The sequence below is a fragment of the Protopterus annectens genome, chromosome 6.part1 (assembly GCF_019279795.1).
Source record: "Protopterus annectens isolate FY-2018-M chromosome 6.part1, PAN1.0, whole genome shotgun sequence".
Classification (NCBI taxonomy): domain Eukaryota; kingdom Metazoa; phylum Chordata; order Ceratodontiformes; family Protopteridae; genus Protopterus; species Protopterus annectens.
In genome coordinates, this window is record NC_056738.1 from 214,133,142 (window position 1) to 214,277,320 (window position 144,179).

Genomic DNA, 144,179 nt, shown 5'->3' on the forward strand with positions numbered 1-144,179 from the left:
AGCTGGAATTCTGGCTAAACCCACAGATTAGGCAAATGCAATAGCTGGGCCATTAACTGTCAACAAACCATTATCCATCACATAAAACCAAATAGCTCAATGCAGGACAACTCTAAAGGGAAAAAAATGCAGAGAGGGAAGTTATGAGCTTTAGACACTAAAAGTTAAACCCACATCCACCCAATGGGTGTCATTTTACAGAATATACACTCCACACAAAAATAAGTAGAAGAAAGGCAGTGAGGTGACATCTCTAAGCATATAGCCTTGTCACTGTGTGGTATACACTATCAGCAGAGGCTAATTCATAGTTCACAGTGACAGCATTAAAAATATTTGTGATTTGTTTTTACAAAATTGATTCTGCAAACTGTGCAAAATTGTATGTATATATAAAAGTGAAATTATTTAAATCTACCAACAGTAGTCAAAGTAACTGTGTGCCCATGATTCAGTTACACAAGTGAAAAGTCTGGTTTAATGGGTATCATCTTTATACACTGTCAGGCGCTGTCACAGGAAACTGAATTGTAAATAAAGAAAAAAAATGTGATTTCAAGGGGCCACTCAGGAATTCATGGCACCCCATTATTTTAACCTCAAAACTGGGAAATTCCAAGGAATTCAATATGGTTGAGAGGTATGGCTCAGAAGCCAATAACTCCATTTCAGTTGCTTGACAGAAAATCTTAGAGAAATATGACATAGCTATAAATATAATATAATACTGTTTAATTAGTAAGAGCTCCTTCATTATTCAGAAGCATTCATTAACAGACAGTTATTTAATAGATACATACATATGCATAATGTTAATGTTGTGCTATGACTGTGTTTGGTTACCTCATGATGGCTTATGCAAATTTAAGTTATTTATCTTAAATACAGAGCAGAACAGTGGTATATTAGTATCAGACAAAGCTGACAACTGTTGTTAATCAGTTGTGCATAACTTACCAAGGGATATTCACAATTTTAGAGATAACTGTTTGCATTAGTAGTGAGATTTCTTACTTCTCTGCTAGCGCCATCAATCACTACATTTGTTCTTGTTCATAGGTTCATAGATTAGTACTAAGCTAACTGCCCTTGCGAGCCATTTTAAGCTTAGCCAATTATCCCTTGTGAGACTCAAACCCTGCACCTTGTGTTTGTAAGGCAACATTATGGGATTGAGGCTAACATTATAACACTTTATCTTTTCACTGGCTTTTTGAGGGATGTGGAATTGACCTATATGTATACAGATGGGTACATCTGCATCAATCACATGCAGTACTTTTCTATATGCAGTTGTACAGACATATGTAAATGGTACAACTGAACAGTACATAAAGACAGATTTATGGATTTTCCATATATCTTGCTGGTGACACTGTGATATATGTACAGAAAACTACAGATTCCAACATTATCTGTATGTTGCTATGTACTATATATTTTTATTGCTGTTATGGGTATTTGTTCATTGAGCCTTCTTAAAACAATTATTAGAACTACTGACTCAATACTAAAAGGATCTGTACTGCCTGTGGCCTGCTTACAGATCCTGAGGCTTTCTGAAGCTTTCTGTAAGTTGTTCAATTGATAATTTACAGATACTCTTGGCTAATATGGATGGCATTCACTGCTCAGTAATGATTGTGTTGATATAAGCTCATCTTGTGTAACATGCCATATGACTGTTTTATACTGGTTGTCTGTTTAGGCTGCAATTGCATTATAACTACAGCCATCACACATTTCTATTGTACAGATATGTTATGTGTAGTATGTTAATGTGAAATTCATGCCAAGTGTGTGGCTCCTGTGACCCATTTTTGCTTCAACAAAGTATTAGTTTAAGGGTGTGCACATGTATGCAACCAGCATATTGTACGTTTTTTATTTTTTATATTTTTTTCCCCTAACAGATTTGTTTGTCTTTCAATTGAATTGTACAATTCATAGGTCACATTAAAGGTGGGAAATGTTTTGAAATGATTTGTGGTCTCATTTTTTATATCACAAAAACCTGGCATTTTAACAGGGGTGTGTAAACTTTTTATATCCACTGTATATTATGTTAGAATTTATTTTCTACAATAAAGTAAACAAAAGAGAGCAGCAAGCAGTTTTTGCCTTGGATACCAGTAAAACATTTGACCATTTTCATGTGCCCTTCTTTTTTTGGCAATTGATTTGGTTTTCCAAGGCTGAACATCCAAGTCATTAAAAATGTGTATAGTTCAGCTTATACTTGTGTATTTATTAATGGTCAACTATCAGATGCCAAGTAGTAAAAGGAAAAGGAACCATTTGAGTAAATTGACTAAATTGAAATGTGGCCTCTTAGTTTGATCTACATTATTAAAATGCCTATCTTCCAGAACTTTTTTTCAGTTTTAGGAGTAATTTGATTTGAGATACTCTAAACATTTCCAAGTTAATGAATCAAATAGCTAAGCTTCTATAATGAAATAAAACATGTAAGTTAGATTAAAAGCTGTCAAATCCTAAGGAAAAAGACAGACTCATGAAGAGAAAATCAGACTCAAACTTCAAGATATAGAGCTGCTTTATGCTGTTTTGAAAATGATAACATCATTTATGATTTCCAATCAGTTTAGTCTCCCACAGGACAACAATCTTCAGCAGATCATGGTGATGAGGTGATTACTTCACACTGCTTGATGTTTTGTGTTTTAACATTTTCATTGCAAACCATTTAATATCAAATTAGGTTAACCTTTATTAAAGATTGTCATTACAACCGAGTGCTCCTCCAGGCGTCTTCTGCAGTTAACTCCTACTGCTCCTCTAGGCGTCAAATTTTGATTGTTCATATTTGCATTAATAATTCCAAAACCATGTTACTTACAAGGTACCAGGATATTTTGTCTTGAAGCATTTGTGATGGCAAACACATATTGATATTTGATATTTGACCCCTCTCAATGAGTATTTTCTAGAACTGTAAGGTAATAACTTCATTTTTTAAAGGCTTAAGCCACGCCCACTGGGAGTTAAAGACACACACTTAAAAGAGCTGTACTGGAGGGAATGGGCAACAAAGTTCAGTGAAACTATGTTATGATTTCATCAGCAAGAATTTTACCACAGTGGAAATAGTCAAAAAAAGCTGAGTGACTTCTAATCTATGAACATTACTTATTCTAATACGATACTAATCTATGAACATTATTTATTCTAATATGATAAAAATGAAAACATCTAGCTTGTTTAATGTTAATTATTTCATGTTGGCTATTATGAGGCTTCTCTTTCCTATAGGGCCTGAATTACTACAGTATAACAGTGTCTGTAGTATTTTGTATGCTTTTCTATGGCTACATACTCCATCCCTGGGGGAACATGGCTTAAAAGAAATATTTTTGAAAATAAATATCAGTAAAACTGCATAAACAGGACAATTTGTACACTTGTATATGTCTGCTTCCCAAATACACTATATTTATTTCAATTCAGTTAAGAGGTGCATGGTGGACTCATACTTTAATTTCTAAACTTAGTGCATCTCCACTTTTGTCTCTGTTGTGTTCTTATTCACTTAGCCTTTCTTGAATGCTTCCAAATTTCTGCCGCTAAAATACTCTAGATAATATAGCAATTGCATCACTCTGATATTTTAACTTGCACAGTGACTGTAAGTTTTTTCATATACTATATATAATTGTGATCAGGTCTGTCACTTTTTCCTTTTAAAATTTTAATCTTTGTTAAAATTGTAACTTGTAAGTGTACTGCAACTTTTTTTCACTGGCTATTGATGGAAAGAGGCTTTGGACAGTCAGACCTTCCCACAAGTGGATACTAACAATAAATATTAGCAAGAAATAGTACAGCAAAAATGGAGTAATGAAAAAAACATAGTGCTCAAGATTGTTTAACTAATAACATTACTTTTCCATTTTGCAGTCACTTGTCACTCCTGGCTATCTTATTTTCATCAATATTACCTACAACATTAGATCTTAAAAGGTCTGCATAGTTGCCACAAAAGCTTAATCATATTATTCTTCAGCAGAGAGAAGGCATATCCATATAATAGTCATCAATCTACCAGGAGCCATTCATAGCAATATGAAAGGCATAACTCTGCAGGTTTCTGTGTAGGCCCGATTTAATTTATTTGGTGTGATTTTCCAGGAATGGCTGGATAGCCATGCTATCCCTGAAAGATGTGCTGACCAAATCTAACTTTGAAGAGGCTTTGCTTATAACTTTCTTCATAAATGATCCTGCTTTTGTCCAAATAAGCTGACTAACCTTTCAGTCCCAGAACATGTGCCAATAATCAGTAAGCACTGCACCACAACTAAAACAAACAAGGCTTGGCACCTATGCATGCTCTGCAGTTATACATGGTGACAAGTATGAGAATATTTTAAATTATGTTACAATATTCTAAATCAGGAATGTAGCTGGCACAATACTGTCATCTGCAGCTGGTCTGATTCATGGTGAGCAGATGCTGAAAAGTGTTTTGTATACCTCTCCTTAAGCTTTTGTGAGCATGGTGAGTGCAGCACCACTAGTAATAATTAGATGTGTGAAGCTCTCAAGAGGATAGCCCTTGGATGTATGGTATTGCTCCAATATGAGCACATCCTGTGCTGCTAATGGGTTCTGCTTCAGACATTCACACAGAGGGCAGGAGAATATCATGTGCATTACTGGGATGCCCTTCCTTTTATCTTACCTAAGTTCAAGCACTTTTGCAAACACTCAAATTAATCTACTGTAATTGCATCTCACATCTTGTATCACATGTGCGAACTTAAAGATACTTCTCTGCCACCAATTCTTACAAGATAGTGTAATTCATCAGTCTTTATCAAGAGATACATGCACACTGGGAGTTACAGTATATGTAAACCAATAGAATTCTGTAGTCTTTGGAGACACTGACTTGCCTTGAAGTGGGCTTACAAGCAGCTCCCCAATCTAAGTTGTGGGAGGACTGCCAATTTTATCCAGCAAACAGCTTGAGTTGAAGTACTGTTTAATAGCTGAGCCTTTAAGATTGCCCATATAGAAAGATTATGATCATCCATGGTGAGACTTGACTGCAGTATGCAAGCAGCTGCATATGACTGCAGATTAGGCACCCCCACCCATGCATTAGTCATTGGACGGGTGAATACTTTTCTGAGCATTGTCATCTGCTTCTCATCCCATACAGATAATTTATATAGTTTACAGAGTTTTAGCACCACTTGTTATAAGTTACAAGGGAAAGACCTCAGAAATAGAGCAATTTTGTGAAAAAACATCACTTTTATTACAGACATATTTGAGTGGCTCCTGGCAGATATTAAAGCATGCAACTCTTCATAGAGGGGTATGTAATTAATAAATACTATTCTGTTAATCACCGAATACATTTTAATTCACAGATACCACAGAAGAGATACACTACAGATAGAAGAAAAGTAATATGGACTTTTAGCCAACTATTCTACTGTTGGTGAGATTAGGAACATTTCAGTTTTGCCCATGTTAAATTTCAGCAATGAGATAGCACCAAATGGATCGTACATAATGTCCCTAGCTAGTATTTATTCCATCATTGGCTACTCTGCAGATTGTCCACTTAGAATATACCAATACACACTCCACACCTGGAGGTCTCTTTAGGTAACTTACATGTCTTTGAACTCATTCATTTTATAAGACACCAAAGCCTCCAAATGAGCAGTCTTTGCCCCCTAAGCTGATGACATCATTAGTGTTTCCCCATCCTTAGGGTTTTAGTTTTTGTTGTTTCAAAAGAGTACCTCACCTTTCCCATCAGTTTATGAGGACATTCAATATATTTTCTAAAGAAGATAAGGTCTGCTCTTCTGTCAGGCTGCCCACATTGTTTCTTTGGACCTCTGGTCTGTAATCAAGTATTCAGGAAATAAAATATGATGAAGCAAGTGCACAAATCATTACACTTGTACTATTTAACTTTAAACTGTCAAAACACCATAAAACAAACTTGATTCATTATAGTTAACTGCCATTTATCTCTACCTGGGACATGAAATAAAGAGACTATGCAGATATCTGTTCTGTGGCTGGTTTTCCTCCCGTAAATTTATACACAGTTAGAGATGATTCGGTTCCTTTTCATGTACTGCCAAGATCTGCATACTTTTATGTATGGAATTTTCTCAATGAAAGAAAACTGATGAATATGTTATTTATCTAGTGCCCTACATACATGGCTGTGGTACGTCTCAGTGAGTCCCACTTTCTCAAGACAGGATGATGCAAGTTCAGTTAAGTAAATGAGTTCAAAAGTGCCTCCACACAAGATGGAAACAATCAATTCCCTTTACTTGCTATAACCACTTCTGAAGTTACACAGCTTTAGGATAGGTTAAAATGATGTACTTTCATGTCCTGCTCAATAGGCCAGAGTTATATTACTAGGTCATGATGAAATATAATGGGACTTGATGAATCAAACAAATACTACCTTCAAACTCTGTAAGTTGACCTTTATAGTGATCCTGATTACATCACAAGCCATCTATATACTACCAGCATTAATCATATCATTGTATGTAAGGAAACTAGCAAGTACTTTCAACTTACTTCCTTAGTCATTTCCATTTTTCTTGACCATTCTTGTTTTTCTCACAGCTTTATTCTATACTTAACTCTGCAAAATGTCTGATAAGCAGCACTCCTTATGCTTATGTAATAACTTATATTGCTGCCTACTCCATTTGAAACTTTTCTTCATCTTGCCTGTGCAAACCTATACTACTAACTTCTACTTGAGATGTAATGATAGTCTTTGCCTCCTATCTTATGTATGCAAATCAGCAAAAAGTAAATACAAGCTCTCCTCTATAGTCTTAGGTATGACACCCATTTCTTTTGATATGTGTTCTATTTCAAACCACTTTACTTTTTCTTTATGTTACCATGCTGCTATATGTTGAGACATTGCTTCACAAATCTGTATGCTTCCTTATTAGAATACATATTGGACCAATAAATGGACAGAGTATGATTAATGCATTTTTTACCCTGGATATACATGGGCAATAAACACTTTGCAGCCATATTCTATGGTCCTGCCCACTCTGGCTTCATTATTTCAAATTGTCTGTAGTGACAGACCTGGAGGAAAGAGTCCAATGTTTTCTTCCATGAGTACCATTACTGCATAGTCATCAGTGTACCTAACTCTAAAGACATTGATTAAAAAATTCTTTATGATATAGGCAATTATTGATAGAGATCTAAAATTCCATCTGGTCCCAGCCTATAAACTATCCCTTACCTCACCAGAAGCCATAGTGGAATTCCTCAGATTCACTGAATCTCACACAATTACACTTAATCAGTCAATCAATCAACCAAGCTAATTTAAATTAATTTCTGAGGAACATTGAAAAGAAGGTTTGAATCCTACTACTGACAGCCATATGTGTGATGGCTCACTCAGATGGATCGGATTTGAATCTCAGTAATGCCACTTAAAATATCACAGATTAATAGGACCACTGCCACCAGTTTAGTGGAAAGCTCCAAGATAGCACAAGAGGAATGCTCCCTCAGGTCACGGTGCTGTTATCTTGCAGGTTAAAATACAAGAAAAAATGATCATGCAATTCCAACTCAGTTGATCCACAAAATAAACCCCACACCCTTTTCTCACCACTGTCTCCAAGAAGCACAGACATTTTTTATTGCCTCTTACCCATGGTAGATGCCTTTTACAAAAGTAATTCACACACACACACACACACACACACACACACACACACACACACACACACACACACAATTCCCATGGAAAACTGTCACAATTCCCTTATTCTCCATGGCTTTCATCCTGATACTGTTGCACAGCCTCCACTCTGGAATGATCAGGGACCTACATTTACTTGCTGCTCTAAATTAAGCCAGATGTGAAATAATAAATATTAATATTTCACTAGTAGCAAGCACAAAAGATCTGGCCAAATGGAGATGGGAGCAACAACTTGATAACCTACAACAGTAAAAAACTAACCCTCCTCTAAGATAATAAATACCTATAACACACATATAATACAAAAGGAAAAGCATAAAAGCTAAATGTCAATACATGTACTTAAGCAATAAGGCAAAGGGTACAGTTACAGATTCAACATATAGATGATAAAATGCATGTGGAAAAATAAAATAATATCCATACACTGGATAGACTATCTGCAGAAGAAATTATCTATAGATAGCAAATATCATAGCTATTTCTTACTAAAAATACTAGACCTAACTACCCTAAATTAGAAAAATTATTAAAAATATTTATTGGCAGAGCAAACCTTTTCTACTGATGGGTCACCAATTTCATCCAAGCAAAGACAAGGCTGAACAAAGACCAACTTTCAAATATTTATACCTTCTTATTCAGTTGTTTTTCCTAGATACCATTATATTACTTTCTTTTGAAAATATTACATTAGAGAAGTTTGGAAGAACAAGATATTTTATTTCATTCTCCTACATGTACTGGAGTAGTTCCTCTGGAATAAGGCTAATTACTGTAACATATTTCAGTAGATTTGTTTCCCACAGCAAAAGTGAATAAACCATTTTTTACACATGTACAAGACAACAACTTAATTGTATCAACCCCCCCCCCCCAAAATTAAAAATAATAAAAAAAAAACACCAGTACATATAAATCTCTTTAGCAGTCTGCAATATAATGTCTGATTTCTTTTCACAGTTAGTCATTTTTGTCTCTGAAGTGGATTTTATGACCTGCTAGTTCAGGAGAAACAAGATGTTACACCTTCAAGAAGTTGATTTATGCATTTTCCTTGCTTTCATCTCATTTACATTTACAAAAAAAAAAGGTCACAAAGTTTTGCACATTTTCCTGACTAAGGCTGGCATTCATAGTCACTTGCATAAATGTGATAGGTGTTTGCTTGATGCTTATGAATGAGTGTAGCAAAGGAGAGATTCATAGAGGCCATTTGTGGTAAAGCAAAGGCCTTAAAATTAATGATATGCAAATGAGAAATGTTGTAAAACGGTATATACTAATGAGGCAGTTTTGCAATTCATAGTCTGACATCCTCATAGTACACACATTATAATCCGTGAACTTGCCCACAACCATCCCTTCATAGTTTGTCCAAGTATGCACAAGTACTTCCCTAATACACAAATGAATTATTCCCCCAACAACTTCTACATTAATTTATCTTAGGTATGCACAAACAATAAAATGACACAAAATAAATTATTTTGTCTAGTGATCACTTGAGCAGTCTGACCTTGTATGCACAAGCACTTCACTGACACACATATCAATTATTTCCTCCAGCGACCCCTTTAGGAATATGTCCAAGTATGGACAAGAACCAAAATGAAACATTTCCCCAAGTGACTCCTTCAGTAATATGTCTGGGAATGCATAAATGACTCCTTCAGAAACATGTCCAAGTTTGCCCAGTGATCACTTCAGCAGTCTAATTGCAAATACACAAGCATTTCTTTGACATCTCTGACATACAAATAAACTACTTCCTCCAGCAACCCCTTCAGGAGTATGTCTAAGTATGCTCAAGAACCAAATGAAACATTTCCCAAAGTGACCCCTTCAGGAGTATGTCCAAGTATGCACAAGCAATAAATGAAGCATTTACTCATGTGACCCCTTCGGTAATATGTCCAGGTATGCCCAAACACTAAAGTGAAAAATTTCTCCAAGAACCCCTTCAGTAATATCTCCAGATACGCATAAGCACCAAAATAAAACATTTACCAAAGCAAACTCTCCCTTGCATCTCTGTATTCTCCTGAAAAACTGCTGCTTATTGGCATCATTTCTGGGCTATATACATGCTTAATATGCAAATTACATTATTACAGATTCATGTCTATAAATCATACTCTTATGCAAATGTCTAAGACACTTATCAGCACAGTAGCTGTCCCCTTTTGTTTATGCATTAAGTATCCTATGCTTTTGTGATAGTGGGGGCATGTTCATAACAACTCCCTTGCATTTCCGTATTCATGCTGAAAGTCCAGGATTTGCATATCCATATAGCTCCTGTCTTCACAGATTACCTCTATGAAAATGCGAAGCCCCAGACAATGAATAACAGACTAAATTTGTTACTAGTAGGAAATAAGAAAGACAGAAGAAAACATACATTTTTTTCTTAGCCTGGCAGCAACTCAGGCATCATAAACTTGTTTAGTTAGTTAGTTATGTTTTTATAAGTGATGCACCTTATCTGACCTAGATCAAAAACACTTGCAATGGCAGACAATTTTATGTGTGCAAGAATGAATTTATGTACGTATGTATGTATTCATTTACATACATATGCAGCTATGCAAGTATAGATGCATTTATATTTGTTTGCTTGTCTGCTTATGTTGTGATACCTGGTCTACAAATATTTGTATAGTAATAGGGCATAGCAGAGCATGCCTGTAATTTAATGTGCATTCAAAAAGAAGAATTACAGTCTTACAATACAAAATAAAGCACATAAATAGAGGAAAGATGGATGGGTTGAAAAGATTCTAATGAAAGTGCAAAACACTGGACAATGCAAGGATGTATTCGCACATACATATATGTCTATATCTATATGTGTGTGTGTGCATTGTGTGTGTGTGTGTGTGTGTGTGTGTGTGTGTGTGTGTGTGTGTGTGTGTATATGGATTCACTTTATAATCTTAAAATACTAAAATACCGAATTTTAATATCTCGAGACTATAAAGCCGAAAGTCCAAAAAATTGACACCCACAACCGCGAAATTCAAAATTCCGATCATTCACATACACACACCACCACACAAACAAGCACACATACACCTACCTAATGACACTACAACAAACAAAACAACACACACAAACACAACATAACAAACAAACACACCTATCCTACCTATAAGCAGGGGGGAAGCACCCCTGCTACTTATATTTACTAACTCTGAGGTCACACTAAACACACAGACACATAAAACTTACCACTACACACACTCACACACACTAAAATCCTACCCAATACCCTTACAAAAACACCACTTACCTGAATCCCCAGCTAAATCCACAAACCGCACTCCTCATCACGAATGTGACAACACAATGGCGGATTCAACATTTCCACATATGATACTTTGCAGTTTTGCGTAATTTCACTTTTGACTTTATAGTCTCAAAATACTAAAATTCAATATTTTAGTATTTCAAGATTATAAAGTGAAATTATATATATATATATATATATATATATATATATATATATATATATATATATATGGGTCCCCTTCACATGGTCGACAGTTCATTTGATCGACTTTTATTTGGTCGACAATTCATATGGTCGACAGGCAGATTTGCCCCCCTCCCCAATGTTGTGCGACCCTGGAGTTGATATATTTAGTTGGGGGGGGTGTGGGGGGCACAGCCCCCGACATTGGGTGGTGTGGTAGGGCGAAGCCCCCCACATAAAACTGCTTGTCGATCAAATGAATTGTCGACCAAATAAAAGTCGATCAAATGGACTGTCGACCATGTGAAGTAGACCCATATATATATATATATATATATATATATATATATATATATATATATATATATATATATATTCCCATTACAAGAACGAAAGTTCATTACTTCGAACTTGTAATAGGAAGCCTCACTTCTGCGAAAGTTCACTTTAACGAAAGTGAACTTTTGCGTAAGTGCACTTCACCAAAAACACAGTAGCGCAGTGGAGGACATAAAAAACAAGCTATGTCTTCCACTATGGTGTGATAGTCACGGACCTTAGGGTTAAGGCACGGGTTAGGTTAAGGGGATAGTTAGTAAAGCTATCCCCTTACCCTAACCCATGCCCTAACCCTAAGGTTTGTGACTATCGCACCATAGTGGAGGACATTGCTGTGTCCTTCACTGCGCTGCAGTCATCATAGACCTTAGGGTTAGGGTACTGGTCATGGTAAGGGGATAGCCCTTGTACTGAACTTCGCGTAAGTGCAATTTCAATTAAGTGCACTTTCACTGCAGTGAGCATGCCATGCACTATTTCGAATTAGTGAAAATTCGATCTAGTGTATGGAACCCATATATATATATATATATATATATATATATATATATATATATATATATGTATATATATATATATATATATATATATATATATAAACACACACACACACACACACACACACACACACACACACACACACACACACACACACACACACACACACACACACACACACACACACGCACACATGGGACTCTTGAATTTGATCAACACAGCAAAATGTTGACAGATGTTTCTTCACCACAGTTGGTTAAAGTATGCAGATGGTCAACAGGTGTACTAATAAACAATTCCTGGCTGGGGGATATTCTCTTCTTCTGAAGACTGTGCAATCTCAGAGTTAATGGGGGTTAGTAGTTCAAACATGTTATTTGTTTGAAGCAGTGAGGATTTTCCTCATGCAGGTGCAGTTGACTGTCAATGTTTGTGCTGTCAACCCTTTGTGGTTGACGTTCTTGTCATCAATATTTTACTGTGTCAGCCAAGGTAAGTTATCATATATATATATATATATATATATATATATATATATATATATATATATATATATATATATATATGTATATATATGGATAGATAGATAGATAGACAGATATAGCTATAGATATAGATATATACAGTGAATATAAAAAGTTTATACACCCATGTTAAAATGCCAGGTTTTTGTGATATAAAAAAATGAAACCACAATAAATCATTTCAAAACTTTTCCCACCTTTAATGTGACCTATAACCTGTACAATTAAATTAAAAAACAAACAAATCTCAAAGGGATCTCTTTTTGCTTCATAATAATAAATTAACACTTCAAGAACATAGGTGTTTAGTGAAATATGCTAATAATGTTCAAATACCATCAAAAGCACTGGCAAGGATTATAAATCAATCAAAAACAACTGGATATATTTCGGAAATTCAGTATAACGACACAATATATTCTAAAACTGAGGATATTGTTGATGTTTTTGGGAAAATCTATACTAAGGTGTATGAGGGGCAAACTGATAGGTCTCTACATAACCAGAATAAAAGTTTTCTGCAAAAAATTAACTTTCCAGAATTAGAAGAGAGCCTGCAAAGTGACCTGATTAAACCTATTTCTAAAGAAGAAATAGTATATACAATTCAACATATGAAAGTACATAAGTCGCCAGGGCCTGATGGTATTACAGCTGAATTTTACAAAGAGTTTGCTGATAGTTTGGGAAAAGAATTGTCTCATGTATTTAATTATATAACTAAAAATAAAATTAGTGACCCCCACCTCAATGCGTCAAAAACAATTTTCATACATAAAACCAATTTGGATCCCCTTAACCCAGATAATTACAGACCAATAGCACTAATGAATGTGGATATGAAAATTTTAACATCAATTATAGCATCGAGACTAAAGAAGGTTTTGATATATTTAATTTCTAAGGAACAAGCTGGATTTATGGCAACTAGACAAACCAGCGATAACACACTTACACTGCATAATATGATGACGTATGCTAAAAGGAACAACTTTAATAGCTATGGGCTTATAATAGATGGCCAGAGAGCATTTGATAGAGTAGACATAAATTGTTTGTTTGATGTGTTACCCTATTTTAACTTGCCCCAAGAATTCATTCAGATACTACAAATATTATATAGTAATCCATACACTACGCTATACATCAATAGGACTTATTCTAACAGAATACAGATTAAAAATGGTACTCGTCAGGGTTGTCCCATGTCCCCTTATTGTTTAACCTATATCTAGAACCCCTATTTTTATATATCAAGCAAAATTTGTATCATAATGCACCAATAATTTATAGGAATAAAATATTAATGTCAGCATTCGCCGATGATCTTATTATTTATTGTACAACCCCAATTTCAGACAGTGAAAAGATATTAAAGCTCATAAACGAATTTTCAGTAGTTTCCAATTATAAAATTAACTTACAGAAAACAAATATCTTCCCATTAAGAACCCCAAAACCTTTTTCACTAATGGCCCTGATCCGGAAGTTAACATGTAAAGAAAATATTAAATATTTGGGTATCAACTTCTCTATGGATAATAAGGACTTTTATAACAATAATGTTAAACGAGTATGGGAACACATAATAGCTGATTGTGACAGATGGAAGAATTTAAAACTACCGGTATTAGCAAAAGTATCAATAGTGAAAATGAATATACTACCACGAATGTTATACATATTTAGGTCTGCCCAATTATCAATTTCAAAAACAGTTTTAAACAAATGCATAAAGATCTAGCTAAATTTATCTGGAACCCAAAAGAACTAGAATATCTTATGAGAAATTAATGACCCCTAAAACAAGAGGGGGACTTGAGCTACCAAACTTTGAAGCATATTATTTGATTGTAAATGCTAATAAAATTTTAAGAATTGCTAATTATGATGTAACGAATACAAAATGGATACCAACTTGGGTGGTCTTGAATCATAAGCATATTTTGGATAGGAAAATAAATCCTAAAGCATTGCCCTTTATGGACAAAATTAGTCTGATAAAATATGGGGTCATGGACCACATAATAACCTGTGTCTCATCTTTGCAAACTTTATTTCAGTCCGTAGATTTATTGCAATATATGATGGTTCTTCAACCTTTCCACAGGAATCCTAATTTTAAACTAAATAATCAGCTGATCGATCTCAGCAAATTTCCATTAATACTTAATCTGACTCTATTTGATGTTTTTAATAAACTTGACTTATCGGCTTTACAAATTAGACAGGAAATGAATCTACCTAGAAGTTACATTGTTATAATGAGACAAGTTAAAGAACTTGCCTTGAGCTACTTTAGGAACTTTAAATCTGCAGCCGGATTTGTGGATAAGTGCTCTGAATTGTGGCAAGCTATCCAACAAGACACTTAATTTATAGCAACTGCATATAAATTAATTAAGGATTTGAAATTTCAGGACAAAATTTTGCTTTCAGAGTATTGGGTAAAAATTGTAACAGTAACAGACAATCAGATATTAAAAGCAATTGATATAACTAGGAAATCAGTTTCTTTTCAAAAACTGATGTACACGCAATTGATGATTTGGAACAATGCATATTACACACATCTTAGATTACATAAATTTAACCCTAGGAATTCTCCAATTTGTCCATACTGTGCAGATCAAACAGCGGATCTTCTTCATATGTTCTGGAGTTGTAAATGCGTATATAAACTTTGGAACTCTCTTAAAGTACAACTGCAAAAGATGGGTTATCAAAGTTCTACACTGTCATGGGAATTTATGATTCTACACATTCCTCCAAGAGAGCTTTCCAGATCGCAAACTATTATCTGTATGAATATTTTTTGCTGATGAAACTCTATATAGCCACAAATTGGCTAGAACCACATAAGACATCATGGAATAATTTTAAGCTTGTGGCTATAAAGCATATACTAGCACATAAATTACTTCTGAAACAAACTAACAAAAATATTAATAACCCGAAAATATGGGAAAAGGTCTTCAATATTATATTAGCATGATACTGATTTTAGGAATATATTAAATATAGGAAGCATTTCATGTAGATATTGTATAAATGGTTTGTAGTAGTTATAGTGTATTATGTGTGTGATGTTTATTGTATTTTTGTAATGTTTTTGGAAAATATATTTCAATAAAAATTTATTATGGAAAAAAAAAAAAAAAAAAACAAACAAATCTGTTAGGGGAAAAAATATAAAAAATAAAAAAACGCACAATACACTGGTTGCATAAGTGTGCACATCCTTAAACTAATACTTTGTTGTATGTGCACACCCTTAAACTAATACTTTGTTGAAGCACCTTTTGATTTAATTACACCATTCAGTCTTCTTGGGTAGGAGTCTATCAGCATGGCACATCTTGAGTTGGTAATATTTGCCGACTCTTCCTTGCAAAAGCACTTCAAATCTGTCAGATTGTGAGGACATCACTTGTGCACAGTCCTCTTCAGGTCACCCCACAGATTTTCTATTGGATTTAGGTTTGGGCTCTGGTTGGGTCATTCCAAAACTTTAATTTTCGTCTGGTGAAGCCATTCTTTTGTTGACTTGGACATATGCTTGGGGTCATTGTCGTATTAAAAGGTGAAATTCCTCTTCATTTTCAACTTTGTAGCAAATGCCTGAAGGTTTTGGGCCAAAGGTGACTGGTATTTGGAACTGTTTATAATTCCCTCCACCTTGACTAAAGCTCCAGTTGCAAACTGAAGAAAAGCAACCCCAAAGCATGATACTACCACCACCATGCTACACCATGAGGATGATGTTCTTTTGGTGATGCAAAGTGTTGCTTTTGTGCCAAATGTACCTTTTAGAATTGTGGCCAAAAAGTTCAACCTTGGTCACATCAGACCATAACACATTTTCCTACATGCTTTTGGAAGACTTGATGTATTGTTTTGCAAATTTTAGCTGCCAAGAGACCTACAGCAACACTGAAGGAGCTGCAGGAATTTCTGGGAAGTACTGGTTGTGTACTACATGTGACAACAATCTCCCATATTCTCCATATGTCTGGACTATAGGGTTAGGTTGCAAGATGTTAGCCTTTTCTTACACAGAAAAACATCCAGGCCCAGCTAAAATGAGCAAAACAATAAATAGGTCTGCTTCAAGAGTACTGTTACGTTGACTGATTATTTTTTATTAGACTGTAGAATGATTTTAAGAAAACTGTAAAATAAGTAAAGCCAGACAGTTTACAATCAATATGTTGAATGTGACTTGTGTGCAATTTAGTTGTGTGGGAGTCGGAATGCAGAAAACCATCTGGGAGACGGTTGCAATGCCGACTCCGGAAGATGAAGACTGGGACAGTGTGGATCGTGACATTTACTCTTTTCTGCTCTGTAGTGCAATCTCAGAGTTGGAATATATAAGTGGCAGTGGATGTGGGGGGTGCAGAGGGGCTTACGCCTCTTCAAAAAATGACTGTCAGTGCATTGTAGTATGGATACCAGAGTGCAGGAATCGAATTTTACTTTGAATGCTTTGGTGTCCGATCATTCATGCTGTTTACTGTTATGAACATCGAACATGTAAACTGCATTTTTGACAGGTTTACTTTTTGATTTTCTATGTTTCAGTAGTAAACCAAGCCAGCCTACTTCAGTCAAAGGCAGTCTCTCAAAGTTATCATCCCTAAAATTTTAAGGAGGAGGTAAACTTCATGACTGACAAACCCAAGCAACACTATAAACTTGCTATATACTTACATGGAAATATCTTCTTCGCCCCATATCCCTCAACCTCTTAGGACTGGAATTCTGGACAAATAAGGGTGGAAAAAGGCAAAAAATCAGGAACAGATTTTAAGCACTGATCTTAAAAGTTTATAGAGTTTGGGATAATAAAAATCAGCTTGCATTTTCTGAAGATACAAAATCTAAAAGTAAAATGTCTTTCATTGTTCAACAACTTCAATTGAAAATAATTTGCCAAAAAAAAATGCAAATTCTATGAGAAACAGCCTCTACACACTGACCGCAGTCTTATGTAAGTAGTTTATAACCCTGTCCATGGAAAGGGCCTTTCAAGCCAAAGTATAGAATGAGACAATGAGGCATAAACCCATTTTATTTTGACTTTATATATTAATATAATTTATGTAAATGCTCACCAATGTTTATGAATTCACTGTTTAGAAAAAAACTCCTTTATGTGCCCTGGTCGATTCTCTAGGTTACTCAAATCTTACAGCGCCATTGCCACAGTACCTATCCCATACATTTTCAATATTGGCATTTCGTATACTAGGAAGACTTGAGGGGAGTCATTTAGATAACTAAAGATGTTGTGCCTATAGTTATCTGCTATAGTTTTTTCTCCCCGTGCTGTTCTTATCTATGATCCTTTTCTTACAACTCATGAATGCCGTAGCATAAGCTGCTTACCTTGTTATTAAATGTATGGCTCCCATCACATTTTCTCTCGCAGACATACACACACACACACACACACACACACACACACACACACACACACACACACACTCACAGACATTAAAAAACAGATAAACAAAAACTTTTATAGGCCATACTCATAGGCCTTAATTTTCGTACATATGACTTTGCAGCATTAGCCATCAGATAGAAATCCTGGTACTTCTCATCTTGGCTTTTCAGGGTATGGATTAAAATAAATTTCTCAAACTCTACCCACTTAGCAGGGATGCTCCACAGGGATCCATTATTGAATTAGCACAGTTGACAGCACTGATTTGTGAACTCATCATAGATACGCATGATATGCTGATTATGCTTTGTGGTAATTACCTGACACTGATTAGATAATATCATTCTGAAACTGTCCCTAGCACCATATTGGGTGAGGACTTAACCAGAACATATACATGACTACTAAGTAAACAACTCAGCTTAAATTTTATATAAGATCACCGCTATGCTATTTAGTGCATAAACCTTGTTATACTCCATTCTATCACTTTGGATTATCATTTCCTCACTCCCTCAACATCTAAAAATTGTTAGTAGTTTCTTGTACCTCAGACCTTGACTAGAGCCTGCTTTACTTTTTAATGGGGCCTTCATTTTAACTGCTCAGTATGGCATACCACTTCTCTTAAATGCAGCTATGCTCAGCATCACCAGACTGCAGATTTAACATAAAAGGTTGTCATATCACTGCTTATGTCACCAGAAAGCCATTGTTATTAGCAGCTTTCTCTTCCCCATGCTATATAATCTTTGTTATGCACCACATTTGCAGCTTGCTTTTAACTGCATGACAATGTTAGAACCCTAAAGTATTCTTTTATCTTGTTTAATGTCACTGCTCCTTGCCATTATGTCCTGAGTAGCACTGAGGCCTTAGCTGATTTTGATTACAAGTCTAGAACAGCATTTCCCCACCACAACAGAGCCATTCCTTCTATCATAGCATTTGCAAACAGCTCTGAGACAATATATGTACTCCAAATAGGCATATAACTGCAAAAACAGCAGGAGTAGCTTTAAAAGTTTTATACATATTAGATTTAGCTTAGGTACTTCTTCTATCGGCTTTTCCCGGTTAGGGATCACCACAGTGGATCATCTGTCTGCTCATGATTGGCAGTGGAGTTTTACAGTGTCGAGTTGCCAGCCCGGCACCCAACCTTTCACAGAAGGCACACACATGCACGCACTCATGTCTTGGGCCAATTTAGAGTGTCCAATCCACCTACAGCATGTCTTTGGGATGAAACTGGAGCACCCAGAGGAAACCCACGTGACCACAGGGAGGACATGCAGACTCCGCACAGAAGGCACCCCAGCCGAGGATCGCACCAGAGAATCTCTTGCTGTGAGGTGGCAACGCTAACCGATGCACCACCACGATTTAGCTTAGATACTACCTTACTCAAATGACAAGTTACTATTTACAGAGAGAGATGCTGCTCTTCCAGTTGTAAACAGGTATAACTACTATGCTGAGTATTTTGATTACACATGCTCTTTGTCTGTTTTTACTCATTTGTTTTTAAATTACCATTCAGTTTTATACTATCTCTCTAGACATACTCCACTATAGCTCTTTTCCCTTTTGTAGTTCATACATTGATTCTGTGTACTTTCTGTTAGCCATAACTTGTATTTTTATGCCCATAATAAGACTGAAAAGCTAAGAAAAATGTGCCATTTTCTTTATTAACAGCATGTTTTGATTTTAGAAAAAAATGATTGAAAGAGACAAGCAAAGATTTGGAGAGTGTACAGAAAAATATGGTAAAAAGGAAAACGGAGACAGAAACAAATGAAGATAAACTGAAGCTTTATTCATCTGGAAAAACACACTGAGTCAAAATATTTTCTAGATATAATTTAGAAGAGAAAGAATATTAAATAACTTGCTTATAGTCACAAAGTATGTATCTGATAACTGACAAGTTTCAGGATGTTGTCTATCAATTTGCAGCACGGTTATATTATTCAGGTGTTATACTTCACAAAATAGCATTATGCTGTGCATCTTGAGGCAATACAAAAAGGCTAAAAGATCAAAGAATTAGTAAGACTATACAACTTTTGAGTCTAGAGGCCATAATATAGAAATAGCTAAAAGAATTAGAAGTGAATGTCTTTTAGTTTGTCCAGTGAAGTGAAAAAAATCATTAGCGTTATCAGGGTAATGAACTGTAAATTTGTGCCAATTTCCATTTAGTACTTCTCCCTTCAAGGGATGGAGATGGATAAAGCAGTTTGTAAATGGATTGATGAGACAATGTATCCCGCTGTGGTCTGATTTGACTCATTATCTTAGTCTTGAAAAGCAACACTTGACTCTCTTTTCAGAAGATACAGGCAGGAACTGTACTTGGCAGACTTTTGGGGTGGGGAATAAATGGCAAATTTTGTTGCAATTAAGTCAACAATAATTGCTCCCGCTAGCTGTTAAACATAATACTTACATTCTGAGGAATGGCATTGTGCCTGTGAACTACAGTTTTTGTTGGCAATTTGTAAGTATTCTAAGTGTCACATTGTGATCAAGCTACTGCCATTGAAATCTATTCTGTTAAAAGCTGCTCAGATGGTTATTTTCATATTAGGACAGTTACACTCGGGCATATGCATAGTTGGCAATGCTGCTTATGCTGATAGAGAATAAATGATGTCCTTTTTTTCTTTTTCTTTTTTTCTTTTTTTCTTTTTTATTAGATCTTTTCAAAGTGAGGTAACAACTAAAATAACATTCTCCGTGTACCTTTTGCATTTTACTAGATAACTGGATGATTCATTCTGGGCACAAACTTCGCTCAGTGGGTGCACTCTTGGCAGCATATCATATTGACACATTAAACTGACACATACTAATAGAACAGGCTGTTTTACTTTCAGCCAAGTATAAATATTTATGCTTGTCATCTTGTCTTGAGTCCAGTATATTTCTGACTTCTCTTAACAGTTATTTTATTTTATCTATATGCTATGGAAAAGCTTTGTTAGCAATAAATATTTTAAAATATGAAAGATGGGAGTAGTTTACTCAATCCTGTAAAGACAAGATTTAAAATATATTCCTTAATGAGACAATGTGTTTTGTCTTAATTGAAACACACACCATACCTTCATTTAATTATTTTATAATGGGGGAAACAAAGCAAATATTTCACTGGTGTTTATTTTACAACTGTACATTTGCAATAGATTCCTTATAGCAGATGTCAGTTATACTGGTCTTAGCCCTTATAAAACGTCACTCATGTTGTGTGTGCAGGGCTTCACCATTGACCTCATTACCAAATAAACATTTATATTGTCTTATCTAACATCCCATTTTAGAAGCTTATGAGCTGTGAAGTCCCATAAACAATTGCATTTGATTCATATTAATGGCAAAAGACATTTAGTAGAAATGATGGAATAGATCTCATATGATCCTGAAAGTAATCACAGGGACTTTAATCGTAGTCCAGGAATATTCACAGATGACATCCCTATCTACATTGAATGGCACTGCAGCCTGTATAGTAGACATTTTGTAAGATATACAAGCATTTGTTTATTTGCACAGCTACCAGTCCATAAAACTTTGATTTACCTTGAGCATCTTCACCTTTATGTAACAGATCATGCATAACTAACTGTTTTATAAGACTTCAACAAAAGATTTGTGAAAACTTACGAAAAAACTGTACCTTTTAGCTGGTTTATATAGATAAATGTGTTGTAGAGATTCAACAAAAATTTGCACATGCATTGTGGACAGCAACTTGACTGAGAAATAGATAGCGTGATGCTGAGTTATAACTGCATCTTCCAAGTCATTAGCATACCTCCTAACCAATGAACATTAAAATTCACAAAACTGGCTTAAGAGATGAGCCAGAATATGAAAAAGGAAAATCGCAATTTTGCACAGTGAGAGGTCTGCAAAAACTGACCCCAAAGAGTTAACTGTAAGAGGCTTGGTTTAATCATTTAATGATTCAATTATGTATACATTGCTTTGGTGTGATAATACACGTCAGTAAATCCTGGTGGAAACCAAACATGACAGTAAATCTCATAGTGCAATGCCTAAGTTATAGGTATGGATATGTGTCCCTCTTAGCAAGTAGATCTGTAAGTAAAAGGTTGTACAGAAGAAATACAATGCTAGATGATAAGAAGACCATGGGAAACACTGAGATTTTCACATTGATCTGTATTTGGTTTCTAGAAATAAAGTAAAGAGTTGCAGAAATCCTTCACTTACATTCCTTTTTACCTGATAACACAAATTGGTATAATGGTTAAGATATTTGCTTTAACAACACAAGGTGCAATGTTTGATCCTCATGTGGGTTAGTTGGCTAGACTTAAAATGTGCCCACAATGGCAGTTAGATTAGTACTAATTTATGAACCTATGACAGGGTCACCCATTATCATCTGTTCAGGTTGCTTTAAATGTAGGTTCACTGGACCAGGGCATAAACACTCTGGAATGAAAGATGATTCTTCTGCAGGAGGAATCATTTCCAGGATTTCCTATTAAATCACGAGGAAGAACTTCCTAAACTAATTAATATATTGTATGTATTAAACTCATCACAATATGGCTATACACTCAACAATGTCAAAACATGTTGGCAAACATAAATACAATAAATATTATTCAGCAATAGCTTTAAATGCCAAACCACACCTACTCTGTGTGACACTGCAATTAAATCATTTACTTTAGTAAAAGGTAATGGAAAAACAAACAGCAACTAGCATCCCCATAAAATGCTAACTGTACAAATGGCAGTATTAACATTGGTTTTATAGCTGGCTCTTTTCCTCCTCTGCTTTCACATTAAACATCAAGACAAGTATTTAAAAATTGGTCTGTAACAGCAAAATTAATACAGCAGCACTACTCAAACTATGGAAATAATTAACAGAGGGTTAGAATTCTCTGTTAGAAGAACATTTTTGCCATCAGCTTAGACTTTTCAGAAGTGTATGATACTTCATGAAATCTACATGGTGTGGATGAGCAGTAGAGATGCATAAAAACAGACGTAACTGACATTTATGATAAACAAAAGTACAACAGAAAATGAAAGAAAATGCTACTATTGCTCTCAAAAGAGGGGGTGTGAAAAATGATGGAAAACATATAGTAATAACATACACTAAAATACATTAGGAAGATAACAGTCAACACATAAATTATGGTAGACAAATAGAAAAAAATCTGAAATGATAGTGTCAAAGTGAGGAAACGATAGCCATTTTGATTAAGAAAGACAATAATAGAATCCATATTTATTTAATGCATAAAGAAAGGAAATAGGAGCAGGAAGAAAGGGATGCTTGAAAAGGAAAAGCATTTACTTCTGAGTATTTGCAAAGCAATGGAAACGAATCTTGTCATGTCTTGTCAGAAGAACTACCTAAGAAAATGGGGTTAATTCAATTTCTATAACAGAATGTCATCATGAAGAGTATGAAAAAGTTAAAGAAAGGAGTGGGAATTGACAGGATTCCATTACATTAACTCTCAAGAAGCTAAGGTTAGAACTGACAGTATCCTTTGCACAATCTTTTCATGAAATGGGGAAGAATGTAGAAAGGCATATGTGATTTTAGTCACAAGAATGAAAACAAAGCAGAGGGCGCAAAGCATCAGCATCTATGTCTGATCTCAACTGTAGACAGAATCATGGAAATGACTGCAAAAGGAAATGCATTTATTGTGTCTAGAAGCCAGCAAGGCACCAAAACAAGGCAGCTTAGTTTCCAGTAAGGACGACATGCCATACAAATCTAAAACACTGTTTCCCTCAAGCCAGTGGAAAACTAATCATGTGGCAGTTATTATTTTATAGATATTTTCTTCACTCTGATGCTTTGTTTTGCATAACCTTTCAATAATATAATATTTGTGTTAAGGCTACAAGTTTTAATAGAGACTATTCTAACACATATTTTATTTGGTGGCCAACTTAAAGAGAATTCTTAATGACTACATTTACACATACAAATTAGCAGACAGTTAAAAGATAACTTAAATAAGAAGAGTACATTTTAACATCGCTGCTTGGTACCATCTAAAAGGATAACACTGTTTGTTTTTCTTTTAGCATTACTTTTAGATGAGATTTTGTTAGACATATTTTTGCATGAGCTCATCACTCATTCCTCATGAATAAGTATCCCAGGTTTGAGAATGAGACAAACCTCTTTTGCTGTATCAGTCTCTTTATACTTGGGTAAATGTAATGTACTCATAGCTTCAAACAAATTCCAAATTCAAGTCCTTTAACACATTGTACCTGACGGTCAAAATGCCCTTCATTCAAGTTGTGACATTATCTTTGCTATTCCTTATATTCTAATATCGAAAGATGAATTTTCTGCTTGTTTCTGCAACATAAAGTTTTTTTTTTTTGAGGGACACAGTTACAAGATTGGCAGGATACTGTCGTAAAGGCAGTAAGTACAATCAACCCAGTCCATTGCAAATTATTGTACCATTCAGATACAGAAAAAAAGTACTTACAGAAAAACAGACATACAGAAAATCTGCTAATGAGATTCATGCCATTATAATATCCAGATATAGATTCTTAATTCTGGATGAAAATGATTACGCAGAGTTTTAGCATTTATAAATGCTGCCTTAAAGTTGGAGGTGATATCTACATTAAAGTAGAATTAGCAGTAAGAGCTCTACAGCTTTTCAGTGACAGTTACACAGTGTATTGAGCAAAATGTTTGCATTTTGTAACAAAATAAACAACATTCTAATGGCCTGGATATGAAGATGGACTTGGACCATCATACGACTTTTAACCATGATCCTTATCTTAACTTTCATATAAAGTTTTCAGTGGGATAGTGGTGTTGTCTATACTTTGAAGCCTAGTGAAAACTTGAGCGACAACTTCAAAACAAAAAAAAAAAAAAAAAAAAAACGTAAATGGTTAACGCTAAGAAACAACTTCCTATAGGAGTGAAATACGATTAAGTGAGAGGGGTGGGTGTTAAAAGGATGAAACATGGGACAGGTCCTACTGGACTGCATATAAATAGCCCTAAATTCTGATATTGAATTTGATTGGCAAGTATGTCACCTGTAAATGAAAAACTGCTACAGCATATGCCCTTTAGCGTCTGTCAAAATGTATGTGCCATTCTAAATATCATCTCATGTGTTTCCCTAATGTAAATATATATGTACATCTTGCTTGTAACTCTTTGTTTTCTACCAGTATATTTGTACTTGTTCTTGTTGGTAACTCTTGTTTATTGCCCATGTACTAGTACACAAACTTTGTATGATGTGACTTGTATTTTTCCAAATTATGCATTTCTTTCTATGCTTATTCTATATTTTATATTATAAATGCTTAGCGGATCAGTGAGTCCAGGTCATTGCTGAAAAAATGTCAGTGGACCAGCGCACCTATCAGTAGAACAAATAGTAAGTAAGAAGTAAACAAATTCCAAGAAAATTAAACTCTGTATAAGATATAGACTGGTTACTGATACCTAAAGCATAGTGGAACCATACTTTTGGGAGATATGAATCTTCAGGGTGAAGTTAAACTGCAGATGAGGGTGGACTCTTCCTTTAAACTTATCCTCTGAATTTTACTAAAATGGCAGTCTTTAGCTCCACCACCTTCTTTGGTAGTACAGGTAAAGAATGTATCCCCCTCACTTACACTTTACCCCAGGTTTACCATCAATATCTTAATAATTATTCCTTAATGTTTGTACAGGAGTCTTATACTTGGAAATCACTACATAAATAACTTTTCCTGCCATGGTCATATCTCCCATATCCCCTATCAGAGTTACATAGTAGCATTAGTTTTGGTTTCATTTTAGAAGCAGTTTGTTGTCCATTACCAGCTTAACGAGAGCAGTGAAACACTTCTGAAAGGTCTGAGAGAGAGAGAGAGAGAGAGAGAGAGTGCATTTGCCTTTGATGACTCTATGCAGGAGTGGTGACTTGGTGATACACTGAATCAAAATATCTTCATCTCCTGTGTGTTCCTTCATATAAACCTGAAAACAACAAAGGACCTGACATTTTTCTTTCCAGAACATCAGTACTGTGTGGAGGGGGTCTAAGCAGTTATTCTGTAATATTACTGCTTACAAGTGGCCAGAGGAGTCATTTTCGTAAAGTGGCGACACAACATACAAAGGATTCCACTTGTAGTCTCTCAGTAAATGTTGATGCACTGTAACAGATAATTGGAATAATCTAGGTATATAGGCCGCCACATAATTGATTTGCCTAGCTGTCTTATTGTGATGCCTAACAGTTTGATATGGTCTGTATCTGTGCCACGTTTGCCTAAATCCATGTTGTGTATCTAACTGAATGCTGTTTTGTTGCAAATAATTGGCTACTTCCTGGTGTTCGACACCGGCGGATTTTTTTTCAAACAGTAAAATACAAAACAAAAAAAAAACAAACGAACAAACAAACAAACTCAGCTAAAAAGAATCAAACAAACTTCAAAAGACTTTATTATAAAATTACATAAAACACAAGCTTTAAGAGAAACAAATGCTTTTTTGTGGGAGTGTCAACCTTATTTTTGAATGCATGATAATTGTTTTGCAAATCACTATATAAATATCTAATACAAAACATAGCCTACCTTTTTTTTTCTTCAGGATGCTATCACTGGCCAGTTAATATATGTTGATAATGTTATAAGCAAGGGCTGATCATAGAAAATTCCAGAGTCTCAAAATCAATAATGTGAATAGAAATCATGATGTCACATAAACTTTGAATAGTAACATGACTGAAGAAAGAGGTCTCCATGAAGGAATGTGGCTAGCTCAGTTAGAAAATGTAGTTAGCAAGGGTTTAAAAATATTAAAAAATAAATGGTTCAGTAAAGAAAGTAGAGAGAATATGGTCAAATGGATATTCTGCTGTGACAGTTTATTGAGAACATAAGAGATGGACTCACAATGGACGGTGATCCATATGGGTGGAGGGATAAATGAAGAAAACTTTAGAATGGAAGAAGTGATAATGTGCCATCTTATACAATCTTTGAAAGAATAACTTAGATATTTAGGATATTAAACATGCCTAGAGTAGAAAAGGAAGAAGGAAGCAGTGGATTGCATTTAATCCATGAAGTAGACAGACATGCATATGTATTTACTGACTGTGGATTATTGAAAATTAATTTTTGAATTGACAACTTACTAAATTACATTCTGTTTCTTGAATCTGTTAATTACTCTGTTTAAGCAGAAGGACAGCAGCGGCTATGAAAATAATTCAATACTTTTATGGGCCAAGGCAGTTTGTTTCAATTTATGATGACAGCTCCAGAGAAACAGTGATAATGTCTTTTGATAAAATTATCAATGTTCTTTCTGACGTGATCTGCTGGAGTTGGGGTAATAAAGACTTTGGGGCATGAGGGTCATAGACACACAATGCATGGCATAGGAAGGTTCTGGTACTAAAAAATACTTATTTAAAATATATCTTGTTTTCTATATGCACAGTTTAATTCCAAGAATTCCAGTTTTTTTGACTTTCCATACATCTCTGTCAATATACGATTTATGACGAATGTATCTATGAGATAAAGGCCTAACCATTATGCTGACCTTTGCAACAAGGCAGAGCATAATACAATTTTTGTATGGGGTTTGCAGAGGGCAGGATTATCTACCTAAAAGCACACACAGAGAAATTGTTCACCATGATTACATTCCTCTGTTCTGTCTAAACACAGTTTTGAGACTTATTATAAATCTCAGACATACAAAAAGTGATTGAAGATATATCATCCTAGGTGATTTCAATCTGGATTGGTACTCCTGCAGCTCCAGCAACCTTTCTAATTTCCTAAATCAACTTCACCCAAACCCTATCATGCCCAACCCGGTTAGACACTCCAAGAAGCAGTCTACACTAGACTGGATACTGGCTAACAAACCCAACCTAGGTTACCTAGCAGGCTTCCTTCCAGACTCTTTCAGTGACCACTCTCCTACCTTCCTGTACAGAAAATGCATTCAGACACAAATAAACGCAATATATAAGTTTATTTGAAATAAAAAAAAAAACGTCTCCCCCTCCACATTCAGCCTACTACAACAGTAAAGTAACTGGTCCCCACTTAGAAACCTCCCACTTGATCAGGCTGTACAGTACTTCAACAATACCTTCCTTAAAATACTATAAACTAGTACCCACAAGAAAAATAAGAAGAAAACCTAAGCACATACCCTGACTAACAAAAGATATCAAAACACTTCTGAAATGTAGATACAGAGCTTGGTTAGCTTACCACACCAAGAAAGATAGAACAAACCTCACAAAATATCAACAGTTTCTAAACCAGGCTAAGAAACAAATAAAATTAGACAAACAAAACTTCTTCCTATCATGTCAACAAATCCACCAAAACAACCCAAAATATTTTGTCAAAACATAAACCAGGCTATACCCCAGACTCCCCACTATCTACCTTTAATATAACAAGCCCAACAGCTACACAGTTTAACACCCACTTTATAAACACTATCACATCACTCCTTGATAACCAGACTAATCATCCCCTCACTGTACCCTCTCCCTCTCCCTCTTCTGATTACCCCAACCTCTTCTCTTTTACCCCAATATAAACTAGCTCCATAAAACACTCCTTTCCAAACTCAGACCCTGCTGTCTAGCAGCAGATCAGCTACCTAATGAATTCCTTAAAATTGCCATTCCCTCACTTTCCTATCCCATATCTATACTAATTCAATGCTCAATCTCAGAAAAAATATGTCCCCTATCTGTGGAAAATATCTCACATCATTCCCCCTACATAAAGATGGTCCCTCTAAAGAACTAAGAAACTAATGTCCCATAGCCATCCTCTCCCCTCCAGCCAAAATCTTAGAAAAATGCATTCATTCCCAACTGCTTACCCACCTCCTCACTCACAACCTCCTCTCCCTCACTCAACATGGCTTTAGGCCAAAACATAGTACCTGCACTGCCCTACTGTCTTTTACTAACACCATCCTAGGTCTCATAAATGAAAGCCATATTATCTCCTCCATATTACTTGATATGTCAAAAGCCTTCAACACCATTTCCCACCAAATCCTATTCAACAAACTGTCAGCCTATGGCCTCAATACATCTGCCCTGTTTTTGTTCCATAGTTACCTCTCTAATTGTCAGCAAGCTATCAAATGGGAAAACACCCTTTACCCCCTTCTTCCCATCTCTGTAGGATTTCCCCAAGGATCCATACTTGGCCCCCTGCTCTTTACAATTTTTACTAACAACCTCAGTTCTGCAGCCCAACTAGGCTCCATAGTCCAGTACGCCTATGACTCCACACTTATCTGCCTCAGCCCCTACCCTCCAGGAACTACCAGCAAAAATGCAAACATCTTTCCAGGCTATAGAAAAATATCTCACTAACCATCAACTCATACTGAACCCAAACAAAACCAAGTTAATAGTTTTCAATTATAACAAACCCAAAACATGCCAGTCCCCACAAACGATTCTTTCCACAAATGGAACGAAAAGAGAACCCACTAGCCAAACCAATCTCCAAGGTGCCACAACGGATGATAACCTATGGTTTGATAGCCACATCTCCTTCACCATCAAAAAGGTGCACTCCAAACTAGGCACCCTATATAGATTCAAACCTTACCTTACTGAAAATGCCAGATTAGCCACTGCCCTCTCACAACCACTTTCCACCCTCTTCTATGGATCCCAGGTATTTACCAATATATGTAAATCATACCTAAATAAACTAGAATCCTGCTACAACAAAATTGCCACATTCGCTACAGGCCACCCTTACAGAACCCACCATTGCTCAGTACTCTTCCAACTCAACTGGTTAGAACTTGGTTCATGGAGTGATGATTTTGGAATTTTTGACATAATGTCAGTTACTGGAGCTTTGGTTGGTGGAGACATATCCAGTTCCAGTTCTATGTCCCATCCAGTAACTAACTTTCTTTCCTGTACAGAAATGTGGACAGAAAGGGACGAGAAGGTGGCTGCTTCTGATTTGTGGTCCTGCAATGGGCTGGGGGACCAGCTGGCAACCAGTTATGAGAGATTAGAATGCTTACTTGTGAAGGAGGTGTCCTTATATTATGATACCTGGTTTCTGGAAAAATATATCAGCTTGAATTTAACTCCTCAGGGTTTAAGGGTGGACAAACTTTCAGCTTCTAAATTTTCTGAAGCTGAAGCTGATTTATTTGAGGAGTGGAAAAATATCTCATTACAGTGCACATTAGGGTGGCTCAAAGTGCTTGTTAAATGCAACAATAGACTGCATGAACAAGTAAGAAGTTCAATTTTGGAGCTGCAGGATGAGCTTAAGGGGGAGATGACAACGACTGTATTTAATAACAGAATGAAGGACATTCAAGTGAGGGTTTGTAAAGCAGAGGCTGAGATCTTTGAAAGGAAAAGCAACAAGCTTGATAGAGATGATCAGGACTATAGAAATAATCTTATTTTCCAGTGGCAGAGAAAACTCAGGCAAAGTAGGTCCACCTTAAAAAATACAGCCATGAGGTCTTGGAGCTCATGAGAATCATCATTTTCATCACGGAAGCAAGCAGCAGCATTAACAACAGGAAAAGTGTTTTATTTGAGGAATTAAGTGAAGAAGGCATTCAACAGGGTAAGCAGAGCAGCGGTCAAAGAGTGAGTCCACAGCAGTCAAAAAGCAAGCACAGTCGGAGGTGGCAGAATAGGAAGAAATGAAGGAAATCAGAGAATTGGACATTTTGGACTTAATATTACTGGTGATGTTTTTGTTATATGTAATGAGGAATGTAATAACAGGTATGTCTTGGATAATGTGAATAATTTGCATTCAGTGTGTCAGGGTGAAATGCTAAATATAATTAATTTATCAGATTTACAGTTAGATGACAATATGCATAGCCTTCTCATGAAAGGAATGAAATTTATGCCAACATATTTTCCTGCTTTGCAGATATTATGTTAGAAATATGTACATTTTGTTGTAAACTACATTTGAAGGAATTGTTTTCTAAAACATATCCAGAAAATGTGAATTGTAATGTAGCATTTAGTATTGATGAAGATGAAGAACCATTGTTAGATTTGTCACTGCATGAAATTGAATTGGTGGACATTTTTACATATGAACATGAGCTTGAAAACAATAGGGTTAGGATTGGTGATGATTTTTCATATAGCACAGGGTATGGAAAACTTAGCATTCCTAACGTTCCTTATGTCAGCACTTTTTCTCCGCCCAGAACTGCCTCAGCCATAATACATTTTGAGAAGGTGGTACATAAACAGTTGCAAGTAGAATATAAGAAGTTTTACAACAGTTACAAGCCCCATAATTTGAAAAAGCATGAACAAAATGCATTAAGGCAATTAAGAAGTTTGAGTAAAGATTATGTTTTTCCACAAGCAGATAAGGGTAGTAACTGGATAATAATGTCTAGAATTGGTTACAACAACATGGTGGAGGAATTGTTGCAGGAAGATGGTGTCTATAAACAGGTGCAGTCAAATGTTCTGGATGTATATAATAATTTATTGCTTGATTTACTTGAAAAGGGAGAAAGATTGGGATTTTTTTCCCACTAATGATGTTAAAAAAGTGTATGTGAAGCATCCTGGAATGGCTAAATTTTATGCCATTCCTAAGGTACACAAGGACTTGACAAATCCTCCAGGAAGGCCCATAGTGTTAGGGGGGGGGTATCTCCAGAATTTAGGTATTTTTCTGGATGCAGAGCTGAAAGAGCATTTGAAGAGAGTCTCCTCACATATTAAAAATGGTAAAGAGCTAACAGACACTTTGGGAGGTATTGAGTGGCAAGAGGATTTTTCTGGGCAACTGTTTTATCAAGTCTCTGTAGACCAATATTTCTCATTGTTGGGGCCTAAAAGCAGTAGCTAGATTATTGGGGAAAGGTCCGAGGAGCAGTTACATTTTACGTCTGTTGGAGTTTGCACTGACACATAATGTCTTCAGGTTTGAAGACAATTTTTTCTACAAAAAACAGGAACTGCTATGTGGGCATCATTTGCCCTATCATATGCCATTATTTTCATGTTTTTTTTTGAGGAGACCTGTGTTTATAGGAATGCATATTTTCTAGAAAATGTTATAGTTTTCAAATGCTATATTGATGATTTGTACTTTGTATGTAGAGGGGAAATCAGTTTTTTTGAACATTTCATGTTGGAACTGAATCAGAATCAGTATGGCATCACAGTATCCTATCAAACTCATAGGCCTAAGATACAGTTCCTAGACTTGGAGTTTTTTGTGGATAAAGACAAATTGGTGTCTTTCAGACCATTCTACAAGGAAACAGTGGCTAATAACTTTTTGAGTGCCGACCGTATTCATCCAGGACATTTACTTGGCGCTCTCCCTTATGGAGAATAGTGACAATGTTTATGACAGAACCACATTAAATGGGGAATTCAATGTTGTTAGATCCAAATTGGCAAATAGAGGGTATTCTAGCCAGGTGTTAAAGAGGGTTGAGGAAAGAGTGGGGAAGCAAACCACTGGTTGGAGAATAAGGAGCAATATAACACATCATAGGAGTGGAGATTACTGAAAAGTGTCTGATGATGACATATTTTTTGTTAATAAATTCTCTCCTTTTTTCAGCCACATTAAAGTGTTAGTGCATAGGTTTTGGCCTATTATCCAGCAGGATGATGAAGTGGGCAACATTTTCAGGGACAGGGTTATTTTTTCTTATGGTAGATTTCATAATTTGAAGGAATTATTGAATAGTGTGGTAAGTAGTAGAGCGGAAATCAATTCTAACATGGTAGGCACTTTTAGATGTGGAAGGTGCAAGGTGTGTGATAAAGTTAAGAACATTTCAGCTACTTTGATTAATGGAAAGAAGTTCACTGCCCTGGGATCCTACAACTGTAGCAGTAGTGGGGTTGTTTATGCCATCGGATGTGACTGTCAACCTGTAAAATGGTATATAGGTCAAACCAGAAGAATGGTTAAAAAAAGAATTATGGAGCATTTGGGGAATGTGAGACATGTCAGGCTCAATAATCCAGTTGCCCAACATTTTCATGCTGTTCACAATGGTAATACTAGTAGCTTATTTTTTTCTGTTTTAAACAAACCTTATGCAGTACAAGGAATGGAATATGGGTGCATCCTTTTAAGAATGGAAAGCAGATATTTTATTCATGTTGGAACCCTGTGACCCCATGGGCTTTACATGGAGTTAGATTTATATGTATAGGATGGAATATTTTTAGCATTTATTTTAAATGATGCACAGGTATATTTTGTATGAGTATTATACATATTTGGAAATTACTATGTTAAGTACAATAGGAGTGTGTGAGGTTGCATTTTAAAATTTCTTGATGCACTTTAAATTTTCTTGATGTACTTTACATTTTCTTGACTCACAGACTAATTAATTAATTACTGCATAACTGAATTGAATAATGAATGTGGTGAAATGTATATAAACTACACCATTCTTGTGAGTAATTATTCCCTGGAAGGCTTTAAGCCGAAGTACTAGGAATACAGTGAATTTGGATGGTGACCGTTTCTCCAGTTGTCAGTGCTTTTTTGTCTTTGGTGAGTTGGTTCGTGGAGAGGTGATTTTGGAACTCCCAAACCTCCTGAACTTAAGCCAACTGTCCATAGTCCAGAAAATAATTCACCAGCTTAATGACTGCCCTGCACCTACTAACTTAATCCAACCCAATATAAATCCTAGATCACTTAGATCCTCTAAAAAACTAATGTTAAAGATTACCCAAGCCCACAACCATAAGGTACCTCACTATTCTCATAAAATTGCCAAACTCTGGAACACGCTTCCTCAACCTATAGCTAAAACCCCTAGCTATCATGAGTTCAATTACCTCCTTAAGGAACATCTAGCTAAACACTGGCTCTGCCCCTGCCATACTAGTCAATCTGCTTCCAAACAATAAGCCTCTCATTACTACTCCTTCACTCCCTCCCTAAAGTAGCTCATACCCCACAGCTACTGTTATTATCTGCACATGGCTAATTTGTTTCAATACTATCTTTCAAATAGCAGCTAAAGTGCTTACAACTAAACTGCTTCCATCCTAGGTTACTGAAATGTTCACACATTGTAATCTGGACTGACTGTTGGCCTAAAATATGTCTCCTTGCAAATTCTGCAGGGTTATACAACTGTTTCTGGAAACTTATTTCTTTTGGCCTTGATAATTGTATCAAACTATTTTTACTATTATTTTACACAGTTAAAACATCTCAGACTTGACTAATTTTTGTTACTATTGTTAGTTTAGATTTACTATACTGTATGTACATTACAAACATTATTAGTTTTGTTAACTTTTGTCAGTATTATTAATTTTTCTCTACTGTATGTCATTAGGTTTTCTCCTAGGGTCTCCACTGAAAATGGGTCCCATGCCCAGTCATACATTACCCGGTAAACAAACAAACATAAATAAATAAATAAATCTCCTCACACCATTAATGGTAATGGGACTCTTTCTTCAAATGCTCAGTCAACTTTTAGATAGTTACCTTACCAAAAAGATATTTCTTTGTTTACACTGGAGTCACATTTAAAGTGTTTTGCTTGCTGAAGATACAAAGCTTTTAAGTAAAGCATTTTGATAAGTAATGGCTTTTAGTGTCCCTTTCAGCTGTCTTCAGGGCTCACAGCTTTCACCAAAGACAAGAGCTTTATTAAGTGTTTCCCTTCTTGAAAGACAAATATTTCACCACAGTTATTGCAGATTACAACTGTAAGGAGGATACATACAGTTGTTTATGATTTTTCACTTTCACCACTAGGAATGTAACTTTTATTTATTTATTTATTTATTTATTTATTTATTTATTTATATGCTTTTCTTTACTGGGGAAAGTCCATCTGGAAATTGAAACGTCTATTCTCCCTGGAGGCCTGGGGAGAAACAATCAAAAGCAAGGATAAAAACACATTTTTTTAATTCTAAAGAAAAATAGTCATCAAAAATTATTTCCAAAGTATTTCAAATATTTCAAAGAAAACTGTCAGCAAAGATTATTTATAAAGCATATCAGATTATGGAAATACATGTTTTCAAGATAATGTGAATAAAATCAAAAATTATATATTAATTCACTTGTATAGTATCCATATCAGACAGAGTTAAGATTGCATGCTTCAAACTGTAGGTGTGGAGCAGTTAGCTAGTTAAGTAGCTGCCAGGTGATATCTTAGGGCAATTTTTTTATAAACTAGCCTTGTTGCAGCTTATCTAAAAACCTAATGTGATTTGAAAGTTTGTTCCATGCCTTGGAGATAGTGACAGAGAATATTGAGATAGCGAGTCACCATAATAATTATTTGATTTATTAGCAAAAGTTAGTTTAAGTTCTGAGGATCTTAGGGTTATATTTATTATATGCCATTGGATGGAATTTGACAGCAAGAGTGTTTTAAGTAGATGGTGAAGTATTTTGTACACTGTGAGTAGCTGAGAGAGAGAGAGAGAGAGATGTATTGAGGAAGTTCATGCAAGTTGAGGGTACTGAGCACCGTGAAGTAGTCGAAGTGGGTTAGGGGGCTGCAAGCAAATTTTTTTATTTTGTTGTAGATACCTTCTAGTTTGCTCTTGTGAAAGAGTTGAGATTAGAGAATATTGTTGAGGCATATAGGAGTGTAGGAAGGAGAAGTGAGGTGGCAGCTATGTTTTTTTTCACAATGATCAGTTTGCTGGTGCTTTGCTCTGTAAAGAGACCCTAGTTTGCAGTATGTCTTTTTGACTACAGTATCAATGTGCTGATCAAATTTAAATTTATCAGTGATAATTCCTAGTAACTTTGTGATGGTGACATTTTCATTTTTTTGAGGCGAGAGTATTAAGGTCAGTGATGTTTTGATTTATGCTATTGGGAAGAAATATGATTAGTTTGGTTTTGGTGGGGTTTAAGAGCAATTGAGATTGATTTAGGCAGTTTTCTATACAGGTGAAAGTTTCCTGTGTGATAGTTTCTAAGGTGGGAATATTTGGGGCTGAGCAAACTAAAGTTGAGGCATCAGTATATTACATTATGGTGGAGAGTTTTGATTCCTTGTGCATGTCATTAATGAAGATATTGAAAAGTACTGGCTCAAGAATAGAGCCTTGGGGGACTCCTATAGTGATTAGAAGGAAGGCGGACTGGGAGTAACTCCATTTTACAGACTGGGTGCAATTGTTTATGTAGATGGTGAACCAGCTAGTTGATGGAGTTGTGAGGCCTAAAAGACTCAGTTTTTGGAGTCATTGATGTGTGTCAAAGGTTTTTGTCAAGTCCAGGAAAACAATGGAGACTAAATTACCTGAGTTTTTGCTTTGATTAATGCTATCTAGGAAATGTAGAAGGGCCGCTTTAGTGCTGTGATGGGGTTGAAAGCTATGACAGGTTTGAGAAAGTAATTGGTTATCATACAGAAAGACTAGGAGTTGCTGATGTATGCATTTTTCAAGTACTTGGTAGAGGGGAGGTAAGATTGCTATTTAGGGTAATTGTTTGACAGTTTGGTGGCTGTACCACCTATATGTAATGAGATTATGAGGAAAGCTTTCCATAGGCCTAGTATGTTGTTTTCTGTAATGGATCTATTAATGAAAATATGTAGTGGATCTATTAATAAGGGTAGCAAATGGTGTCAGCGACTATACTGATATATTTGAATGGCAGGCTGTCAGGAGAAAGTGTTGTGAGTTTCAGTTTTTTAATGTATTTTTGATGGTATTTGTATGAATGGCTGTTAGACTGAGTTGGGGTGTGAAGCTATGCTTGGGGAGGAGGCTAGGTGGGGTAGGTATAGGTTATTATTGTTTGAGTTAAATATAGTATTGGGTATGAAGTGATTGTTGAATTTGTCTGCAATGTCCCTGTTGGTTTCAGATGAGAAAGGATTTGCATCGGGTTAACCTGCTGGTTTAAAGAGGTTGTTTAAATTTTACTAAAATCTTTTTTTTTTCTTTTTGTATTTGTGGTTTGATTTATAGAGAAAATGTTCTTTTTATCATAATGAACTTGTAAATTTCTGCAGTTTCTGAGGCACCAATATGTATCTAGGTAGGATAATTTATTTTCACTCTTTTATGTCCCAGTGGGGCTTGTTGAGTTAGTATGGTTAGGAAGGACTTACTGAAGTGACAGACAGCTTCATCTAGAGACCGATATTTTGAAGGATTCTTAGTCACATTATGTGTGTCATTAAACATGGATTTATCAAAATTAGTTAAGTTTCTCACAGAGTTGAAGTTTAAGGACTTGGGGGAGCTTGTGGTATTCTCTGTTTAATTCCCCCGAGTCTTTTGGGTTGTCTAATACCATGATGGGAATGAACCCCATTTCTAAGTCAAAGTATGATTAAAGTTCATAAAATTAGTATTGTTTCAGTCCTTGATGTTAGCCAAAAGTGCTCTTAGCAGCACCCGCAGTGTTCCCAGAACTGACTTCTGCAATTCACACAGAGCTGCGTGCATTGGTAGCATATCTAAATAAGATTGTATATTCTTTTTTTATGAGACCCATTGCACCTACTGCTCATACTGGGTATCCTTTTTCTACATTGCCCTAATTTCTGCCTGCAAATCCTGGTATTTTATGACCTTGTGTCTCTCTGTACATATGACACTATAATCATTGGGCATAGCAGTTTCAATGGTCAATGTTACTACTTTTGTCTTCTTTTCATGGAGTACTATATCTGGTTTTCTCACACCTGTTTTTCGAACTGTTGGTAATGAGTGATCCCAAGTGATATAAACTTCATCATTCTCTATGATGGTTTGCGGCTCATGTTTCCAATGCTTCACAACTACTTCAGTATTGCCATCTCTTTTCATTCTTGAACTGTTTTATTTGGAACTCTATACTGGATGTTTGCCATTTTTTTTTTATTTTAACTACTTCAGCACTGTAATGCTGGCACAATCCCAAATCCAAGAGTCTTGCCACATTATTATGCCTTTCAGTATACAGGCCCTCTGTCATTAACATATCACAGCCAGCAATGAGGTGTGCAATCGTTTCCAATTCTGTTTTACAAAACCTGCATTTGCCTGTTTCTCCATGTGCAATAGATTTTGTAAACCATAGTGTACATAGCCCACTATCCTGGACTGCCAATATTAACCTTTCATTTTTTGGTTTGAATTTGCCTCTCCTTAACAATTTCTGAGTGCGATCCTGATCAACATGAGGTTCTTCCAGGTGTTTTCTATACTTGCAACTATATTTATGCATTTTCCACATTTATTACCTTCTCATCTGATCCTTTACCTTATATTCTTTCTTTTGTTTTTTTTTTTTTTTTGGCACAGTCAGTTGCTGCCTGATTTTTATCTACTTCTGGTTTGAGTTCCATTCCTGCTTGATGCTGATATGCTTATGCTAGACTAAGCAGGGAAATCATCTAAAATTTATTCTCCTCATGTTTCAAAACTTTCACTACATTTGGGTCTCATGAAGTCAGCAGATATGTGTGCAGTCCCACTATTGCAGATCTATTCATGTAATCAATTTCAAGGAGGACCATACCTCCTTCGGAACGGGAAATATATAATCTTGGTATCCACTGAATTTTATAAATCAATTGATGAGCATGAAGCATCCTTCTTGTTTTCCTATCAAATCTATCCAACACCTTTTGGGACCAGTCAATCACTCCAAAACTGTAAGTTAGGACAGGAAGAGCATATTGGTTTATAGCTTAAATTTTGTTCCTAGATGTTAACCCTGTTTTCAGAATTAAAGTATTCTAAAATATTCCTTACTAAGTTTTATTCACATTTGTTTATGTTTTATTGCTGATCCTTCATCAGTTCCCAAATATTTATATACCCCCTCTTGCTCAAGTTCTTTTACATCACAATCTTATCCCAAACTGATATTTTCTTGGTGCTGCAGTTTCCTGCTTTAAAAGTTGTTTTTGCACATTTATCAAGACCAAATGCTATTCTTATACCATATAAAAATGTTTTGAAAACTTGAAGCTGTGCTTTCAGTTCCTCATCTGATGAGCTATACAGTTTTAAATCATCAACAAAGAGAAAATGAGAAGTCTTTACACTTTGTCGTCTTCTTGGAGCCACATTATAGCCATGGCATAATCTGTTAAGAAGACAGCTTAATGGGGTAAGGGCAAGACAGAATAGCAGTGGTGACAGGGAGTTACCCTTGAATATCTCCCTTTGAATTTTTATCCCTGGAATAATAAATTGTCCTTTATCATGGCTTAATTGCAAAGTGGTTTGCCAGTGTTTCATGGTCACTGTAATATAAGAGATCAGTGTAGGGTGTATCTTATACATTTTTAAGCATTCTTTTATCCATGGATGTGGGATACTGTCAAATGATTGTTTGTAGTCAATCCATGCCATACTAAGATTCTTCCCCTTTTTACAGTTCTCCATAATGACTTTATTTAGCAACAACTGATCCTTTGTTCCATATGACTTTCTTTTATTACCCTTTTGTTCTATTGCCATGATTGAATTTTCTTCTAAATGACTATAAACTCAGTCAACATCTCTTCCAGTGTATAGTTTATATATCGTCGGAAGGCAAGTTATTTGTCTACAAGTTTTAGGATAACTTACAGGTTCATTCTTAAGTAGGAGCATTGTTTTTCCTGTTGTTAACTAGACTGGTGTCTGTTCGAGGTGTGCATATAAATAGTTCTTACTCGTGGCTAAACCGTCATGCAAAGATGTTAATACTTTTAGCTAGAAGTTAGGTACTGCATCTGGGCCTGGGGTTTTCCAGTTGGCAGCTTTTCTTAACTTTATTTCAATCTCTCTAGCTGTTACTTCATCCTATTTCATATCCTGTATCTTTGAACTTCTTATTCTTTCTCATTTACTTCTTTTAGCCATTTAGCATCATTCTTATGTTCCACATGATACTCATAGATATTTCTCCAACATGTATCTTTTTCTTCTTTTTTGGTGGTCTTTCAATTCCTTTTCCCTTGTTTCCCAGTTCTCTATAGAACTTTTTGAGTTCATCAATAAATTGCTTATTTTGTACTTTTCCTTTATATTTATCTGTGTATCTTCTAGGTTTTTCTGCCTGTGCTGAGATTTTTAGTGTGTTATACTTTATAGGTTCATAGGTGTTTACTAGGCTAATGACCACAAGGGTCTTTTTATGCCTAGCCATGCATCCCAAATTTCTGACAAGTTCTGATACCCTTGATAAGTGTAAGCAGGGCTTTGGAAGATGAACCATTTACAGGTTACCTGTGACTATTAGAGACATAGGTGCCAAACCAGGGATGAATTTCCGGTTTCCTAACCAATTGTCCAAGTTGCACTTGAATTGGGTTAGGGAGGAACTCTGCTTCACATGGATGGGGAGCCTGTCCCATAGACATGGTAGTCTCTGGGATACATACCTATCTCTCCAGCAGGACCTTTCTTTATCACAGGCAAGGTTTAAGTCTTTAGAATGGGTAATTCTGGTGTTGTTTATTTTGTGGATATGCAGGAGGTTCATCAGAGTGGGGTCTGACGATGCCCTGTATGCCAGGCATAGATGTCCCCTCAAAAGCCTGTAGGTGACAGAATACATGCATAGGGCCTTAAAGCAGTCTGCATAGGACATTTTACTTACGCCCTGTATTCTTTTAGTGAGAAACCTCTGCTGATGTTCCAATTGGTGGATATGCCTGATTAGGTACATACCAAAGGGGGCATTGTACTCAATGATAGGTCTGATGAATGCTGAATACAGTGGAACAATGACTTCCTTGGACTTAAATTCCATACCTTTGTTTATAAGTTGTGCAACATAGAATGATTTTCTCAGCACTGTCGACACGTGATGGTCAAAGGCTAGATTACTATCTGTGTGTGTCCCTAAGTCCCTGACTACTTGGTCAACTCTAAGGGGTGTGTTGTCAATATGATAGTTCCAAGGGATGGATGACTTCCCAAAAGATACTATTATGGATTATTGGCATTTAGTTTTAGTCCATGATTCTGATACCAGTTGTTTGTCTGTGTCAGCCCCTCCTGGAGAACATCTGTGTTTAAGATTCAATGACAGCTCCTAATTTGCAATCATCTGCACATTTAGTCAGCCAGAGACCACTGACATTGGCCTTGACTTCTAAGTAGTAAATGCCAAAATGGAGCAGTTCAAGGACTGATCCCTGAGGGGCTCCACTTCTGATTGGCCTCTTTGTAGAGGTGGACTCCCCAATTCTAACTTACTGGGTACTGTCTGTGAGCCAGTTGCCTATCCACCAGTTGACATATGAGTTTGATCTAACCTCTTGAGTTTATCAACAATGCCCGAGTGGGGTACTGTGTCAAATGCCTCGGCCAGGTCAAGGTAGGCAGTGTGAACAAATTTGCACTCATCCATTGCTTTGGTGACCTTCTCAAAGAAGTCCACCAGGTTGAGTAGGCATGATATGCCCTTGACGAAACCAAACCAGGTTGGGTCCAGTGTCTGGAAGTTTACTACATCTCTTATGATCATCTCCATGCTAATTTTTTCCATGGCTTTACATATAAGACTAGTGAGACTTATGGGTCTGTAGTTTCCAGGGTCTGCAGATGGCCCACCTTTGTGCAGAGGTATAACTTTTGCCTTTCTCCATTCATGAGGTATGAAACCTCTTTGGAGGCTTCAGATAAATAGCAATTCCAGAGGCTTTGATAGGTCATGTTTCATGCTATTTAGAAGGCATCTTGGGATATTGTCTGGGCCCATTGATGCAGTGTTCTTGGTCTTAGAGAGAACATTAAGGACAAGTTCCCTAGTGAAAGTAGGGGGAGTTATATTTGATGATATTTCCTGAGGAAAGGTTGAGGAGGAGAGTGGAGTAAAGTTGGAGCTGAATTTATCAGCCAGACGGTTTGCTATATCTTCTGGCTTAGTATAGGTGGCTCTATTTACAATGAGCTTTGCACAAAATTGTGTACTGCCTTTGAGGTTGTGGACATAGCTAAAGAATGCTTTGTGGTTGTCCTTGGCCTGGGAGGCCAAACGTACCTCAAATTTGGCTTTGGTAGACTTTATTTGTCCTCTGAGTTGTTTGTTTAGTTTGATCAGAGTGCTTTTATCCTGCAATAGTGCAAGATGGATCTTGTTCCATTATAATACTGCATATAACTTTTATCACATCTGTCTTTCTGAGTATCATTGTTGATCTGTTCCTTCTTCTAAACTCTTCTAACAGTGACACTTCTTGTCTTAATTGCTTTACAGTTTTCTCTATTTGATACTTCCATAATAGTATTCAATTTTTCCCCTTCCTTGCTCTTACTACCCTGTGTTCTTCTGGTAGAACTTTATCAGTTATTAATTCAGCTGCACAGTGATATATCCTGTTTACTACTGTTATATCGCATGGATCTCTATGGACAGTCCTAATTACTGTATTTGTTTGTTTTATCAAACTTCTAACTTTTGGGATTTTATTCACCTTTTTCAGTCTATTTATTTCATCAGTTTTAATATGTCTATCTATCTCTATTATATCAAGCAACTCTTCTCTTAGGTCATTTCCTTCTAAACTGAGGGCACATTTTTTTCTTTTCCATTCCCTGTGGGCATCCAGTAAAAATTTCTATAGCATCTTCCTGTGGCACATTCTCTTCAATTTCATCCTGTGCCATCCATTGCTCTGTCATATGGGAATTCACTGGCCTATCACTCTTCAACATTGACTGCATCTGAGTTTCCACAGTTTCGTGTTCCTTCCCTTGTTGCCCAGCTTCAAGTGAACATTTATACTGGTTTCCTTTGGAATGCTCCAAAATATCTTCATATTGAACCTACCAATTGCTTCCCATTCCACTGGTTTCCCCTTAATTTGGATATCCATTGCTCTATCCTGTTGTGGTGCTTTCTGAATTAGATTTTTCTACAGACTGAATCCTTTACTTCACAGGTACTCCATAACCTCATTTTCTGTTTCTTTAACTTCTCCATTACTAATCTCCTTTTCTACTTTTCCTCTTTGTCTTCTTCTTCTTTTTTTTTGTATCATAAAGTTTTCCATTTCTGGATTCCTTTGCCAGTATTTCTCTTCAAATATCTTTGGTTCTGCTCTTTTCGTATTGGTTAGTTTTGCATTCTCCTTTACATAAATATTACACCAAATTAAATCTCTTTTCCTTTCCCATGTCCATATTTCCTTTTTAGATGTCGCCTGATCTTCCTGTTTCTCCTTAGTTTGAGGATGTGTTACATCATGCTGTGATGTCACCTGTGTTAGTTAGACCTTCTATACCAACTCATTCACTTTGCAGGCACTCCATAACTTCAACTTCTATTTTTTTAACATCTACTTTACTAATCTTCTTTTCTACATTCCCTCTTTGTGATATTATTTTTTTTTATTGTGAAATTTTCCATATCTGGATGCCTTTGTATTTCTCTTTGAATATCTTTGGGGCTGCCTTCTTTATATTGATTAATTTGGCTTTCTCCTTTGTATAGATATTGCACTATATCAAATCTCTCTTTCTTTCCCATGTCCATTTTTCTTGTTGGGTCTATATTATAAACACAACAGATCTAAAGAGAGAATACATCTACATCGACACATAAAGGTCGATGTGCAAAAAGAGCGAAATACGTAATTGGTGAAAATGAGAATGCCGAATGTATTTTGTCAACCAACAGCGCCATACAGGTAAGCTCAACCTAACTAAATTAAATTAAATTAAATTAATTAAATGCCCCCCCTGCACCCCATACCCCCCTACTTAAATATACCAACTCTGAGACCGCACTACAGTGGGGAAATATATATATTTCCTCATCCCCACGATTGTCCTTTTGGCCAAGCAAATATGTTTGGCGTTTTCATTTTCGCTGATTACGTATTTCGCTCTTTTTGTACATGGACCTTTATGTGTAGATATATTCACTATTTTCAGTTTTTGTGTTTATAATATAGGCCGGTCCCTTTCTTGTTTATACTTTTTAAAAATCTCTAGCTTTTGTTGTTTATATTTTCACACTTCCTCAGATGCTTCTTTTTCCAAACAGATCAAAGTTTCTTCATCTATATACTGTTTTTCACAAATCTGTTGTATAAATGAATGCACATTTTTATTTGAAGTTTCTGACAGTTTTTCTTCTGGAATTATTTTTCTTTCCTCCAATTTCTCTCTTAGTCATTTTGTATATCTTGTGTCTGGAAATTCTGTGCTTTTTGCATAATAGTAACAATACATGATTTCTTTCTTATCCTCAATAGTCCACTTTATTGTCTTTATGATTCTTCGTTCAGTTTTTGTGATTTTTGTGGACTACTACTTCCTTCTACAACAGGGGAGCCATCCTGCCCCTGAGCCTGGCCTGGCCCTATTGTAGGAATGTTTCCGGATTTTGAGGATTCTACACTGTCATCTTTTCCTATCATGGCACTAGTGTGCCTACCAGGATTGGGCACTTTTTTATCCTGGGTCTTGTGCACCAAGCTATCTTTTTAATTTTTAGCCTACTTCTGTCTGTGATGTATGTTACTTGGGGTCCAAATAGATAGTCAGCTCAAATTCAATTCTCACTTACAGTTAAATATAAAAAAAAAACATCAAAAACTAGGTATGCTCTACCGACAAAATCATTATCTTACACCTGCCACTAAAATCACTCTCTCTACATCTTTTCTTATCCCCTCCCTTCTCTATGGAGCTCCACTCCTAACTAATCTACAATCCTCACTGAAAACACAACTTTCCTCTTGCTACAACAAAATTGCCAAGTTCGCTACCAGCCACAAGTCCTCCACCCACCACTGTTCCTCTCTCCACATACTAAAATGGCTAGAACTACCCAATCATCTCAGCTATACTCAACTTACTCTTGCTCACAAGCTCATTTTCAACCCCTCCCTCTGTCCCTCCCTTTTCTCTGCCTTTAAAATGCACCTACCTGACAGAGTACTAAGGTCTAACAACCAAAATCTATTAGAAGTATACAAACCAACTCGTCACCCAGGCAAAAATCTTCTATCCTATGGTCTAGCACGTCTCTGGAACTCCCTACCGCCGTCCATTCGTATCACCCTTAACCGCTTTATTTTCAAAAAATCTCTCCACTCACATCTAGTAACCCAGTGGGAATTCTCCTGCTCCTACCCCACATAACTAACGCTGGCTATTTCCATCTTCCTTTCTTCCCCTGTTTACACTAAAAATTTTCATTTTTCTTAACTCTTAACTCATACCTCATTGTAACTCCTAAGATATTTACTAAGAATGCAATAAGCTGCACCTCTTAAGTGTATGCTTCCTATGATGTAATGGCTCTCAGTATTTATTTTGTAATGTTCCTTTGCTAGTCTGTATCATCTGTAAGTTTCATCTCTAGTCTGTATTAATTGTAATGTTCGCTCGGATCTATGACACTTGTAAATTATAATCAAAAACCTATTGTAACCTTGATTGTTTTTGGAGCTTTTCTCCCCAGGACTCCATTGAAAACAGGTTCATTTTGGCCCAATGGACTATCCTGGTAAACCAACTGCAAGTAAATAAATAAATAAATAAATGTTATATAAATACATTCTGCATATCAGTAGCATCTTGGTGAGATTTTGTGAAAAACTGGGTCCACCTCGTGAAGGTACTCACGAAGACTTGAGGATGAATTCACTTTCATCAATACTACTCTCCCTTGCTTGCTGACTTATCATCTCTCCATTCGGAATCCCAAATGAACCCCATTCAGACCTCCATTATGTAGGTAGGGTGATGATCACTGAGATAATCTGGGAGGGTGCTGTCTAATTTTAAATATGTCAGGGTTAGTTGAGAGGATGCAGTCTAGTATGGATTTTTTTGTGGATACTTTTTGTCAAATTGGAATCAGTTGAGTGAAATGATAGAGGTTAATATTATGGGCAGTAGAGTTAGCTTTCTTAGAAATCCAATCTATGTTAAGGTAGGATGGTTTCTTGGTTGAAACTAGATGATAAATAGCTAAGTGTGTTTTTAGAAATCTTAGCATTTGGGGGGTGGGGGGCTTTAAGCAGCTATAGGGATTATGGATTTCTGATTTCTTAGATGTTGTTTGGCTATTTGTATTTCTCCATTGCTGTATTGTGGACTAGTTGGGAGATGGGTATGGATTTTTAAGGTAGCTTGAAAGATGATGGCCATGCCCCCAGCTTGTTTACCTTTGTGGTATTTCCTAATGATGGTTTAACTCGGAAAAATGAATTTGTCTTTAACTTCATGTGCAAACCAGGTTTCATTTATAAGTAGGATATGGAGTTGATGGAATTCAGTCCATGTGTGAAGGTCAGTTATCTTACTGCAGATGTTGTGGGTATTGAGATTATGTATTTGTTGCCTGGATGAAGAAACTGGGGTTTGTTGCATCTTAGAGGATTGCTGAAGAGGGAAGTTTTTATGCAGGGGGATTGGGCTGGGTGTTGGGTTTGTTTAGGTGGGGCTAATGTTGGGCCAGGGTTTGAGTGTACATATCTTACTCCCTATTGGTTTATTAGCGTGGGTGGTGGAGTTTTTCAGGCTATATTGTGGTACTTGTTTTCATTGGAGTGTGGGGTTTTGTATTTGGTGTAGGTAATAAAGTGTGTTTTTCGATTAGGATTTTGTCTGTGCTGAAGAGGGATGGCCAGCTCAAAAAGCTGTATCTGAAGACAGGTGGTAAGTACATTTTTGTGGTGGTCCTGGTGTGTATGTAGTCAGGGCATGATTCATAAGTAATGAATATGCTTAGGATGGCTAAACTTCCTATTATGGGAAGTAGGCATATTCACAATGTGGGAGATATGAAATAGTTGTATGGAAGAGTATACAGAGGAAATGGCAGGAAGAACACTACAAAATATATCGAGATGCACATATTGCTAAGATATTAGCAAGTCCAGTCCTTTAATACTAGTGGCAGTAATACATCCTTTTTATAGTATTTGCCATGTTGTAAAAAAAAAAATGTCTCTCTATATTGTTTGCAATCACTTCAGACAATACTTCTTTTGTAGTGGTCATTAATCTTAACATGCAAGTTTGATATAAATCTATTCTTAATTTCATAAATATTGTTTAGTGCATCTTTTGGAAGCAGACCCCACAGAATATTTCATATTTTATAAAGCACGTTTATAAGCTGTAGAGATAATTTCACTACTGCAATAATTTCATGTAACTACCAAAGCACTATACGAACATTTATATAGATGCATGGAATCAGGAACACTTGACAGGGCTAAATCATCTTCCGCAAGAAAGAGTAAACCTGTTAAGTGGACATCTGCAATACATAAACTCTATAACAAAAGAAAAAAATTGCTGTCCAGGACCATGAAGGAGCAGGTGCCCGGAAGCAATCTCTTCTTTAGCCTGAAAAAGCAAATAAGAGCACTAGTGAAATCCTCCAAAGCAAACTTTGAGTCCAAATTGGCCACATCTTATAGATACAGTCATAAGGCGTTCTTCACATATGTCCAAAATCTCAAAGGAAGCACCCAGATCTGTTCAGAATTGGGGGTCAAGGACACCACATATACAAATGCCATGAATATAACAAACTTGCTGGCTGACAGATTCAGTGAAAATTTCACCCCTCTGCCCCCCCCCCCCCATCAGTAAATCAGGACATTCCCAGTACCTGCCCCCTTCCCCGTATATCTAGGGATCAGGTCATCACTGCTCTCTCGAAGGCAAAAAATACAGCCTCCATGGGACCTGATAACATCCCAGGCTGCATCCTACATGAACTCAGGCAGGAACTTGCATCACCATTAGGCACCCTATTCAACAAAAGCCTGAGTACTGGCTTTGTCCTGGCTGAGTGGAGGACAGCCACTGTCATCCTTTTACACAAAGGTGGAGTGTCCACGAATCTGGGATATTATAGACTCATCAGCCTAACTAGCCTGATCTGCATGAGGCCATGAAATGGATTATCACAGACCTCATTAACAAGGACATTGGCAACCTCCAAATACTCGATCTCACACAGTTTGGCTTCATCAAGGGGAGGTCATGTCTGTTAAATTTTATCGACTTTTTTGAGACAGCCACCAAAGCCATGGACGAGGGGAAGATAGAGCACACCCCCTACCCTAAACTGGCCAAAGCCTTCTACACTATTCCCCACTCTGGCATAATAGATAAACTCTCTCAACTAGGCATCAATCTGTATGTTACCAGATGGGTAGCTAACTGGCTCACTGATAGAACCCACCTAGTCAAAATAGGGGAAGCCATCTCAAACAGTAGCCCCATATCGAGTGAGTACCCCAGGGTTCGGTACTGGGGCCTCGGTTATTTGGGATATCCTTTTCTGAGGTGCAGGCCAAAACTAGTGGTGGGCTATGGCTAACCAAGTTTGCAGATTACTGCAAGCTGGGTGCTGTCATCAATTCCTCTAGTGATGTGGGCATCCTCCAAGAGGGTCTCACCCAAACAAATGACTGGTGCCAGAAGCATGGCCTCAAGCTGAATACCAAAAAATGCATCATCATCCCCTTTGGGAAGAGTGACATTCCCAGAAATTATCATATTAATAACAATGTCCTAAGCACACAATCAGTCATGAGGAGTTTGGGCACCCAGATTGATAGCAACCTGACTTTGACCATCATGTTGCTTCCATTGTACGGAATGCTTTCTACATGGCCCATCTCATAAGTAAGGGTATCTCATTCAGGGAAAAGGAGGTCATAACGTCCCTGTATTCTTCCCTTATAAGGCCACTTGTGTGCAATGCCCTGTTCAGCATGTACCCCGCAAAGCACATGCAGCAGCTTGAGTGACCACAGAGATTCCTCACCAGGAGAATCCATGGCCACAAAAATCTACCATACACAGATAGGCTTAAAGCACTACCCCTCTACTCAGTTACATACAGACTCCTCAGAGGTGACCTCTGTCTGGCATACAAGGTGATCTCGGACCCCACCTTGATGGGACTGCTGCATATCCGCAAATCAAGCTCCACTCAAGTAACCCACATGCATGGCCTCAACCTGGTCTGTGATATCAATAGGACTTGCTGGCAGAACAGATTTGTGTCCCAGAGACTCCCCCATCTGTGGAATACACTCACTCTCAATGTCAAGCAGAGTACTCTTTACCCCTTTTTAAGCGCAACCTGGATAACTGGATGGGAAATAGAAAATACATCCCTGGGATTCCACTCGTGTCCCTACTGGATAGGGGTATCGGGTGCTGATTTGTCTAAACATGGGCTAAACTCTTGGCTAGGCTGTTAAGGGCCTCAGGGCCAATAGCCTAGTAACTTCCTATGATCATATGTTCCTATGATCCTATGAACATTGAAAAATCACACAATTATGACCCTATACTGAGTTATATGAAACATAAACTTTACTTATAAAATATTTGGATTGTCTTTCCTTTATTCTCTGTCTGTGCAATATCAGGGCATTTGTCTACATTTCTAGTAAACCAGGTTCAAGAGTAGACCCGGCTTTGCTTGGATTGATAGGGCATGAAGAATACGTGACAAAATACATTCAGTCCTTTTGGAGGAAGGGATGCTGATGCACTCCCCATGTGGTTGTCCCCAGTAGAGGACTGAAGAAGTTGGACTATACTGATATCAGCACAGGGAAAAGGGAGAAGTATTAAATCCTGCATATGCACCACATAGCCTTTTGCAAGTACATTAGGACATTGTTATTATTAGTCACCTGTGATAGTAGTGGGTATTATACCTTAATTTACATCTCCATAGGCCACCCTACAGCCAGTCCATTCCCCCCTTCCAATGGTGCTTCAGAGAATGGCAGAACCATCCACTGGTGGCCATAGTAGTGGTAGGGCTGTGTGACATGGCTTTAAGTAATCAGGTGTAGTGCATGTGTCTGCATCATTATCATGCATAGTGCCAGTTTCTGTCATCATTTTGCCGCACCGTATGTCAGTCCTACAGGTGCTGTAAGGCATTTTGTACCAGATGAGGCAGACAGATGGAGATACAGCCATGAGCGTTGCAAACCTATGGTGCATTCTTTAGATGCTGCCTTATATAATTTGTGTATTGCCTGGCTTATGGTGAGTGCAGAGTAATCACACATTGGTTGTCATCATTTTCTATTTATTTACTGGATTTGTTGGGTGTAAAATTATAAAATTATAGTTTACAGCACTGCTGCAGATACTCGCCTTAAGAGAAATTAACAGCATGTATAAGGTGTTTCATCATTCATGACTATTTCTGATCTGTCATAGTAGGGTGACCTAATGGCAAACATCTTCTTTTAGATATAGATTACAACTGCTTTTTCTGCATGTGTGCGTCTGTAGTTCTACATACTTTTTGGCACATGACTGTGTCTCTCTTTCCTTTCAGCTGCTTCTTTGCATGTCAGTATCTGTGCTAGAACAGAATACACACACACACACACACACACATATATATATATATATATATATATATATATATATATATATATATACATATATATAGTTTCACTTTATAATCTCAAAATTTTGAGACTATAAAGCTGAATTTTAAAATGTGGAAAGTGCTTAATCACGAATTCGAATATCTCAAATTGCGGTTATGGCTTTACGTTACATGACGTGCAGTCTTTACGTTGGATGTAGTTTGATGTGGTGTATGAATGTGAGTGGAGTGTAAGGTAAGTGACTGTTTTTTAAGGGTTTTGGGTGGGAGTTTGAGTGTGTGTGTTAGATTGTTTTGAAGTTGTATGTGTGGGTTAGGGTAGGTAGGTTAACGTATGAGTATGTAATTGTTGGATGTGTTGGTGTTTGTGTGTGTGTGTGTGTGTGTGTGTGTGTGTGTGTGTGTGTGTGTGTGTGTGAAGGACTGTGGAATGTCTGGATGTTGGTGTCTGTTACTGTTTGTGCAATCTCATAGTTAGTATATATAAGTAGGGGGGTGTGGAGGGTGCAGGGGAGCTTGCCCCCTTGCTTTTGTGTAGTGTAGGTATTTGTGTGTTTGGTGGGGTTTTTTGTGTTTATTTGTTTTGTGGTGTGGGTGTTGTGGTTTGTGTGTGGTGTGGTATATGTGTGTGTTTGGGTTTATGATTTCGGGTCTGTGAAGTTTCGGTTTTGTACGGTTTCGGCTTTATGGTCTCAAAATGCTGAAATTCAAGATTTGACCAAGATAATGACCTTGGAATAAGGCTACTAATTTTCCTTGTCTGAGGAAGTATAACAGTACATGTACCTCTCAACTTTCCCTGATTTTTGGGGACACCCCTGAATTTGAGTGAAATTTTAGCTCTGTCATAGGTTCATAGATTCATATGTTATTATTAGTCTAATGACTGCTAGGCCCTAACAATCCTAGCAGCGCACCTCAAACCATTTGTGTCCTGATTATCATGGGCATCTTGGGAGAGGGCATGTTAGTAGGGAGGTAACTAAAAATTTGTGTTTTACTGTATCTCTCCTAAAACTGGTGACTTTTGGAGAACAGGTGATAAAAGACACTTAATAAATAATGACAATAAATACAGGTACAGACTTGTTTTTCTTCAGAAAATGTATATTATTTTACATGCCCTTATTCTGACAATGTTTCAAGATAATAGTTTTAATATTCTTAATATTTTAAAAGTGTCCCTGATTGTTCCAGTTTATTTCTGGATTTGTCTTTGATTCTTATAAGGTTTTTCTATTTGTTGAGAGCAATGGTACAGAAATATGCATAATAACAGAAACCCAAAACAAACAGAATAAAAGAAAATGTACCACAGAAAAAACAAAGCATTAAAGTATTTCACTAAATCATTTTGGTTGAAAACACATTTGCTTAGGTTTTGAGTGCTATGCAAGGTATACAGAAGGCCCAAACTTATCATTAAAATCTATTAGGGAAAGAATTTCATGAAATCAAATATAATTTGGTATAATTTCCATTGAAGCATTGTTTTGGTTTAATTAAGTTAGGCTTGTATCACTGGTTATTTAAAATACAGATTTAGTGAACTTTCTGTCATTGGTAGCACAGTGTCTTTAAGACTGTGGGGTAATGATACACTTGTTACATTTTAACAAACAGTCTTCATCTCAAATCACTGTGCAAATCTTGAATTGGCAAGACTGTTCTGAATTATAAAATTGCAAATGATTCCAGATAATTGGGCTATCTGTAACTTTGCAAACAAGAAAGAAAGCAGACAACAGGGGGACTGTTCAGCTCATTGAACTGATCAATAGGATTACCTAGCATCAATATTTTTGATGTCAGGTGGCTTAGCAGGATATCTGAACACGTTGCTGGAAAAACTGTTGGTCAGAAGAAATGCTATTTTAAAAGAAGAATATTTTTAAAAGTGGAGATTAAGAAATTAAAAGAAAAAAAAAGAAACTTTAATTTGAAACATTCCTGATGTGATCTATTACAAGCTAAGCACAGTATAATATTTCCCCCTTTAAAGTTTAATCCACTTTGTTGAAGAAAAATAATAATAATTGCATACATTAACACAAAGCCTACTGATTTGCTTCTGCTCTGATTCATCTGGTAATGTATAGTATAGTTTCATGCTGACAGATAATGAGAGCTTCTGCTGAAATCAGAGGAAGGAAGATTAAATCATAATACACTTTGAAATGAGTAAAGGCATTGATGGAAGTTAAAAACAGTAATTTCTCATTGCTGTTTTAGGCAGTAGGAATGTTTTTTAAAGTGCAGCTTAGACAAAGACTTTCTAGACACATATGGATATATGCAGCATGCTGAATGGATGAAGAGCAGTGCCCTGCCATTACTGCACTTTGTATGCGAGGAATGCAAAAAATAGGATGTAAAATTGTCAGAGACATATTCTTAATTTCCGCAAGTTTGATTACTGATTGGCATTTATCTTACTTCACTAATATCACCATTCCTTATTGGGCTCAATATTACAACAGCTACTCTGTCATAAGTCATAAAAATTTCACTAAAGGGAAGATTTTTATCTGTATTACCAGATATACATTTATTTATTTAGACTGATTTCCATTTTAACCATGTAGATGGGTTGAAGTAAATTCCCTTTCTAACTATACATAACCTGAGCCAAATCAAGTGCTACCAAAGTAAGCCAATTTAAAATCACATGATAGATATGACATAATATGTTACTTCAGAATGTAATATGTAGATTGAGACTCAACTAACTATAATCTGAACAGATAACCTAAAATATAATAAGGATATGAATGTCAATTAGTGGAAGGACTAGTGGGGGAATTCAGTAAAGCTAACACAAAATTTTGTACTATGTGCGCATCATGCTATGATGCATACATGGGCACAAACAGTTTTATATTCAGTAAATCCTGCTTAGCTGTGCGCAAGCACCTGCAAACAGGGAAACTTATGTGCAATGCAAATTTTGGCTTAAGTAGTTGAATTTCATGCAAATTAGCCAGGTAGAGTGATCCAACAAGATGTAATGCATCTGTGCAGACTCCATGTCTATGTCAGTAGTTTACATGGAAATTTTCCATGTATAGGAGTCTACATTGAAAGAAGGAGATGTAAAAGTCCACAAATATGGACATAATTCCCCTGAAAAGGTAAGATCACATACATGAATGTGCAAAATATACATTGTGGATGTCTGAAAATGGCAGGGATTATGTGACATTATTTTTTTTTAAAATAATTTTTATCATGTTTGCTCTATGCACCACATTGCGCAAGCATGCTTAATATAAAAATAAAAAAACAATTGTAAAATAACATTTATAATGTACAGCAGATAAATGTTCTGTAGGACCTTGCATTGGGTCTGTAGAATGGTGCATTCATGCTGTTACCCAGCTTACATGGTTATGAACCATGTTGTTTTCAGGCTGTCAGCACGAATATTATGCAAATGAGGGGCAAATGGCCTGGATTTGGTGAATTGCTAAAAGGAGCATATCCACTTCATGTATGTTCCTAAATGGCTGTTATATTCCCACTGGATGTGGATGACTTCGGGGGGGGTATCATGTAACTTTCCGGACATTTTGTGCTCAGTGTGTTTGCGCAGCACGCGACTTGCTGCAAATGGTTTGAGCATAGCTTATCATGTTCATGTGACCAGACTACCCACATCACAGTCATGACACAGCCAGCTATGAATAGAAACTGGATATAAGCAATTAATAATATACAGTTGTATATAGCTATGCTGCGCGATGCTGCACATAGCACCACATCATGCAATAAAATAGAGCCATTAAATCATGTCAATTATATCCTAACCAGGTGAACTGCATCATAATTAGCCAATCCCACATGGTGCACTTACATCACAACAGTATGAAGTATGTATACACCCTACATTCTGATTTTCCCTCAATACTCTGAACCATTGGAGTAGTGACTTGGAAACTTTAACTGAAATAATGCTAGGGGCTGCTTCAGCTATTCTACATCTGTATGTGTTAGATGCTGAAGTCAATGCTGCTGGTGCTGGTGACACTAAGCCTAGGCCGAGAAAGAGAAGAGTGCTCAGGCCCAGGGTTACCTTCCAGGAGCTACATGAGCTGGAGATAGTAGACCACTACAGGGTGGACAAGGACATATTACAAGCACTCAGTGTGCACTGGTGCCCTCAACTCAGAGCCAAAGCCCAAAACTAACAGAGGGGAATCCATCCCAGTGGAATCTAAGGTATGTAAATCTGATATGTGACACTCCTCCCAGTCTAGTGTCATTAGCTGATTCTACCTAGTACAGAGAGAACATTTGATAAGGCCTTCTGTTTCTCCTTTTTCCCTTTCAAAAAAAAAAAAAAAAACTTTTTTTTTTTTGCCTGAACCTCCTTGTGTTCTGACTGTGCTTCTCAAACATTTTGGAAATATAGAGTATATTTCAGAGCATTTATTATAAGTGTAATTGCCTTAATATTGCTACAACTCAAGTGCTCTAGGTTGCACTGCATCTGAAGTGTTTGTGTGTTTTAGCTGCTTTTCTGTATATATAGACTTCTCTGTTTCTTTAACTAAATAAGCTCTGCAAAGTTGTTTTATTGCATTCCTACCTGTATTTCTGAGTTTTTTGCACTTTTAAAGTTTGTTTTTGCTTAGTTTAACTGGTAGGCTACACACTCAAGTGCGCTAGCCGAATTAAAGCATTTACTGTGTTTCTGTACCTAATTTCTGCTACTTTGTAAAAAAAAAAAAATCCTTCTTTCCCGCCTTTACTGAACTAGAATAGTCCAGTCTCCAGGTATTGCTGATCTCTGGGCTGTGTCATAGTCCCTGTGTTGCCCATATCCTTATTTGGATAGGAGGAAGCTTCTTTGTTCACCAGTGAGAGTGGGGAGCTCTGAGCAGCCTATCTGTCCCTTGAGGAGTGGTTCCAGCCCAGTGACCTGTAGCTTATGGGCTGTTTTGGGCCATTTCCTATCTCTTTCTAACCCCCTGCTTTAAAGCCAGCTTTAGCTCGCTTTTGCACTTGTAATTTAAAGTTTGTCCTGTTTGTTGCATTTACCTGTTGAGACTACAAACTCAAGTGCACTAGCCTGTGTTACATATTTATTGCATTTTTCTGCTGTTTGTTGCAAAAAAGAAAAAAAAATTATCCTTGTTTCCCATCTTTCCTGACCTAGAGTAGTCCAAATACAGGCTTTGCTGTATTCTGGACTTTTGGAACATTCCTGTGTTGCCCATTTCCTTTCTTGGATAGAGGAAGGCTTCTTTGTTCACCAGTGGCAGTGGGGAGCTTAGAGCAGCCTATCTATCCCTGGAGGAGTGTTCCCAGCACAAGAATCTGGTAGTCTATTGGCCGTTTTGGGCCAATTTCTAGCTCTTTCAAGTCCCCCTGTATAAAACCCACTTTGGCGCAGTTTGTGCGCTTGTTACTACTCAGCCAAGCTCCTCGTGTTCCTGCAGAGTGGTGCCAGCAGCAGAGAGGCTAAAAGAGCGACTGCTAACCTGATAAAAGTGTTTTTTTTCCTGCTTTACTACCTGGGCGACTGTCCGATCTAGCTAAACTGCAAGTATTTCTGCTTCTTGAACTGTTTTAAACTGTTTAAAGTTGTTTTTGCACCTGCACTTTTAAAGTTTGTCCTGTTTATTGCATTCACCTGTTGAGGCTATGCACTCAAGTGCACTAGCCTGTGTTACATATTTATTGCATTTTCCTGCTGTTTGTTGCAAAAAAAATGTTTTCCTTGTTTCCCGTCTTTCCTGACCTAGAGTAGTCCAAATACAGGCTTTGCTGTATTCTGGACTTTTGGAAAGTTCCTGTGTTGCCCATTTCCTTTCTTGGATAAAGGGAGGCTTCTTTGTTCACCAGTGGCAGTGGGGAGCGTGGAGCAGCCAATCTATCCCTGGAGGAGTGTTCCCAGCACAAGAATCTGGTAGTCTATTGACCGTTTTGGGCCAATTTCTAGCTCTTTCAAGTCCCCCTGTATAAAACCCGCTTTAGCATGGCTTTGCGCGATTTTGCGCATAGTGCAGCATCGGGCAGCGCCGCTTAATTGGGTTTAAACCATTCTCGGCTCCACAAAGTCTGCTCTTCACTTTTTCCCTTAGAACTGATCTAGTTCTCATAATAAACACCCCATTCCCACTCTAAAGCCTGGCACTTGCTCACTAAAGCAATTATATAAGTCAGCACTAAAAAATTAAAAGCACTACACCCTCACAAACTCCCCTTGAGTACTTTGTTCCCCATTGGCCCTTCTTTTCAATTATAAAGGAATTCCCAATACTATTCTAGCATGTCCAAAGGTCACTTGTCAATCTCCACTCCGGTCCAGCTGGTGAATCTGGGAATCTTGAGGCAATGTTACAACTGCCTCATGTACACAGACAACCCTCTCCTCCTCCCAACAAATTCCAACACATGTGAGAGATGCAACGATATAGCCAAACTGGAGGCTAAGCTCTCTCAACTCAATACTGGCGTAACCAGTCAGGAGGAGAAGGAAACCATACTCACTACAATTCCGGTCTCACATAGACCTACCGCGACAGCAAACCAAACACATAAACACACAAAAACATACTTGGAGGCTCTAAATAAAAATCTGCCTAAGCAGCAGAGACCTCTAAAGCAGACACCCAAGCAACCGCTACCCCAAAACAAAACACGTGCAACACATAGCTCACAAAGCCAGTGTGCTGAACAGTCACAGCCCTTAAGGCTAAACAACACACCTGATATACTTGTAATAGGTGACTCTATCGTCAGGCACACTGACGTCCCGCTCACCAGGCTGAACAAGGAGAAGGTCACGGTGAGCTGCATGTTGGGCGCTAGGATCCGCCACATAAATTTGTCCATTCCGGTGTGAATGACCTGAGATGTACCTCCCTGGACTGCATGAAAAGAGACATAGAGGATCTCTCTGAGCATGTAGCCCAGGCCGGTATGACCCTGACCTTGAGTAGCATCTTACCCTCACCAAGAATGATGCCACAATATGAAGACAAGATGATCAATTTCAACAATTGGCTTAAGTATTGGTGTCATTCAAAGGGGATCCAATGCCTGTCTGCCTGGGATGACATGCTCGACAAGCCACGATGCTTCGCTAGGGATGGCTTGCACCTGTCACCCCTGGGCTTTTGGATATTGGCAAAGGCTCTTGCCACCCCCATAGTGCCTTTTAGGCAAGGCTCAAAGACAAACCCACCTCCATAGGTATCACAAGGGATAAGAAACTAAGAGTAATGCTACTCAACGCCAGAAGTCTGAACCTCAAGATGCATGCACTCGAAACTCTCCTTAGCATGGAGAACATCGATATCTGTGCAGTAACAGAAACCTGGTTCAAGGCTCCTGAGAGCACCCCAGCACAACCAGGTTATACCTCATACCATGTTTTTCGGCCCCAAAACTTGGACCGAACCACAAAAGGAGGGGGAGTATCAATATTCTTCAAAGATACCCACACCTCCAGGTTGGTGGCACAGCACGAAGCATCAGAGGCTATCCATGTGCAACTAACAGTGGGTAAAACTGCCTTCCAGTTTATAGCCTGCTACAGACCACCCTCCCAAATCCAGGAACCCTACTCGGCCTTCCTGAGAACACTGGAAAATATGAAGGTCTCTCCAAACACCATTATATTGGGCGACTTCAACTACCCTAACATAGACTGGTAGCATTACTCTAGCTCCAACACCCTAGCCTGAAGGTTCCTAGAATTTATAAACTCAAATGCTATGGAACAACTTGTTACCACTCCCACAAGAGGGGAAAACATACTGGACTTGATCATCACCAACATGGGGACTCTATGCTCCAGACCAGAAGTGTATCCCTCACTGGTAAGATCAGACCATAAACTAATCTCATTAGATATTCACATCCTGACCCCAGCCCCTGCCCAGAAAACCACAGTGAAAAACTTCTCTAAAGCAAATTTCACACTCATCAAAACTGAGGTGGAATCCTTTAAAGCCCCCGGGCCTGTGGAAAATACGGCCCAGACCGCAGAATCCTTTATAAACGCATTCTATGAACACCTTCAGGAATGCATGGATCATGCAATCCCAAATAAAACCAAGACCCAATCCTCCAAAGTTAGGCGTCCTGTCTGGTGGAGCCCAGCCATAAACAAACTATACAATAGAAGGAGGAAGCTACTACATGATAGAGCAAAATCCCAAAAAGGGAAGGCATCTCTGATCAGTATAGCAAAAAACTACGGGCACTCATTAAATCGTCTAAGGCCAGCTTCGAGAGAAAAAGTGCACAGGACACTAAGGATATTCACAAGACTTTCTTTAGTTATGTTAGGAACCTGGGTGGGAATTCCCAGATATGCTCAGAATTAGTCCAAAATGACAAAAAATACACCAAACCCACAGACATTGCCAACATCCTAGCTGACAGTTTCAGCGCAAACTTCTCCCCCCCTTCCCCACCAAAAGGGCAAATATCTATCCCAGAAGAGTGCTGCCCCCCTGACATCTCAGATGCTCAGGTAAGAGCCGCCCTCTCCAAAGCAAAAAACACAGCATCAATGGGACCAGACGGTGTCCTGGGCTGCATCCTACATGAACTCCAAGAAGAACTAAACACAAACATAAAACTACTGTTCAATCTCAGCCTTACTACAGGATATGTACCCAAAGAGTGGCATACAGCAACAGTGGTCCCTCTCCACATAGGTGGTGCCTCAATGGATCCTGGAAACTATCGCCCCATAAGCCTAACTAGCTTGGTCTGCAAAGCTATGGAAAGGATCATCGTGGACCTCATAAATAAAGATATTGGGGACCTACAGACACTGGATCCTACCCAGTTCGGCTTTGTTAAGGGCAGATCCTGCCTCTTAAACCTGGTTGATTTCTTTGAAACAGTCACCAAGGCCATTGATGAGGGGAAGGTGGTCCACACAGCCTACCTGGACCTTGCAAAAGCCTTCGATACAATACCCCACTTGGGCATTATAGATAAGCTCACCAGCTTAAATATAAACTCCTATGTCACTAGATGGGTTGCAAACTGGCTCAAGGACAGAACCCACATGGTTAGAATTGCTGGAGCCATGTCAGACTCCAAACCAGTTACAAGTAGCGCCCCACAAGGCTCAGTCCTGGGACCTCTCTTGTTCAATATATATTTCTCGGAGGTACAGGCTAACAAGGAAGGACTGTGGCTGACCAAGTTCGCAGATGACTGCAAACTGGGCGCCATAATCGACTCTCCAGCTGACAAAAGCATCCTACAAAAGGGCCTCACAGAAACAGACAACTGGTGCCAGAGCCATGGCATCAAGCTAAACGCCAAAAAGTGTATAGTCATCCCCTTTGGCAAAAACAAAGTGCCCACAAATTACCACATAGGTGGTAATCTATTAAGTACGGAAGAAGAAATTAGGGACCTGGGGACCCAAGTTGATAGCAATCTCTCATTTTACAACCATGTGGCCAAAGTGGTTAGAAAAACATTTTATATAGCCCACCTAATCATGAAGGGATTCACATCTAGATCAGGGGAGGTCATCGTGCCTCTTTACTCATCCCTCATCAGGCCCATAATTGAGTACAATGCCCCTTTTGGGATGTACCTTACCAGACACCTGAAGCAACTGGAAAGACCCCAAAAGTACCTCACCAAGAGGATCAAAGGGCTCAAACAGGTGCCATATGCTGCCCGGTTAAAGAAACTCCAGCTCTACTCAGTGGCATACCTCCTGCTCAGAGGTGATCTGTGCCTGACGTATAAAGCCATGTCCAACCCAAAATTAATGGACATGCTGCACCTCAGAAAATCCAAATTCCATCGAGCTACTCGCTCGAGAGACTTGAACCTCAGCTCTGAAATAAATAGGATATGCTGGAGGGACACATTCATAACCCAGAGGCTCCCTTCACTCTGGAATAAAACCCCAGTCCGGGTTAGGCAGAGTCCCTCATTGACTCTCTTCAAGAGGAATCTTGATGAGTGGATGGGAGATAGTAGGTTTACCCCGGGTATCACTTCTGTGTCACTGTTAGACAGAGGCACAGTATACTAACCTCGAAAAAGGGCATAGCAAAATTCATTTAAAATGGGTGGTGAAAGTCAAACACACTCTGGCTAGGCTTATAAATGCCCTAGGGCAGATAGCCTAGTATGAACCTATGAACCTATGAACCTATGTGTATCCCTTAGGATACTAGCTACAAGTATTTTTCAAAGATCAACTGGGGACATGATGTGATGTCAGAGGCATCGGCATCCAAAATACTCCACCAGTTCCTGGTTGCTATACTTCCACATGCCAGTGAGCACATATATTTTACTGTTTCCCCTGAGGTGAGAGCTAGCAATATGCAACAGTTTTACCATGGAGCATACTACCCTGAAGTACTTGGTGCCATAGATTGCACTCCTGTACACATCAATGCACCACCTGGTGAGCAGGGTAGAATCTACATTAACCACAAGGGATACCATTCCATCAACTACCACGTCATGTCTAATGGCCAGGGGATTATCATGAATGTGTGTGCTGGCAACCGTGGCATTTATCATGACTCCCATATCTGGCAGACATCACAACTGTACCAGATGTTTTTACTAGGGGAGACATCCCAAACGGCCATTTACTGGGATATGTTGGCTACACCCTGGAACTGTGGATGATGGCACCCATCAGAAATGCATACACATACCCATGGAAGAATACCATAATGAGGCACATGCACAAACAGAAACATTATAGAGTGTGTGTTTGGGCTTCTGAACTCACAGTTCTAGTGCCTCGATATATCTGGTGGACCCCTGCAGTATACTCCAGCCACTTGTGCACAGATATTTACAGTATGTACTATGCTACACAATCTGATCCTGCAGAAACTGCTACAACAGGATCAGTGAAGGAAAGGGATACACAGCCCCCCCACCAGTGCCTAGGTTACCACAACCACAATCACAGGAGGACTTAGAGGAGAAACCTCCTATGGCTGTCCCTGTAGGCAGACGTAGGCATGCTTAGTACTCCCTGGCTTTGCTTAAGAGACAAAGCATAGCTCATTCATTTTCAGCCTAGGGACCTAGGGACTAACACCTTATTCCTACTCGCATACACGTATTAAAATTGATTCCTGCCAACTCGCACATCCTGTACCTATCCATGTATTGGCTGTGTAGTGCTTGCATCAGACAGAGAAGGCCCAGATCTACAGTTCTGCATAGGTAAGTCCATAACCTACAAAAAAACACACACTGGACTATAGAAACGCTATTTTATTTAAGAAAAAGTTTTCAGGACAACAGGTCCCTTCTTCAGTGTTCAGCTAAAACAATTAAAACCCATCACTTAAATATCAATTAAAACATATCACATGACAGCAACCCCACAGTCATCATTTTGAAATCAAACTATATGACGTTAAGTGAAATATATCAATAATATAAAAAATATAAAATAACTATTTCAAGCTAATTTGTCTAGCTCTTAATACAGGCTTAAGGCTGACAACTGTATTTAAACCTGGAAAACAGTCAGCTTGTAAACACAAAATTCATTCATACTCAATCACTTCAGGTTTATTATTATGATAACCCTAAACCCAAAATTATGAATAGTATCTCAGTTTATCACATTTGTCAAGTGGATTAGTAGCTAACGTTTGTCTAATGTCGGATTGATGTTCCACAATATGATCCCTAAATCTCCTAGTGGATTTACCCACATAGAAACCAGGGCATGCAGAACATGTAGCTAAATAGACAATGCAGGTTGTATTACAACTAGCAAATAATCTAAAAAAACTTTTTTTTGTGTTAATGGGTGTACAAAGCTATCATCATTAGTAACAAATTTGCAGCTAGAGCAATTCAAATAAGGGAAGGTACATTTTCTAGTTGGACAATTAGATTGAGGAATCAATCTAATCTCCTTATAATACAAGCGCTGCTTTAATTTTTTCCACTTTCTATATGCAAACTGAGGTCTCCCAAATATTCTCTAGTCTCGGGTAACGCATATAAAATATCCCAATTTCTTGTTATTATCTTCATAACATCACTAGATGCTCTAATATAATTCATAACATACCTCAAGTCTTGATTCCCATTCTTATTATTTTTAACTCTAATATCCCCTGACTGGGATAAATAAGGCTTAGCAGCACCTTCTCTGTCACTAAGAACCTGTTGTCTCAAATCATTCAACAAATTTTCATCATATCCCTTCATCTAAAATCATTAATCATATCAGACATTTTCTCATTACACTTCTCTAGGTCAGTATTGAGCCTCCTCGCTCTTAAGAGCTGGCTCTTTACTATACCTTTAAAAGTGTGACTAGGGTGCATCCTTTTTTGATGAAGATATGTATTAGCTTGAACATCTTTTTTAAAAATAGTAGTATCCAGTCTGCCATTTTTCTTACAAACACAGACATTAAAAAAACTGTATCTGTTCATAAGAATAATTCAATTTAAATTTCAAAAATGAAGTAGTAGTATCCAAATATGTAACAAAATTAAAAAACTCTTGCTCATTCCCTCTCCATATTAAAAAGACATCATCCATGAAACTCTTAAAGAAAGATATCTTATTATAATACCAAATGTTCACATTAAAGATATAGTCAGACTCCTATTTTCCAAGGGTCAAATTCACATATGTATTGGCTGATAATGTTCCCATGGCCACCCCTGAAGTTTGATGAAAACAAGAACACATTACTAGTAAGAACTACTTTCAACAAATCACAAATGGTTTCAACCTGTCTTGATGCAAACTTCTCATTATCACTTAAACATTCATGCACTGCTTGAATTTCATATTCATGGGGAATAACAGTAAACAACGAGTGTATGTCCAGTGTTACAAAAATAAAATGAGCACTTTAAACAGAGGTGTGCCAATTATAAAGGTTCTGTAAAAAATCTCTTGTGTCACATATAAAACTAGTTACTTGATTCAAAAAAGGTTTTAAGATATCTTCCAAGTATAGTGAAATTGGCTCCATCATCCAGCCCTTCCTAGAGACAATAGGTGTCATTGGTGGATGTAGTGGGTCTTTATGTATTTTTGGCAGCCCATATAAAATGGGTTTGACCGGGCAAGATACAGTAAAATAATTATACAAATCCAATGTTAGATCTCCTGTTAGCTGTAGCTCATATATACAGCTATTTACCCTATAAATTGCATTTGTTAGTGTGTTACAATCTATTTTAGAAAATGTACTAGTACCACATAAAAAGTCATGCATAGATTTTAAATAGTCTTCCTTATTTAGGATGACAATAGCACCCCATTTATCAGCCTGTTTTCTATCAGAACTATCAGTATTCTGTAATCTTAATAATGAATCTATTCAACTTTAGATAAATTATCATTTTTAACTAGCTTTTTCTTTTCATATAATTCTCTTATCTGGTTTGCACACACATTTTCAAATGCATTAAAAATAGGCAGGTTAACAAGTACAAACACACTAGATTTTTTATAAGGGTAAACCATACTTTCACTGTTTTTAAAAGTCAATTTCAGCGTTAAATTGTTGAGAAACAACTTCACATCTGTAAGGGCATCTACTAACGTATCAGTATCTGAAGGAATGAACTGGAGACCTTTATTCAACAAAGAAAGGTCACTTGGTGTTAAAATTAGGTTGGAAAGATTCACTACTGGCCGATGAAGTTCTTGTTGCTGAAAGTTTTGCTCCATGTTTGTAGACCATTGCTATTCCTTTTCTCTCCAGTCCCTCTTCCTCTCGAGCAACTCCTGGACTGAGTCCAAATTTCAGCTGTATTCTTTATGGTAAATTCGGTAAAAAAGGCTGCTGTTGTTGATGAGGTGTATTATCATGGGTTCCAAGTTCAAGGGGACATTCTACATAATTCTGTTCTCCCATATAATTGGCCAATACAGAAGTAGATGGAAAAACCTGGTTAACAACACTGTGGATTGGGAGCTGTTAGACTGAGCATTAGGTATCGGCAAGGGTATCTCATCTAATTGATACAAGGAGCCTCTGCTAACTGCTGCTTTGTTAACATCCAGCTGTCATATTAAATGCTCTTTCCTTGGCCAAGAAAAAATATTACCTATTTTAAAGTCATGTATATCTCTCTGTAATTTGCCTTTCTTGGTCGCTTCTAGCTGGATCTTAAAAACTTGCAAATATTCCAGTATGTTATTATATAATAATACATTGTCTTTAAATGAAGGCATACCCGATATATTATTTTCCATATGTATCATATCCTTCTGCAAGCCACTTCCTATCTCTTCTGGAGCTAAATGGAATGCACACAATCTATAAGCAAAATATTAAGGGTATGTACCAATCCCCTAATACCTGAAGCCATGGGCTTAATGGTGAATGTGAATGATACTTTGACTGAATGAGGACTTCTCTTCCCATATTAAACTGTTAGAAAGGAAAGTACAACAGTTGAAATGGTTGCAATGGTAACACGTAAGTTTTAAGGTGTACTTAGAGTTGGGGGTGGTGCCAAGACGCTTACGAATATTGAAAATGATGACATACAGTAACTCCTGCCCTGAACTTCTTAATAAGTGGCAGTTATTGAACTTAAAGTTGAGTGTGGATTATACGTCCCTCATGAATGAATTCTTTCAACAGATAGAGAGAGACTTGCAGAAGGATATAATACATATGGAGAATAATATATCAGGTGCGCCTTCACTTAAAGACAATGTATTATTATAAAATAACATGCTGGAATGTTTGCAAGTATTTGAGATCCAGCTAGAAGTGGCCAAGAAGTGGCCAAGAAACATAAATTACAGAGAAATATGCATGACTTTAAAATAGGTCATATTTTTTTCTTGGTCAAGGAAAGAGCATTTAATACGACAGCTGGATGTTAATAAAGCAGCAGTTAGCAGAGGCTCCATGTATCAGTTAGATGATATATCTATCTAGCTTTATATATATGTATATATATATATATATATATATATATATATATATATATATATATATATGGTTCCACTTGAAAACATCGAAAACCCATAACATCTAAATTCATAACATCTAAACCACAACATCTAAAACTCATAACATCGAATCTCAAAACATTGAAAACTACAAAGCAACTATAAATAACATCCCACAGATGTTTTACTGTAGTGTGACCTTGGAGTTGGTATATTTAATTTACGGGGGGTGTGGGGGCAGAGTCCCCTATTTGGGGGTTCAGGGGGGCTTGCATAAATGTAGTAAAACCTCTGTGGGATGTTATTTATAGTTGTTTTGTAGTTTTCAGTGTTTTGAGATTCGATGTTATGAGTTTTAGATGTTTTGGATTTTTGATCATTTGGTCTCGCTGTTTTGAATTTAGATGTTATGAGCTTTCATATGAAGTGGAACCATATATATATATATATATATATATATAGATACTATATATATATATATATATATATATAGAGAGAGAGAGAGACTATATATATATATATATATATATATATATATAAATGCATACAGATACACATGCATAACATACACACGCAAACACACACACACACACACACACACACACACACACACACACACACACACACACACACATATATATATATATATATAGAGAGAGAGAGAGATTAGATATAGATATAGACATAGATTCAGATATAAATATAGATATATAGATATATCACTTTGTATATATATATATATATATATATATATATATATATATATATATATATATATATGTGTGTGTGTGTGTGTGTGTGTGTGTGTATGTCTGTATTGCCCTGCAAACCCAGATCGTGGAGAGTAAAGGTGCACTATGACACATATAATGTTGGACAAGGGACCAAAAGTAAGGCCTCAGTATTAGATAATGCACTTACGAAATGTGGAAGTGCATAGAATAACATCTTTTGCATTTGGAGGGCTATTGAGACACCTGAGGTTCAGGTTTCTGGCAGTCTTATCTCACGTCATGTGTAAATGATGCCACATTTGACAGCAATCCACAATTTAGTGTGAAACACACATAAATATGAGTTAAACCTGAGTACTTGCTGCAAACATCTGGACAGTGTAGAGTCATACCACGTCTTCCTAAGACAGCATGTGGAAACCTTGAAAATGTATGGCACACTGTATGAATATGTAAATGTATTGTGAAGCCATATATTTGTATCTATGTCAGAAAGAATACCCACTTTCACTACAGCCCCCTGTGTCTGCTGGATTTCACCACACATACATCAACAGCTGAGCAAGGTCTGTAATGTATAATGTTGTATGCTCACTCATTGACAGGCCAACTGATTTTGGCCACAGGCATGCCCATCCTAATGCAAACAGACACATATGCCCAAAATAAGTACTGTTGTCACATAGCTAGACTACAGAACAGTTATCTGACTGCTAGGCTACTAGGTGCAGATGACAGTAGGAAGCAATGTGACTATGCAGGCCTCCCAAACTGTTCAACACAGAGCTTGTTTATGTCCTCTGTGATTAATTTACCTGCAGTTATTTATAAAATAGACTTGAGCCATGGCACATGCATTAAGTACTGTGGTCTGCAGTGTGTAAGATTAGATGGGTAGGGGTTCTAATCTCAATCCAGCCCACTTGGTGTGTGTGTGTGTGTGTGTGTGTGTGTGTGTGTGTGTGTGTGTGTGTGTGTGTGTGTGTGTGTGTGTGTGTGTGTATCTCCCCAAAGAGTAAGTGTGAATCTCTCACTGACTTTCAAACTGGCATAGGTTTGCACATTTTGGCCCTTGCAGTTGATGCAGGCCTCCAAACACTTGTCCTCAACAAGGCCTGCAGATATCATCTAACTAAAAATTACCTAAAGCCATGTTGAAGTCAGACTTGAGCCATGGAGTGTGCATTAAGTACTGTGATCTGTAGTGTATAAGACTAGATATGTAAGGGCTGTAATGTTACTACAGCACGCTCGGTGTGTGTGTGTGTGTGTGTGTGTGTGTGTGTGTGTGTGTGTGTGTGTGTGTGTGTGTGTGTGTGTGTGTGTGTGTGTGAGTGTTTGTGTGTGTGTGTGTGTCTGTGTGTGTGTGTGTGCATGTGTGTGAGTGTGTGTGTGTGTGTACATATATCTCCCCAAAGAGCAAGTCTGAATCCCACACTGACCTCCAAACTGTCATGGGTTTGCACTTTTTGTCTCTTGCAGTTGATGCAGTCTTCCAGACTTTTGTCCTCCACAAGGCCTGCTGATGTCATCTATCATAAGATAACTTAAAGCCACATTAATGTCAGACATGAGCAATGTCTTGTGCATTCAGTACTGTGATCTGTAGCATGTATGACTAGGTAGAGTAGGTAGGGGTTCTAATCTCCCACCAGCCTACATGGTGTGTATGTGTGTGTGCATCTCCCTACAGAGCAAGTGTGGATCCTAAGCTGTCAGGGTTTTGCCCTGTTTTGGGCCTTGCAGGTGAAGCAGGCCTCCAAACTATTGTCCTCCTCAAGGCCTACTGATGTCATCTACAATAACATTACCTAAAGCTAAGTCACTGTCAGACTTGAGCAGTGGTGCATGCATTAAATACCGTGTTATGTAGCCTATACAACTAGATAGGTAGTGGTTCTAATCTCATTCCACCCTCACTTGGTGTGTTCATGTCTATACATCTCCTTAAAGTGTGAATCCCAAGTTGACATGGTTTTGCAATGTTTTGGGCCTTGCAGGTGATGCAGGCCACCAAACTGTTGTCCTCCACAAGGCTTGCTGATGTCATCTACTATAACATTACCTAAAGCCAAGTTACTCTCAGAGTTAAGCAGTGGCACAAGTAATAAATTGTGCATTCTGTAGTTTGGAAACTTAGATAGATAGGGGTTCCATTCTCAGTGCAGGTAATCTGGTGTTTGTTGTACAGTGTTCTGTAAATGTCGATAGATAGTGGTACTGTTCTCACTGCAGCCAACTTGTTGTGTGTGTGGGTGTAAGGGTGCATATTTTACATAAGCCTATGGACTCATAGGATCATATGAAGTTTATTTTATTTATTTATTTTTTTTTACATTTGTTAACCGGGAAAGTCCGACTGGATAAAGGTCCATTTTCAGCGGAGGCCTGGGGAGAAAAGCTCCAGGCATGCATTACATGTATACATACAGTGAAATATTACAAAATTGACATTTGTTCAACAATAGATACACACATATTCAAGATTTTCTAGAAAACACACACAAAATATTTAGAAATTATTTACTGTTAAGGGAGAACACATACGTTTTAGTGGTTCTCATACATTTTAGTAGTACATGGTTGTGTCAAGTTATCATCCTTACTTTAATACTTTCCAGTAGGTAAGAGACATATAATCAGTTTTCTAAACAGTAAATGAATCAGAGTAATACAATGAAAGTTTCTTCCTCTAATAAGGTTTTATTATATAGTTGGTATTTGAGTAGGGATTAGTCAGGGTTTGTAGAGGGACAAAGCCAATGCATTTTTATGTGTTTTTAAGAGATATTTTGAATTGAGTTAAGGAGGGAACTGTAGTAAGTTCTGCAGGAAGTTCCAGGTTTTGCCAACAGAGTTGGAAAATAGTGATTCACCAGCTGAATTGTTGGATTTAACAGTTTGTACTAGTATTCTGTTGGAGGTCTGGTTGGTAGAGAACTTTGTGAACAACTATTAATTGGTTATACTGAAGTTGTTAGGGTAGTTCTAGCCTACCTAGAGATTTAAGGTTTAAACAGTGATGTGTTCTATATGCTGATCCTGTGGCAAATCTGGCAATATTATTGTAGCATCTAGTAAGTTTATTGAGGTCAGATTTACTTAGGTTTGCGAAGATGGGTGAGGAATAAAGAAGGGGTGATAGCAAATGTGTATGTGCAATCACAGTCCTAGCAGATGGGGTTAAGAATTGTTTAATCTTATATAAAGAGCCTAGTTTCTTATTAACTGTTTTAATTGTTTTGTCAACATGAGCATCAAACTTAAGGTTGTTGTCAATAATTAATCCTAGTAGTTTAGTACTTGGTTCTGGGGAAATTATGGTACCATTGTTAGATGTTATGGTGAGAGATGGTAAAGGGACCTTGCGAGTGGGGGTGAAGAGTAACAGCTTGGTTTTATTTGGGTTTAATAATAGATGGCGACCAGTGAGCCAATTCTCTACTTTGTTGAAGGTATTTTGGGATAAAGACTGTAAGTCTGTGGGGGAGGTGGCAGCACAGATTAGTGTCGAGTCATCTGCATACTGAATACATGTTGCATCTGGGATGACTTTATGCAGATCATTAATGAAGATGGAGAATAGGAGGGGGCCTAATATAGACCCCTGGGGGACTCCAAGGGTGACTGATAATAGGGAAGATACGTTATCTTTCCATAGTACAGCTTATTGTCTGCCACTTAGATAGGAATGAAACCAGCTAATTGCTAGGTTATCTATAGAGAGTGTTTTTAGTGTCCCTAAGAGTAGCTGGTGGTTTACCATGTCGAATGTCTTAGAAAGGTCTAGGAAGAGGGCTGAAGAGAGCTTATTGTTATTACAGTTTTGATTTATTGTGTGAGATAAGGAAAGAATGGCTGAGGCTGTACTATAACAAGGTCTAAATCCATGCTGGGAGGGGGCTAGGAGATTGTTCAGATTAAGATAGGCTAGAAATTGTTTATGGATACATTTTTACATAATTTTAGCCAGGGGTGACAGGATGGCCATAGGCATGTAATTTGAGAGTTGAGTGGAATTTCCCCTTTTATGGATAGGAATAATGTGGGAGATTTTCCAGATAGAGGGGATATAAGCTTCAACAATAGATCTATTGATTAGTATTGAAATGGGGTATGCTATTTCATCAGTGGCTTTTTGGAGATACTCTGTGGGTAGTAGATCTGCCAAAAGGGTGGTGGGTTTCAATTTCTTGAGTAGTGACCTAATAAAAGATGTTGGTACTGGCTCAAACTTGAAGAGCGTGTGATTATTGGGTGTGTGATTGGTAGAACTTGGGCTATTGGGAGCTAGTTTGTTGGCAAGGGATTTAACGGCTTCTGTAAAGAAAGTGTTAAAGGTGTTAGCAACAATTTTAGGAGATTTTTGGAGAGTAGTCAAGTTGGTAGGGGTAGACGATTGTCCTGGGTGGAGAACTTTATTTATGCTCAACCAAAATTTTTGTGGGTGATTTTGATGCTTTTGTTGTAGATTACAGTAGTAGTTTTTTTTTGTCTAGCATAATAGACTTCTTTGTATCATTCCTTAGTTGTTTATATATGAGGTGGTCTTTTGGGGATTTAGTGATTCTTCAGGAGGCCAGCGCTTAATTTCTGCATATGATTTTTTGTCTAGTATCATGTGACAGCCATGGAGCTACTTTATTATTGGTTCTGATAGTATGTTTGGGACCATGGTTATCCAAGATAGCAAGAAATTTAGAGTTAAAGAACGTGACTGCTTCATCTAGTGGAAGCAGTTTTAGGTCAGTCCAGTCACATGAGTTAAGTTCATTTTGGAAATTTGTCTGAATAAAGTTCTTATTACTCCTAATGGTTTTGAAGGTAGATTGTTAAGGGATGTAATTTATTTTCCTGATTATATAGGTCAGGAAGTGACCACTGATGTCCTCAGGTAGGGTGCCTGCTTTATATATATGGAGGTGGTTGTTTATTACTATCCAGTCTAGGATACTTTCCTTATTGCTAGGCTTACTGATTCTAGTTGGGGAAAATATGACCTGGGTGAAGCCATGCAAATTTATATGGATGGTGGGGAAGTCCGAGGAACAGGTGTTCTAGTCGATATTAAAGTCCCAGAGAATAATAGTTTCTTGGGGCAATTAATGGACAGCCATTGGAGGATGCCCTCCATGGTAGTTGTGTTGTTACCTGGAGGAATATAGATGCACACAATGTTTATAGATTTGTGCTTATTGATTTGCGACTTAGTGATGAGTATTTCTGCATTGTCAGTTAGCAGGGCATGGGGAATACTAGTTTTGATTACTTCTAGTGTGGATTTATACACGATGGCTACCCCCCTCCCTTCCTAGAGATGTGATCTAGTCTTAATATATTATAAAATGGGGGTATGACCTCATTATCAGTAGTAGGTTTGAGCCGGATTTCGGAAAGGCACAGTACATCAGGGGAATGTACATCCAAGAGGGCATGTAAGTAATGAATTTTATTATTTATATGGTGACAGACTAGGAGTGAGTTGGAGGGCTTGTTTGGGTTTCACAGGCTAGTGGGGGTGTTATTTGTGGGGCTAGTGGCATCAGGTGAGCTTGGGCCTGGGTTAGGGTGGATGCCCTCATCAATTATGAGGTTAAGTTGTAATCTGATTGCGAGTCTCTGGAGTTTTATTAAGAATTTGTGATAGTATTTAGTTCTAGGGTTAATATATGTGGCTTGATTGGGATGTTGAGTTATTGCATTAGAAGAGTTAGATGAGAGGTGGGGTAGTAGTTGATTAAGGTTAATTGATAGATTAGGAGTGCTGGTTTTGGATCTGGGGTAGTGAGAGCCTGGGAGGTATTGAAATTCGTAGGCTGTGAGAAGATAGAGAATTATCAGTGGGGGTATTAGCCAGCAAAAAGACTTTGATTTTGTAGGAGAGGTGAAGGTTTGTGGAGGCATTATAGAGATCTTTAAATAAAGCTTGTTTAAAAGTAGAGTTGGGAGGGTTATTAATTAGTTTAGAATAAGAGGCTGGAGAGAGTTTGAATAGTAGGATTGGGTCCAATGAATGGATGGGGTAAAGCTAATTGTTTCTGATGAGGGGGAGTGGCAAGGTGATTATAAATTTAGCACTACTGGGGGCGGGTGGAATTTGGGGACAGGGTGTAGGGGCGCAGCGAGCCCGATAGGGCAAACGGAGCGGGGCTAATCCAAACCACAGGATTCCTACAGTCTGTGAGTGAGCTTGATGTTTTATAATTTAACTCAATTTTTAAAAGATAATTTAACTCAATTTTTATCAGATACTTTATTTTCTTGTTTACAAATGGTAAACTTCATAAACGTCTAGTACTGTAACACATAAAATGGTAAAAAGGTCTGCTTCTGCTTCCGGCCATAAATGTTGTTATCTGGGCAGTTACTGATACAATAAGGCAGTCAGATTGAACTAGCAGCCTGTTTTGACCAGTTTAATGAGCCATATTAATGTTTGGGCAGTTAAGACTTCTAGGGCATACTATCGACCCAGTTCAGCTATAAGGCATAACACTTTAACATAAAGCAGATGCTATTAACCTTAGGCAATTTTGTTTCACTAGCGAAGGCTAGGCAGAATATTTTCTTGATGGTTACAGTAAGGAGGTATTTCTTCCAGCATACTAAGCCATTCAAGGTAAGACCAGGTAGGATGGAGAGACCTGATAATGGATATTAAGTTAGAGCTTGTACACAGATATGGAACTATCATTATATAAGTAAATCAACTGGTGGGGCTTCCACTTTAATGCACAACAGCAGTTAACATCAAACAACTTTGTAACACAATTCAGTGATTCTTTAAACAGTATACTGCAGCAGTTCAAGAGGAAAATCCTTAGTCATAAGCTTCTAGTTGCGGTTAAGCAGTAACCTCCAATCACATTAATTCCCTATGCTTATCTTGCACCTTTATGCAGTTGTTATGTATTGCAAGGTTTGCGATGTTATCTGACTATTTTAAACCAGCAGTTATCAATAGCACACTTCAGTAATAGTCTCTAAGTATTTGTAGTTAAAAACTCATTCTTACAGCTTAGTAAAACATGTCAAATTCATTGTACACATACTGTGTTTGTAAAGACAGTTAGCCAACTGGGTCCGCGCATACTAAGGAGTTTAAAAATGGTGATTACTCAAGGAATATAAGTAACTTCACTTACAATCATGTCAGGGGGAGGGAGTAACCCTTCTGATAGGCTATTCCAAACCACAGGATTCCTACAGTGTGTGAGTGAGCTTGATGCCTTATAATTTAATTATTTTTTAAAAGATAATTTAACTCAATTTTTATCAGAAACTTTCTTTTCTTTTTTATAAATGGTAAACATCACAGACATCTAGTACTGTAACACATAAAATGGTAAAAGGGTTTGCTTCTGCTTCTGGCTGTAAATGTTGTTATCTGGGCAGTTACTGATACAATAAGGCAGTTGGGTTGAACTAGCAGCCTGTTTTTGGCCAGTTTAATGAGCCGTATTAATGTTTGGGCAGTAAAGACTTCTAGGGTTTTCTATGGACCCAGTTCAGCTATAAGGTATAACACTTTAACATAAAGCAGATGCTATTAACCTTAGGCAATTTCTTTTCATTAGTGAGGGCCAGGCAGAATATTTTCTTGATGGTTACAGCAAGGAGGTATTTCTTCCAGCGTACTGAGCTGTTCAAGGTAAGACCGGGTAGGGTGGAGAGACCTGATAATGGATATTAAGTTAGAGCTTGTACGCAGATAGGGAACTATTGTTATATAAGTAAATCAACTGGTGGGGCTTCCACTTTAATACACAACAGCAGTTAACATCAAACAACATTGTAACACAATTCAGTGATTCTTTAAACAGTATACTGCAGCAGTCCAAGAGGAAAAATCCTTAGTCATAAGCTTCTAGTTGCGGTTAAGCAGTAACATGCAATCACATTGATTCCCTATGCTTATCTTGCACCTTTACGCAGTTGTTATGAATTGCAAGGTTTGCAGTGTTATCTGACTATTTTAAACCAGCAGTTATCCATAGCGCACTTCAGTAATAGTTTCTAAGTATTTGTAGTTAAAAACCCGTTCTTACAGCTTAGTAAAAATGTCAAACTCATTGTACACATACCGCATTTGTAAAGACAGTCAGCTGACTGGGTCCACGCACACTAAGGAGTTTAAAAATGGCGGTTACTCAAGGAATATAAGTAACTTTGCTTACAAACATGTCAGGGGGAGGGAGTAAGCCTTCTGATAGGCTAATCCAAACCACAGGATTCCTACAATCTGTGAGTGAGCTTGATGCCTTATAATTTAACCCAATTTTTAAAAGATAATTTAACTCAATTTTTATCATATACTTTCTTTTCTTGTTTATAAATGGTAAACTTCACAGCCATCTAGTAGTGTAACACATAAAATGGTGAAAAGGTCTGCTTCTGGCCATAAATGTTGTTATCTGGGAGATACTGTTACAATAAGGCAGTTGGGTTGAACTAGCAGCCTGTTTTTGGCCAGTTTAATGAGCCATATTAATGTTTGAGCAGTTAAGACTTCTAGGGCATGCTATGGACCCAGTTCAGCTATAAGGTATAACACTTTAACATAAAGCAGGTGCTATTAACCTTAGGCAATTTCTTTTCACTAGCGAGGGCTAGGCAGAATATTTTCTTGATGGTTACATCAGGGAGGTATTTCTTCCAGCGTACATAGCCATTCAAGGTAAGACCGGGTAGGGTGGAGAGATCTTAGGCAATTTCTTTTCACTAGCGAGGGCTAGGCAGAATATTTTCTTGATGTTACAGCAAGGGGAAAGTTACTAGACTAATGGTCCTAAGGCCGTTACAAGCCTTTCCAAGTTCTTACCCTTATATTCACAATCAGCGTCTATTGCCCCTGTCCAAGAGGGAGACGTGGAAGCCCCCAGGTGAATTTATGGTCATCCATATTGTTTTTGAAGAGGACCAATGAGGTGCTCTGTTTGACATGAAGTAGGAATCTGTTCCAACAGTACGGTAACCTCTGCAAGACAAATCTGTCCCTCCATCAGGTGTTTTTAATGTCACATATCAGGTTAAGGTATTTAGAATGAGTAACTAACTCATGTACCATTTGAGTTATAGATATGCAGCATTTCCAATGAAGCAGGGTCAGGGATTGCCTTATATGCAAGGCAGAGATCACCTCTGAGTAGTCTGTATGAGACAGTATAAAGTGACAGTGATTTCAGATGATCCTAAAAGGACAGATGCTAAGGACCTTAAATTTCCTTGTGAGGAACCTTTTTGGTCTCTCCAATTGCTGCAGGTGCTTGGAAAGGTTCATAACAAAAGGGATGTTGCACTTAGTTATTGGCCTGATGAGTAAAGAGTGCAGGAACTTCACATTTTCTGAAGACAATGCTCTTACATATGAGAGGAGCAAGACAGAATGGCCTTCGTACCTCTGTGGAGACATGGTGGTTAAAGGTAAGATAGCTGTCAACCTGTGTGCAATAGTCTCTTACCATTGAGTGCATACTCAGGGTATTGCTATTGATGAAGTAGTTAGCAGGAACTTCACATTTACCAAAAGGAATGATAATACACTTTTTGCATTGAGTTTAAGACCATGAGGTTTGGCTCCAATCATTTGTTTGTGTAAGACCCTCTTGTAGGATGTTGACATCATTTAGAGATTCTATGATCGCTCACAGTTTGCAGTCATCAGCAAACTTTGTCAGCCACTGACCTTTAGTTTTTGCTTCTACTTCAGACAAGTAGATTACAAACAGTAGAGGCCCCAGGCCTGATCCCTGTGGAGCACCACTGGTTAAGGGTCTGCTGTTGGAGGTGGATTCCCCTATTTTGACTATATGAGTTCTATCAGTGAGACAGTTATCAACCCATCTAACAATATAAAAGCTGATGCATAACTGGGTGAGTTTTTCAATGATGCCTGAGTGGGTGAATAGTGTTAAACACCTTGGCTAAGTCCAGGTAGGCTGTATGCACAGATTTCCCCGCATCCACAGACATTGTGACTGTCTTGAAGTCCACCAGGTTTAACAGACATGATCTCCCTTTGACAAATACAAACTGAGTAGCCTCAAGACTTTTGAGATTACCTGTATCTTTGTTGATAAGGTCCATGATGATTTGCTCCAGGGACTTGTAGATTAGGGTAGTCAGGCTAATAGGTCTATAGCTCCCAGGGCCAGTGGATGCACCACCTTTATGCAAGGGAATAACGGTGGCTGTTTTCTATTCAGCTGGTACAAAGCCATTGCTTACACTATGACTGAAAGAGTACCCAATGATGTTGCTAATTCATGCTGGAGACCATGTAAAATGCAGCCTGGGATGTTATCAAGTCCCATAGATGCTGTGTTTTTGTCTTAGCCAGGGCATTTACAACCTGCTCCTTAGAGATACAAGGTAAGGGACAAGTGGTTGGGATGTCATGGGATATGTGTTGTGAGAACAGGGAAGTGAAGTTTTCACAGAACTTGTCAGCCAACAGGTTAGCTATGTCCACAGGCTCAGTATATGTGGTATCATTAACTATCAGTTTGGCACAGATCTGTGGCTTTCTTTTTAGGCTATGGATGTAACTATAGAGTGCCTTGTGGTTGTTCTTTACTGAGGAAGCTAATTTGGACTCATAGTTTGATTTAGAGGACTTCACAAGATGTCTTATTTGCTTTCTTAAGCTGAGGAGGGAGTGCTACCAGTTTAGGAGGGTTCCCTCCCTCTTACCCTTAGACAGCAATTTCTTCCTCTTATTGTAAAGCCTGTCAATGGCAGTTGTCCACCAGGCAGGTTATTTTTCCTTTGAAGAGCTTGTTTTGGTCCTATCAGGTACGGCAGAGTCAATGCAGTTATACAGGTGTTTGTATAAAGCATTGGTGTATAGCTTGGCATAGTTTTCAATTCCACGTGAGGGAGGAGGTGCAGTGAAGCTATTTATACCATCCCATAAGAGGTTATAATTTTCATAGGTTCATAGATTAGTTCATAAATTAGTACTAAGCTAACTGCCCTTGCGAGACATTTTAAGCCTAGCAAATTGCCCCTTGTGACACTCAAACCCTGAACCTTGTGTTTGCAAGGCAAACACCTTAACCATTAGGCCACCCTCCCAACCCTTTGGAGAAGTTTTTCAGTTTAGTCGCTGCTAGTGGGGGTCAGGTGTGATAGTTAGCTCAAATGAGACCAATTTGTGGTCAGACCTCACCAGGGGAGGACCTCACAGTGGGGGTGATATACTGGTCCCCCATATTGGTAAGCACCAGATCCAGGATTTTGGCTCCCCTTGTGGGGGTGTTAACCAGATGTATCAGGGCATTTCTTTCAATGAAGTCAAGGAACCTTTGGGGAACTGAGTTTGAGCACAAGTAATTTACCCAGTCAAGGGATGTGTATATAAAGCCACTCAAAACCAGGGTGTTCAGATGTATTTAGATAGAATCAAGTAGAAACAAATAAGCAGAGTGAGTATCCTGATCCATGAGGGGGGTTCTAGAGCTAGCAATGACTTGAATAGGTTCCCAAAAAACAGTTAATTGTACCTGAAGTGTCTCCAGGGAATCATACTGTTTAACCAATCTGGATGTGTTTTTACTACACTATCTCCATTAGTTTTCACACTTTCAGGCTGAGGTCTGAACATGTGGAAGGAGATGTAACCTGGTATGGCTGGGGTGCTCTCCACAGCCTTAAACCAGGTCTCTCTGACTGCACAAATGTCTGCGTCTTCCAAAGTGAGGACAGTTTACAGTGAGTGCAGTTTCGTGTTGAGATTCCTAGTGTTTAGCAGCATAACCTTGAGATTGTTTGTAGATGTGGTTTATACATTGGGAATTTTGTCCTTGAGATGCTGCTTAAAAAAGGGCACTATGGGGATGGCAAGTGCCTTCACCAGCAGCCAAAATCCCAGGGATGACAGATAAAGACCATCTCTGGCAAAGCATTGAGGTCTGTCAATCATGTCAACCCAGGCTGCCATATACTGTATCCCCTTAGAATGACACCAGAAACTAAGGTAATTATTGAGGTCAATCATTTTCTGTTTGTACTGAGGAATCATCCTAGGTGAAGGTAAAATTCTGCTTAAGGCTAGGGACATACCTTCCTGAGACACATAGTCCAAGAGTTCAGTCACGTGTCTCTTCATATAGTCCAGAGAGATACAGCTCAAGTCATTCACACCAACTTGGAATATGACAAAGTCACAACAGTACCTTTTTTTGGGATAAGTGAGTGCATGTGTGATATGGCAGATCCTGGCACCTGAAAGACAGCTGACCATGACCTTCTCCTTATCTAGCCTGGTGAGAGGGACATCAGTGTGTCTCAAAATGGAGTCTGCAGTGACTAGAATGTTGGATTGTGTGTTGAATTGCCTTATGGGATTATAGGTTGAGCCTCCATGAGATGTAGCTCTATGTGTTGTTATGCTTGTTGTTTTTACAGAGGGCCTTTGGGGCTGCTGAGTGCATTTGTTGTCTACACTTTCTCTATGAGGTCTTTGTGATTTATGAAGATTATATTTCAATGTCTCAGCATATGTCTGCTTTGAAATGTGTGTGATGGGTGCATTTGGTTTTGTTAAGGGCAGATCATGCCTACCAAACCTGGTGGACCTATTTGAGAAGGTAACCAAAGCAACAGATGAGGGAAAAATGATCACATGATAACTCTTCCAGTGTGGCTGTCCCTGTTAGAATAAAGCTCTGTTGCTCTCCTTAGAGAAGACTATGTTGTGCTTGGTTTCTTGTAGAGGATTTAATCTGCAGTGATTGTGCTTTTCAGCCATACCACTCTATGGTGAAGTGGTGCTGTATCCTTCTGGATTCGGTGTTGTAGCATACAGGGAAATGTCTTGCTAGCTGCATGCTGGAACCTGAAGTATTATGACTTGATTGCAATGCATTTATTTGCTTGAAATCTTCTAAGTGGGGATAAGGACAGTAAGAGCCGGAGCTCTTATTGCTTCATTTTTTTTCAGTAGATTGAGAGTTTACAAGATAGTTTCAATTGAAGTAAAGCCTGTTTGCATTGTAATTTACATGTGGTAATGAAAATGAAGGTGCTCATCCATCCATTTGCCTAGATATTTTTGAACATTAACAGCTAGTAGAGAATTTCCTTGCTTGTTCTAATGCTGAATACATACTATAGACTATAGCACAGGTCATCTTGTACCTCATTTTTTTTTACATAGTTGCAGGATGGATAGAAATCCACTAGTGCATCTCCATTTGGATGGCCATGACATGGCTCACTGACATACTACATTGGAATTACTGAATACAGCCAGGCTTTGGCTGAGATAAATTACAGGCATTCACAGACTTCTACAAATACAACTAGTGGTAGAATGTTAGAAGAGGTATATAGGATTAATCATTATGGACCCGTCCCTCGCAATGTCTCATTTCCATATTAGTTCTTTTTGTATAAATATATCATTTTAAATTATATGCAAATGCAAAAAACAGTCCAAGCAAGAAAAATGAATGGTTCATCAAGCAGTTGTGTAGAACACAACACTATCACAGCAACAATTAAGAATAAAAAGAAGTGCTGAACCAATCCACGGCAGGTCAAGTACATCAAAAATCAATCCATATAATCCATCAAGAAGCAAAAAATGTTTATTTGGTTAGCGCTTTCACAGTCCTTCAAGACTGCTTCATCAGCCAGATTGGCCAGTAGAAGGGCCAAATAAATATACAATGTTTGGAAAGCACTGCGAGATATGTAGACAAACCAGTCCCCACTGAAATAATTATGTTACTAAATTATGTTACCAAGTGTGCTCTGGGTGCGAGAGACAGTAAATTTTGCATTAGCTTCAATGCGATTAATGAGCATGGAAAAAATAAAAGACATTCATGGGGCCTAGTATCTAAAGGAGAAACAAAAATATATCACAAAATACAGAGGAGGAGCCACCACTGTTGTGAAATAGAGGAATAAAGCCCTGACTATAGTCCAACTGTACTGTGTTTGATTAGTAACTAAGGTGTCTGATGGAGTGGCAGAACTCTAACTGTGTGCACTGCAAAAATTTCTAACATTTTCAACTTGCCATTGCTGGCATGTTCAAGCCAAAGATTCAAAATATGCCTTAAATAATCAATTTGTGTGCTTACCAGTTTATCCATAATGTCCAGTTATAAATGTTATTGCTTGTATTCAGGAGATATATCAGCCCTGAACGAAAGCTATTTCTTAAATTTATCATAATCCATGTACTCAGTTTCTTCCATGTCCTTATATGTTTGTGGTATTTTCCTGTCAGCAGGGTGACTGATGTTTTTGCCCCATGTGCTCACTTCCAGTTTTCTCTGGTGGTATAATGCTCAAAAGCCGCTATGTAGTACTCCTGGACATCCTCCCTGGTTAGGTTCTTCACATGCAACAAAGTCTTAGAGTTGGTAGATGCACTAACCAGTATCACTTTTGGTTTTTCCCCACCTGTCATTCTGGATCTACTTTGGAAGGCTGAAATACCACAATTCTGACTTTTCCAAGTCCCGAGATGAGAAAGCTGACAACATCAGAAAAACAACATCCCAGAAAACCAACTGTGAACTCCAGGTAAGTAACCATTTGGCCACCATGTCAAACTTTGCCCCTTACCCCCACGGTAGTGTGACCTTGGAGTTGGTATATTTAGTTGGGGGATTTTGGTGGGTTTCATTTGCTTCCAGTTTAATTTTATATTTTTTTGGCCAAGTGGTTACTTACCTGGGGTTTGCAGTTAGAGTTCCGGGGCATTGGTTTTACGATGCTATTGATCTTCTTGTCTCGTGATTGTGAAAGTCGGTGTTGTGGTATTTTTATCTTCCAAAGTAGACCCATGATTCCACATATTTCTATGCAAACAGTAGAACAATTAAAGGAATGTAGATAATAGCCATATATATGGTTTGTACTTAGCAACATAGGACTGCAAGGATCTGAAAATTGTCCAGTCTCTGGTAAACTGTAGATGCACACACCACCAGTGTAAGTACAAAGGGACACTGCAGGCAGGATTTATATTAAAGACAGGAAGACAAAAATAAGAAATGCCATCTTGGTCCACTAACAGGAAACACAAAGACACTGGAACACAGTTATGAAGTAATTAATTCCTTTTATTGCACAGACATAGGTTCAAAACCTATGTCAATTCAATAAAATGTACTACATCACATCTGTATTCCATTATTTTTTTCAGTAAAACACAAGTTTATTCAGTAATCAACAAAAGAACTGCCTTCTTGGCTTCCAGTTCAAAACAAAATAAACACAGTACATTTTGTTAGTTCTTGCCAACAGTGTTCAGTCCACGTAACTCTTCTAGTTATGTTCTAGGCTGTCTTTTGAAAAAAAAAAAAAGAAAAAGGAAAAGACTGTAGAGGTCCTCCAGACCCAGCTCACATCTCTATGGACATGTACTTCTTCAAGGTGCATGCTACGCTTCAGCTTATGGCTTTGTCCAGATTTCTTGCTCTAAGAGGTTGAGAGCTATGCCCCCCACACCCCCTGTTAATTATATTTACCAACTCCATGATTGCATTACAGTGGGGAAAGTGGCAGATTCTCTGATCCCATCTGCACCACAATGTCATCAAAATGATAGATTAACTAAATTGTCGATCATGTGGTCTTGACCATGTCAATTTCAACAATTTAGTCAGTCGACCAACTGAAGTAGAACCAAAATAAGTAAGATACAGATTAACTTTTATCAGTAAATGTCCATATTATGAGTTTATTTTGGTAGAGTAAGAGCACATAGTAGACTATAAATCAATTACTATAGTGTGAGTACTTTGTCTTCTACATATTTCAAAATAAAAGTATAGTCTGCAGGGTATACGTTATACAATGCATGTGCCTTATGCTGGTCATTTGCATTCAAAACATGTCATTCAACTTTAAATAGAATACATCACAGAACATAATATTTAATGAGTTACTGCAAAATTTAACCAATTACACTTGTTTATTTGGAAAACTGAAACACCATACCGGAATTAGTTAATTACACCAACTTTCCTTATGCAACCAATGATGTTACAAAGGTATTGTTAAAATTTAGTCAGCACATTTCTTTACACTAATTTAATTTGGAGAAAAAGGATAGTATGCTAAAAGGGTCTACATTATCTAATCATTTACAATCTCGAACGGCCAGGTAAGCGAATTCTTTCATCGGGAAATAATTTGCTTGGCCATTATCGGGAATTTGCCCTTTCCCCAATGTAGAACAATCTCAGAGTTGGTATATTTAGTTAGGGTGGGTGTGGGAGGCAGAGCCCCCCCCACATTGGGGAGTGTGGGTGGCAAAGCCCCCCATATTTTTATGGCTTGGAAGTTTATGTTAGTGTGGCATGGTCAAGCAAATTATTTCCCAATGAAAGAATTTGCTTACCTGGCCTTTTGAGATTGTAAGTTTTCAACCCTTAGCTGTCAATGTTTAGATATTCAACAAGCTAAGCAGCCAATTAGATAATGTAGACCCTGCTAAAATACAGAGTTAAATTAGCGAAATGCAAACTACCTCCACACAAAGCCAAATAATTTATTTTTAGAGCTAAACAATGATACACTATCAACTTAAAATAGCCCCATCAAGCTATCCTTTCTGACAGCTAAAAGGAACTATTTCCACTAATTTTTTAATTTCTATATAACCACCGACTACCTCCAGCAAACTAACCTAAAGACACTTCACAGAAATTAAAGTACCAGTAAATATAAAGCAGCCATTCCCATTACTTTGAAACCTGTAAGTTAAATATGTTGTAGTTTTCTAGTTAAATGAATGGAGGCAGTGTTGAAATTTGGTACTCCAGATTTTTTGGGTAATTTGCATGTTCGTGACAAAGTCATTAAAGGTAAATGCTTGCAATGAGTTGTTGCCACTGGGAAGCGGATCCTTCCCTGTTGTTAAACTGCATTGCCTTTTTGCTAATCAAATAATGGTACACAAAAAAGAGGAAGCACAAAATGTTATAGAAAGGATGAATGCGGACTATACAACACTGAGGAATCGTATGCATTGTACCAAATTAAGTGCATAAAACTGGGAAATGCAGCTTCATTTCAGCGATAATCTTTAAAAAAAAATGGAGGGAAAGTAGTTATAAAAAACAACACTAGAGAAGTACTTGGTGGGATCAATTATATCAGAAAAAATGAAGCACTCAGTATTGCAAAATAGCAAAAAAGACAAAGTAGAACTGACATACACTGAAAGAGGCATCAACAGTACAAACAGCAGAAGTTATTCCGATTTTATGTAGATGGTAGGCAAGCTCCTGTCTTGAGTACTTTATGTGGTACTGAACATATAAACCTCCTTCAATGGAACCTAAGGCATTTTGGGTAAGGTTTAGCTTAGCATTTACAGAGCAGATGATTTATGTTTTTATTGCATCTGTTTGTTAAACTCTTGGACAACTGTCCCTTTTCTGGGGTGACCTAAGAACACTGCTTGGTTACTCGTGAATAAAAAGTTGTTACTTGTAGTTCCATTGCCTTGTATTTTCTTCACATTTATATTATCATTGGCTTTGGGTGAATAAAAAGTTTTACTCTCGAATATGGAATTAATTAAATACTTTACCCTTGGCTAAAAAAGATAGAGGAAAATGTGTCTATCTTCGAGCATAATACCCTGATCTTATCAGGATCAGATGTAATAACAAGATGGGATGCACTGGGTGCATAAGAAACTGCAGTGATGTGGTGAGAATATTATAACGAATATTCTTCCTCCTTGAAGGACTTTTATCTAGATATCCAAGGTAATTGCTGTAAATTGATTCAAGAAAACTGGCTAAACCCATTCCTGGTGATGAGACATTCTAGTTAGTAGCTAGGTGTGTGAAATTTCCAGTGCAATAGTGATGTCCTTAGCCTTTAAGTTTATTTGCCTTTAAGGAATTCCCCATGCTTGTGAGAAGACATGCAGAGGGAAAAGAAAGAATCTAGTAAGTGGAAATAAGCTCTGTTTATGTTAATAGAAACAGTTATTCTTCACCTAGGTTGGTATCTAATCCTCTGGCACTGAGAGCATAATGTATGAAGACAGAGACATCTCCCCATGTTCTTTTTAGTATGAAACAGTATAGCAATAACCCACGCCTGGGTGTGGGTAATGCTAAATTTACCCACAGTTGGTGTGGTTTGGTCCCGAGGGCGAAGCCCGAGGGACCAAACAAAGCCAACCGTGGGTAAATTTAGCATTACCCACACCCAGAAGTGGGTTATTGCTATTATACCATGACATTATTTAAGAAAAGAAACTGTTACTTTTCTTAAATAATGGCATAGTATAATGCCTGTTTACTGCCCTTCCGCAGATGTCTGGCATCCGCGGCAGTTCTGATGTACTGCGCGCCTGCGCAGTATATCAGAGCTGTGGGCAAAAGCAACGGAGAAAGCAAGATCTCCGTTGCTTTTTTTTTAGTGTTTTGCTATGTTAAATGAGTTTAACATAGCGAAACAGTTTTAAAATAAGCAACGGAGATGTCCGTTGCTTATTTTAAAACTGTCTCGCTATGTTAAACTCATTTAACATAGCGAAACACTAAAAAGCAACGGGATCTTGCTTTCGTTGCTTTTTAATCACTGTCTCGCTATGTTAAATGGGTTTAACATAGCGAGACAGCTTTAAAATAAGCAACGGAGATCTCCGTTGCTTATTTTAAAGCTGTCTCGCTATGTTAAACCCATTTAACATAGCGAGACAGTGTTTTAAAAAAACGAGTTATACTAATGGAAAAAAGTCCGGGCGACCGGACCTTTTTCTATTAGTATAACTCGATTTACAACGGACACGCTGGCCAATCAGTGTGCACGTTTTAGGGGGATCGTGGTATAATGATAGATATTACCTCCCAGAATATGGAGGGTGCTAGCATAATCCTTAAAGTAGGTCTCCATGACTGTACAGATCTCAACATCCTCTTGCACAATGAAAACCTACAAATTATACTACATTTTATTAGGAGTAAAGGTACTGGTGAAAGTTGTGGGGTAGTATATGAGTTGGGGGTTAATATAATGGTTAAGGTGTTAAGCTCACAAACATGAGTTATAAGGTTTGATTCTCACCTTTGAAAGGGAAATTGACTAGGTTTAAAATGGCACACGACAGCAATCCTAGCACTTACTTATAAACCAGCTTTTCTTCAGTGGACCTTGGGAGGCATCAAAATTACATTTCCAGCAATATTGTATGAAATAAATGGTAATATGGAGATGGTACCTATTTTATCCAGAAGTCACACTTCTTAAAGAGAGACAAGGAAAAATGAAGATGGGTGCAGATCAACACATCTGTGCCCAGATGGAAATGCAATGAATCATGAGTGTAGCCTTTTTTTTTTAATTTTATATAAAATTTTGGAATTGGGAAGACTTTCCCCACAGATGTAACCCATCATCCCCCAAAATGTTTTTTTATTAAAATGTTTAGCACACACACCATGATAAATAAAAATTCCTGTACATTTCATTGCAATAAGTAAACTATTTTTAAAAAAGTGTGCATCATGATGCACATGGTATATGCCTGGGGGCAGCCATGCACTGTATCCCATCTGAAAGACACCATTAGTGTAGCTAACGATTATAGATAATTATATTATCATTGAATCTATGTACCATTCTTCATTAAAGAAGGACCTACTCAGCATATGAGTCCTACTCATCTCTGAAGGGATTGGGACCACCTTCTCATGTTATACTGTAGCTCTTCTGATGATGAGGGCCCAAGAACACCACGAGAAAATCATCATGGCTAAAGTCATTCCAGGTACCTATGCCAGGAAAACAGGTAACCATGAGTCCTACTGTGTCTGACATTATGACAGCTGTGTCTTTCTGTCATACCCTGACATCATAAATGACAATGCAATTGCTAGGTTTATCATAACTTAGGAGTTGTTATACCTTAGGAGTAGGCTTATCTACCGGCAATGCTTACCTAGATGTGTGGCATTTTCATGTGTATGCATGTATGCTACTAAAAGTGTTAGCAGGGTTCAAAACTAATCAGCTTAGTGGATTAGGGAGACTCAGCATATATTTCAGGTGTGAGATGGAGACTGCTCACTGGCCTCAGGTCATGCTAAGGGTCATGCTGGTTAGACCCACACACTGGCTCCTTATGAACATGACAAATTCCTTAAAACGCAAGCACATCTCTCACAAGTGCTCTATGCAAGACTGTTGGACAGCATGAGATAGTTCCTATTTCTTAGGAATCCATCCTTAGTAAGGTCAGAGAAGGTGAGTTTGTGCAAAGCCCCTATGCGTTCTCTTAACTAATTAACTTAATACTAACAACAATGCACAGTAAGGAAGGAAGTTCTACTAGCCAGTCTGTTGTTTGGAATGTGATTAATGCAATACTATACTTAGTAATATATATATATATATATATATATATATATATATATATATATATATATATATATATTTATATTTATATTTAAGAACACATATTTAAAATGATAAATTTCATGAACCAAGACTTAAGAATGCATTCTGATCATTTCAAAGTGTTGGAAATGGGTCATTTGTTGATTCAGAAATGAAAACAATTCTGAAATGCATAAGCAGGATCTTGTGGACCAAAAGTAGTAGCAACAGTTGCACATGCATGACATAAGGAAAGATGGCCTCATGTATAGAACAACATCCTGGTAAGACGTAACAGTGCATATTAGAAATGCAACATTTTTTGCAGATGTTAAAAAATAAGATAAAAACAGAAATAAAAAAAATCAATATTGGATAAAAGGCAGAATAGACACATTAATGTTAATTTAGCAACAAAAGATTCTATACTTTAGTATATAGGTGAATGTCATTTGTATTCATGAACATCTTGTATAGACATTTGGTTCACTAATCCCAATTTGAATCAATAATCTTTACATGTATACTACTCCAGAAAGCAGAGGATAATAAAGTAATATATTATGAAAAAATGTACAATCAAAAAGTTTTTATTTCTGTACTTAGCCTAATGCAACCTCTCAGCATGGTGCATATTATTTATGTTGACGATATCTTTACTCAGTTCTCAAAAGACTCCAGTCATTCAATACAATGTACCGGTTTAAAACAAACATAAAATGCTGTATTTTAATGATAACTCATTTAATCATTGGGAGATGCAATGCCGAGGCACCATGTGGGTGTTGATTAAAGTAATTTAATCAGAGTCCAGTGAAGTAATTTAGGAACTGGCTAGGAAATTTGCTAATTAATTAAAATGAGGTGAGGACTCAAGATTCATTAGTGGTCCCCATTAGGAGGTGTCAGACCTTTAATGAGCACCATCTCACCATGTGTAATAATCAGACTGGATAATGCAGTGCACACATGCATAGAGGAACCTGATGTTTTCCTGCTCTTGTGAAGTCCATAAACCAAAGGAGACATGAACTGTCAAATTTAAAGCTAGAGATAATGGAGACTGCTCTGATGAAGGGTGTAAACAACATTTGTTTCTCCCTTTGGCATTGATGCTGTTATTGCTGCAGTTACTTCTCATACATGAGTAAAGCACAAAATGAAATCTACACCATAAGAAAATATTTTGATATCTTTGCTCTTTCAAATCACTATTAACATTTTTTTATGTAAAGGGCTGTATCCTGGGAAGAAGATTTTAAGCAGGAAAGACATGACCAAACAAGGCTTTGTATCAGTTATGTATTCTTCTTTAAACAGCCATAGAACCTATGACAAAATGTCTGATGGCTTCATTTGTGAGAATACAAAATTACAGCATTCAGAAATATTAAGTCTTCATATTTTAGAAAAAGATAAAAAGATATAAAATGATATTTTAAAAGCAGGACCTAACTGTATCATTTAATTGAGATGTAGCACTTGCTTTAAGATAATATGATTTTCCTAGTACAAGAGAAAGGAGACTGATGTTGCCAAGAAATATATTCTGTATCCATCATTTACTATTCTGCTTGTTGGTTCTTTTGTAAAGGTAAAATAGGTGGTTCTCTTTCTTTTTTGTTTATTTTTTGTCTTTTTTATTAACCAGCCCTTCAACTATATGTATATTAGAATGTGTACTCTTCAGTATTACAAGTACTTCAAGCTATAAAAATGTTTGTATTAAACTAATGTGGCATTTATACTACTTTAGTAAAAGAATGAAAATAAATCATATTTAAACTAAAGTATTTGAAATAAATGAAACATGCTGATCATGCTCTACAACTAAGAAATAAAATAACTTTGATTTAGCAAGGTTAATAAATAAGAAGCTTGTTGGAGTAATATTCTTCCATAAGAGTTTCACTGTTATTTGGAAACCTTACTTCGCAACACATATGAAAGCCACCACAAAAATGCATGTGTTGCAGAGCATAGTATGTTATATCTTTTAAAAAAAGGTTAGACACTTCATTACACTGTTAACCTTTTCATTTCCATTAAGCTGGTAATACAATGGGGCAACTGAAATGCCCCATTTTTTACACTAGTCATGATCTGGTCTTCAGTTACACTTTTCACTTTATTATGTGCTCTCAAATTGCATTATAACAAATTAATCTATTGAGTATTGCTCTCAAGGTGAATTTCTTGGACTCCATCTCACAAATCACATATCACCAATGATGTTGCAACTATTTGTTTATTGAATACGGCACTTTGTCATGCATAGATCTGCATTTATTTATTAAAATACCACAGCTTGTCCTGTATAAACTTAAAATTTATCAAACCAGTACCAACATAACTCTGAGCAGAATAATAACTCATTTATTCACAGTACCTGCTGACTGGGTGGCATGTCAGATGGCCCATTTGGCCTTGCCTCTTCTTTCAGCTAAGTGGCATATCCACCACTGCCCTAGAGTAAATTGGCCACTGACCACATGCAGCATCATTAATGACTCACTGAGATGCCCTGGTTCTTGGATTGGCCCAAGAAAGGAATGCAGGAAAGAAACAAATGGGTGGAAAGCCACACAGTGACTGCCCAATGGGCTGCCTCATAAGCAACCTGTTCTCCCCCAGTTTCCGGACTATAAATTCCACCCCACCCTTTTTTAAATACATCAAACCAAGGACTTATGTCATGAATGTTAAACTATTCTCTCTATATATTTAACTTATTGTAGTTTGACTTTTCTTTCTTTTTTGAATGTTAATCAACATAAAGCTGAAAATTTTAAACATTGTAAATACAGTGAAATATTGAGATTAAACAAATAAGATATAGTAACAAACCATTCTCAACACTCTTTCTAGATCTATCCAAGGCTTTTGACATGGTTGACCACAAAATGCTTGTAAATACCTTGAAGGCCTTCTCCTTAAACAACCATGCATTTCAATGGTTTCAATCCTACCTGCAGGGCAGGCAACAGGCAGGCCTATGGCAGGAAAAGCTATCATCTCACCTACCCATCACATTAGGAGTCCCCCAGGGCTTGATACTTGGACCGCTTCTTTTCTCCATATTTATCAACGACCTTCATTTAGTCATTCCAGATGCTACCTGCATTCTATATGCAGATGACTCCACCTTGATTTGTTCTGACACCTCACCAGCTACTTTATTGACATTAACCCAAAATACCTTCAATACAGTGGAAAAATGGCTCTCCAATCAACATCTAATCCTATCTGCTGCTCCTCTTCTAACTCACACACAGGACCCCCCTGCCATCCTTCAACATAACTGCTAACAATGGCACTATCATCTCCCCAGAAGCCCAAACTAAACTACTGGGAGTCATAGTTGATAACCTGAAATTTCATGCGCATATCAATCAAACTATCAAAACCATTAATAAAAAACTTGGCTCTCTTTACAGAATCAAACCTTTCCTTACCCCACTTGCTAAAACTGCAATTGCCCGTTCCCATCTGCTCTCAGCTCTTCTCTACGCCTAAACCTCTATTCTCTAAATTAAACAAAACAGATATTAATAAACTATCATCCTGCTATAATCACATTGCCAGATTTGCTACTGGCACAACCTACCGGACACACCACTGTCACAAGCTAAATCGCCTAGGATGGCTTGGACTGCCTAGCCTACTGCAGTTCAACCAGCTAATAGTGGCACATAAAGTCCTTTACCAACTAGAAAATACACCTGCACTGAAAAATATTATCAGCCCCTACACCAGCACCTAGCCACTGTGATCATCCACTAGACTCCTAGTTCAAACATACAAATCCAACTACTCAGCTGGGGACTCTGTTTGCCAACTATGTAGGAAAAACTTGGAACAGACTCCCAGCTGACTTGACCCTAGAACCCTCACTAACTCAATTCAGAAACAAACTCAAGAAATACTTCAAAACTCATTGGTTATGTCCTTGTACTAACCCTGACTAGTGACCTCCATTACTTAAGTGCCTTACCTTCAACTACTTCTAACTTTTTTCTACCACACCATTTCAGGAAGGGTCAATTGTATAACTGCTGCTCAATGTGTCTTAAACCTAAATGTAATGTTATATGTATATAACTTTGAAAATAATGTTATGTTTTGTAAAGTGTTTTATAATATGTTAGTACTATATTTGCTAAATGCTGGTATTGCTTATGAGAGTAATCTGCTTGAAACTAACATTTACTAAATTTTCAATGTGTATACTATCTTGGAGCTTTTCTCCCCGAGCCTCTGCTGAAAATGGACATATATCCAGTCGGGCTATCCCGGTCAACAAATGTAAAATAAAATAAAATAAATAAATAACTAACTAAATAAAAAAATACATAAAGACTATAGAAAAAGTTGTATCCTGTCCTCAGAAGACCAGATGGGATCTCTGTTAACAAAGTCTCAGTGCTGAATGACTGCAAATCCTAACTGGGGATCATCCTCAGCTACTCTATTATTTAAGCATTTTCTTGCCTTTTCTATGGGTGAAGGGTTGACAGCCCCTTACCAAATTAAACAGGGAACAGCAAGTGGACTACACCCCATAATATGGGTATAAAATATTGTACAATATCCAAGTCTCTCAGGATGGTAGACAGCAGTCTATACTTAGGGATCCTACCTAAATCATTCCCAACTAAATGCAAAACAAGGAGCTATATCTGACGTGCTGCAACAATCACTTAAATAATGTTGACAGCAACTGGTCTAAGCTCATTCTTGGAAATCTTTTCCAAATTACTTCATAAGAGCATGGATCTTATGCAACATTCTTACTTTTTAGATCTTTGCTTTTCTGGCAGCCTTATAAATAAAGGAGTGCCCTAAAGTCTGGACACACAATTGATCTAGAAGAAAAAAAAAACATGAAACAATAAAACAAAAATAAACTCTGATCAAAAAAAAAAATATATATATATATATATATAGGGTCTATATCAGCTGAACGAAAAATCCGTTCATCGAATACAGAATAATCGAAATGTCACAGAAATCGGTCGGCATTGTGGGATGGGGCAGCACCCCCCCACACTCCCCCCCGCTAAATATATATTTTAACTCCGAGATCGCACTACAGTGAGGAAAGGGCAAATACCCTACTCCTCACTGTATTGAGACCCCACAATACCATTTTTGATGTCCATGAAGCTTCGATCTTTACACGTTCGATGAACGGATTTTTCGTTCATCTGATATAGACCCATATATATATATATATATATATGTATATATATATATATATATAAAATAAGCACTCCCATTCATTTTAATTATTATTCCTTGTAGAACTTGTCCCACTCTAAATAAATGAATGAAAAGAATAACCGACTGAAAGCAAGTTTTGATAAAGTAGGACATTTTGCAAAGATATGTTAAGATCCTTCTGCATTAACCGAAAGCCACTAGGAAAAAGAAATGCCAAGCAGTCTACATTAATAATGCAAAATAGGGTATATTGGGTAGTAAACCAACCCATAGGGCAAAGTAAGTTATGTATTGATCTATCTAAAATTACCTGATATTTCTGATGTGATTGATCAATCTTAGACTTGTGAATCCACATTATAGCAGCACTGTCGGCCAATAAAACCTGTTTCCATCTAAAATATCCCTAGTTACTCACTAACACAAAATGATCTGGCATACATCCAGACGAATAAAGTAGCACAGATTGCATAAGTTGATAATTAGTTGAAACTGAATGCATTCCTTCTAAAATGGATTTCAGCAAGTATCATCCTATGGTATGTCTAGAGTCTGAATGATTTCCTTTAAATCTGTCCCAACTTTTTGATGTTCTAATTAACAACTAATGTTTAGATATTTCCAATAGATCAAAGACTTTTGCAATAAACTAATTACAGCTAATTGTACCCTAAAAGTAGAAGAAGCTTCACTTTTGGCTCAAAGAGATGATAAGTAATATAAAATTAACTGAAATGAACAACACCTCTCTCCTTAGGAAGAGTCATACAAAATTGACTGAAATCTTTAATTATTGCTTATAAGCCTTCTTAGTTCTATCAGTCTATGAATTATACTATTATTGTTTCTTATGTTATGTGTTATTCCTCTTCAGTCACTCAAACATCATCTAGAACGTGGGTGGGCAGGGCAACTGCACTGGGGGCCAGTTGCTGGAACATAGCCATGATATACTCATTGAAGGCTATTATGCCGAGGCGCTAAGTTGCAATAAATTTTCTTCAGGAACTGGCGTTTTTCAGGCTGCTGCCTTTTCTTTTTTGTTGTTTTTGTGCTGGAACATAGCCATCTGCAGATCACAGGGAGAAAGTCAGCCAACACACTGCTACTGTCTGAAATGTGCTCTACAGAAGCAGACACATCAATGCATAAATGGTGCAACACCAGCAGCCTTAAAACAGACTGCACCTATACTGACTTAGGTGGCATCTTGATCAAAACTTGAACAACAGCCTTACAATCTGATCTAAAAATCACTTTTTTATTGTATAGTTGCTCTTACCATATAAATACTGCATCCTATATGCAGTGACCGGCAATGAGAGAGTAGCATTTGGCGTCCATTGTGTTCATGTCTGGTGGTGTCATTTGGTGTTTTTAGAATGGATTTTTACCATTTTGTTATTTTCAGTGCTTTATTTTATTTATTATTTGCCTGTAGATTTAATGAAGCTGTATATCAAGAAAGCAGGATACAATATACTGGAGAAATGCTGCTGATATTGAATTGTGTTAGTGTAGTTTGCAGAAAAGATTCTACATCATGGTTATCAAATGATATTTTGAGAAATCCTAATGAGATTGGCAGTGCAAAGTGGAACTACAAAAATAAGTGAGGTAAAGGAGGAGTTATTAGGCTAGTCCTAAAGAAACAGCAGCTTAAACGTATTCCTTTGCATTTAATGATCATGGGGAATGTTCAGTCTGTGAGGAACAGAACAGACGAACTTCAGGGAAATGTTCATTTTCAGAAGGACTTCAGAGACTATTGCATTATGGCCTTTATGGAGACATGGCTTACAAAGCATGACCAGGAAAATTATTTGTTTATCGATGCTTTTGGAGTGCCACTTTGAGTGGACCAAAAGGATGAGATGACTAGGAAAACTCAAGGTGGTGGGGTATGTTTATATTTGAACAAACAATACTGTAATTCTGTGACTGTTAGAGAATGCATTTGTCCACCAGATGTCAAAGTTTTATCAGTATTGTAGTGTCCCTTTTGCCTGCCACACGAGTTTCCACAACTTTTTATAATAATAGTGTATATTCATCTGAAGGCAAATGCTACTTTTGCTGCAAACACTATCTTTGAGATAGTGCAAAAGTTGTAGATGGTTTCACCTGAAGCACCAAACTTCATAGTGGCTGATTTTAATCATGTCTCCATTAAAAAGACACTTATAAACTTCTACGAGTATGTCTCCTGTCCAACTAGGTGGGCTAAGACATTAGATCTTTTTTACAGATCAATAAAGGATGCCTATAAATAGCTCCCATCACCTTCACTGGGCTTGGCTGATCATAACTGTGTGCTACTATTACCTATATATAAAATGGTTTTAATGAGAGAGAAAGTACAGATAAAGTACATAAGGATCTGGAATGAAGAGTCGGTACAGCATGTACCCAACTTATGGAAGGATGCTGTGGTAATCCCAATTCCAAAATCCAGATGTCTTAAAAATCTTAATGATTTTATACCAACTGGTCTTACATCACTTGTAAGGAATACCTTTAAAAAACTGATAAAGTCAGAAATCCTAAAGAAAACCAAGCATGCACTCAATTCTATGCAGATTGACTATAAGCCACATACAGCTGTAGAAGATGCAATATTTATCTTGTTCAATTTACTTGTTAAACATCTGGAAGATAATGGGTCTCATGCTAAACTTTTATTTGTTGGTTTTTTTTTTCTGATTTTACCACAATTCAACCACATGTTTTAATTAGTAGTTTGCAAGAACAGTCTGATTTGAGTAATAATCTTATGGGCGGGATTTTAGATTTTTTTATTAATAGAACAGAAAGAGTGAAGGTAAACATAACCTTGTCTGATCAAGTTTATTCTTCAACTGGTGCTCTACAAGGATGTGTGCTTTTTCCCCTTCTGTTTATTCTTTACACAAATATATGCAGGAGTAAGTATGAAAATAGGACCATTTTGAAATATGCAGATGATCCTGTTGTAGTTAGTCAGCTTAAGGATAATGAGACCAGTCATGACCTGGTTATTAGTGATCTTGTTAAATAGTGTGATGAGTCTTAGCTTCACTTAAATATATCTAAAACCAAAGATATAATAATTGACTTTAGAAAACATGCTCATACACATGAGGTAACTTTTATTAAGGATCAGATGATCGAATGTGTGCAATCTTTTAAATATCTTGAGACAATCATAGATTCAAAGTTGAACTTTGAGGAAAACTGCAAAGCTGTCTGTGGGAAGGGGCACCAATGATTGTTTTGTCTAAGAAAATTGTCCCATTTTCATATTGATAAAACTATGATGATTCTATTTTATCATGCTTTTACTGGCTCGATTTTATCCTTCTCTTTGGTAGCATGATATGGAAATCTATCAGTGAAAAATAGAAACTTGCTGAATCAAATTGTGAAATGGTCTAGTAAGCTGATTGGTGAGCCATAACTGAACCTTTTATCTCTATACACCAGATGGTTGGAAAGGATAACTGGTTCAGTTTTAAAGGATTTGTTAATAAAAGCAAAATCAAGGAGGCAATAAATACAGCAGGATCAAAGCAAATGAAATTTAATGGAGTATGAGCTCTTTCGCATTCCTTCCACAATGCTTCTTCAGATACAAATCAATTAAAACAATTTTCCTACATCATTTTTAAAAAACATTAAAGATCAATCAACTACGTAAAGCCATAGTCATGTGATATCATTTTGTCACATGACTTTTCAACTCAAATGCTTACATACTGAACTTATGTATTTCAAAAATGTATCCAAACATAAACTAAAATACTTGTTATGAGTGAGCAAAAACACATCCAAATCCCACTAAAATAACAATAAAACAGCTCTTTATTTTTCTTGTTGAAATTATTCAGATTATGCTCAAGGAAACAAATGTTTACAAGCACACCATCGGATGACAATGTAAAACTTATAACAGTATTTACAAAGCATTACAATGCATGACAAATAAAATAATAATGCTTATAAAAAACACATGAACAAGTAATCAGACTTACCATCTGATATCATCCTAAGACAGGTGAAGAAAAAAACATATCAAGGAATTATAAAGCATAATAAATCCCAAAACAAATTAGTTGCTCAAAATGTAATGAGCCTTGAAGTTACACCTTAATGGTTATGCAAGGTCGATACTGATATTATAAAATCAAGAGTGCCCTCTACTGGTCCAAAACATAACAAATCTCTCAGGAAACTGTGAAGCATGGTAAATGTAAATAATGTTTATATAAAAACATAAAAATACATTTGAACTCACCATCTGATAACAATATAGGACAAATGACATCCCATATCAAAGTACTCTAACACATAAGTTTCAAAACAAATGAATAGCTATGAATGTTGTACGCATAAGGTTTTCATGAATGATACAAAAATCAAAAATACTGATGTATTGTCAAAAGTGCCATCTGGTGGTGAAACGCTAAAATTGCTAGGCTAAACAAACACAAACATATATCTAAAATCCATTCAAAGTCTATAGCAAAAATAACGAAGAATGCCTCATTTTTCTTAATGGAGTTTTCAAATTTGACTCATGAAGACATAAAACATGTCTGTAAACCATCCTAGCTGTGGCTTAAAGCATATAACAAATCTCACATAATGCTACAAAATATAGCAAGTGAAAACAATGAGGCTCATAAACACTCACAAAAAAAGTTTTTCAGACTCACTATCTAATAGCATCCTAGAACAGATGACAATCCATTACAAAGTTCTTCTGAGCATCGTAAGTTCTAAAATAGTTTGTTACTCTGTGTGTTCTAAACCATAAAGTTATACCTTAGTAGTTATGCTGAATCAAGGCAATGATATTATAAGATCATTAGTATCCTTTGGTGGTAAACTATGTAATAAAACTATGAAAAATACTTTACGACGTAATGAATGGAAATTAGCAAGGGTAAGGGTATTTTCAAACTAGCCATCTAATGACAAATTTTAAAATGCTACAAAGCAATTTTGATTCCAAAACAAATGGTTCAAAAATACCTTATGCCAGAAAATACATCTTACTACTCATGCAAAGTCAAAGACACTAATGTTATATAGTCAAAAATGCCATCTGGTGGTAGGACACTGCAATTACTAGGTTAAATAAATACTGAAATTATGAGTCAAAAATCCATTAGTCATAGTTAATATAATAAGTTAGTCCTTAACTACACCTTTGGCTCATAACTGAGCCATAATAAAGCTGCATGTTACTCATAAACTAACATACCTATCATATTTGAACTACCTGACATATCTGTCCAAAATAAGTATTAGCAATATTGGAATAAACTTGAACGTATATAGAAATATCTGTACTCCCGAACTAGGATACCCTCTTACACCGACCTTTGAGTCATGCTAAGGCTGTAGTACTGGGCTGACTGCTAGCCCTAATATGCACCCCATGTTCATAAACACACAAAACATAAGAAAAAAAAAAACACCTCAAACCATTTTTACTAGACAGACCATTAGTTAGATTATCTGTTTGTATATATAGATAAACATCTGTTGGCATTTTGTGCTGGGTAGTGTTTGTTTTGTTTTGAAACTTATCATGTGTTAGAGTACTTTGATATGGGATGTCATTTATCTTATGTTGTTATCAGATGGTGAGTTCAAAAGTATTTTTATGTTTTTTATAAACATTATTTACATTTACCATGCTTTGTAGTTTCCAGAGAAGTTTGTTATATGTTTGATGCTTTTGACAAAATAGAGTTGTGGTGTTGGCATAATCAGAACTAAGCGCATATCTTAATTCTGCTTCATAGTTAACCCTTGTAGCTACTGCTTAGTCTAATATTGTAGCGCTATTTTCAGAGCCCGCAATTTGTAGCTACTCTTGTCTCCCTGGTGTCATTACATTGTTACAGCGTTGTCTTTTAGGTAGCAGACCTGGTGAATAGGTACTTAGTGTGCTGTAACTTGTGTTTATGTTGTACTAGTTTTCATGCTCCTTTTAGAGACAGCAGTTGTGTGCTGCGTCTCCGTGCTTAAAGAACCGGAGATACAGCATTGGTTAATGGAATTATACTGCCCAGAAAAAAAATGCATCCCTAAAAGTGCTTTGCTAAGTGCCTGCATAAAAGTGCTTTGTCTCCCAGCTCGGAGAAGCAGAGCTACTTGTGCTAATAAAAGAATTAGTGCTCTAACTCTGAACCTTTTTTAAATGGACTCTAGTGCCTAAAACACGTACCTACTGAGTGCTTAAAGGACCGGAGATACAGGATTGGTTATTGCCTTTTCTGCTCTGACCTGGTAAATACATTTGCACTCTAGATAAGAAACTGTTTTACATGGCCTCTAGTGCCTAAAATAAGAACCTACTGAGTCTGTCTTCTAAAATGTTGTACCTGCGCTCTATCAGGAGCTCGCATTAGAGAGTGTAGTCTCTGTGACTATTTTGTCAAATATCCTCCATTTTTCCATTAATACTAGCTGTTAATGACTATAGTTATTCCTGCTAAGCCTAGTTCCTGGTAATTTAACTAGATGTATGACTGTTTCTGATGTGAAATCCTATTTATGAAATGTTTTTTAACTGTCTGCCCTAATGATATCTGATTATTCTACCCAACCCACCCAACTAAATACACTGTATTTCTGTTTCCCCTAGCTCTCTCCCCTGTTTCTGCACCCTAACATTGAATCCCAGACCAAGGCTCTGACAATTATCTGATAAAACGGGAACCTGACATACCTATAACAAAAAAACATACCTCGGGAGACTGGAAGGAAAGTATGATTATCACCCCCTTTGTAAATGTGCTAATATTAATCTGAAATCCTTTGTGTACACATTTACCCAATTCCTCCCTGGAATATAGGTATCTGTAACCTGTGTGAGCACAGTACCACAGGAGCCTGGGGCCCTATACTGACCCCTTCACCCCTCTCATAACTACACCTTAGCTATCTCTCTATCCCTATATAATACTACCTAGTTAACTCCCTGTAACTTAACTAAAACTTTCCATTTTATGCAGAAATCTAGAACCTTTCTGGCATAGGGCCGACTGATAGTTTTTTTTTTAAATCAGCAGCTACTCTGGAGGGCCCCACTCCTTTTGCCCTCGCTACGGTCAGGCTCACTTTGCTCTCCTCCCACCCACCATATAATTTCCTTTATACTTATCCACTTTAACCACACCTCTTCTAACTCCTCCCCAGCCCCTCCTAACTACTTCCTTACCAACACACCTCTTCCCCTTTAGCACCCTCTCACACTCCACTATGTATCTCTCACCCCTCTCTCCCACTATCTACACATACTCTTCCTTTATATCATGCCTTTTAAACCACAAACATTAGTCCTGATACATATACTCTGCTTTTTCTACCTCCTCACCTCCTATCACACACATCTACTCCCACCCTACTTCTAACCAACTAGCTGGACTCTAAATCCAAATATTAAACCCCAGGCTCCTCTCTACACCTGTCTTTCCTTCCCAAAAAATACTACTCTCCTTCCCAAAGTACATGTATCTCCCCCTCTCCCTACCTCCTCTAAGCAGAAAAAAATGTCTTGCCACTTAGACAATTACTCTACTTCAAACCATTACTTCTATCAGGCTACATCCACCCTAACCCAGGCCCCTCCCACCCTAACCTGAACAATAATCCTCCTTTACAAAACTCAACCAACCTCTCTCCCTCCAAAAAACAAATGTCTTTCTGCTCTATCAACCTTAGGAGTATATTAAATAAAGTTCAGGACCTCCATGGCTGGCTAGCTAACTATACACCAGACATAGTCACCCTAACTGAAACATGGCTGAAACCGCACAGTCAAGATAGTGAAATCACCCCACCTGGATATAATATCCTTAGACCTGACAGGCAAAAGAAAAGAGGAGAGGTAGTAGCCATTTTATACCATCATAACCTCTCTATAACTAGTTCAATCCTCCCCTACCCTCTTTCTCTCCTGCTGAACTCCTACTTGCTAATGTCAAACTTAACAACTTTACCACCAATACTGTTGTCACAGTTTATATCCTCCTGGAGACAATATTAGCATACTTGAGAAAATCCTATCCCACATCTCTCAGAGCATCCATAATAAAGCCACATACTAGGGGATGTAAACATAGATTGGCTGTCAATACAAACTCCCAGAACTACCTCCTGTATCAACCTACATGGATTTGAGCAGCTAATCACTACCCCTACACATATAAATAAATCACACCTTCCACAGTCTCTTCTGGACTGGATTCTGGTGTATCACCCCAAAAACTATCATAGCCCTCACACTCTACCAAATGCTCTTAGTGACCACTGCCAAATCACAGTAACCAGATATACTCCCCATTTCACCAGACCTTTCAAATACATCACTTTCCATAAAACCTCATCTTTCAATTCCAACTCTTTCATAGACCAACTCTCTAGAATTAACTGGTCCTGTCTCACCACTTTTCCCTTAGATGAGGCTGTCCACTCTTTCAACTCCACCTTTCTTAACATCCTCAACTCCCTTGCTCCTCTCCGCACAATAAGAATCAAAACTAACTCAGCTCCTTGGCTAACCAAATCTGCTCATACCCTGATGAAAAAATGTGATAGGATATAGAAATTATGGACCTAAACTAAGTCCCCTTCTCACCTACAGACCTACAAAGAACTTAGGAATCAAATAAAGAAAATTATCAACAAAGACAAGGCTATCTTCTATGCAAATCCTCCCACTAAACTAAAATCAGACCCCAAAAAATTCTGGAACACAATCAACCATATACTACATCCAGGAAACCCTTCCCATCCAAACCCATGCCCAAATAAAACTGCAGAAGAAACTGCTACAACATTTAACAATCACTTTATTGACTCAATTACTACCATTATAAATGCTCTTCCCACTAGGAAAAATGCTAACTATACAATCCCAATCTGTCCCCTCATCCTTCTAACTCCTTTTCCCTTAAATCCATTTCAACTAACTATATTAAATCCTTACCGTCCAAACTCAATCCTTGCTCCCCCTCAACTGATAATCTAACTTCCTATTTCCTACAGATTGCAGCAGAACCATTAGCAGATCCTGTTTCCATCCTGATTAACTGATCCATCTCTGAATCATATGTCACAGCAATATGGAAAACATTCTTCACATTACCCATACACAAAGGCGGAAATTCTTCTGATATATCAAACTTCAGGCCAATAGCTATACTTTCTCCCCTCTCTAAGATTCTAGAGAAATGCATTCACAAGCAGATAATGTAGTACCTTCTAGAAGAGAGCCTTCTGACACACACACACAACATGGTTTTCGCCCCAAACCCCATACTACAACTGCTTTAATATCCTTTATCAATTCTATATCACTGGCCTGTGACAACAGTAAACTAGTCTCATGTCTGTTCCTCGACCTCTCCAAAGCCTTTGACACTGTCTCCCATCCCCTCCTCTTGAGCAAACTCTTCCATTTAAAATTCTCTCCCCCCACCATATTCTGTTTTCTAGCTATCTCTCTAACTGCCAGCAATCTGTTAAATGGCATTCTGCACTATCTCCCCCTTTAATGTAACAATGGGAGTCCCCCAAGGATCCATACTTGGACCACTGCTCTTTAATATTTTCACTAACCTACTATACACCTCTTGTCCCCTCTCTACACTGGTACAATATGCAGACGATTCAACTGTCATCACCATTGCAGACAATCCATCTGACCTCCACTCTACTACCCAAACATCATTCAATACCATAGAGACATGACTTTGTGATAACAAATTAATTCTCAACCCTAAGAAAACTAAGCTTCTACTCCTCCTCTCCAAAAACCTTATCAATCTCAAAACTACTTTCTCCATCCATTCAAGCAATAACACTGTCATTACTGTTGAACCCTGCACTAAACTGCTTGGAGTCATAATAGATGATCAGCTTAAATTTAATCTCCAAGTCAATAATTCTATCAAAAAAACTCACCAGAAAATTAGACTTCTTTATCGCAACAAGAGACATTTAACACGCACAAAATAACTCTCTCCCATGCATTACTTCTTCCCACCCATCTTTATAGCTGTCAATTATTCACAAACCTTAACACCACACTCAGTACAAAACTTGAAACAACCTATAACAAGGTAGCCAGATTTGCGGTAAACCAAACCTCTAAATCTCACCATTGCTTATCCCTTAAACAATTGGACTGGCTTGAATTCCCTTACTTGCTCCTACTTAACCAACTACAAATTAACCATTCCATCCTCTATCTACCATCTTTCTGCCCTAGCCTTCTTTCAATTATATCTAAATATTCCCCAACCAGGACACTCCGCAGCTCTGACAAAGATGATATCCTTCAGATCTATAAACCCAAAACCAAAACAGGATGTTTACTCTACAGCTATATCCCTGCTGCAGCTTGGAACCAACTCCCCCAACAAATTAGGTCCCTTGACCATACCAAGCATTTCAAGCTAGCCACTCACAGTTACTTAACAAAAAAATGGTCCTGTCACTGTAGTCATCCTCCCTGAAACTGCCCTACTCCCTATTTCTTTTACCTCCCCCTACTATCAACCTGCATTTTCATATACCTCCCCCTCTATCAGTCCTCTCTTTCTTATATTTACCACCACTTCCTCTTTATATTTCCCTTCTTTTCCTTTTTCCTCATCTTCCTCTCCTCCCCTGTCTGTCTTAATCAACTTCTACCCCTCTGTCCCAGTGTATTAACACCTCTTTCCTCTTGCTATTCCTTGTACTTATACTGTATGTAACCAATCAGGAATTATAAATGCATTATTCCTTGATGACCTTGTACCTGAGTATTTTATTTGTATGATTTCTTAACTGTTGCTTGTAAAATTGATAAACTCACAGTGGAGCTTTTCTCCTCAGGTCTCCACTGAAAATGAGCCAAAAGCTCAGTTGGACTAACCCAGTCAACAAATGTAAAATAAATAAATAAATAAATGAATTACTACCACTAGAGGGCACTTTTGATTTTATAATATCAGTGCCTTGCCCTTGCATAACCATCAAGGTGTAACTCCAAGGCTCATTACATTTTGAGCAAATAATTTGTTTTGGGATTTATTATGCTTTATAATTCCTTCAGATGTTTTTTTCTTCACCTGTCTTAGGATGAGATCAGATGGTAAATCTGATAACTTGTTCATGCATTTTTCATGAGCATTATTATTTTATTTGTCATGCATTGTAGTGCTTTGTGAAGACTGTTATAAGTTTTACACTATCTGATGATGAGTTTGTAAACATTTATTTCCTTGAGCATAATCTAAGTAATTTCAACAAGAAAAATGAAGAGCTATTTTATTATTATTGCAGTGGGATTTGGATGTGTTTTTGCTCACTCATAGCAAGTATTTTAGTTTATGTTTAGATAAATTTGCAAAATACATAAGTTCAGTATGTAAGCATTTGACCAAAAATAACGTTGGAACAGGTACTTAGACACCAACGACTCCAAAACCAATCAAAAGAAGTACCACAGATGAAGGAAATCCACCAATGAAAATGCAATCCATTGTCTCATTAAGGCATGGCATTGATCTAAAATGCAAAGAAAATGTTCATATTAAATTATAACCATAATACAAGAAATGCACTGTCTAAAATCTATTTAAAATCTGTTTAAAAACATAAAACATTTCATTAGCTTAAAAACTATTCAAGTATGTAAAATGTTTAAAAATACTTAAAAATGCTTTAAAGTTCACATACACATAATAAAACAATACATAAAATATGGAAATAACAGCATCAAGTGGCGAAACTCAAAATTACAATGTCGTAAAACTTGTGCTTAGTTAAAACCATTTATAACTTGGCTGCCCTCATTTTTAGGGCAGGGGCTATGGAAATATTATCATTGAATCCTGGAGTAATAGCCTGTAATGTTAATTGCCAACACAGCTCTCTGCACTCAATCTTTTCTTCCCATAGCCCCCCCACCTCCTTCTTAACCTGTTCTAATACAAAAAATGAGAAGCATGCTTTGGCACATGTTTTTGTGTGTCTATATAGAGCATTTGACTCTATCTTTCATTGAATACCATACATATGCTTGGAAATCCTTCTTCGTAACATATGCTCTCTCTCTTGACAATTCAGAAGGATTCATACTCATTACAAATGGTGAACTATACCAAACCAAAGGACCCACAGTTGCAGTAACCCTGACCTGTCACCCATCTGTTCCTACTTGTAATGTAAATGCTTTCTTTATTACTAATATATGTACACTGGGTACAATGCCCACATTTAAAAGTTCCTCTTTTTTTGTGTTCAACTATATTGTTTCCATAATTATTCACTAATACATTTTTCAAGTTTTGAAAATTTCTATATACCACTCTTAGGGGTTCCTTCGGTATCTCCGCCAGATCTGTGAACCCTGTAAATCTTTTCCATTCAGTTGCTATCGCCTTCCTGGCAAGTCCAGAATTGGCATTAAATTCTAATACCAAAGTTTTACCAAAATCTTTATCCGAACTGCCCCCTATTTAAATAGCCTGAAATTTAATTTTCCTTCCTATTTCTTTCTGGACATCAAGAATCAAAGCCACTGGGTATCCCCTGTCTTAAAAAAAAATTCCAGGAATTTACTCTCTTCCTCATAGTCACTTTTTTCCAATACTATTCTACTGGCACGTACATATTGCCATTTAAGAATATTCCTCTTATAATGAGCTGTGTGTGGACTGTTATATTGTAGGAAGGACTTAGAGAAAGTTTTTTTTCTATACATTTTGGAATTGAATCTACCTTTGTTCTTATAAATCTTAACATAGAGGAATTGAAGCCTTTCATGAGAAACATTGTGGGTGAACCTTAAAAAAGTTACTGTAGAATTTAAGAAATATAAAAATTCTTCTAAGACCTCATATGTACCTGCCCTAAAAAGACAAATGTCATCTAAAAACCTCCTGTATAAACTCCATTACCCCTTATAAATAGAATTCAAAGCATATTCTTCTTCCCATTTGGCTAAAATTTAATTGGTGTAAGTAGGGGCACATGCTGCCCCCATTGCCATCCCTTGAATTTGTTGATAAAATTCCCCCTTGAAAAATATAAAATTGTATTTTAGTACTAGATCAATCAGATTCAAACTTAAACATTGATCATGTTTTGTAAGTTCACCATCTTCAAAAATAATCTGTTCTAACATTTTCATTCTTGCCTCATGGGGAATGCTGCTAAATAAATCAATTACATCTATTGTAACAAATGTGATATCTTCATTATACAAATTGTCATTGAATCACCTCAAGAAGTTCCATGAATCTCTTAAAATCGCCCTTCTTTTTAACCATAACTTCTTAAGCTTACCATCCACAAACTTAGCCAGCGGTAAAGTTTTAGAACCCTCTGCTGACACTATTGGCCTTAGTGGTGGATCTATTTCATCCTTGTGGGTCTTGGGTATTACAAACATTGTGGAAATTCCTGGCTTTTCAACTTTCAAATACTTGTGTGTACTTTCATCTAGAAGCCTTTCCCATAACATATCATCCAACATAATGTCTGTTTTTCTATATGCTATGTTAATTTCATTTTTAGAAATGTTTTTATATTTGTTAGTGTCCTTCAAAATGTCATTCATTTTCCCTTCATATGTGATGGAGTCCATAATCACAGTTCCCCCTCCCTTATTGGGTTTCATTATCCCAATTTCTTTATTCTGTCTAAGTTCAGTTAACACATTTGTCTATTTTTCATTTAAATTTGCCCGGTATTTTACTTTGGCGTATTTCTTATTCAGTCTATTTTCCACTACACATTCGTTTTTTTAACTGAGAATGTATGGGGGGAGGGTTGTATGTACTTCTCCGAACACATGTTGTGGCTGGAATCCTGCTCTGGTGTAGTAAAAATATATCTAAATTTATTTTTCTAGTGAAAGCCTTGAGATCTATTAAAACCTTGGCCAAATCACCTTTTTTTCTGAGGTATATATTTAAGGCATTTAGACAGGAGACTAAAATGCTCATTAGTTAAAATAATATTGCTAAAATTATAAATACTAAAACCATCTTTGGTGAATTTGTTTTCATTGTTCTCATCCGTTTGGATACCATCATCTGTCCTGTGGTGGGTGGGTTTATAAGTTCTAATTCTAATACCTCTCTCTCCCCCTCCTCCCCTTCTCCAATGAAAATTTTGCTGTTGATAATTATTTTTATTCTTTAACTGCTCTGATCTTCTCAGTTCCGGATATTCTAAGAAGTCATCCCAATCACCCATATTTTCCCCTAACTGTGCATTTTCCTCATTAATAAAACCCTCTTGCCTTGTGTAGTTAACCTCTTGGGTCCCATCCTTATTTTTAACTGCCATTGGCTTCGGGTAATTAGTGTTCTTCTTGTACTCATTAATGTCCCTTTCTAGTTTTTGTAACTTCCTCTGTACCAGCTCATTACATTTCTCATCAATGTCTGTTCTAATGTTATAGCACTTCTCCTTTTCTGAAGCTATAGAAAAGATGAGGTCATTTTTATATGTCCAGTTATTTCTTCAATTTCCCTCTGAATATTTTCTTTCATTTGCAGGTTCATAGGTAGGTACTACGCTATCGGCCCAAGGGCCTACGTAAGCCTAGCCAACAAGGTTCCCTAGCTAAGTCACCCAAGAAAGTTATTTTCCTGTGCCCCTGTCAAGCAGAGACACAGAAGTGAACCCCGCGGTGTATTTCCTATTTCCCATCCACTCATCAAGATTTTTCTTGAAGAGTGCTAATGAGGAACTTTGCTTGACATAGATGGGTGGCTTGTTCCAGAGTATGGGAAGTCTCTGGGACAGGAATCTATCCCTCCAGCATGTCCTGTTTATTGTGGTGTCAAGGTTTAGGTCCCTGGAGCGTGTAGCTCGGAGGGATTTGGATTTCTTTAGGTGTAGCATGTACAACAGCTCTGGGTTTGACATAGCTTTATATGTTAGGCAGAGATCACCTCGGAGTAGGCAATATGCTATGGAGTAAAGCTGGAGTTTTTTGAGATGGGCAGTATAGGGCATCTGTTTCAGACCAGTAATCCTCTTTGTGAGCTACATCTGTGGCCTTTCCAGCTGCTGCAGATGTCTTGTGAGGTACATTCTAAAAGGGGCGCTGTACTCTATAATGAGTGTAATGAGTGTCGAGCAGAGGGGAACAGTGACCTCTTTTTTCCTGGATGAGAACTCTTTTGTGATGAGGTGTGTCATGTAGAAGGATTTCCTGACTACTGTAGCAATGTGATTATTCTTTTATTAGCGTTAATCATAGCTCTCAACATTTCTAATCCACATCTATTAAAAATTTCAATAAGTTCCTTGTGCAGTATACTTCCACATTCAACATTATTAGGATATTTCCAGGTTCTTAGACCCTTGGGTACTACACTTTCTGCAATACATTGTCTTAAATAGGCATTTTCAATATCTAACACTCTTATATTTTAGCATTAATTTTGACATTTTATCTAATTTCATGCTGTAAGAATCAGTCATTGGTGGAATATTACATGTATTCTCAGTAAATTTAGACAAAAAGTTCATTTCTAACCATTCTTTTAAGTCCATTTTACTTGCCATGTTGTGCACAGGCACAATAGCTGCTTCATGATACTGACCAGGTGGAATACTTTCCATTATAGCTTCATTTTTATAAGAATTGTTCACAGTTTCCCTTAAAATCACTGGTGTGTGTTGAAACTCTTTGTCTCCATTTATTTTACCATTTCCCTTTCTAAAAATGCCTCTTTTTGGCTTCACATCATTTCTGCCATTATTTTCTTTACTAATGACATTACCAGCACTTATAGACTCCTGTAACTGCCCATTGCAGGCCTTAGAAACAAAACCAACCATTGATTGGCTCAAAGGAGTCAAAAGATCTATCAATTGAGAAAGTTGTCCAATGAGCTTTCTTGTTTGTCCGACTTTGTCCAGCCTGCCTTTAGAAACGGTCTGGCTGCTGTTTTCCTTCTCCATATCCAGAAACAGTCACAAATAACCACAAATAACACTGGAACAGGTACTTAGGCACCAACAACTTCAAAAACAAGCAAAATAAGTACCACAGATGAAGGAAAATAGTCGGCTCAATGATAGAATTTCAAAGCTGGTTTACTAGTTAATTCAAACACATAAACGCAAGACTAAACACAGCATTTTCATCTAAGTTGCTAAGACATCATCAGATGCAAACAATGAATCAATGAATAAACCATCTCATTATATAATCCATTAGCTTAATTATCCAAGTAATCCATCAATGAAAATACAGTCCATTGTCTCAATAAGGCATGTCATTGATCTAAAATGCAAAGAAAATGTGCATATTAAATTATAATCATAATATAGGAAATGCACTGTATAAAACCTATTTAAAATCTGTTTAAAAACATAAAACATTTTATTAGCTTAAAAACGATTAGAGTATGTAAAATGTTTAAAAATAATTAAAAAATGCTTCAAAGTTAACATTCACATAATAAAACAATACATAAAATATGGAAATAGCAGCAAGTGGCGAAACTCAAAATTGCAATGTCCTAAAACTTGTACATTTGAGTTGAAATGTCATGTGACAAAGTGGCATCACGTGACTATGGCTTTATGTAGTTGATTGGTCCTTAACGTTTTTTAAAAGTGATGTAGAAAGATTGCTTTAATTTTAATTTAATTTGTATCTGAAGAAGCATTGTGGAAGCAACTCGAAAGTGCTCATACTCCATTAAATTTTGTTTGCTTTTATCCTGCTGTATTTATCGCCTCCTTGGTTTTGTTTTTATTTACGACGTATTTACAGGGAGCTGTTTTTTTCCTTTCACATGGTTTGTTTTTATTTCTCAGTTTTAAAGGATGACTCACACCCGTTGCATGTTGAATTTCAGCTTCTTTCATCTGGACGAAGGTATCTGGTCACAAATTGTAAAACGAAGAGATAGAACAATTGTTTTATTCTGGCAGCTATTACTCAGATTAGTAAATTATAATACGAGTGTGTAGATGTATTAAATTAAATGTGGTAAATGTTTTGGTAGGCTTGTTTGACTATGAATTGTTTTTGACATTTGTTTGTTTAAATGCATGTATGTTTAAATGTATGTATGGAGACTAACACTAACTTTGTGACTGCAAATTAAAATTACCTGTAAGTACAAATAAAGGAAACTGAACTGAACTGAATCCTAGGCAGACATTGCTTCTAAAAATGATGTCTCTTCTCCTATCCTTAGACTGACAATGAGGCTAGGGTTTGGTGAAACTAGCTCCCATGCCTAATCCCTCTGTCACATCTGCAAATTTATGCAAAGTGTCATTTGCCATCCATTCATTTTGCAAAAAGGACTTTGTGTTAAAATCTGGCAGGAAGGTTGACCAGAACTGAAGATCTGATATAAACTGCCTGTTAATCCTGATTCTATGGTGATTCCTAGGATCACCCTGTATAAAGATGGACAATAATTTGATAAAAGCTCTACCTGGTTCAACAGCCCTGCATGTGAAATTCAATGACTGACAGAATCCCATGACTTCCCAACTCTAACCTTTTGAATAAGACAGACTGAGTATAAAATGAAAGTCTGTCTAGCTTATCCTGTGTTAATCTAAAGTACCTTGCTACTTAATCTCCTAACATCTCCAACATATAAGCTCATACTCACTGCTTCCCCATCTACCCCATCTATTTCCTGCTGTATATCTGATATCCACTTCTCTGCTTATTATCTCTAATACTATAGATCTTAGTATTTTACAATGCGTACTCTATTCACTGCTAAAATTTCCTCAAAACTTTTATATACTGTGTCTTTTCTTTTGGCTGGATCACATTAACCTGACCTATAACACCTGTATTATGCATCATATATTCCTGATCCTACCTCCTTTTAAACCTGCTTGTAAATATGAATACATTTTTAACATTTATGTTATGTTATGTTATGCCACTATATTACATAATTTAGTTGTACCTTCAATATTATGTTACTGTTATTAATATGTACATAACCCAGGCTGAGCCTGCAAATGGGCAAATTTAATCAGTGCTCTATACTGGGAAGAAAAATAAATAAATAGATAAATAACCCAGGATGAAAGCAGATTCAATTCTAGCCTCAGAAATATAAGTATTTTAGCAGGGCTTTCTATTTTATCATGCACCAAAAGTTTGGTAACCATTTGAAATGTTAGGATCTGCTAGAGTGAGTTTGGAAACACTGAGACTGATTAGCTGAAAGACTGGACTTACATACAGCAAGTCTGGGATGCCATTCTCACTAGATTCACTTTGTCAGAGGTATGGCAATCTCAGAGTCAGTATATACAAGCTTGGGGTGTGTGGGGTGTGGTAGGATTACCCCTCTCATGGGGGGGGGGGGTGCAGGAGGACTTGCCATCTCCAAAAAGAAGTTTAAAGGAGAGGAATGATTTTCGAGATTTAATCTTCTCCTGTGTTTTTGGTCTTTTTCTTTTCAGCATGTCGACACTCAACATTTTGAGTATTAACATTTCAACACTAATCTGATCACACAGTTCCTGAAATGTACAAAGACCCTAGCACCTATCTATTTTTCACCCAAAGTCAGAAAAATCATCTAAACAATGCAAAGACCCTGTAGTGATGACCTCTGTTCCCAATACCAATTCAGGGATGAGCTAAATTTCTTAAACATGGCAGAAGCCACTGAACAGACCACAGGCATATCTAAATTAAAATAATTAAAATAATAATTGGCTTCAAATTGCATTCTCAACATATGCCAGTCTTGTGTGCAAATAGGGTGTAGACAGAATGCAAAGTCTGTCTCAAGCTTAGATTGCCAGGGGTCCTTAAACCGAATGATAATCTTAATGGCATAATCTAATGATGCATAAAGTTCTTTAGCATCTACCTTACTTTAAACATCATTCACAGAAGTGCCAACTGGAAATAAGAGATGCCAAATTAATCAGAATTCCTCATGTTTCTTCTTTTGGTACCAATCACAGTGGGAAGACCCTGAAAATATCAAATGAGGGTACTGGAAAGGGCCTACTATTCTATATGTTTCAATCTGTGTGTACAGCAGATCCTTTAATACCTTTGTTCCCTTTCACTAACTTTATATTTTTGCAATTTGATATATTAATTCAAGCTGTGGACTTAATAGAAAATCCTTATGTAAAGCCATTTAACAATGCAACAACAGAGTTTCTTATGATAGGCTCTCAAAATGTCCATCACAATATCTACTGCAGAGGATGAAATCCACGAAAGGAGCTTGATTTATTGGAGCTTCAAAAGGAAGCCTTACCTCACTCTGATGGATTATTTGAAGGGTTATTAAGCATGCCCTTAGTTCTGGTAGCTAAATTATTGCCTCTGTTACTGACACAAAGCCAGCATTAAGCCTCAGAGTGCCTATCCTCACCAATGCAGCAAATGTGTGGTAACCTACAAGAAGGCCATACACAACTACATGCATTAAATGCCCAATAGGAATTCAACCTATGAGACAAAATTATTGTGCTATTAGGCATGATACCTAACTACATATCAAGATAACTTTCTTCACACTAGCACTATTTATCAATAGCCTTACCATTTCTAAACCTTTTGATTATACCATAATCAGGCCAGTCATCATAAGTAACGTGCATCTCTAATGGTTAAAAATACTCAGCAGTGGCAGTATGTGATCTAGTTCTTTTGCAATAATGACCTGCAGTATTTGTTTTTTATTGTTTGCTTCTAGTTACAACTGATAACTGACAAATTAATTCTTTATATTCAATCTTATCTTCTTATTGGCCCCTCTTGGATATTTGTTGATCTGTTAAAGAACAAAAAAAAAGTGTCTATTGGAGTAGACTTTAGGATGTTTTGCTAAAGCAAAGTATAATCACTCCTCCATTACGTACTATGTTAGAAAACTTGGAAAGTTTTATTGAATTTTTTGAAAGCTTAAGCAAGGGGAGGCAAGCCCCCCCTGCACCCCCACACCCCCCACTCTTTAAATATACCAACTCCAAGATCACACTACAGTGCAGACAATGGAAAACTTCCATTGCTGCACTGCATGGGGATCTCCATTGGAATGCTCAAACTTTTAAAATTTCAATCATATGGTGTCGACCATATGATGTTCAAACTTTTAAAAGTTCAGCAAAGTGATAGGAACCCGCATTGTGATTATAGACACTGTTGATTATGCAGCAAGGATGCTTAATGCATTATATGAAGGTGATACCTATACCTTTATATCTAAAATTGAAGTACATATATCTTATCAGAAAATTGATTTAATGTTGAGTGATTTGTTACTGCAAGAAGTTATAGATATCAATGTTTTTGAGTTTTCATGTAATAAGCATCCCAGGATACCAGTAATTTTTGATATCCCTAAAGTCCATAAAATGTGGAAGATCCATCCCTCCATTTAATTTCCAGAGATAGTGGCTCAATACCTATCCCCTAAGTATGTTCATTGATAGAAAATTAAAACCCTTTTATAACTTTAAGACTCAAAGCATTGTTTATGTTCATGCACTTCCTCTAAGTTATCTCCACCCTGCTGTTCTGTCTTTTTGTTATTTCTTTTATTTTTTCCTTGCTCTTCTACTAGGACTGATTATCTGATGAATGACATCTTTAGTCAATCCTACATTTAAAAAAAATCTTATTTATTTCTTGGAATTTGAACTCTAATTACTCTCATATGTGCACTTTGCCTTTTTTATCTTGTCATATATGTTACCATGTTTGTTTTATCAACATTTGTAACATTTACTTAATTGCTCAATGCATTGTATTTTCACCATAACTTTTTTGTAACTTTTGCTTGGGAGCTTTTCTCCCTGGATCACCACTGAAAATGGGCTACTAGCCTAGTTGGACATTACCCGGTAATCAAATGTAAATAAATAAATAAATAATTTGGGATTGATGGGACTTTCTGAGTAGGTTTAATGGAATTAATTATAGAGATGATGTTGTATTTGTAACTATTGATGTGCTGCATCTTTTTACTGTTATCCCTCACAAGCAGGGATTATCATTGTTAGAAGAAGCACTTATGAGCTGTGATTTTTTTTAACTCAGAAGAATGTTTGTATCCTTAGAGAATTAATGGAATCTGTGCTGAAGTATAATTTTGTATTTTATGAAGGTGAAATATTTAGAAAGAATAGTGATATAGCTATGGGTACAGTTTGTGCCCCTATTTTCACTAATCTTGTGTTATATGTAGGGAATTGAGGTTTATTATTAATTTCCTGTATTTTATATTTTGTTATTGCATACTAGATTCCTTAATGATATATGTGTTTTATGGATAGGTAACAATGACCAGTTAATAGAATGTATTGATTATTTGCAGAGTAGCACCACATTCTTGAGATTTATTTATCAAACACATGATAGTGAGCTTCATTATTTAGATATTTCTGTTTTCAAATATCATGAGTATAAGAAATACACTTCTAGAATATATTGAAGATCTGCTTTTTGTAATTCCTATTTTCATTTTAATAGTGAACATCCTTTTTAAAAAAATAAAATTGAAAGGGACAATTTGTAAGAGTAGCTGGTATGAGTTCTCAATTCAATGATTTTATACTGGAATGTAATTTTATAAAACATGTTTTTACAGAGAGGGTATCTAGAATTACTGTTAGATTAGCGTATGATGGAGGTAGATTCTGGATGGGGTACTAAATACATTCTCATTATCATTGATAACAGTACAAATAATTTTGCAACTACAAGGGATGCTTCCCAATTTATTTGAACATAAACTGAATAATTTCTTCCCAAAAGCTTTTAGTTTGGAATATCATCAGGAGACACAAATGATCAAAAATGTGGTATTCTTTAAATGGAAAGATGAAAAAGGCATGTCTCTTTACATATTTCAATAAGGGGAGGTTTATTGTCTTTTATTGTATTAATTAAATAAATTATCCTTTTGGATTGATGTATAATTACCGCCATTGCGGCAATGAATTTCAGTTCTGATGAAGTCCTTAATAGTAAAAAGACAAACTATGTAACTGTGTGTTACTGATTTTGTTATTAAGAGTAAAGTATCATTTTCTTTACAATATTGGGATCACAACTTGGATTTTCAACAAGTTATCTACATTGTTTTTGGTGACTGATTATGGTGGCCTTTCCTGTGGTTATACAGTGTATTCTCCTCAGACAGATTTTATTTTTTAGTTATTAGTGAGTTTTGGGTCTGCCCCCATTGTCTGTAACCAAATTTGTACTTCACAATAACCAGTTCAATAAATGCACTCTTAATGATGAAACAGCAAACAATTACATAATAATTACGATTATGTTACAGTTATTAACCAAAATCTTGTGATTAACATATAAAAGCTACATCAGTGAAGCTTAACAATTATTATTAATGTTAATGGCTGACAACGAAAGCAAAGCTATTGATGTAACTAGAACTTTATGCACCCAAACCAAGTACCCTAACAATTTAGCCAGATGACCACAGACAGTAATAAAGATTTTTAAGATATATAACTTCATAAGTACCACTTAAAATACAGTACTTTTACACTTACTATGTAAAGAGCATTTTAATGAAACACAGAAAAAAGAAACTTCTCTCACCAACTAGATTGCTATTAAATAAAATACAAGTTTATTTATTTATTTATTGCTAATATTCCCTTATCTATAAATTAAGGTATTATAAATTAAGCAGACAGGGAGAGAGCTAATAGGAACCGCACTGTACTGTATCAGAACAACCCTGGGATTCATTAAGAATCATGTAGGCTTTGTGCAAAGCCTATAAGATTGCAGCAGAAGTGCTCATTGAATATGCATGCTGCTCTTCATTATTATTTGATTCCAAGCAGTTCCATGGCCAGCAGCAGTGTTGGTAGAAATGAAACAATACTGAGATCATGGACACACAATGCAAACAAAAATACTTGCCTGTAAGTGAACATATTATGCGAGCTTATATAAAGTTAAGGCAGATGACTTTTAAACATTTAGACGCAGGGGATGTGAAACTGGCCTAATTTACACATAATACATTGTGAACAGTGAAATGATAATTGCAAGGGGAGGTTAAGTGGAAAAATATATTCAGTTAATGCATTGAAATGTGCTGACACCAGAAAAAAAACATTTTTTCGATAGGGAGACATTCATATTGATGGTAATAATAAATAATGTTGTTTACAAGTTTTTCTGCATGTACAAAACTTAAAAATAGGCATGCAAACAATGGATGTGAGATGGACACAATGCAACATTGTACAAAAGGGGAGTAAATGCGATATGAATGTTGATAACATGCCAAGTTGAGATAATAGTTGGCAAGGACAGTGGATATATTATGGGCCATTCGCATACAGAGCAGTTATTGAATATGACATGTATATACAGGGAATGTATGTGTGATAACTGATTGTTTTGCTGTATCCTCCACTCCATCCTGTATAAACAAGACATGAGCTATACAGTATATGTGTTAAGCATTGCTGAAATGGATATGTTTTAACATTTGTCATTGGTCAGACATAGATAAGGAGTATATTACATTGACACATATCACAGAAAAGCATGCATTTTATATACATGGGCATTATAAACAGTAATATAATAGCAATAAAAGCACACAAGTGACAAATGACAACATGGATCTCATGACACCGCGGTACTTCAAGGTCTCCAGTTCTAAATGCAGCACATCTAATGCAGGATTATTCTGAGCATGCTCAAAGGACATTACATTGAACACTTCTTGTAATAGCGTGCAAACAACACTAACACATATATTATTTGCATTAATAATAAATGAATAAAATTTGACAATGAGAACTTCATGCAGTGTTGTTTGTGTAATGCCTATACATTCCTACAATATCACCCTTGGCTGGAATTCAACAACAAACTATGTAAGCCCACCAACTACAATCATGTATGAGAATCACATTTACCACACTGGAAGTGTTGACAAAGCTGTGTGACTCCACTTATATGAAGTCATTATAGCATATGATTGTGTTTCAATTTGCATGTCATAGAAGGGCTGGGGGAGGTTTCTCCCACTTAAAACACTAGTGAATGGCATTCATGCGTAGCAGTAAGACATGCAGTCCTTACTGTTGGTCAATGTGGGTTTTGAACACCTATGTGATGATAGAAGCTACATGATATTGGAAAGAATAAATGTTCCATGGTGCCATCAGTGGTACAAGTGTGACATTTTTTTGGCTTTGAAGTAGTGACATCATTTAATGCTGCAAGGGAGATGTGTGTCTGTCATTTCTTTAAGATAGGGTTGTCATATGTGTGTTTCTCATACAACATTGATTGTTACAAGGCATACCCAGACACACAAGCCACATAATACAGTTGTCACTGGAATGGCAGTCAGCTACAATGTCTGGAAAATCATGGATTCAAATACATGCTACAGGAAAAGCCTTAGTAGTTCTTAAGAGAAAAACAAATGTCATCCCATGGCATCATCATTATCAAGGAAAACATTTCTGTGTGAAAAAGGAGCATAAATCATTGTAATAGGAATTCCCATTCATGCATATACTCAACAAATAGCTGGCTGACAACATTACCTACCTGCACATTCACAGACATAGTGACACAAGTGAGTCTAAGGATGACTAGATAGATTTTAGCAGACTACCTAAGACCACAAGGTACAGAACACTGCCTGAATCACACAAATCACACAAAATGTGCTTTTACAGTTGTGACAGTGCACATTTGAATGGATGATATCATCATTCTTTCATAAGTTGACATTCTTCTAAAATGTATGAAGGTGTTTGAAGTGTAAAGTGAGACAACACACCTATACATACTACATCCATTACAAGCCTTCGTTATACAGCATGACAGATAAACACCCATGGAGTGTATCTCATCATTACAGGATTCAAGCTTCCTCTGTGTCACAACCAGTGATACAGGATAACTCATATGACCACTTTGATATGGTTCTTTTTTGATAGCATGATGTAAGCATTGTCTTTCCAAATATTTTTATTGTCGGGGGTAATACAAATCTATAGGGTAATCCTCTGAAAAGGAAATTACTTCTCCTAAGTGGAATCTTACATAAAGTGTGTTGTCACATGCACAACTGTACATTACACAACCCACACTAACATTATTTATAGAATACTGGATTCAACTCCCCCCCAACTGATCTATTTACACCCCTTCTACAATACAAAATTAACTGCAAGTGTCACAAGAGACTTGTGATGTGTAATGGCATGGTGTGCAATTTTGACATGCTGACCTCATTTGTAAGATGGAGAGGAGATGTTTCTTGCAATGGTTAGATAAGCAGATAGGGGCAACTTCTCCCATGTTAAAATTGCCTGCTGAGTGGAAGATGATGCAGTATGACTGTCCAGGAAGATTTATGTAGCAGACATTATAGCCACATACACACATTCTCCATTGTGTGATTTGAACTTCTTACTTATCTAGTTATACAGTCTAGAGAGGACAGTATTAGCTGCAGGTCTCACTTTTAAGATGAGACATTGCACTTTTGTCAGGATGAACTCATCACCATGTTGCAGAAAAGACATTTGTGTAAAAAGTGTGATAAACTGCAGAGTGAGCAGTGTCCAAAGTTAGTTTTCTCCTTAGTGGAAGGGGATTTAGCACATCAGTTGTCAAAGAATTATTTCCATGACACTAGCACCACACAGACACCCAAGTTCACCATTGTCAAATTTGATTACCTTACCAGTTACACAATTTAGAGAACACTAGCAATTGCAAGCACTACAGAAAAAGTCTGACTCTTATGAACAGAATGTACCTTTGACAGGATAAAATCATCACTATGTTGCAGAGAAGATGTTTGAAGTAAAACTGGGATAAGAGGATGATGGAATACTCATCCAGGTTAAGTTTTTCTCCAGACTGGAAGTTGACATAGCATATTCAGAAACCTATGTGTACCTAATATTACAGCCACACAAAGAAGTTCCCTATGGTTAGAACTAAACCTCCTACCTATTTACTTACACAATCATATGAGTACAGTATTAGACACAAGTGCCACCGGAGAAGTCTGACTCTTAAGGTGAGAGAGTGCACTTTTGACAAGACAACATCATCATTGTATTGCAAAGAAGATGTTTCTTTTAAAAGTGAGATAAACTCCAGAGGGAGCTGTGTGCAAGGTTAAATGGATTTTCCTCAGGGGAAGTAGACAAAGGACATTTGACATGAAGTGTTACTTAGCTGTCACTACAGCCCACCCCCCAAAATACATATCCAAATTTTCCATGGTGAAGACTTCACCACCTACCTACCTACCTACTTACACCATTTAGAAAGCCCATTATTAGTTGCAAGCACCACAGGAGAAATCTAAGTTTAATGTTGGGGAAAATTAGTAATATTTCACTGTTTGGAACAGTTGGTCCTATGCATTATAGGTTTTGGGACAAATTATTATATGAGGACAGACCAACATAACAGCACTGTGATTGTCTCATGTAATGGCATATTTTTCTGCTAAGATTTATAAACTGTCCAACGTACATTTTGTTACTGTGAGGGATGTACCTGTTTCAGAATATGGGATGCCAATCACAATCATAGTTGTAAACCACTGGATTATTACTCAAGCATTCCTGCTGCTACATTCCATAATGTTTTCACACTTGTCTTGTCTCATGTTTGCATAATATGCATTGACAATTCAAACAGGCATTTCCTAAGTAGGACAGTGCACTGCAGAATGACAGTAATGGATTATGTGTGAATGGGTTACCCAACATTGTAACACAGTTGCAAGTGTAACCATTGGCGTACATACATTCATTAACAGACTGACTTAAGCAAGTCAACATCAGTCTGAAATCCAGATAACTTATAGTCAAAATTCAATACAGATATACAGATATCATGTGACCTAAACAAAGAATTGTTTGCTGTATTTTTTTTCACTCTCTGCCTGAAGCACAACACTGGCAAGCTCAGTTGCACTGCTGATGGCAAAGTCTTAGCTCGTGTGTAATCATATCTTCAGGTGTTGAATTAGAATAGGAATTAGCAGTAGTGCATGGTGCACTGTGTCAACTTTTGTGCAAATAAGCAGTATGGAATACAGAAAAGACATGTGCTATGGTCATTTTTCAGGTGTTATAATTTACACACTTTTCTCGACAATTTCATTTTGTCGATACTTACATCTATGCTACTGGTGTATAATGAAACACATAAGGGACCAAACTTGTTATTGCTGGTGGAAACATGGCATATGGAAACAGTTTTGAATCAGTGAGGTTTATTGGATGACACAGAAGAGCTGAGAAGAGGTTGACAGTTGATGGTGACAAGAATATACAATACAGAAATACTAACACATTAGTTCATGTTTATTTACTACACATATTTGTTTTGTGTTACTGTTTGCTTTATCAGCATAATTATTCATCCAGGATCTGTACAATACATATTTCACAATAGGTAGCAAGAACATTTGTATAACAGCAGGATAATGGTGTCTTAAAAAAAGTTGTAGCCAGCATTTACACCCACAGGAGTCATACAAAAAATTCAAAAACAGGTTGGCATACATCTGGATTTGTACTTTGAGAGCATTCTAAAAAATTCTACAGATTTGAGTATTGTCTAAATACACCATATAGAAACCCCTACTACACAAAGTTCCCATGAGGCAACAGGTTGCAGAAAAGAAGAATGAATGTATGTATTATGCAAAACTCACAATATTTTGCCATACGCTGTGTACTTCCATTAGCCTTAGTTGCATTTGGTGCTTGGCACCAGACATTGCACAAATGCAAAGGAGGAGGAGAAATTACACAGAAGGGGTGAGATAGGCAGGTTGACAGAGAGGCAGGAATCAAGAAGCTTATGACAGAACCAGGATAATGCTGGTTCATAACAATATGGGGTCTATATTAGAACACCGAACATTCAAAATTTCGAGTGTTCTAATATCGACCTGTTTTCAGCGAATGCTGAAAATATCAAAGAAACAGAAAACCAAATTTTTTCCTAGGGAAAGAATTTGGTTGTCCATTTCTGTTGCTTCGGTATTTTCAGAGCTGTGGTAGAAAGTTACGGGTCGGGTTCAGGTAAGTGTGCGATTGTGTGGATGTGAGGGTTAGAGTGGGTTAGGTGAGTTAGGGTTAGGGTGCAGGTCAGGTAAGTGTGCGATTGTGTGGATGTGAGAGTTAGGGCGGGCTAGGTGAGTTAGGGTTAGGGCGCGGGTGAGGTGACTGTGTGATACTGACAGACCTTAGGGTTAGGGTTTGAGTTAAGGTGAGTGGATAGTTAGTGGTATATGTATAGTTTAGCATAGGGTTAGGTGTAAGAGTTTAGGTTTATGTGTATGGATTGCTGTTTGTTTGGTGTGCTTGTGTTGTGTGTATGTGTTTTGGAACAGCAAATTTTTTTTCCTGGGAAAAAATTCTCTGTTCTTAATGTTCAATGTTTTAAATTTTTGATTTATAGGGTTCAATATTAGAACACTCGAAATTTTGGATGTTCAGTGTTATAATATAGACCCCAATATGTAGGCATCAACTATATTGTGTATGAAAAACAGTTAGTAACACTTACCTAATTCCTGCATTAGAAAACTTGAAAGTATGTAAAAATCCATTTATAGATCAGAGCATTATCTCCTCACATCACAAAGGAACTCCTACTTCCCCACACTTTAAATAATGCAGTTAAAAGACAGTGACAACTTAATGAAGCAGAAGGGAAGAAGATATAGTGAAAGTGACAGATGCAGAAAAGAACAGCAATGGCATTTTCTGTGGCTCATGTAGGCCCATCTGTATGGTGTTCTACTGTTACTTATGTCCTCATTATTAAGCTGTAATGCTCTGTACAATGAAGTACTTGCTATAAGGAGTAAGAAGGTATAGGAGAGCACAATCAACACTAAGGTATAATCAGGATAAGGATGACTTACTAAGTCTCCCTGTTGGGGCTGCAATGTTTTTGCAAATGACATTTTGTTGCACTAGTCAAATGGAGAGAAATACAGACCTTTGCACTTAACTATATCACAGTAATAGAAAATGTCATAAAATAATAATTTTATTTACAGCGTAATCAAACCCATTATGCTATGCAAAAACATCAGTTGACAAACAGTGGAATTATCTCAATATGTCACATAGAGACTTCCAGCTCACTACATCCAGTAGCCTACTAACTGTTGCAGTAGCCTACCTTGATCTCGCCAAGGCATTCCACACCATTCCTCACTCGGGTATTATAGAAAAACTCACCAGCCGGAACATAAACCCCTATGTCACAAGATGGGTTGCCAACTGGCTTACAGACAGAACTCACATGGTAAGAATTGCATGCTCCAGGTCCGACTCTAAACCAGTCACAAGTGGTGTCCCGCAAGGCTCAGTTCTGGAACCCCTACTGTTTGGCATATATGTCTCAGATGTACAGGCAAACACAGGAGGACTATGGCTAACCAAGTTTGCCGATGACTGCAAACTGGGAGCCATAATTGACTCTCCGGATGACATGGGCATCCTTCAAAAAGGCCTTACTGTGACAGACACCTGGTGTCAAAGTCATGGCCTCAAGCTAAATGCCAAAAAATACATAGTCATCCCATTTGGGAAAAACAAAACACCCACGAATTACCACATAGGCGGCAGCCCTCTTAATACAGAAGAGGTAATAAGAGATCTGGGGACCCAGGAAGATAGTAATCTCTCCTTTGACAATCATATTGCTAAAGTAGTTAGCAAATCCTTCTAATAATCTAATTACTAAGGCGTTTGCATCTAGAAATAAAGAGGTTATAGTTCCCCTCTACTTGTCACTCATCAGACCCATCATAGAGTACAATGCCCCATTTGGGATGTACCTCATAAGACACTTCCAACAGCTGGAAAGACCACAGAAGCACCTCACCAGGAGGATTACTGGCCTCAAACATATGTCCCATGCAGCCCGACTGAAAAAACTCCACCTGGACTCAGCAGCGTATCTCTTACTCAGAGGTGATCTCTGCCTGACTTACAAAGCCATGTCCAACTCAGAAATGATGGACATGCTCCACCTAAAAAAATCCAAGTCACTGCGAGCCACGTGCTCTAGTGAGCTAAACCTCACCACAACAATAAATAGAACATGCTGGAGGGATAGATTCCTGTCACAGAGACTCCCCATGATTTGGAGCAAAATTCCTAACTACATTAGGCAGAGGCCCTCACTAACACTCTTCAACAGAAGCCTTGACGAGTGGATGGGTAACAGAAAATACACACCTGGGATCACTTCATTGGCTCTGCTTGACAGAGGCTCAGTTAATTAATCAATGGGGTGGTGAAAGCCGACACACTCTGGCTAGGCTTAAAAATGCCCTCAGGCAGATAGCCTAGTACCTACCTATGAACCTATGAACCATTTCACAGTATTGCTTTCAGTCTGTCTCTACTTTGTATTCCTGTAGAGCAGTAGATTTAAGCACATTTGGATGAAAGCAATCAGACTACTGTGGGTGAATCTAAAATACTCAGTTTTTACCGCAGGAAGATGAATGGCATTCACCATCACTCAGCACTGGTGCACTATGCCAACCTCTGTACAAATGTTGTGGACAAAAAGTGAAGACTTTTCCATTGGCCATTTCTGGCCATGTGTGTTGATTATGATTCTATTTTTTGACTAGATGAAATGTGTGAAATAGAGATTGATAGGGCAATGGTGAAAATGCTGGTGGCAAGCAGAATGCATGAGAGTGGAAAGAATACAGGAGTTTGCAGGAGGGTGGTGGAAGAGCACCATAGCCATTCTGTTCTCACAACATAAATTTATTATTGTACATGCAGTGTCATGACATTATCGACTCACCAGACCAGGAATGGGTGACAAAAACAGAATAATATTGTATAGCCAATTGGACCAAATTGAGTGTGTCAAGATGATACATGGGTGAAGTGGAGAACTATGCATGGGGTGGCATTTTTTTAGTGGAACAGGTGCCCATTTCTTTTCTAGAGAGAGAAGAATCTTGGGAAGTTGCTTAGGAATGAGATGATCAGGTACATTGGTTAGTTTAAATAGCAAGTCTAGACATACATGACATGCAAGATAGACAGGAATAATGATGGGCACAAAAGGTTGGGTGACACCATGAATAGGGAAAGGTAGAGGACCTTGGAGGTGCATCCATTTCCAGCTTGAGAACAGTGATAATCTAATCCTCACCCTCAGAACTGTCATCATTGTCTCCTGTGTCAGTTTCCTGGGTCAGTGCCAGACTTGGCAGTGTTTTTCAATATGACACCGGACCCTGCTAATTCGGGCACTGAGGCCCCACTCCATAATGCCCTCCATCAGCCCTATCAGCTCCTGTTGGGTGACAAAATTACTGCCCTTACTACTACAGCTTCCAAAGGGTACTACGGCATCAGCAGCTGGGGAAGACCTACCTGATGCAAGATGGAAGTGGAGCACATATGGCAAGGGTTGTGGTGGCAAAAATGACTGGTTATGACCCAGATGCCCTGGGTGTCACTGCTGCCTGTGGTGGAGATGCAACCACAACAACCAGTGGAGGTATGGTGGGCTGAACCCCAGTGGTCAGTCTACCTCCCTGTGCTGATGGTCAATTTGTTTTCAGAAACAATGCTTAAGAATAACAAATAAAAAAAAGGTAGAGGTAAAGGGTTGGGGACAAAAAAAAGAGAATATGATCAATTGCATGTCATATTACTTAATTATTTTAATACATAAAACAATACAAATACATAAGCATACTTTAGCCACATCCAGATATCATGAGAAGGCATGAATGTGTCCTAAAAGCAAACTGTCACAGTAGTATGATATGAGTAACGGAATCATGCATTTCACTGTGCCATTTCAGATATCTATTTTCTAAGATAATAATTGCATTTGCAAATATTGAATTGTTAATGCCATGCAGTACTGAAGTTAAAATATCTTACAAAGATATTAGCCTGAAAAAAATCAAAGATCTGTTTGTAGGTACTAATCCCACAAACAATTAATCTAATGTACTCCTTGCATAATGTAATAACCAAGAGCTATTGGAGCAGGTGTGTAGACTTGATATAAAAATTGAAAGGTGTGCCTTCTTAAGATAATATACAGGTTCATAGGTATGTACTAGGCTAATGGCCGTGGAGCCTATACAAGCCTAGCCCATAGAAGTGCCCTGGCATCGTGCCACCTGATGTTATTTCCCAGTGCCTCTATCAAGTCGAACCACTGGCATGAAACCCGGGGTGAACTTTCTATTACCCATCCCCTCATCAGGATTTCTCTTGAAAAGGGACAGTGAGGTGCTCTGCTTGACATGTATGGGAAGTCTATCGCAGAGCTTGGGTAGTCTCTGGGTGAGGAACCTGTCATTCCACCATGTTCTGTTGATTGTGGTAATGAGATTGAGGTCTCTGGAGCATGTGGTGCATGGGGATTGGGATTTCTTTAGATGTAGAATTTCTAAAAGAGCTGGATCAGAGATGGCTTTGTAAATCAAGCAGAGATCACCTCTAAGTAGGAGATATGATACAGAGAATATCTGGAGACTTTTGAGTATGTCCATGTAGGGCATGTGTTTAATGCCTAGGATCCTGTTCATGAGGTACTTCTGTGGCTTCTCCAGCTGTTGCAAGTGTTTAGTGAGGTACATGCCAAATGGGGCATTATACTCAATGATTGGTCTAATGAGGGAAGAGTAGAGAGAAATGATGACCTCTTTCTTCCTGAATGTAAAACCCTTGGTAATGAGATGTGCCACATAGAAGGACTTTCTGACCACACTGGCAATGTGGTGGTCGAAGGAGAGGTTGCTGTCAACCTGCATCCCCAGATTTCTTACAACAACTTCAGTGTTCAGTGAGCTCTCATTGGTGTGGTAATTAGTGGGAAATGAGTTTTTACCAAAGGGGGATGATGACGCATTTTTTGGCGTTAAGCTTAAGGCCATGGTTTCAACACCAGTCATTGGTTTCAGTGAGGCCTTTCTGTTTGCATCACTTGTGGAGTTAATAATGGCTCCCAGCTTGCAGTTGTCTGTGAAATTGGTCAGCCAGAGTCCCTTTCTGTTGGCCTGGACATCTAAGATGTAGATTCCGAACAGAAGAGGACCCAGGACTGATCCCTGTGGGACTCCACTCATGACTGGTCAGCAGTCTGACTTGGAGTCCACTACTTTCACACTTGTGTTCTCTTTGTGAGCCAGTTTGCAACCCACCTAGTGATATAGTGGTTAATGCCGGGTTTGGTGAGTTTATCAATAATTTTCAAGTGAGGAATGGTCAGATTGAGGTAGGCTGTATGCACTGCCTTTCCTTCATCCACAGCCCTGGTGACTGACTCAAAGAAGTCAACCAGGTTGAGCAGGCATCATCTCCCTTTCACAAAGCCAAATTGCATGGGGTCTAGAGTTTGGAGATTTCCTATATCTTTGTTAATCAGGTCCATGATGATACAGTCCATAGCTTTACATATCAGACTCAGGCTAATGGGGCGATAATTCCCAGGGTCTGTAGTTGCTCTCCCTTTATGGAAAAGGATGACTGTAGCAGTGTGCCATTTGGTAGGGACAAAGCCTGAGGTGAGGCTGTGACTGAACAGGGCACATAGATGTGGTGCCAGTTCACTTTGTAGTTCATGTAGAATACAGCCAGGGATATTATTGCATCCCATGGAAGCGCATTCTTGGCCTTGGACAATGCTGCTTTAACCTGTGCTGCAGTGATGCTGGGAGCCTGGTATCTTCCGGTATTGTGATTGGTCCTTTGGGGGGGAGGGGGTAAAGTTGGCACTGAATCTGTCGGCCAGTATGTTGGCTTTATCTGTTGGCTCAGTATACAAGGTACTATTGTGCAAGCAACTCAGAGCAAATCTGGGTATTGCCATGGAGGTTCTTAATATAACTATAGAAGGCTTTGTGATTGTTTTGAATGTCTGCCGCAATTCTGCCTTCATAGCTGACTTTGGAGGATTTGATGAGGGATCTCAACTTTTTGTTGAGGCTAATAAGGGAGTTCTTCCAGTCATGGGACTTCACCTTTTTCTGCAACAGTTTCTTCTTTCTGTTGTAGAGTTTATTAATGGCAGGGGACCACAAGATTGGCTTCTTTTTTTGGAGGAGAGCATTGATGTATGATTTGGCAGTCATGCAGCTATTTTCTATTGGCATGTATGCTGTGAAGTTAGCCACCTCTGTTTTAGGAGCCCAAAGTCAGCTTTGGAGTTTTTCAAGGTGGTTACCTTTGCAGGGTGTGTGTGTGAGATGTGCATTTCCATGGTGATTAGTGCATGGTCTGATATGACCAGGGAAGGATTGACTATTGGTGTAGAACAATTGTCACGCATGTTAGTAATAACCAGGTCAAGGATGCTGCTTCCTCTAGTGGGGGTCAGAATGAGCTGGTCCAGGGTACTGGAACTGATGAATCCGAGGAAGCGTCGGGCCAGTGTATTGGTGTTTGAGTAGTTTTCCCAGTTGATGGAGGGGTAGTTGAAGTCTCCTAGTATGAGAGTGTTGGGTTGTACCTTGATAGATTCCAGAGTGCTTAGGAACATGGAGTGAGAGTCTAGAGACATGGTTGGGGACCTATAGCAGGCTATGACCTGGATCTCTGTCTTATCCAATGTTAGTTGTACCTGAAGTATCTCAGATGCGTTATGCAGGGCTACTAGTCTGAAGGTGTGCATATCCTTTATGAACCTCCACCTTTGGAGCTTTGGTCCATGTTTTGGGGCCAAACGGTGTAGAATGAGTTATAGCCTGGTAATGCAGGGGTGCTTTCTTCCACTTTAAACCAGGTCTCTGTTACAGCACAAATGTCGATGCTCTACATTTTGAGGGGTTCTTTAAGCAAGTGCATCTTAAGATTTAGACTTCTAGCATTGAGCAGCATGACCCTCAGATTGCATTTATTTATAGCTGTTACTGTAGTAATTTGGTCTTTGGAACACCACATAAAAAAGGCACTATAGGGGTGACAAGAGCCGTAGCCAGTACCCAGAAACCCAGGGGTGACAGATGTAGGGCATCTCTGGCAAAGCATTGAGGTATGTCAGTCATGTCATCCCAAACAGATACTGGATCCCCTTAGAATGACACCAGAAACTTAGCCAATTGTTGAAGTCAATCATTTTTTGTTTGTATATCATTCTGGGTGATGGTAGGGTACTGTTCAGGGTTAGGGTCTTACCTGCCTTGGCCACATATGTATATATAATCTCTCTCTCTCTCTCTCTATATATATATATATATATATATATATATATATATATATATATATATATATATGAGAGCATGTGTTATGTCAATTGAATACCTCCATTGGCTATCTGGATAATTAATGTTATATCACAGACAGGTTATGGGTCAGTAAACCTACACACCTGAATGGTGTTTGTAGTCCTAAAATTCATCTTTCCATTGGCAAAAGAGGTCCCTCTTGTGCTTCTCTATGTCACTGTAGTGGTGATGGCATTGCTACCCAGTGCGTGAGATGGCAGTTGTACTGAAGACAGCCTTGACCAAGCTATTTCAAGCTTCAGCCTTATAGTGAGAACCAGTAGATTCCATTCTACAGTAACATCTGACTGTAGCACTTCATGATGAGTGCCACAAGAATCCTAGACTCCTCAACACCCCAACTTTGTGCTCTAAATTGCAAATCATCTCTTCCTCTGCCAGCCATGTCTACAGCAGTCAATCAGAAATATGAGTGTGAGTCGGCGCTCAATTTAAATCTCTCATGTAACAGCTTGTGTGCAGAGATGCACAGTCTTGTCAACTGCATTTGCAGAGTTGAAAGTACAGTACGGCAATGGCTTTCCAGACACATTGCCAATGAGTATGTCAAGAAGAACAAATGGTGTTAAAATGGCACTAAGATTTGTACATGTGTGAGGCTCAAAATCTTCAGACACTTTAAAATGTTAAACTCTGATATGCTTTATAGTGTTTGTTATAATCATGGTTTGAAGAAAAATTGTGTGACGTGATATTGGCATGTTGGAAGATAGAAACTGGTAACATTGCATAGTACCAACTGGGCATTGAACCCAAGAACAAATAAAGGAAAAAAATGTTAAACTTTGCTGATTAACTGTCAATACCACAGGAGAATTTACTTGTTAACATGCTAATTACAAGTACAGTAATATAAGACTGACTGTACATACACTTAATAGATGCCTGTATATCTGTGACTTTACATAGTCATGGGACTGCATTTCTAGGTGAAAGGCATTGATTATGTTTGCAAATACATCTCATATTCATGTAGTTGTATGACCTTAGTAAGACATTGTGGGTTAGGTTGCACATACTTCATAACACATATTGCTATACATACTCACTTATGATATGTGAAAACTCAGTAACTACAACAAAAACACTGTGCACACCATCCCTATGTATGTGCATTCTACATTAAATAGCTTCAGTGTCATGTTTTACATAATTTACACACATTATATCGGGCTTCTATAACAAGCAGTAATGACACATTTCTTGCAATAAACAGTTATTATAATAATGTGCATTTATTGTAACATTCCTGAGCAAAATGTGGTGATAAATGGTATTCTGACCCCTCTCTAAAAGTGTCTGTCAACTGAATTTAAACACTCAACAGCTGCTTTTAGTTACTATGATCACTACATTCACATTACATGTGGCATATGTGGCACATGTGGCACACATTATCAGAATTATAGTTGATGACAAATAATATGAATAAACTCCATAAACTCCAATTCCAGAAACAAATGCTATCATAAACTAATATACAAATTCCTAAAGCTCTTAATCAGTCTACATTACAACCTCATAATAGATGGCGACATCCACCCTAACCCTGGTTCATCTCCACAAGGTGACAATAGCTCCTATGTTACCAACCGCATCAACAACTTACCCCTCAGTAGGCCCACCAATTCTCTCCTGACCTGAAGCATAAACAATAAAGTCTATAACCTGCACGCCCTCTTAGCAGTACTTTCTCCTGCTATATTATGTCTTACAGAAACCTGGTTAAAACTTACAATTGCAGATAGTGAGGTACTACCACTTGGCTATAATATACTCTGATTAGACCATACAACTAAGAAGGGAGGTGGCATAGCAGTTCTTTACAAGAATACATTAAATGTTAGTAGAGATAACATACAAACACCCCATACAAACACCCCTATTTAATAACACAGAAATTCTCATTACTAAACTACAAATCAATAACAATAAATGTATAAATATTGTCTGTGTTTACACTCCCCCAGGTAATAATATAACCACCCTAGAAAACATTTTCCATTGGCTATCCACTACCCACCCCCATGAAACCATTGTTCTTGGGGGATGTCAACACTGATTGGTACAACTGCTCCACTGAATCCCCCTTCACCCATATAAATCTATTTGGGTTCACACAAATTATATCCTCTCCTACTAGGACCAGTAAACCCACTAACAGAGAAAGTATTCTGGATTGGACACTTATCAATAGTCATTCCCACATCTACAAGTCAGGGACCTTCTCTGATGACCTAAGCTATCACTCTCTAACTTTCATTATTAAACATAAGACTGAGAACCTCCACCAGATCACATGTAAAACAATTAGAAATAATAAGAACTTTAACCCCATCAATTTCCAAAATGAACTAAAATTATGCAACTGGTCAATTCTTAAACAACTACCACTAGAAGATGTTGTGGCATACTTTAATACGAAATTCCTGTCTATCCTTGACTTGATTGCCCCAGCACGCTCCATTAGAACTAAAAAAAAAAGTAGCACCATGGCTCACAAAGGATATCAAGTTAAAAATCAAACTTAGAAGCAATGCCTGAGCCAACTGGCATACAACTAAAGCCCATCTCGACCAACTGAGATATCATCAGCTCAGGAATGACACTAAAAAATCTGTGTAGCTAAGACAAAATAATTACTACCATAATCTCCTACAAAAACTCCAAAATATTCCCAAAAGTTCTGGGCAAGTATAAATCAACTTCTTCATCCTGGGCAATCTACTACTCCAATCCCTCCCAACTCTACCCAACAATCATCTGAGGATACTGCTAACGCATTTAACAGTTTTTTCACAGAGACTATCCAATCCCTTGCTAACCAATAATCTCCCACAGACTCTTATTCAGTCCCTCTAACACCTGCTACTCATCTCACCTTTACCTTCCAACCTGTTTCTTCCAGACTTGTTCGATCCCTTATCAAAAAACTAAAACCAACCACTCTAACTGCAGACCTCCTCCCTGCAGAGTACTTACAAAAAGCTGCAGATGCCATAGCACTCCCCATCTCCATCTTGATCAATAGGGCCATAACTGATGCTACTATCCCCTCTATCTGGAAAATGTCCCATGTTATAGCAATTCATGAAGGTGGTATCTCAACAGAACTGTCCAATTACAGACCTATTGGCATTCTTTCACCATTAGCCAAAATAATGGAAAAGTGTGTCCATAAACAACGTAAGCACTATCTCACTCAGAACAATCTGTTGGCCAACTCTCAGCATGGTTTCAGGCCACATCACAGCACCACCTCTGCCCTCCTTTCCTTTACCAATGTCATAAACCTTAACAGGAAAAGCAATAAACTTTCCTCAGCCCTCTTTCTAGACCTCTCAAAGGCCTTTGACATGGTCAACCACCAACTTCTCACCCACTCTCGGAAATCCATTTCCCTAGATAACCATGCCATCCAATGGTTTCAATCCTACCTCAGTAGTAGACAACAGGCTATACTATGACAGGGTAATCTATCCTCCCGACTACTTCTCACCATTGGAGTCCCACAGGGCACCATTCTAGGCCCCCTTCTTTTCTCATTCTTCATCAATAACCTTCACATGGCCATCCCAGATGTAGCCTGTATCCTATATGCTGATGATTCCACTCTGATCTGTTCAGCCACCTCCCCACCTGATCTACAAACCCTATCCCAGAATACATTCAACACAGTCGAAAAGGCTCTCTAATCACTGCCTACTCTTGAATCCTAACAAAACTAAACTACTACTCTTCACCCCCACTTCTAGGTCCACCCCTCTTTCCCTTTCTGTAACGTTAGTAATGGTACCATTATTTCCCTGGATACCCATACTAAGCTCTTAGGGGTAATAGTAGACAATAACCTTAAATTTGATTTACATGTCAATCATACTATCAAGACCATTAACAAGAAACTCGGCTTACTATATAAAAACAAACCTTTTCTTATCCCGTAAGCAAAGACTGCCATCACTCGCTCTCATCTTCTCTCTATCCTTCTGTATGCTTCCTCTATACTCTCTAACTTGAACAAATCTGTACTTAGCAAACTCTCATGCTGCTACAACCATATTGCCAGATTCACCAATGGCTCTGCATATAGGACATACCACTGTCAAAACCTTCATCTCTTAGGATGGTTAGAATTGCCTAACCTACTTCAGTTCAAACTAACTCATACTAGCACACAAAATCCTCAATCATCTGGAAAATACTCCTGCACTTAAAAACATTATAAATTCCTATAGTAACTCCAGGTCGCTACGCTCATTCAACAAACTGTTGGTCCAAACACTCAAGGCTAACAACTCAGCTGGAGAATCCCTGTTTGCCAATTTCATTGGTAAAACTTGGAATTCACTCCGAGCTAACCTTACTCTTGAATCCTCTCTACATCAATTAAAAAAAAGTCTCAAACAGTACTTTTCGACACACTGACTTTGTCTGTGTTCCAGCCCTGACTAACTCATTAGTTAGTTCTATGTATTTACATACTAAATATGCATTTTTATTTTCATAAATGTGTTGTATCCTATTAGTTTTCAAGTGATAATTACATTGTGAATCTTTCTAGCCCCGTTATGAGGGTTGTACTATTCATATTTTGTAAAATATGTATTTCATTTTGTGATGTTTATCTGTTATATTGGAGCTTTTCGCCCCTGGCCTCTGCGAAAATGGACATATATCCAGTCAGGCTATCCCAGTCAACAAATGTAAAATAAAATAAATAAATCTTGTGCACATTGAAACTTACTGGATAGGTTGAATTTATTCAATGAGTGCTATCCAGAGTTTATTCAGAGTGCTGACAGCCACACACTGTAGCCAGTCTTTGAGCTAATGAAAGCAGCCTAAATTAAATTTTTCATTTTTTTCCTTAGGCAGTGAATTATGTTTGCACACTGCCAAGATGAGAACAAATGCAAAATGCATTAGAAAAAAATATTGGAATAAAAAAAAATCTGACAGTAAAATTAATTCAATCAATGACCAGAGGAAGAAATGCATTCAAATGACACATTCATCCTTCTCACATCTCCCTACAACATCAGAAATGTAATATGTGGCACACATTATCAGAATTGTACTTGATGGCAAATTATATGAATGTGGACAGACAGCAGCTCACACACTGTTAGCAATACTTAGAATATTTGAGATTTGCACAGAACAGCGATCTAAATAATGTGAAAATAATATTTAGACCATCATCTGTAAAATATCCAATTAATGGATTCAAACCCTGCTTTATCTGTCTTATTTTCTCAATTCACTTCCCTTATACCTTGTGCCACAAGGATGCTTTTCCTAGAATTTTAATTTATTTCCAAAGTATTACCCATAGTGCTGACAGTCATCCTCTAGTGCCAGGCTGGTTTATGCAGCAGAAGGCAGTCTAAATTAAAACTTTCACTTTTTTCCTTAGAAAGTGAAACATGTTCGTGCACTGCTGAGTGGACAGAAAAATGCAAAAACAAATTTAGAAAAAAATATGAACTAATTGTTAGAGACAAAATCTAAAATAAAAAGTTCACTAAAGCATAGGTTATATCTAGCAATAACCAGATCAAAAAGTGCATTACAGTAATGTCATTCTTTTCACATCTCATTGACACATCAACAATTTAATTCATAGCACAAATGATCAGAAATGTAGTTAATGCCAAATAATATGAAAGTGGACAGATAACAGCTCACATGTTGTTAACAATACTGAGAATAGTTGAATTTCAAACAATACAATTTATTACAAAATATGTATAAATATGTATTCAAACACCCTCTATAAAATTATCAGTTAACTGGATTCAAACCCTGAATCTGCTCTCCTTTTTCTCTTGAGTCATTGAACTTACATCTTGTGCCACATAGGAAGTTATCTGACAGGCATATTTCCTTCACTGAGTACTATCCAGAGTGCTGATGGCCACGCACCACCACCAGGTTTGTTTGCACTACAGAAGGTAGCCTACATTTTTTTCACTTTTTTCCTTAGGAATTTAGGTGTAGTTCAATGTTATGGACTACTACTATCCTTCATTGTGCAATGTCTAACTGCACTCAAACAATGCCGAGAAAAAAAGTGAAGGTACTGACAATGGGAAAAAATTATAACACACAGTTGTATAGTTTTGATATTTCTTCAACTTTGTTGTGTTTCAATATAAATGTAGTCACATAAACAACACAAATAATGCCATCTGTGAATTAGAATCCCATAACATTCACAAGGCACAAGTCAGATTATTACCAGTATGTGCCACATGGAATGTATACTGTGAAGATAGCAAAGAGGTTAGCTATACCCAATATATGACACAGTATCAATTGACTTGCCACATGCAACAGCAACAATTCATGAGATTTTTCTGTGCATTTTGCAGTTAGATGTGTGGATGGCTGTGATGCTGGCAGCAGAGAAGATAAATCTTTCCTCATACAATATACACAATTGTGAACACTGCACCTGTTTGCTTCTCTTTATTTTGTGAACATCACTCCCATATCTTTGTTTCACTAACAAGATTGCTACATGCTTTGCCTTGCAGTTGATATACATTTTGATGAGTAATTTACTTACTTAGAATTGCAGACTCAGTTGTATTCAGTAGCAGAAAACTGATCTTAGCAACAATACAGATCAATGTTCGGAATGCTACAATCCTAAATCAATCAATGGTTGCAGCAAAATGTATTGCAAGTCCCTTCTTCCTGACATACTCTGATTGACACTGTAGTTAGAATAATCATTCACACTTGAAAGCATTTAGCAAGTAACAGTTCTCAGTGCTTGCCTTGCAGAGGTAGAGCATATGTGTGTAATGTAGGTACTTGCACCATGTTTACATTCCCTGCACTTAGTACAGGTTGTGGAATTCATGAATGCTACTGATTTCACACCTCATTTGCATATTAACAGTGCTGAGAGGCCTGAGTATGCACTATGTTAAGGCGATTTTATAGCTAAGAAAGTTATATCTTAGTTGGGGACACTGGATCCAGAGAACTCGTTACTGCTACTAAGTCCTAATTGCTTTACAAGTAGTTCCATTTTGATAACTGAATTCCTGCAAAGAAAGGCTGCTATTATGAACACATTTATGCATTTGAACCTTAGTTACATTTTGCATTTCATAATACAAGCTTTACTGTATTGTCTGCATTATTCTCATTAACTATTGTCATAGACATGTACAACACTGTTATTTCTCGAGTAAGCATTATTGTTCTATATAATTTAATGATGACAGTTTAATGAGAATTTTCAATCTTGAAAACTGTCCACTTCATTCAAAAGACAGCTTTATTAATTATTACCAAGGTTATGGGTTTTATCATTAATAGCAGTGACAATTTTGTTAACATTCAGATGTATACCTGTCTGAACATCACTGAAATGCATATATGCATATCAGGCCAAAAAGTGTTAACAATTTTGCCTTGGCAGGTGTACATTTATTCTTTTTCATGCTGCAATGTACTGTAGCATGATGGCAATGTTCATAGGTTCATAGGTTCATAGGTTCATACTAGGCTATCTGCCCTGGGGCAATTATAAGCCTAGCCCGATTTTGTTTGGCTTACGCCACCCCTTGATTTGAGTATACTGTGCCCTTTTTAAGGTTTAGTTTGCTGTGCCTCTGTCTATTAGTGACATGGAAGTAATCCCCGGGACAAACCTACAATCCCCAATAAAACACCTCTGTCAGTCTCGAACCCCAGACCTTGGACACACTAGACTGCATGAAGTACCACTAAGCCACAGCAGATATAAAAATAAGTGGCTAACTGCCCTTGCAAGCTACTGTAAGCCTAGCCAATTATCCCTTGTGAGATTCAAACCCTCCACTTGGTGTTTGTAAGGCAAACACCTTAACCATTAGGCCACCCTCCTATGGTTTTTTTATCAGATTCTTTCTTTTTTTCAGTTGTGGTGATGGGGTTGGGAGGGACAGGGAAACTGTATTAAGTTGTGTACTCTTATATGAAGCCTTACTTTTTCATGTATTTTGTGTAAGATGGATGGATACATTCATACTTTGTTTTCTTTTGTGTTTAACCATCTTTATTTTTTGTACTTATAGATTTCTTTTTTCCTATTATGTTTCCTGTCATACAGATGCAGAGAATGATGTGATCATTCAAGCCCCACACCTCCATGGGTAATTCCTCATACAAAGAGGCAGGGGTGGAAAATCTCCCTTGACTGTATCTGGGAGGAGGTTTTTAATGATGTGAATGCAGTGGGAGGCCATAGATGTACATATTCCAAAATAAGACATAAGGCCAGTGATATGATTACAGCAGCCAGACGTCATAAAGCTGCATTTGCCCATGAATGTATGGTTATGGCATGGATGGCCCTCCTACTGAACCACCACTGACAGAAACAGAGTAGTAAATGTCCATTGTCAGAGATTCCAACAGCTCAGTACAGGGTTCACAAAGGATCCTTAATGTTGGGACTAATGTGGAAGACAACCCGAGTGTGTCTACTGCAGAAATTCCAGTATATTTAAATAAATAATTGTCATTGCATACTTATATGTATGTCATCTGTAGATGTTTCATCTCTCTTTTTCATACATAGGGATATCTGTCTTTGCCATTGTATGACCACATGTACACAATAAGCATACTTTCTGTATCCTTATTAATATCCAAAAGGTAGACATATGTGGACATTAAAGTTATTTGATTTAATAGTATTATCATTTTTAACTTATAAGATACATTCACTTAATATAGGTTTGTTGTTTATTCCCTTTTCCTCTTTTTTTCATTACTTGTTATCATAGCTGATCATGCCACTAGCACTGTAGAACTCCTGCTGCCTTATGTCAGAGCACTGGTTGCCTCTAATGATGATGGCGGTGATGATGAGGCACAGTCTTAGGCTGCTGAGGGCCAGTCTGACATTGAGGTTGTGCCTCCAGCATCTGCAGCCTTTATTTCAGATACAGCCAGTATGCCTACGCATTCCTATGACACAGAGTCCTCAGACATAAGACAGATTGAGAGTGACAGAGTTGATCAGGGCTGTGCAGTTACTACAGTTGCAGACCTGGTTGATTCTCCCTGTAGCCATTGTGAGATTGAGGTGCTACACAGGAAGGTTGTTAGATGTACTTGGAGGAGGCCTGCTGTCCACCCTGCACCAGATGTTGGTGTGTCAGTAGGTGCCACACAACATATGTGTAGGCTGTCATGGAGGCACAGGCACATTCCATAAGGGCTTCAGAAAAGATATTGCAAGTACTAAACACTATGCATTCTGACATGCTGGAATTCATATGAACAGTGTAGGTGACTCCTTGGACAGGATGAATGACACACTGGATTGGGCAATGTCTAAAGGAACATCATCTGGGGAAGGGACAGCGTTTACATGGCTGTAGAGCTGCTAAATCATCTAGTGTTAGCCATGACCATGCAAAACCTCATTCCCATAGTGGCACTACTTCCAATGCTCCATCAGTGATCACAGTTTCCACAACCAGACATGGGTGGCCACATGGTCATGGTCCTAGATATAGTCATGATGAAAGCTCATCCAGCAGACAGCAGTTACAGTCAGGTAGCACCCCAAATTCTAGCCAGAGCCATGGAACTAGAAGTGCAGCTCCTGGCAGAGGTGGTCAGGGTGACAATGCCAAACTGATTACTTCACCATGCATGGCTCACACCTATCTGAGATACCAGAACACAGTGCTAGCAGAGTTGCCTGATTGTGCTCATACAGACACACACACACACACACACACACACACACACACACACACACACACACACGCGCGTGCGTGTGCGTGAGCTGTACTTATCTAAGCAATACTGCTTACTGCTAAATATATCCTGATACTGAAAAATTGGATACTTATGGAATAAATTGTTTTACTTGCACACCCACTCATGTTTTTGGTGTCAGACTAGCCCTCCTGTCCCCACCCCCACCCTGTGCATTTTATGATAACTCTGCCCTGCCCTTTGCACATTTCTTTGTGACTTCATGTTGCATATATGTCTGATGCACAGAGTAGGTAGATAATGCTTGCTTACACAGAACCTTCTTTTAATGAGACTGCATTGCAGAATAAATGCTTTTACTCATAGTTCATAATCAGTTGTGTATAATTGATTCTGAAATTGTTGACTTTCACTGTTTTTGTGTTACTGTTGTTATTCATGCAGTCAAAGTAGATGTCTAATTCTTGATTACTATTATACTTGTGCAAAAGATCCCACCATTGGACTGCTCATGGTTTTATATACAGTGGCCAACTAAAATGCTTGAAGCACATTAGTGGTCAAAATCCATTGCTGTGTGTTGTGAACATTAATCATCCTTACTGTAAACCTGGGACATATATCAGCTTACAGACATATGATAATTTGCATAACACAATAATCATTTACACAATTGTATTTTTACTTCCATATATGTTTCAGACTTATCCCTGGTAAGAATGCCTGTGTGAGAACTCTCCTTATGGGGTTGCCTATGTCTGATACTATACAAATATGATTGTTACATGGTTAAGTAAAGCTTGTGCATTTTGTCAGGCATATTATTAATACTTGCATGTGCTAAGGCTGTTATGCTTTCTTTTAGGAATTCAGTGTGTATATGTTATCATTTACATCTTAGCTAGAGCCATGGCATATTGTACACGCCTGCATCTGCCAGCAGCATCTGTGGCTGGTGGTTCTACCTCAGACTCATCAGCTTTATCTGCTGGAGCTGCTAGTCCTGCCTGTGATGCTGGGAACTGTAGTCAGACCCCTAGTTGTCTTTGTTGATACTGTTTCCTGAGAATGATATTGTGCTACATGGATCACACTGTAAGTATTTCAGCAGAGAGCTGTCTGGATCATAGTACAGGGCACCTCCTAAGATGTCTAGACATTGGAATCTTCATTTGAGAAAGCCAAATGCACATTCTATGAAATTTCTAGTTTGAGCATGGGCATCATTGTATCTTTGCTCAGTGGATTGTGTGAGTTTCTCCTGGGTGTCATGAGCCATAGTTCCAGGGCATAACCTGCACTCTCCACTAGTTGCCCTTGTGGAATGTTAACCCTAGAAAACCTTGTGTACAGCTCACAGAGCAATCATGGCTGTAATCCAAACAGTTTTAGATTACAGGGCAAATGGCTATAGTGAGTGTACAGAATTGCCTTATAACTTCCTGAATAGGTCTTCCATGTTGGATTGGTTAATAAGCATGTGATTCAACTAATTATGCTATCATTAGCATATGTTGCCATTTACCTCTGTTGTAAGGCTCTACACTAAGTATAGCACAACTTAATAAATACCAAATAGGCCACTTTCATGTGAGAAGCTGGACCAGTAACAGACAAGAGCCACAGCTGATACCAGGGAACTGCAATGCCTAAAAATACCATTAAATGAAAAGTGCCATAACCTTGAAAAACAGAAATAAAACATCAATAAACATTCAACCTCTGCAACATGAATGTGATTACTTTAATGAGGACACCCAAGATTTCACTGCACATTAACAGATAAGCCTAACCATGAGTTGGGTCTATATCAGATGCACAAAAATACTTCAGCGCGAATGATCACATGAGCGAAAATGCTGGGAATCAAAACTGAGATTGTGGAGTCGTGTTACAGTGAGGAGTGGGATATTGAGTGTGGGGGGGCGCAGCCGCCCACAATAGCAAGTTCGATTACTGGCATTTTCGCTCATGTGAGCATTCACTGTAAAGTCTTTTCGAGCTTATAATATAGAACCCCATGAATTATCTAACCTAACTAGAAACTATTTGAAGAACTCAGCCATACACTTTAAGGAAGTCTGTTATTCATCAACTTAACTAGACATAAAAAATCAACAATAACCAACATCATCACTGTGGTCTGACCAACTGAAGCAAGAAGTGTCAGTGTACGAGCAGACAAATGAAAGACAAGTGCAGTAACTAATACAATAATTTTAATAATAGTTAAATTCAATACATTTATCCTTATCAATCTTGTCAATGGCAAGTAGCTCTTACAGTAAATGTAATAAGGAGTGCTATGGAAGCTCTAAATGAGTGCAAAACTATCAATGAATGACACTAACCAACCAAGAACATGACTTAAATAACCCTCCTCTTGAACCCAGCCCTGACTGCTGCATAGTAGACGATAAATCAATGTGTGCAAGGAAATTAATTTCTCAAACAGATGGAATGGTTAGAATATGCAACCTGATCATAATCTTACGTATTTTATTTCAAGAGTACTGTCCTAATGTGAAAGAGCAGTTACTTCCAAAAATATTTTTAAGTAAAAAGCAAATAACATTGCTTCTGGGACAGACAGTATTTTGGGATATTGTCCTTGCTACATCTGGAAGATCAAATTTTAGCTGAGAATATTTTTGTTTTAGTGTCTTATCATAGTTTCATTCGATTCTCTTTTTTTAATGAAAAGATAATCTTCCAAATGTTAGAGTGCTGCTAAAAATACAATTTTAAACATGGACACAAGGATATACAGAGAGATACATAGACACAGAAACACAGATACCCATGCACATACAGTCACACACCAGGCAAAGATAGTGTAAGCTTAAGGAAACTGAAGGAGGAGTTGCAATATAGCACTGCCAATTATTAGTTAAGATTTCAAACATGCAAACATAACACCTTTCGCTGCATCTTGGCTTAATTTACTGAAACTACCTAGAGTTAGCCACTGTACATTTGAATTATTATCATCATTTGGCAGTAAAAGTGTTGCACTCCTCTGAGTGTGTCATCCTTCAGATGAGTCAGTAAATGAAGATCCCATCTGCTTGAGATGATGGTCATTCAGGTGGATATAAAAGATTTCACAGCAACTGTTGAAAAGAAGAGGGGTCCTTTCTTAAAATATACATACTTATTTGCATTTTATATATATATATATATATATATATATATATATATATATATATATATATATATATATACACATATTTACAATATATACACTATAAACAATATGTACAATATACCTTTTCTTTTACAATTTCTCCATCAAAAAAACACAAGAATCATGTTTTACTTTTTAACCCCCACTCCAAGTTTCACAACCAAAACCTTATTCTTTTTAAATATCCTAGCCAAATCCCCTTTTAATACATAATTTCCTTCAGCCTTTGATTAAAAATTATTTATATAATACAAAACATTGTTCAATCAATTCTCTTAACATAACTTATTTTATTCTTATAAAATCCAAATTCAGTCATATCCATATTTAGACTATTTACTTCTGTAAATTCCTCAATAATTTGAATCTAAAATCTTTTCCCATAATACTTTGATTCTTTTGCATCCTAAAAAATTTGTTTAAAATTCCCCACAGTACAAACAAAAGTCTATATTTTTTACTTCTATATGGCATATTCATCTTCACTGGTAATTTTTGTATCATCAGTCTCCATAAAAAAATCTTGGTGCTCTATCATTTTTTTACATCTTACTATTGCTTGTATGGTATCCCCTTTCTATTAAGATCTTTCCATGAATATATCCAAAAAAATACATTTCCATAATATTAGTGTACCATACTTCCCTCCCCTTTTCAGTCTTTTGGCACTCAATTTCCACAACATGATTTTATCTTGATAGTTCTCTATTTCTTCATTACAACAAACTTTCCTTCTTTTCGAATTAAAAAAGTTTAACCATTCTATTTTTTACTTTTGACTTAATATCTGTGTTAAAGTAGAAGCATTGTCCTTTAAACATGTCATTACCTGATACAAATTCAAAGATGTAATATAAATTATCAGATTTATTTACTATAAACCTCCTTTTATATGCACACAAAGAAACCGCCTTTGCATTGGATTCAACCTGGATCCCCAAGTAAAAGGAAAAATAATATATACTTCTTTTTTTGAAGTCAAAGGTAAACACCTGCCAAATAAGTGATTCTAGCTAACAAAACAGAGTTAATTAAATACACTTCTTTGAAAGGACAGTCTAAAGGATTTTCAAAATAAACAAGAAGTTCTCATTTCCTCTATTTTGTCTTTCCATACTGTTTCTATATTTTACTTTCCAAACCATATTCCAAGAATGTTTACTTTTGGTATATTACATTTGATCTCTCAAATAATCTCCTCAGATCCTAATCCATGACTTTTTCTTTATTTATCCAAAACCCTATTAACTGAATTGTTTCCTGCATTTTATCACACTGCTCATACCTATTTAATCTTTACAAATAATAATCTCATCTGCATATGCTAGCAGAATAAACATTTTTTATCCCTTTATTTCAAATATAGCCCATCAATTCCATCTCTCTATTCATATGTATGCATATCACATTTGTCACTAATTTGAGTAATATACACTCAAAGGACAACCTTGTCTAATCCCTTTCTCTTGGTGTATATCTTCACTCAACCACCCATTTACTAATGTTTTGACTATATTATACCCATAAGCTGTAGTACAGACATTTTTATCTTTTCACTTATATTATAAAATTCAAATATATCCCATAACAGAGAATGATGAATTGAACCAGAAGCTCTAAATAAATACCCACCATTAATTTTGCATGCACATTTCTACACAATATATGATCTACTACTTCCCTGATTTTCAATAATAAATTCTGAACCATTTTCCTTTTTATACCATATACATGCCCCTTAACAACTTTACTCATTTTCTCCTTCATTGTTTTTGGTAAAATTTTCATAAAAATTTTGTAATTCATAATGTTTAACACTATTGGTCTCCAATTCTGTAACTCTCATTTATCACTTTTTTTCCATATAAATTTAGCTACATCCTTGCACAATTCTTTATACATAGATCCTATATCCAGCTATGCATTTAGTACTATTATAAACCATTTTTTGGTCCAATGTAATGTCCTTATATGTATATATATATATATATATATATATATATATATATATATATATATATATATATATATATGGATCTACTTTCTTTGAGCAAATTTACATTTCAGCGAAATGTAAATCCACTAATGCATTTACACGAAAGTGCGTTTCAACGAAAACACACTTTCATGTAAATCCATTAAAAAAAAAACACTTTAAACACTTTTATGCAGGGGGGCAAGCCCCCCAGCACCCCTCACACCCCCCCTACTTTAATATTCTCACTCCGAGATCGCACTACAGTACGGAAAAGGGAATGTTCCCACGTCCCTACTGTACTACAATCTCAACAACAGTCCGGGTAGTTGTACATCAACACTAAACAATGACGTACGACTAAGTTAACATGCAAACCGCATGTTTTTCTTTATTTACCTACTTTATTTTTCTTTTACCTAGTGATTTAAATGAAAGTGCGTTTTCGATAAAAACGCACTTTAGCGTAAATCCACTTGCGAATTTCCTGTTTCAGTGAAATGGAATTCGCAGAAATCCATATATATATATATATATATATATATATATATATATATATATTCTATTCCATTTGGTCCTGCAGCTGAATCTAGAGTCACTACTTTCAAAACTTGTTCTAGCTCTTCAGTCAGAATTTTGTTTTTCCCTAAATCTTTATTGCATTTATCAGACAATGTGTACACTTCCCATTACTTACTAATTTTTATCCTCTATCCTTCAAATAAAGTCTTAAAATATTATTTTACTATTCCAGGATTTTTTCTTGCGTTTATATATATATATATATATATATATATATATATATATATATATATATATATATATATATATATATATATATATTTCCTAATGGATCCTTCAAGTCACGCATAACACTATTATTCTCTTGAAATATTTAATTTAAATATGGTACAATTTCTTTTTTCCTTGCAAAGAATATCTTTGCTTATACAAAAAGACTCTATTTTTTCTTACTCATCTCATATAATTATTGATCCTTCATAAGAGAATTTTCATCATTCCTATCTAAACAGTTAATAGCATCATTATTTAACTTCTTATACTTTATCTTATACATATTTATCATTCCTTTTCCCATATGACATAACATTTTTCTACTTATTTTTAAAAACATAACCACCAGTCTAACAAATTCTTATAGAATTCTTTCATCCCCATATGATCTTGCCACAATTTCACCTTGTCCTCTTTTCCTATGTCATCCAGTTTCATTTAATTTATTTTTTTTAAACCCTTCCCTATTTTTATACATTCAGAATTTTCTTTTATCTCAATCCAAATTGCCTATCATCCGAAAATCCTGTCATCAAAATACATTCTTCCACTATTAATAAGCTTTCTGATATGAGAAAATAGTATATTTACAATCTCTTTCCTCCATTTTATAGATCCATGGACTTTGATTCCAAATTCTTAACTGCCAGCATTTCATAATGTCCCATGCTAACTTAATGTAGTACATTTTCTTTTTCTGCTGTCTCAAATCACAGTTAAAATCCCCTGCTACAATAATCTCCATATTAATTGCTATGCATTGAATAATGCTTCTAAACATCTCTTCTCTTTCTTTTTAATTACATACACATAAATGGCAATAATTTTAATAATATGATCTCTCTATATTAAATCAACAATTACTTCAGCCTGTTGTAACAAAGTTAACATCTAACACATTTATTATGTCTCTATATAAGAAAAGAATACATGAACATATCTCCTTCCCAAAATTCCAAATAACGTTTTTCCCACCATGCTTCTGTTTGATATTTTTCTGCTTGCGCTAAGAATCTGATGTCTTCTAAAATAAAAATAACACTTTCTGCTTTTTACACTACTCCAGAATTCCTATTCTTGCCTCTAAATTTTTCAACCTATTAACATTAAAGGCTAAGACTTTAAAAATAATTTTGCCTTAATGTAATATATATTCATCCTTTCCCCTTTTTTCTTTTTCAGATCCCACTATAATCTTCCTTTTCCTCTCCTGTAGTATTTTACCAAATAGAATTTCTTTTTTAACTATATTCCATTTAGCATTGTCACTGTCACTCGTCCCTAAATCTTCTTCATCCATTCCTTCCATATTTAACTATTCATTTATATTAACTCTTTGTATCACTTATTTTCTGTCCACATTGACTGTCTTTTTGCATTACCACTGTTTCTAATTATTTTTATATAACTTTATTCTTTTTACCTCACTCTGTTACTATCTCTACGATTTCCAATTCTACCTCA